The sequence below is a fragment of the Notamacropus eugenii genome, chromosome 1 (assembly GCF_028372415.1).
Source record: "Notamacropus eugenii isolate mMacEug1 chromosome 1, mMacEug1.pri_v2, whole genome shotgun sequence".
Classification (NCBI taxonomy): domain Eukaryota; kingdom Metazoa; phylum Chordata; class Mammalia; order Diprotodontia; family Macropodidae; genus Notamacropus; species Notamacropus eugenii.
Window position 1 is genome coordinate 521,726,544 of NC_092872.1, and position 141,957 is coordinate 521,868,500.

At 43.8% G+C, this 141,957-nt stretch overlaps 5 protein-coding genes and 3 long non-coding RNA genes across 15 annotated transcripts; 3 read left to right on the top strand and 5 right to left on the bottom strand.

Moving 5' to 3' along the window:
* Positions 1 to 304: 304 nt before the first annotated feature.
* LOC140520068 (uncharacterized) lies at positions 305 to 29,577 on the bottom strand. 2 transcript variants are annotated; one of them, XR_011972387.1, is made up of 4 exons: positions 24,565 to 29,577; positions 23,942 to 24,088; positions 4,111 to 4,259; positions 305 to 3,118 (listed from the first exon to the last, which is right to left on the bottom strand). It is a non-coding gene; the product is annotated as an uncharacterized lncRNA (long non-coding RNA). The 2 variants fall into 2 exon arrangements; XR_011972386.1 differs by having other exon boundaries at positions 23,942 to 29,577.
* A 1,812-nt stretch (positions 29,578 to 31,389) lies between these two features.
* LOC140520069 (uncharacterized) lies at positions 31,390 to 32,343 on the top strand. The gene is made up of 2 exons (XR_011972388.1): positions 31,390 to 31,508; positions 31,975 to 32,343. It is a non-coding gene; the product is annotated as an uncharacterized lncRNA (long non-coding RNA).
* Positions 32,344 to 55,333: 22,990 nt separating this feature from the next.
* SDC4 (syndecan 4) lies at positions 55,334 to 79,695 on the bottom strand. Of its 3 annotated transcripts, none has more exons than XM_072633720.1 (5): positions 79,309 to 79,695; positions 60,818 to 60,962; positions 59,066 to 59,112; positions 58,213 to 58,405; positions 55,334 to 57,379 (listed from the first exon to the last, which is right to left on the bottom strand). In XM_072633720.1, the coding sequence occupies exons 2-5, from the start codon at positions 60,942 to 60,944 to the stop codon at positions 57,228 to 57,230; spliced, it is 519 nt and encodes a 172-aa protein (XP_072489821.1). In that variant the 5' UTR covers positions 60,945 to 60,962; positions 79,309 to 79,695; the 3' UTR covers positions 55,334 to 57,227. The 3 variants fall into 3 exon arrangements, with proteins under 3 accessions (XP_072489821.1, XP_072489820.1, XP_072489822.1); XM_072633719.1 differs by lacking the exon at positions 79,309 to 79,695 and adding an exon at positions 78,857 to 79,245; XM_072633721.1 differs by lacking the exon at positions 79,309 to 79,695 and adding an exon at positions 61,176 to 61,584.
* A 6,669-nt stretch (positions 79,696 to 86,364) lies between these two features.
* Positions 86,365 to 94,296, bottom strand: LOC140520075 (uncharacterized). The gene is made up of 2 exons (XR_011972389.1): positions 94,210 to 94,296; positions 86,365 to 87,727 (listed from the first exon to the last, which is right to left on the bottom strand). It is a non-coding gene; the product is annotated as an uncharacterized lncRNA (long non-coding RNA).
* Positions 94,297 to 94,352: 56 nt separating this feature from the next.
* Positions 94,353 to 106,876, top strand: SYS1 (SYS1 golgi trafficking protein). Of its 3 annotated transcripts, none has more exons than XM_072633715.1 (4): positions 94,353 to 94,654; positions 95,015 to 95,303; positions 97,139 to 97,206; positions 98,089 to 99,526. In XM_072633715.1, the coding sequence occupies exons 1-4, from the start codon at positions 94,353 to 94,355 to the stop codon at positions 98,327 to 98,329; spliced, it is 900 nt and encodes a 299-aa protein (XP_072489816.1). In that variant the 3' UTR covers positions 98,330 to 99,526. The 3 variants fall into 3 exon arrangements, with proteins under 3 accessions (XP_072489816.1, XP_072489818.1, XP_072489817.1); XM_072633717.1 differs by lacking the exon at positions 98,089 to 99,526 and adding an exon at positions 105,173 to 106,876 and having other exon boundaries at positions 94,531 to 94,654; XM_072633716.1 differs by having other exon boundaries at positions 94,531 to 94,654; positions 95,078 to 95,303.
* Positions 100,998 to 106,269, bottom strand: LOC140520073 (neuritin-like). The gene is made up of 3 exons (XM_072633722.1): positions 106,185 to 106,269; positions 105,259 to 105,382; positions 100,998 to 101,440 (listed from the first exon to the last, which is right to left on the bottom strand). Exons 1-3 carry the CDS (start codon positions 106,237 to 106,239, stop codon positions 101,221 to 101,223), a joined length of 399 nt encoding a protein of 132 aa, XP_072489823.1. The 5' UTR covers positions 106,240 to 106,269; the 3' UTR covers positions 100,998 to 101,220.
* Positions 106,877 to 109,043: 2,167 nt separating the features above from the next.
* On the bottom strand, positions 109,044 to 112,188 carry TP53TG5 (TP53 target 5). Its single transcript, XM_072633718.1, has 4 exons — positions 112,049 to 112,188; positions 111,511 to 111,582; positions 110,933 to 111,063; positions 109,044 to 109,493 (listed from the first exon to the last, which is right to left on the bottom strand). The coding sequence occupies exons 1-4, from the start codon at positions 112,070 to 112,072 to the stop codon at positions 109,076 to 109,078; spliced, it is 645 nt and encodes a 214-aa protein (XP_072489819.1). The 5' UTR covers positions 112,073 to 112,188; the 3' UTR covers positions 109,044 to 109,075.
* Positions 112,189 to 131,429: 19,241 nt separating this feature from the next.
* On the top strand, positions 131,430 to 140,066 carry DBNDD2 (dysbindin domain containing 2). 3 transcript variants are annotated; one of them, XM_072633723.1, is made up of 4 exons: positions 131,430 to 131,612; positions 133,780 to 133,926; positions 135,891 to 136,037; positions 138,565 to 140,066. In XM_072633723.1, exons 2-4 carry the CDS (start codon positions 133,788 to 133,790, stop codon positions 138,750 to 138,752), a joined length of 474 nt encoding a protein of 157 aa, XP_072489824.1. In that variant the 5' UTR covers positions 131,430 to 131,612; positions 133,780 to 133,787; the 3' UTR covers positions 138,753 to 140,066. The 3 variants fall into 3 exon arrangements, with proteins under 3 accessions (XP_072489824.1, XP_072489825.1, XP_072489826.1); XM_072633724.1 differs by having other exon boundaries at positions 131,443 to 131,608; XM_072633725.1 differs by lacking the exon at positions 131,430 to 131,612 and adding an exon at positions 131,803 to 131,905.
* The last annotated feature ends 1,891 nt before the right edge of the window (positions 140,067 to 141,957 follow it).

Here is a 141,957-nt window from a genome sequence, read left to right on the forward strand (position 1 = left end):
ATCATTTGCATGATTTTACATGTATAATTGTTATCATATTACTTCTCAATGGAGAAGGAAGGACTAGAGAGGGAAAGAATTTGAAAGTCAAGTTATTTTTAAAATAAATATTAATATGAAGTATCATTTTTAAAAATCACTTAAGAAAAGGGTTCTTTCCTCACTTTGAGAGAGAAGGGAAATCTGGGATCTATGAATCTGAGACAGTAGAACTTTACTCTGGAAAGCTCACTCATTCTCTCCTCCCTCATTCACCCTCCCACCCCTATAAAATGAAATAGAAGCAGGGGGTTTGAGGAAACTTTTTATTTTTACCCAAAATATCAGTAGCACAGTGAAAGATAACTACAAAAAAGCAACAGGTGCCCACCCCTACCACAACAGTGGGCTGCAGGGAGCTGGATGGGTGTATCAAGGGAGGAAGGGGGCAGAGATCCAGCCAGCTGGAGTTCTGGGGCAGGTAGAAGGTAGGGAAATCAAGTCAGATCAGGGAGCAGCTATCCCACCCCAGCCAGCAGGGTGATAATGGGAAAGGGGGTCCCCAGGAGTCCCTTCTCTCTTCACCAAGGGTCTTTGGGGCTGGTTTTTTGGGTTTTTTTCTGCTTTCACACATAGAGACAGTTCCAGACAGATGATGCCTCCATTCATTTGTGTGTTCATCCTTTGTTGCCGAAGAAGACTATGCCATCAGAGAAATAATGACATGACTTGCACTTGACTTTGTTTTTGAGTGAGGGAGGACTGTGCAGGTCACCAGCCTCTCTTCTCCTCCAGAGCCATCTAAATCCAGTGACCAGATATTCATCAGGACGACTGGAGATGACTCAGGATGAGGCAATTGGGATTAAGTGACTTGCCCAAGGTCACACAGCTAGTGAGTGTCAAGTGTCTGAGGTGAAATTTGAACTCAGGTCCTCCTGACTCCCGCACTGGTGCTCTATCCACTACACCACCTAGCTCCATTCATTTATTGTCCCAGGAAAGTTCCCTCCCTCCAGGGCCAACCAGCTCCTAACACCATGGCTACTGCCATCATCCAAATTGGGAAAAGGAACCAGAGAAAGAGGTCAGGGAAAGAATTGAAAGCTGAAGTCAAGCACTCATGAACTCCCACTCCCACCCAGCCTACTTTATACTTTAAATCACACACTTTATTTGAGGAGATGCTTTGCCTCAAATAAAGAAATAACTAAAGGCTGCTTATGTTGCTTCTTGTTAGATTTTCTTCCTACATCTCACCCCATTCCCATCACACTAGCTCTCCCCAGGCATTCAAGCCATGCTTCAGACTGACTGATGCCCCACATTCGGAGTTGATAATACTCCCTTTTACCTATATTGCCCTATGTGCTGTTCAAGGCCCACCAGAATATAACAGAAAAACCTGGGGCTAGGGATCGAGAGCCCAGGGTATTTACCAGCTTGGGGCCATCTCCAGTCATCCTGAACTATATCTGACCACTAAACCCAGACGACTCTGAGGGAGAAAGTGAATCTGGGGACTTTGCTCCTCCCTCACTTAAATCCAATTCATGTACAAGTCTTGGCATCACCTGTCATGATCCCCTTGGAAAACGAAGGACAAACAACAGTGACAAGAGTACATGAAGAGGCCAAATACATGAGATGCAAGAACCTGGATATCTACAACATAGAATTTTAGGGTTGGAAAAGACCTTAAAGCCTATCTAGGCTTAATTTAAAATAAATTCATATTATTACAAATTACAAGCTTGACCCTATACACGGGATAAGAAAATATACCACCCTCTTTTTGTGAGGTGGGGAACTATGAATGTGAAATACTACATACATAGACAGGGTTGGTTCTTCTCTACCCCTCATCCTTTTATATTCTTTCTTCTTTTTTATTTTTGTGTGTTTTTAAATAACATTTTATTTTTCCTCTGTTATGTGTAAAAACAATTTTAACATTTATTTTATCTTTTTCTGATTTTTCCCCATGCAATAGTATTTTATTTTTTTCAGTCACAGATACTTTTCAACATTCACTTTTATGAAATTTTGAGTTCCAAATTTTTATTCCCCCCTTCTTCTCCTCCCCCTTCCCAAAGATGACAAGCAATCTGATATAGTTTACACATGTACAATCATATTAAACATATTTCTACATTGGTCATTTTGTGAAATTAAACATTTTTTTAAAAAAATTTTGAGTTCCAGATTATTTTCCCCATCTCTCACCTCCCCCCTCCCTGAGGCAGTAAGCAATTTGATATAGCTTATTCATGTTCAATCATGCAAAACATATTACCATTTTATTCTTTCTTTAAAGGGAAGAGTGCGTCTGAAATGGATGATAAAAAACAAATGATAAAATTGCCTAAGAATAAGAAGAAAGATAAAACAAAGCTGAGGGATGACTTGCTCAAGGTCACCCAGACTGATAAAGGTAGAGAAAGGAGAAGCAAATCCAGTCCTCCTAACTTGTTATAGTCTTGTGCTCTTTCCACTATCTAGCTTTGTGCCTAATGTCCTTAGCAACATGCTAGATGCTGCTGCCTCACTAGCTTCTCCAGACAGACTCATATCAAGTTCTTTGGAAATAAAAACAAAAGACAAAAAAGACTAGTGCTCTAGGCACCTGTGGAATCATGCATTGGAGCTAGCAGAAAGTTCAGCCCCTTGGGAGTCATTGGAGGATGGGGAATAGCCCTGGGATTGCAATCTCCAGATGAGTTGTCTCTCCCTAGCTATACAAGCTATCACCTTCTCTGCAACTTACAAATTTAGAAAAGTTACCTCAGAGCATTTTTCTTGCCTTCTCAATGGGTAGGGAAGAAGAGGTTGAGGGAGACATAGAATTTGGAACTAAAGATAAAAATTAAAAGTTAAATTTTTAAAAAAGAAAAGAAACATTGTAAGGGAGCTGAGCACACAAGTATGTGTCAAGAGGGAGAAGGTGAACCCAAATGTGCCCGTATGGCCCTCCTTGCTGCCATACTCGAGGACGTGCTGGGTCTGACCCAGATATTGCTTCTTCCTGTGCAGCCCAGGCAGCAGGCTGAGGCCGGGGTAAGGGCTGGGGCTGGCTATGACCACTGTAGCAGTGTGCTGGGGCTCAGCTCCAGGGCCAGCTGGTTTTGCACCTCGGAGCCTGCAGAGGACATGGTTGGAGCATGGGGGCTTTGGTTCCACTTTTGCCAAACAGGAAATATAGGAAATGATGAAAAGATGCAAAGTCCATCCTTCCTCAGGTGGACCCAGGACCTTATTCCAGTTCCCCAAAGATCAGCCACTATGGCTGTCACTTGCCCAATTTACCCTACTTCACCCCAAAGCCCAAGCTTGCTCCCATCCTCCTGTGCCAATTCATTCTTTACTACCTCACCTACCCCTCCCATTGTCCCCCTCCCCACCTCTGCCTGCACATGCTCTACTAGATTCAGGGCTGGTATTTCTTTCCTACCCTCCCCTGTAGTCCCCCAATCTAAAAGGAGGGATCTTTTAGGTTGGGGCCAAAACTCTTATGAGCAAAAGGTTCAGAGGCAATTTCATAGGCTGTTAGAGGTGGAAGAAACCTGAGTTCAACCCCCTCATTTCTCAGGAAGTCAGCTGAGCTTTGCAAAAGTAAACGGACTGGTCCAAGGCCACAGTCAATGAGAGTTTGGAGTCTAAGTCTCCTGACTCCTGGTCCTGGGCTGTTCCCAAGATCAAATATATTTTTTTAAGAGCCAGCAGCAAATAAAACCTACCCTGGATGTTTTCAGGATGAAGTGGATGATTTTTGCTTTTGTTTAAGTTCAGGGTGAGGGTGTTAGAGCCCAGACCAGAAGGAGAGGCCTCTATAATCAAGGACTAGCAGCAGAGGGAGAATGTGAATGGGGCAGAAAGGGGGCCCATGCTCCCTCTAATAGCTTTGGTGACTGCTCTGACAATAGTCAAATCAAAAGGGAAGCCCACACCCCTCAGGGTCAGGATTGTCTGTGGGTTTCAGGGGGCCCAGAATGTGGCCAACTGCTTTCTAGATTACTCTTGCCTCTCTCTCATCCTGGGGGAAATTTGAGAATTCTCCTTCCCAAATTCATTCAGGACCCTCAGGCCTACCTACCCCTCTCCAACTTTCCTAGAAGGAGTTTTAGGCCTTACCTGTATCTCCTGAGCCTGACAGTTCAAAGTCATCAGGCCCTTGTTCCAGAACAACCACTCCCACATGCTTGTTCATCATCTGGCAGGGCTCCAGAGAAGTTGGGGGCTTCATAGAGGTCCAGGGAGTCCAAAATTTCTATCTCATGGATCTGACCAAAAAGAAGTGAAGGCCTGTCCGTCAATGGGGTCCCCAGGCTAGGGATACAGAGGGATCTCTGAAGCCTGTTGCTTACCTATTCCAGAATCCTGACTCCTCTGAATTCTAAGAGAAACCTAGGCTTTTCTCTAAGAATCTGAGGCCTTGAGTCTTAATTTCCCTCCTGAAAAGCTATAAGGAAATGTATATACCTCAGGCAGACTACTCAATAAATAGATCTGACCAAAATAATTTTCTACCACAAGATGAGCCTGACCAGATACTTAGGGGAAAGGCGAACCTCATGATATTAATTAGTTTGGTAACTCTGAAAGAAATGAGAACGTTTTGCACTTCCTAGGGAGATAACTAAAAATCAATATGTACAACTGCAAGGGTGGGACTGCCACCTAAAAACATAATCTTCAGTGTAGTAGAATATATGACCTCAAGCCAAAACCACTTTATCTCAGTTATCTTTGTATGACTGGTGACAAGAAGAAATGAACTATGAAAGATTATGTGAAATAATGCAATCAATAAATTGAGAGGGTAACCCTCAAATGCTCAAATTTCATATTGTGGAGTGGTTACTATTGTTAAGACTGTGAGAAGCTGGAAGTTTTTAAGAGTTGAATTGATCAGATATGATATCTAGACATGGTAGGTGCTATCTTTGTAAATATCATGTTATGACCATGTAAGCATTACATGATGATTCTGAACATTTCAGTCAGGAAACAATGAGTGAACTATTAAAATATGGATTTGTGACAAAACTGCTGGGGAAAGTAAATAATAGTATGGCAGAAACTGGGCATAGACCAACATCTTACACAATATATCAAGATAAGATTAAAATGGTACATGATTTAGATATGATGGGTGATACCATAAGCACATTAGGAGAACAAGGAATAGTTTGCCTGTCAGATCTATAGAGAAGGAAAGAATTTAGGATGAAACAATAGATAGAGAGCATTATGCAATGCAAAATGGCTAATTTTGATTACATTAAAAATTTTTTTGCTCAGACCAAGCCTATGCACCCAAGAATAGAAGGGAAGCAGAAAGGTGGGCAGCAATTTTTACAGCCAATGTCTCTGATAAAGGCCTCATCTCTAAAATATATAGAGAAGTGAGTCAAATTTATAAGAATACAAGTCATTCCCCAATTAAATAAATTGTCAAAGGATATGAATAAATAGATTTCAATAGGTCATATTGAATTTTATAGTCATATAAAAATGCTTTTAATCACTATTAAAGAAATGTAAATTAGAGGTATCATATCACACCTATCAAAATGGCTAACATGACAAAGTAGAAAAATGATGAATATCAGAGAAGATGTAGGCAAATTGGAATACTAATGAATTGTTGGTGTTTTGAGCTGATCCAACCATTCTGGAGAGCAATTTGGAACTATGCCCAAAGGATTATAAAACTGTACATGCCCTTTGATCCAGCAACACCACCCAAAGACATCATAAAACAGGTAAGAGGACTGACCTGTACAAAAAACATTTATAGCAGCTTTTCTGTAGCGGCAAAGAATTGGACATTAAGGGAACGTCCTTGGGGAACAGTTGAACAAGTTGTGGTATATGAATGTAATGGAATATTATTGTTCCTTAAGAAATGATAAGCAAACAGATTTTAGAAAAACCTGGAAAGACTTGCAAGACGTGATGATGAGTGAAGTGAGCAGAACCAGGTCACCATTGTACATGGTAACAGCAACATTATTCAATGACTGACTTTGATGGACAGCTCTTCTCAGCAATGCAATGGTCCAGAACAATTCCAAAAAACTCAAGATGGAAAATGCTATCCACATACAGAGAAAGAACTATGAAGTCTGAATGCAGATTGAATCATACTCTTTTCTCTTTTTTCTTTTTTTTCTTTCTCATGGTTTTCCCCTTTTGTTCTGATTTTTCTTTTAATACCTGACTAATGTGGAAATATATTTAATAAAATTGTACACTTACATATCAGATGGCATGGCATCTTGGGGAATGGGAGGGAGGGGAAAATATTTAGAACTCAAAATCTTATAAAAGTGAATGTTAAAAACTAAAAATTAATAACAAAAATAAAATATGGATTTGGCTACACATATAATAACTACATGATTGTATGTTCGATGTGCTTGTGTGTAAAACAAAAGTTGTACCAACTCACATGGTAAACTTAGAGCTTATAAGCACCAGGAAATTAGTGAAACTTGTTTGCTTGGATTTTATTTTTTGTTCTTGAAGGAAATTGTAAAAAAAAAGGAAAAAGTATAACATCCTAGTGGTTACATACCATTTCGACAGATACACAAACACCACCACCAACAACAAAAACACAAACGCAAACACCACCACCAGCAACAACGACAAAAACCCAGAATGTTACTATCACTAAAGTGTTGTTGGGAAAATATTTCTCAATATCGAATTCCCAAATCAGAATTTACTCTGAACAAAGTAGAGATTGTGAAAGTAATTTGATCACAGAGATGTTGACCTTGGCAGGAATCAAGACATCTGAAATGTCTCCTGATCACCCTCAGGGAGATGCTCAATCTGAGTGTTTCATTGTTGTGGGATGGATTCCTACATAGAGAAAAAGTTGGCTTAGAGAAATATAAAGTTTCCTATAGGTCTGAGCTTTTTGGGATTCTGGGATAGGAAGCTGTTACACAGGAGGTTAGTTAGCACAGAAGTGACATGATGAAAGTTCCCTAGTGTCCTTCCTATCCCTCTGAAGTCCTGGAATGAGAAGCCACAATCTGGACTTAAATGGAAATGTTATCAGTGCTCAGTGTAGTGGAATGGTCACCATGAACCTGCCACCCCAGCAGCCTCCTGGCCCCCTTAACTACAAACAGAACTACCCTCCTTCCTCATGCTGAGCTTTATCTCCAGAATGATGGCTTTTTCTTCCCCAAATACCTGAGCATCACTTTTCTACAAAGGTGCTTAATCTCTCTGCCCTAGGCTTAGATTCAAAGAGGTTTCCCCTTCTTTGTCTCTTTCCATTCTCACTCAAACCCTGGGAGAATGGAATCAAAACAGATGGTATCCTTAACATCATCAGATGGGAGAGAAACTGAAGCTCATAGAAAGCAAGTGATTTACCCAAGGCCACATACGGACAATTAGGGTCAAGAACTTCCCAGCTTTGTCATAAAGACACCTGGGAAACATCCCACCTGAAAAACCCCAGGTTCAAAGGTTATTTCCTGAAGGTCCGCAGGGAGTTGAGGTCCATGATACAAAGATCACAGGAACATTTTTTTAGAGGCAGTATGCTATCTTGGGGAAAGTATAAGATCTGGAGTAAAAGAAACTTGGCTTGGATCTGCTGCTGCTACTTGCTACTCAAGTAACCTTGGACTTAGTTGCTTCTTTTCCTCATCTTTAAAATGAAAAGGCGTGATTAATTGATCTCAGAGGTCTTTTCCAGATCTTAATCCCATGATATTCTCTATCCTTCTATTAAATAAGAGAACTAGGGGAGGGCAGATAATGATAGTCATAGGACAAGACACTCTGAGTTCACTACCTAAGTACATTCTGACCTGCTCCCCCACCCCCACTCATATGCTCATCTCCTTATCCACTCATTTCTTCACTCAATAAATATTGAACACCTAGTGTGATCACAGAACTGAAGGGTGTTGCAAATAAGGAACTCTAACAGTTAAAGATACAGGGAAATGGAATAAAATTATACCTGGCCTGAAAAAGGAGAATTTAGTGATACAGAGAGTGTTATTTATAACAGCAATATAATCACAGCCATAGAGCATACAAAATTCTTAGTGAAGACGTCACCACTGTTCTCTATCTTTCCAATGATGTGAATGGATGGATTTGCTACAGAATCCTATCATATTTCTTCTATGACACAAATGTGGTTCAGACACGTGGGAGAGCAAAAACAGAGCAAAAAAACTACAGATTAATTTCCCTAATGATTGTTGATGCAAAAATTGTAAATAAAATACTAACAAGGAGATGACAGAAATATATCACAAGGATTACACACTATGACCAGATGGGATTTATATTAAGAATGCAGAGCTAGTTAGATTTGGGGATAGCAAAACAACAAAAATTATGATTGTCTTAATAGATGGGGAAAAGTGTTTGACAAGATCCTGTTAGAAACATCAGAAAGCATAGGAATAATTGGAGCCTTTCTTAAAATGATAAGTATTATCTATCTAAAACCTAGAGCAAGTTTTGTATAGAATGGGGATAGACTACTAGTCTTCCCAATGACATGGGGGTAAAGCAAGGATATTCGTTATCACCTTTATTATTCATTTTTGTACTAGAAATGCTATCTATAGAAATAGGACAAGAAAAACAGCTGAGAGAATAAGAATAGGCAATGAAGAAATAAAACTTTGCTCTTTGCCAATGGCATACTTAGAGAAGCAACCACAACATTAGCTGAAACAATTAACAACTTTTCAAAGTTACAGGAAGACTTCTATAAATTGATACAAAGTAAAGCAAGCAGAAGCAAGAGAACATTGTTTACAGTAAAAGTAATATTGTAACTATGAAAGACTTGACTACTCTGAACAATCAAATGATTCAAGACAATTCCAAAGGGACATGATGAAAAATGCTATCCGCCTCTGAAGAGAGAACTGATGAACTGTGAGTGCAGGTTGAAACATTGTTTTTCACTTTTATTCTTTTTCTTTTTTTCTTTTGTAACATGACCAATTTAGAAATGTTTCGCAAGACTTCATATGTATAATGGATATTATATTGCTTGCCTTCTCAATCTATGGGGCAGGAGTGGAAAAGCAGGAGAGAATTTAGAATTCAAAATTTTTAAAAAATAAATGTTAAAAATAAATCAATTTTTAAAATCTAAAACAAAGAAAGAGGGTCATTGAAACAATTTTTAAAATGCACAAAAGAGAACCAAAAAAATCCTTGGAAGGAAGCACAGGACAACTCTGAAAGCCATATATAGAATTTATTAAATAATTTTTTTTAAAGTCAAGCATTATGACATAGAATTCTTTTTGTATTCTATGTATACAGAAATACATTTTGTATATTCAGGTTCAGAATATTTTTGAAAAATGAATCGATACCCTAAAATCTGGTTTCATAATTCTCCTTACACTTGTAGATGAGCACACCTCTACTGGGAGCCTAGTCAGGGTTCTAATCTTGTCAACATCTTTAATTTATTGTGTGGCACTGAGCATATCAATGAAGTGCTTTGGTTTTCCAGTAATAACACTTCAGATACTTATTCACAGGGCTATGAGATAATTTTTGTGAAAGTTTTTTTAAATGTCAGTAGCCAATGGGATTAACCTACTTTCTCAAATGGCCTAAGGGGATAAAGGAAACTTCATGTAAAGAAGGATTTGGCACCAAAACAGACTAAGCTCTTGGGTCTGCCCAGAGGCATAGAAAGATCTGTAAGTAAGACTAATGAAAGCCAGACCAAACTAGCCTCCATAAATGTACCAGGCTGACCTGTGTATTGTTTTTGTCTTAGTTAATCCTCTTACCTATGTTAAAGTAGATTATGGAATGAAAGGCAGTGTGATACAATGGGTAGAGAGTTGCCATCAGAGGAGCCAGGACTAAGATGGTGGAGTAGAAGGAAGCAGTACGGTAAGGTCTGCCTCCCACCCCACCCCCAAAAATATCCTACCTCCAAACAGTTCTAGAAAATATAGGAAATTGAATCCTGATGGAAATCCAGAAAAAGGCCTAGTGAGTTATTTGTTCAGCTCACATTGGCACAGGAAGACATAGAGACTGAGGATGAAAAGCACACTGCAAACTGAGTACTCCAGTGCCCAGGAAGAGGTTATGTACCAGCGAAAGAGAAGGTCTCAGACCCATCCAGGAGCACTGAATGCAGAGGACTGGAACAGGTGCTACCTGGAAGCTATGGCACCCACTACCCAATTCTGGGTCACCAAGACTCAGATGTCAACCAAGACCAGACCAAGAAAGGGACTAGCATCTGGTGGTGGTGGTAGAACTCCCGGGGAGTCCCAGGGTAGTGTACGGAAAACAGAGCAAGTTCAGAAGCAAGCAGCAGTGGTGTGGATCAGAACCCTATGAATAGAGCAATCTCAGTGCCAGCTTCTACCCCAGATTGAACTCTACAGAGGAATCCTCCACCAAAGGGGATCCTACCATTCTTTCACTCTAAACCAGCAGATGAAGTCACAGATCCCATCAAAAATTACTCCTTTTTTAAAAGTAGATTATTGAACTCTAAAATTGATACCTTGTGCTCAAGGAAGTGGGATAGCTGAATGGGGAAGTAGATAGAGTATTGGGTAGAATCAGGCAGTCAAGAAGTCAAAGCCTGTCTCAGATAACCATCAGCTAGGTCACCCTGTAACCCTTATATGGCTCTCAGATTTCATTTCTTCATCTGTAAAATGGGAACAACAGCACTTAGCTCCCAGAATCGTTATGAAGATCCAGTGAGGTAACATATTTAAAGCGCATTGCAAACCTTAAATCTCCATACAAATGCTAGATGTTATTATTATTAGAGACAGACTCCAAAGACAGAGAGCCCAAGAGGAGTCTGACCTGGACTTTCTGGAAGTCCTGGGTACAATTTGGGATTCTGCCACTCCCTAGGAGAACTCCGACCTTTGGCAAATCCCTTTCCTTCTCTGGGCCTTAGTTTTCTTGTCTGTATAATGAGAATTTGAACCGAAGGGTCCCAGACGTCTTTTAGAAAGCATGCCCAAAGTATTAATAAACTATCTGGACCATTACAAGGTCTATTTCAAAGGACAATTAGGGGAGAAGAGAAAGAACCTACATGTTCTAAAATGTTTATAGCAGCTCTCTTTGTGGTGGCAAAAAAACTGTAAATTTCAGAGATGCCCATCAATTGGAAAATGACTAAACAAATTGTGGTACACGATTGTGATGGAATACTACTATGCTATAAGAAATGATGAGTGCGGTGATCTTAGAAAAACATGGAAAGACTTGCACAAAATAATGAGGAACAATGAGCAGAACCACGTGACTATTGTATACAGTAACAGCAATGTTGTTTTAAGAGGGACTTTGGGACTTGGGTGGAAAATGCTATCCACATCCAAAGAAAGAACTACAGAGTGTGAATGAAGATCAAATATACTATTTCCATTTCGTTGTGGCTGTTTTTGTTTTTTCTTTCTTTGTTTTACTATTTTGTTTTGATCCTTCTTTCACAATATTACTCATCAGAAATAGGTTTAACATGACTGTACATATATAATCTATATCAGATTGCTTACTGTCTTGGGAACGGAGGAGGGAAGGAAGGGAGGGAGAAAAATTGGAAGCCCCAAAACTTACAAAAATGAATGCTGAAAATTATCTTTGTGTGTAACTGGAAAAAAATGAACTACTATTAAGTGGCAAAAACTGAAAGAAAGGATTATAGTTCTGATTCTACCACTAAAAAAAAACTACTTTGAGTAATTAAGTCATTTTGACTATTATAAATACACAAATTAACTATAAAGGACATATAAAAAAAGACACTTTGCATCCAGAGAAAGAACTGACAAATATGAATATGCATAAAATAATTTTACATTTATATGTGTGTGTGTGTCTGTGTGTGTGTGTGTGTGTGTGTGTGTGTGTGTGTGTGTATGGTAGCCATTTCTAGGGTGGGGGAGAAGGAAGAAAAAAAGAAATTTACATGACAATTTTATTATATATTTAAAAAGAATAGCATGTTGTACATAATAGATTTGAAGTTTTATGTGGAATCATCTTTTGCATTATATGATGCTATTGGAATGCTTGTTTTATTCCATAAATTAAAAATAAAATTAATTGATTTTTAAATGCTAGCTCTTAAGATCTATGATTTATAATCTAAATATTACCCCTGGTCCAGGCTCACCAGTAGGGAACTTTTAGTTCAAATAGAACTGGGTTCATTATGAGAATCCTGACCATAAAAGGGACCAAGTTCTTTCTCTCTGGATCATTAATGCCTTCATCTAGGGGTACAATTTCAGGAAAATTTCTAAAATAAAATTTACATATTTTGTTGGTAACAACATGCCTTCACACAAAGGTCTTTGATAGAAAATTTGAATATGAGATATGGAACAGATTGCTATTCCTCTACTACAGAACCTGAATAAGACACCTAGCATCCAGATATTCATAAACAAACATAAGAAACATAAAATAATCTAATAGCCCATAATCCTTATTAGATTCCACAAAAGGTAAAGACACACTGCCAGGGGTGGGGAGCCTTGAGGCCAAATATATCTTTCTAGGTTCTTGGGTGCAGCCTTTTGACTGGGTCCTAGTTTTACCAAACAAATCCTTTTTTTGAGGGGATTCGTTCTGTGAAGTTTGGATCCAGTCAAAGGGCTGCACTTGAGGACCTAGAGGACTACATGTGGTGTCAAACCTACAGGTTTCCTAACCCTGCCTGCTATATTGATCAAGTATCAGCCATTTGCCTCACAGAGCAATAGAATGCAGATGTATTCATCCAACAGCCTCAGCTCAGAAACAGGAATGACTATAAGGAAAGAAAGCCAGAGAAGAGTCTCAAGTTAGAAACTAGCCCTACTCACTCCAAAAACCCAGCCTTTGCTATCCCAATTCTAATTGCTATTTACAAAAAGGGTGCATGAAGGGACAAGGAATCATGATATTAAGAATTCCAACAGTTAAAAATTCAGGGGGAAAAGAATCAAATTATACCTAGACCTGAATAGGGATTATTTAGTGAAAAAGGAGTAGTGTGTATAATAGCAACTTTGGGCCAATGAGTTTTTGGAGTAGTCATAGAACCTACAAAATCCTTGGGAAAGACATCACCACCTCATCTCTCAAACAATGAAGATGGATGGGCTAGCTAGTCTTCTGACTCCAAACCCAGAGTCTTTTCCACTACAACAAATCAGCTCTCTCTACATTTGGAAATCAACTAGGAGAAGGAGGAGATTTGCTTGGGACAAGGGTGGAGTTACCCCTATAGAGGAAACAGGGGGTGGTTTCTTGCCTAAATGATGATGGACAGGGAGAAAAGGACAGAAGCCTATTTTAGGGGTCAAGGAAGGATATTGAACAGAGAAAACAGCTGAATGCTGGGTGTTTGGGGAGGGGAGAGTGTACAGTCAGAAAGATTCTGCAACTACTGGGGACTAGGAGACCTTACTACAAATTCCTCAGTATGAATTCAAGGGGTGCAGACATTGTCCATTATCCTTACAATGGCTTTTAGGGTTGCCCTTTTTACCAAGGCCCTGAGTTCTGGGAATTTCTCCGGCATTGGGGAAATTAAAAGGGAGAGCTGAACAAAGTAGAGGAAGAGTTCCTCATGGCATCCCTCTCTGGACCCAGGGGACTTGGAAACCTCCCTTCCTCTCTGCCCCAGGAAGACTAGGACCAAGACCAGACATGTTTGCAGGTTGGGTCTGTCTTCTCCTACTTGGTCTTCCCACTTGCAGATGCCTCTCCAGACACAACCTCCAGTACTTCTAGCCTCTCTTCTCCCCCTCTCTGAAGCCTCCTCTCTCTTCTTTCCCAGCATGGGGCTTGTCTGTCTTTCCCTCGTCTTCTCTCTCTAGCCTTACCTTGTGGAATCTCTGGTTTCTCTTCCTCCTGGCCCATCCCTGCCTTGTCCAGGCTCTCATTTCAATCTTTAGTCTCCTCATGGCTCACACACCTGGAGCCACTATAAGAGTAACATTTCTACCTCTCTGGGCACTGCCCAGCACTGTGGGTGGCACTGTTGGACTTCAGCATGAAGACAACAGAAAGGAGGTGTGGGGCAGGTCCTGCTTTGTCAGCTACTTGGGAAGGAGGTCAAAGGGAGTCACAGAGGTCTGAGCTGCTGTGCATAGGGAGGCTGGACTCCTAAGACAGGAGAGAGGACCTTGTTCCCAAAGATGCAGGCACATTTCTATGCATATTGTATTGTAACCCTGTGACTTTGGGCCAGTCACTTCTCTGCTCTAGTTTCTTTTTCCTCTCCTGTAACATGACAAGGATGGATTAAATCATGATCCCTGAGATCCCTTCCAGATCCAAATACTATGACTTTCAGTGTCTGGGAGGTCAGGGAGGGGAGAGGCTCTGGGGAAAGAGGGACTGAGTCAGCCAGACACTGAACATGAAGGAGTCACTCCTCAGGGAGATGAGCCACACCACACCTCCCAATAGGAACCTTGGCTAGGAGAGACATGGAAAGATGACAATAAGGTATTAACACAGTGAGAAAGTATGAGACAGAAACAAAGTAATGAGAGATAGAGGGAAAATGAGACAGAGAGACAGGAAGTCAGAGGCATACACATACAGAGAGACACAGAGAAAACTAACTCTTTCCTTGCTGTAGTCAGTAAACACAAGACCTGGACAAGTGGATGGAGAGACCTCAGGATTCCTACCTCAAAGCCCAGTCCATAGCTGGTGACCTAGCCAGAGCCCTCAGCTCCCACTCTGCTCCCCCATCCCATCCTTAAGTCAAGGCATCTGAATCAGAGAAGCTGGATGGAATCTCATGGCTAGGACTCCCAGACTAAAAAATCTCAAATGGACACAGACTCAGGTCTCCACCACAGGGTAGAGTTTGGTCGTTGAAGATGGAAGGAGAGAGATGAAGACAGGAAGAGGAACAGACAAAAAGAAAGAAGAGAATTCCCCTCAAGCCCAGTCCTGTTCTGAGGGCTTGGCAAAGATCAAATAATCAGAGGAAATGGGGGAGAAAGGAAATAGGTGTGGGGGATAGGGATTGGGGCTCAGGGAGCCTCCATACCTGTCACTGGGACTCTGCAGAACTTCCCACACAGGCCCACAAAGTACTTCTTTTCACCATGGCATTCTCCATCATTCTCACACAGGACTGGATTCATCATTAAACACTGGAGTGACAAACTTGGGCATTTTCCTCCCTTTACTAGATCTGAAAAAGCCAGAGCCATAGAGAGTCTGAGGGTTTAATTTCTAGAACAATTTCCTCCAACCCAGGCTTCACTTGAGGCACTCAGCTCCTTCGCTGCTGGGCTAGCTGACCTTATAACATCTCTCTCTAGTCCCAGGAATCCCGACACAGCTAACATTTGGCCCTTTGACACTACCATTACAGGCAGCCCTCCTTTCATTACTGCTTGGAAATCTCCTCATCCCCTTCTGCCACCAGCAGCCTCTGGGACCACGGCTCTCCTGCTAAGGAGTGGACAGTGAAAGCACTGTGATCCCATTTTACAGATGAGGAAGCCAAGACTCAAAAGATAGACAGGTTTTGGTGATTTACTGAAGTAGATGGTGGAGACAGGCCTTCAGTCCAGCTGTCCTGACTCCAAGAACAGTAAATTCCTCTAGAACATGCCGCCTCCCAGAGTACTAGGCAATGACAGAATGAGAATGGCAATAGAGAGGGGGAAAGAGAAGCAGGGAGAGAAGGAGATGGAGACAGAGAGATAGAGTGATGGAGAAAGAGGCTAAGCTAGGAGCCAGAGAAAGAAGATGGAGATAAAGAAGGAGTGACTGAGAGGAAGAAAAAGCCAAAGGGTGAGACAGAGGATGAGCCTGAGATACACAGAGCACAGGAATGAGGCTGGGAATGCTAAAACCTTAGGTATTTCTCAAACAGCAGCCCCAGCTGGGAGTGGGCCATGGGGAGGGGCTCCTGAAAGTCTTTGGGGATCCAGTAAGTTTTCTTCTTTGCCCAGAGAGCCCAAACTTCCTACCCTAGAAAGCTCAGCCATGGTGGGAGAGAAGGACTTCCCCAATCCTCCATTCTGCAGACAAACCTTGGCCCTGACCTCACCTGTTCTTTCATTTGTTGTCCCATATGAAGCCAGGGACACAAGTGTGAGGAGTGCCATGAGGAAGAAAAGACTGCTGGGTTTCATGGTGAGAACAGGAGCTACTGGGCAACTGGTGCATGGACCTGGCATTTAAATCCATCTTGGTGCGTGTTATCCCAGGATAATCAAATTAGAAATCATCTTTCCTCTCTGGGAAGCTTTGACCCTGAATTGAAGAATCCTGGATGGCCAAAATGTTGACATTCCTTTCCACTGAGACCCAAGAGGGGGATGAGACTAGTACTGCTGGATGGGGGGAAGAGAGAGAGAGAGAGAGAGAGAGAGAGAGAGAGAGAGAGAGAGAGAGAGAGAGAGAGAGAGAGAGAGAGAGAGAGAGAGAAGAGAAGAGAAGAGAAGAGAAGAGAAGAGAAGAGAAGAGAAGAGAAGAGAAGAGAAGAGAAGAGAAGAGAAGAGAAGAGAAGAGAAGAGAAGAGAAGAGAAGAGAAGAGAAGCATTCATTAAAGACAATCCTTAGGACTTCTAGTTCATTTTATATTTAAATCACTTTGACTGGGTTTGATTTCAAAGCACCTGCATTAGAAATCAGTGGCCTTAAGCAAATTATTTCCTTCTGCTGGGAGTCAGTTTCCTCATTTGTCCAATTCCTTGCAATACCAGAGCTATGATCCTATTTTCACTAAGGTCCCTCCTAACTCTAAATCCTACCTTTCAATGGTCAATAATCTACATAAGCTTAGGGCATTAGTATCTATGGTGATTATCCTTTCTGTGCTATGACTGGTTAAACCTCCTTTCATTAACTATTCAATAACCTTTAAGCATCTCATTTCATCTTAACATTGAACCAAAACTAACCAGTTACAGGCCTGAACCAAGCTCCCCATCCTTACTGCAAAAGGAGTTAGGACCTAGCCTTGAAACTAGAGCCTCTACAGCATGAGTCTTTCTGTTCTTTCTTTTGTTATGGTAACCCAATGTCCATGAGTCCAGGGGATCTTTGATGAAGCATGTTACCCACCTCCTACCAGAGAGGTGAGAGACACCAGGAAAAGAAAGATAAACATAGAGCTATTGACATAGACATACACATATAGAGAAAGACATATATATACCTGGAAATGGCCACTGTGTGAATTTATTTTGTTTAACTATGTTTATTTATTAAATAGATTTTTTTCCCTCTTGTATTCCATTTTCATGTGGGCAGAGGTGTCAGGGATGGAGAATAGCAATAGTGATGCCAAAGAAAGATGGCCATTGGAACAGTTTATAAGATGTACGGAAGAGATCAGAAAGATGCTTAGAAGAAAAGACAGACAAGTGGAACAACCTGTAGGTACGTGCAGGACTTTTAGATCCTTTTTTAAAAATTAAGTTGTTTGTAATGGGAATTCATAATTTCATATAGAATTCTTTCTATATTCTTCTGTTTCTACAGAAATAGCTCTTTTGTATGTCCAAACTCAGAATATTCTTTTAATTAATCAATATTTCAGAAAATCCTAGAAAAGCTTACATGAACTAATGCTGAGTGAAGTGAGGAGAACCAGAACATTGTGCACAGTAACAGCAACATTGTGTGATGACGATCTTTATTGGACTTAGCTCTTCTCTTCAATTCAGTGATTTCAGACAATTCCCAGACTCATCAAGGAGAATGCAATTGACAACCAGAGAAAGAACTATGGAGCCTGAATGCAGATGGAAGCATGTTATTTTCTCTCTCTTTTTCTTTCTCATGGTTTTTTCCTTCTGTTTTTGTTCTTCTTTCACAACATGACTAATGTGGAAATATGTTTGATATGATTGTACATGTATAGCCTAAGTCAGATTGCATGATGTCTTGCGGAGGGGAGGAGGAATAGGAAAAATTCAGAATTTACAATCTTATAAAAGTGAATGTTAAAAAAAAACACACAAGTAAAAATAAATAAATAAATTGAAAAAAATCAAAACAAATGTCTGATTTCAAAACCCTCCCGATACTTTTGAATGAGCACACCTCCACTGGGAGCCCAGTCATGGATTCTACTCTTGTCTTTATCACTCATTTACTGTATGATACTGAGCATATCAATGAATTCTTTTGGTTTCCAGTAACAGTATCTCCTCTGATTACTTCATCTGTGGTCCAGGGTCACCGGCAAACACAATGGACTCATCTGAGAATTCTGACCATGAACGAATAAAGTTGTTTCTCTCTGGATCCTTAAAGCCCTGATCTGGGGATACAATTTCAGGACAATTTCTAAAATAAAACTTACATATCTTAAATTTCCACCTATGTTGGTAACAACATGCCTTCCCACAATGGTCTTTGAGAGATAATCTGGAACATATTGGTATTTCTTCTACCACAGAATCTGAATAAGACACATAGTACTCAGACAATCATGAATAAATATACAAAACATAACAACCTAATAACCCATTGCCCTTATTAGATTCCACAAAAGGTAAAGACACTATATAGTGATCAAGTATAAGTCATTTGCCTCACAGTACCACTGTCCAAGGAGCTCAGAGAAATGTAAGTCCAGACTTCCTGCCCTGTCCTGGCATAGCTTTACTCCTTCAATTCCACAAGGTTTCTGGGAGTGTTCTTGTCCTCTTCAGAAAAGGGAGATGTTCAAGACATTTTCTCCTTCTGGGTGCCTGGTTCTGAAACTAGAAGTTCTTGAATTCAAGATTACCAATAAGTTTAACTCTGGAGGCTAAAACATCCATTTGTTAGCATTGTTCATCACTGGCCTGTGCTCAGAAAAGCAAACATGAAGGCACAACAAGCACACGAAGAACTGGACCTTCTAGAACACTTATCTCAGGCTCATCAAGGAAAACCCACATCTCTCCTGGCCCTGTGCTTCTGCCCTAAGTCACATCAAGGAGCAATGATGATTTCTCTAGTGTCCTCTAAGTGCACTATAGTCTTGAAATTCTGAGAAAGTGTGAGGAAAAGAGATCCCCTCCCCTAGGGTATGGGTCATTTCTCCTCTATCCAAGAGACCACAGGGGGCACCAGCACCTTCAATAAGAGGCTATTCTCCTGAGCCCCCAGGTAACCCAGTCATCGTGGTACAGCTCAGTAACTAGGTCAATCAAGAGAGGTCTCTGTGTCCTCCTAGCTAGGGTTTATGGACTATACCAAGTTTCATGGGATGTGCCCCCTTCCTATAAATAGCTATACTGTATAATCTCATCAAGTGAATTGAAAAACCAACAAAAACTGATCAGGGGTTCTCCTGAACGATCCTTCTAGTTAAAGTACCTTGCAGCTGGCAAGTTATGATTTGATATGCTATGAGCATATCGGTGAATTCTTTTGGTTTTCAGTAACAGCATCTCCTCTGATTATTTCATCTGCGGTCCAGGGTCAACTGGACAATCAACTTATGATTGTAAGTTCTATGATGTGGGCTGGGTAAATGACATCAAAAAGTTTTTCCCATAGGGAGTTCTGCTCCCTTCCAAAAATGTCCAATGAAAGGATCCCCTCCTGACTCCAACCTGTCTCAGCTGCAGAAAGGAGGGAACACCCAGAGAAATTGACTCCATCCATCACTTCCACTTCATCAGAACATACACTTTCTCAGGTCATGGCTTCTGGTTCCCTGAGGCCAGAGTGGTTCAACCAAAACCCCCTGAGGACTACAACGAATCAGACAGAGGTGTCTAGTGACTTCAACCTGTCAGACACAAGTACCCGACTCATAATTCAATCAGACGAAAGATATCTGATATGCACAAATGTTCATGGTCCCCAACCAATCACAAACAGGAAGAATATTAATAGGAAAGCAATTCTTTATTGGACAGAGGGGCTCATCAATGTGCTGACTTTTGAATCCAAATCCCTTCTAGATTCCTGGCAAATATAAGATCTTCATCAATCATTCTTTTCCTCCCCTGGGAAAATACAAGTGGAAAAGGTTGATTCCATAGCCCCCCAGGGAAAAGAACCTACTTTCTGGGTAGGTTGACCCCTTCTCCTGCCCCATTCCCAATTCCACTTTCAAGGAAGAATAAGGAAAGACCCCTCTCCCTCTAGCCTTTCCAGAGATGGAGGTACATCATGAATCTTAGAGCTGGATTGAACTTCAGAGAACTTCTAATCTAGCTGCTTTATTTTATAGCTGAGGAAAATGAGACCCAAAGAGAGAAAGGTGTTTGTCCAAGGTCCTAGAGCCAGTTAATGGCTATATGAACTAGAACCACCAACTGAATCCTATTTCTTGAAGTTGTTCTCCTTCCACTAGGGACCTGGACCTGCTCTGGCTGAAAATGAACTCACCACATCCCTACCCCTGGATCACCAAGCAAGACAAGCCTTGATAATTTTCAGGGAATTCAATACTTTATTACTCCCAAGCCAAGTGAAAAATGTCACAAGGTAGGGAACCACCAGAAAACTTACCCTTGTGATTCTTCTGAGCTTTTACTCTTTTCCTATACAATTGAATCCTTTCTTCCCTGGCCTTTTGAAACTTGATAATTTTCTCTGCTAAAGGGAAAAAAAGGGAGTGATGGCTCATTCTGCAACTAAGTCAGAAAGGAGCAGGAAGAAAAGAGCCAGGGCCATAAAGACACCATAGTCAAATGGAAGGAGTTCTGCACTAGGAGAGGCCTGGCTTCACTTCCCAATTCTGCCCCCTTGTTAGCTGTGTGACTTCAGGAGAATTCCATTGTCTCTGAGCTCTAGGCTCCTACTCTATGAAGGATGGGGTTATCCTGGGTGACCTTACTGCTCTAAGTAAATTAATCTTTAATCTGTAAAGAGCACAGAAGGAAAAGATCTCCCTCCCAAAGTGGGCAAGAGTAAAAGGGGTCTGGTACCTGTTTCCTTGTCCAGTTTTGGTATATCAGGGTTCAGAGTGTCCAGGCACTTCTTGCCACAAATGCCTGGGCAACACTTGAGAGTTCCAAGGCAGTCTCTGTCCCTATGACATTTGTTGGGGGGATCTGTCTTGGTACATTGATATATTATCACTGGACAGGTTCCCACCTTTCCTATAGACAACACAGATCCAAGATGGCCCAGGTGAGAGACAAGGTTCTGGCATCACAGGATTTAGAGCTGAACTAGAAGGGAACTTAGAGATGGACTGCACACATAAAAGTCTTCTGGATCCCTGGGGGTTGTAGAAAATTCACATTGTCTCACCTTGATGGAATAAGTCTGATATCCATGGAACTGACACCAAAGACCATCCAGGGCTGGTGACTCTGCCTGGCTTCCTCCCTGGCCTGAGTGAGGAGTGACTGTGGCAGTTCTGTCCTTACTGTGACTGGGGATTGTGCCAACCCTTCCCTTGCATGGGAGTATATCGCCCCACTCTGGTTTAGGGCCTCAGCTGCATGGGAAGAGTTTGGCCTTGGAGTCTGCAAACATGGGATCTGGTACTTAGGCAAAATCATCTCTCTGAAGACCTCAATTCCACATCCGCAAAATGACTCTAATAATCTTTGTACTACCTACCTCCCAAGATCATTGTGAGGAACGTGCTTCCTAAAACTGTTATGGAAATATGAGCTGGACTAATGATTATTCTGGTGATTGGGGAGACCCCTCCACAGGTTCTATTACATACACAAGGTACAATGCCCCAGCCCTAACCAAGACCAGCCATTTCTTTGCCCTTCCTGACCTTCCTTCCCCCACACCGCTCTCCAAAGGCTGACTTTCTCCCTGACTTGACCTAGACAATAATGGAATTTTGTACATGTTTTATGGAGGGCTCTCAGAGAGGGAACTGTGATTTATCCCAGCTGAACACTCCACACTCCACAATCCACTTAGAGAAGTCCAACCTCCAAACTTTTGCAACCCTCCTCACCCCATATGGTTAATTCATATGCTTCCCTTTTTCTAAAATCCAGCTTCAAGCTCACCTTTTTGGGGAAGCCTTCCTTCATTATCATAGAAGCATGTAATTTTAGAGCTAGGGAAAGAGATTACTATCTGTTTATTTTATAGAGGAGAAAGATGACCCCCAACAGAAGCATTTGTCCAAACATGTGAATAGAAGATCTGTGATCAGAACTGAAATCCCTCCATGTCTAGGCCATGTCCACAACAGTCTGCCCGCCCACCCACTCAGCCCAGACACTCTCTAAGGCTTTCACTGGCATGGTAGCCCTAGTCAGATTATATGTCATTCCTCTCTACCCACATGAAGCTTCCTTGGTTAGCACGCCATGCCCTCTGAGATTCAAGGAGGCAGCTCTGATTCAGCTAGCGTTAGCAAAGCCCAGAAGTTTCTCTGTAGAGGAGTAACTAAGTGCAGGTGTCCAGGGCTTTGCCACAAGTACCAATATGGGTTGGGATCTGGTTCTTTCTGGATAGCCCTCAGACCAGTGATCTAAACCCTTCCTTATTTCAGACTGACTCCATACACTGCTGCCCTCTGTGACTACACTAACCTAGAACCCTCTTCTTCCTCTACCTCCAAAAATTTTGTCTTCAGGCAAAAGGAGTTTTCGTTGCACCTCTGTTCCTTTACATGTAATCAGCTACCAACTACCAACAACCTTCCTACCCCCAACAAACCTGAGTTCAAATCCTGCCTCAGACATTTACTAGCTCTGTAACCCTGGGCAAGTCACTTAATCATTCTCAGCCTGTTTCCTCATCTATAAAATGAGAGGTTAGATTGATGACCATCTGGGATACCTTGCAGATCTAAATCAAGAGTCTATGATTCTACCCCCAACATTGATGGGGTCCTCAAACCCTCAGCTCTGAGACTCCAGCCCTAGGACCATACCTCGCCCCAGCCCAAAGACTGTCTGGCAATAACTCATGAATGGGCCCCAGCAAAGCAAATTATCCTTGTTACAAAAACAAGCTGAACTCTGTAGAGTTTCCCTTGTATGAACAGGACTGTCTTGTACCAGCAGAACTATCATTCACTGATTCCCACAATTACTGTATACATTCCTGAGGTCAAGTAATAGGCGTCAACTCCCAGGGCTATCTTGTTATACACAGATGTACAAAGGTACATCTTAGAAGCGCCACCTCCAGGCCATTCTAGTAATGAATGATTCTTGTGTCCAAGTTTATAGAAACTATCTTCATCACCTAATTAGCGAACTTACCACACAATTCACTGTATCTTTTCCATGTAAGCTTTAACTTCATTCCTGTTAGGTTTTGAGTTCCCTAAAGGAGCTCAGCCCACGGTTATTAGCATTATACTAAACTTTTTATCACTTGACTGGAAGACTGCTTGAATCTGCAAGTTCTTTTGAGAAGCTCTGCCCTGACCCTCAGTATTTTGGGGTCCTTGCAACCCCAAACCATATCAACATGACTATGACATAGGATCATGAGATTTAGAACCAGATGGTTCCTCACATACTTTTTATCTTCTAGCCAAAGCCCTTCACGAATCTGAGATCCATTAAGCTTCAGTGACTTGCCCAAGGTCACACAAGTAATAAGCAGCAGAAAGGGGTTTGAGAGGCAGGTCCTCTGAGCCCACAGTCACAACTCTTTCCACTATACAGCAGGGATTCAGAGAGTCTGAGAGTCAGAGAATTGTAGGATTCAGAGCTGGAAAGGCCCTCAAAGGCTAGTCTGCTCCAACCTTTGACCATGAATTTCCTATATGGTCATCCAACCTTTTCTTTAAGTACCCCTACTGACAGAGATCTCACTACCTCTCAAGGCTCATCCTATTTTTGGACAGTTATAATTATGAGGAATTTCCTTTCCCTCCTAAAATTTACTTTCCTGTAACTCCTCCCTTCCTCCCTCTCCCAACTGGTCCTAGTTCTCTCTCTGGGGCCAAGTAGAGTTTGATCCTCCTTCTCTTTCCTTTATGTGCCTCTCCCCCCTCCCCAGTTGGCACAGGGTCAGATTGAACTGAGCTCTTTACCTGAGTGAGGTCTGAGGCATTGCTTTCCACAGGCTCCTGGACAGCACTTGTATAACCCTCGACAATCACCATCACAGGTACATGTGTCTGAGGGAGTCTTCTTCTCACACTGGCCTTGGATGTCTGGGCAGAACCCCTCCTTCACTTCTACTTAGGAGGGATAGGAATAACTTGAGGTCACAGCAAGAACTTCCCCCTGTTTTCCCTCCCTTATTGGCAGGATCCACTCTCTAGTAATTAAGTTCAATCACCTTCCACATTTGATTTTCAGAAAACTTCTAAGAATGTGACAAGGTCTCTCCATATGAAAAATGAGAAAACTGAGGCACAGATATAAGGACTCAACTCGAGTGAGTCCCCATTTTCAGATGGGGAAACTGAGGCCTAGAAAGGCAAAGGAACTTGCCTAGCACTGGAACCCATCCCACTCTTCCCACCAAACTGAACAGAACCTATACCATTCAACTCAATTCTTTCCAAAGGAGTCCTGCCTCCACTTACCCTGGGAGCACTGCCTGGTAGGGGTCATTTCCAAACAGGGCTAAGATATGAAGCATAAGGACCAGTGGGGGCTGTTAGTGGTCTGCACTTACCTGACATCCTATCTTCTACTGTGTACTTACAATTGAAGTGGCAGTAATAGAAACAGCATTTCTGTTTGTCTCTGCACTCTTCATCCTTCTGGCACTTAGCCCCATAATGCCTTCTGCAGAGGGCATTATCTTCTGGACAGGTCCCTGGTTTTGTGGACCCTAAGAGGGGGAGAATGGGGTCCTTGAAGGCTTCCCTCCTGCCCCAGTGACCAGCCTAAGGGACTAAAAGAGCACAGACATCAGCCATCACATGATCTCTCCCTATGGACCTAGTTCAGATTCCTGCTGTTACATAAGGGTCATACTTGCAATACCTCTATAAGGCACCTATGAGAAAAGTGCTTTGCAAACCTTAACATCTTAGAAAAATGGAAAATGTTTTTCACCCCCAATCCCTCCTCCACTTGTTGGCTGATACCAGGCATTCCCTTCTCTTTGGTTCTCAGTTTCCCCATCTGTAAAAGCAGGAGGTAAGACTACATAATTCTAAGCTCCCTTTTAGCTTGGACATTCCACATGCTAATATTTTGTTTGAATGCCCTGGGAGTCTGTGCCTTGTTTCCCACCCAGAGAGATGAGGCTGAGAATATAGCTTCCTTCACCAAGGAGGCTCAGGCACTCTCATTCCCAGTGTAGGCACAATTTACATTTACATAGTACCTTGCAGTAATAAAGCACTTTATGCCTGTCATCTCAGTTGGTCCTCCCAGTAAGCCCATAAGGAAGTATTGTACCCATTCTAGAGTTAAAGAAACAAAGGCTTAGGAAGGTAAAATGATTAGAACTTTGAAAGTTAGGAATGAAAAGGATATGAGAAACCATTTCACTAATCCAATGACCCTGTTTTACAGATAAGGAAGCTGAGTGGGGGTGGCTTGTCAAAGCTCACACACTTACTTGGTGATGGATGAACAGAGACTAGAGCTGAGATCTCTGACCCCTGGTGCACTCCTTATCTCTCATTATATCATGAAAATGAAGGATCTCAGAGTGTGGGGCTTGAGAAGGGGAAGGAGGTTTTGTTTAGGATTGGGGGAAATTATCTGAGGCAGGGGGAACATGAATCCCACCCTCCACTTCTAATAACCTCTGGTTAGTTTGAGATCAGACTCATCCTCCCATCCATCCTTTCCCTGGGAACATCCCTGGCTTGTCAGGTCACTGGGGACAGCTTCTTCCCTCCCTGCTGCCATGGGCAGCCCTGATCACTCTAAATGAAGGACGTTATTAGGGTACTCACCTTGTTCCAGAACAGGCTTATATGCCCCAGTATGAGGCACAAAGAGGAGCAAAATGGTAGAGAACAGAGCACTGCAGTACATGGTGCTTGCTAGAGAGAGAAGCCTGAGGGGCAGAACAGGGACAGAGTGCCTGAAATTACCCTGGGTCTGTGTGTGGGACGGTCTAGGGGCGGGACCCTCTCACCTCCTGCCTGGGACAACAAGGGTTGCATAACTCCATGAGGGAGGCCCTGTAGCCCACAACACTTGCCTACACTAGGTAAGGAGAGAATAAAGAGGAAGTCTCTGGGAGGACTCTGACACTCCCAGGGGAGGAACAAAAGACTGGGCAAAATCCCCCCTACTGCACTGGAAAGAGTTCTTGACTTGGAGTCAGGAGACCTTAACTCTCACACTCAGTTGTGGGGTCTTGGGCAAATTACAACCTCTCTGAGCCTCAGTTTCTCAATCTGTAAAATGAAAGTAGTAGTATTTAGTTTAGTTACCACAAAGTCTTGTTGTGAGAGAAACACTTTGTAAACCCCATACTTCTATGAAAGCTATCTATAGCCATATGAAAAATTATTCTAACTCATTGCTGATTGGAGAAATGCAAGTTAAAACAATTCTGAGGTACTACTTCACACCTATTAGATAAGCTAATAGGACAGAAAAGGCAGACAAGTGGTGCAAGTGATATGAGAAAAATAAGACATTCATGCATTGTTGGCGGAGTTGTGAATTGATTCAACCATTCTGTAGAGCAATTTGGAACTATTTCCAAAGGACTATAAAACCATGCATACCCTTTGACATAGCAATACCACTACTATATCTGTATCCCAAAAGAGATGAAGAAAAGGAAAAGGACCTATATATTCCAAAAATATTTATAGCAGTTCTTTTCTGGGGGCAAATATTTAGAAGCTGAGGGGATGCCTATCAGTTGGGGAATTGCTGAAAAAGTTGTAGTATGTGATTATGATGGAATACTACAATACTTTAAGAAATGATGAGTAGGATACTCTCAGAAAAACCTGGGAAGACTTGCATGAGCTGTTGCAAAGGGAAATGTATTGTGTGCAAAGTAACAGCAACATTGTAAGATGATCAGCTGTGAATAACTTAGCTATTCTCAGCAATACAATGATGCAAGACAACTCTGAAGGACTTATGATGAAAAGTGCTATCCATCCCCAGAGAAAGAACTGATGGTGTCTGAATATAGACTGAAGCATCTTATTTTCTTAACTTTATTTTTCTTGAGTTTTTTAATCTATGTTTTCTTTCACATGTTATGGGTATGTTTTGCATAACCAAACATATATAACCTATATCAAATTGCTTGCCTTCTCAGTGTTGGGAGGGAGGTGAGGAGGGAGGAAGGGAGAGAATATAGAACTCAGCTTTTAAAAATTAATTAGCAATAGCTTTGAAGTTCTCAGCGAACTACTCAGAAAGAGAGTAGAGGGGACCTTAAGCTGACACTGGGTGCAGGACCCTGTTTTACTGCCCATACACAGTTTCAGGTCTCAGTTCCAAGACAGAGAGGATCACTAGTTCTACAGGCTGCAGGGGAACAGGGATCCTTGCCTCAGTTCCAAGACCAAGAGGATTGCTAACATTTCTGACTGTAGGGGAGCAGAGACCCTTCCTGGGTATAGATCAGAGCACAGATCAGGAAAACAGTGACCACATCTTTCCTCTGATCACATCACATTAAAAACCCCAAGAACTCATAGACTCCTAGAACTAGCTGTAAAAACAGCAGGAAGTAAAAGCCTAAAGTTTGGTACAGTGCCCCAGCCCCACCCCAGGAAAAGAACTCAGCAAACATAAAGTTAAAAGTCAAGAAATAGGATGTAAAATGTGCAAACAAAAAAACAAAAATAATCTGCCCACAAAAGGCTGCTATGGTGGTAAGGAATATCAAGACACAAACTCAGAAGAAGACAATGACATGAAAATAGCTACAAGCAAAACCTCAAAAGAAAAATGCAATCTGGATACAAGCCCAACAAGAATTCCTGGAAAAGCTAAAGAAAGAGTTCAGTGTGGTAGAGCAAAAACTAGGAAACACTTAACATCTTAAATGTGAATGAAAGATCTAAGAGAAGAGAAGAACAGCCCTGATCCCAAACACTCCAGTCAGTATTGCCTCCTTATTATAGAGGGAGTTATAGAGTTATACACCCCAACTCAGTCCAATTTGTCCTATTCAAATATACCATGGAGAATAATATAGACAAAACCTCAGGGAAAGGAATGTCTTTGAAGTCCTAGCAAAATCCAAGGTGATGATAGGTGAGAACTTGGATCACCCTAAAACTGGAATGTTCTCCAGGCTTTCAGAGTCCCAGGCTTGCAACCCTACTTCTGAGGACTTTCTTCCTCACAATCTCTGCTTTAGCCTCCTTAGTCAAATGAGATTATTCTTCTACTTCACCGTCCCTTCTTGAAGTTTCTACTTAAAATTTACTTCTGCCAAGAGGTTTTCTTATATCCAAGAATACAAGCCATTTCCCAATTGATAAATGGTCAAAGGATATGAACAGGTAGTTTTCAGAGGAAGAAATTAAAGCTATCTATCGTCATATGAAAAAATACTCTAAATCACTATTGATTAAAGAGATATAAATCAAAACAACTCTTGAGTTATCATATCACACCTATCAGATTGGCTAACATGACAAAATGGGAAAATGATAAATGTTGGACAAGATGTGAGAGAATTGGAACGCTAATTCATTGTTCATGGAACTGTGAACTGATTCAACTATTCTGGAGAGCAATTTGGAACTATGCCCAAAGGATTATTAAAAATGTGCATATCCTTTGACCCAGCAATACTACTTCTAGGACTGTATCCCAAAGAGATCATAAAAATGGGGAAAGGACCCACATGTACAAAAATATTTATAGCAGTTCTTTTTGTGGCGGTCAAGAACTGGATATCAAAGGGTTGCCCATCAATTGCGGAATGGCTGAACAAGTTGTAGTAAATGAACACAATGGAATACTTTTGTGCTATAAGAAATGATGAACAGGCAAACTTCAGAAAAACCTGGACTTATGAACTGATGCTGAGTGAAGCGAGCAGAGCCAGGATAACATTATACACAGTAACAGCCACAGTGTTCCAGGACTGTTTTTGATAGAGTTAGCCCTTCACAGAAAAGCAAGGACCTAAAACATTTGCAAAGGACTCATGATGCAAAATGCCATTCACATTCAGATAAAGAACTATGGGGTTGGAATGCAGAATGAAGTGGGCTCTCTTCTCCTTTGTTATGTTTTGTCTTGTTTTTCTCATGTTTCATTTTTCCCATTCGTTTTAATTCTTCTATGCAACATTACTAATGTGAAAATGTGTTTAATAGAAATGGATGTGTAGAACCCATATAAGATTGCATGCCATCTTGAGGAGAGAGTGCAGAGGGAGGGGGAGAAAATTCAAAACTTATGGAAGTGAATGTTGAAAACTGAAAAAACTAAATTAATAAATGTGGAGAGAGAAAAATTTTCTTATATTAACTCCATTTCATTGCATTAATGATGACTCCTCACCAGCCCTCAGATTACCTCATGCTACACATATTTCATTAGCTTTTGGATGGTTTGTGATGATCTTTAGATTCAGGAGGAGTGGAGCTTTTTCAATGCATGTATGAAGTAGGCATTCCTATGATGGCCTTCCTCCAAGAACCTCCGTATTGGTCACCTATCTTGTCTATAAATCCTGTAAGATTCTAATATTAAATTACAAATCACTCTAAGAGGACCTTATTTTTCCTCTGATCCTCTGATATCTGTAAGCAGGAGTCCTTTGCAGGAAGGGGGGGGTGGAATCTAGATACCTTTGCTCAGAAGAATATTTTTAAATTTAAAGAATAAAATACAAAGGATAAAAAGGAAAACAATTATATTGAAATATAAATTATAAATTGAAAGTAGATAAGCATATTATGTTAACATATTACAATAACATATTATTTATAATAGCATAATAAATCTATTAATCAATAATATGCTAATATAATAATAAGTATAAATTTCAACATAGCTATCAAGTGTAATTTAAAGAAAAGCAAACACCACAGACCTCAGGTCAAGAACCCCTGCCTCAGAGGGACATGGCTATCAGAAGTTGTCCCACTTGCCAAAGGGGCCTGGCCAAGATGAGGGGATGGCCTTTGGGGCAGGAAGACTTACTCTGTGGGCTTGCATTTGTGCTCAGTTTGATAGTTTGGTTGCCTGGGGGCCAAGGGACCCTTGTTATCTTGTCTGTGTAATCAAGAAGGTAGCAGCCCAAGGAATCATCAAATGCTAAGATGGTTGACCATTAGAAATATAAGATGTTAGAGATGAGGATCTCGGGATCATAGAACCTCTGAGGGAACCTAAACCATCCCCCCCACCCCAGTCTGTTGCAGGAAGGCCTTTGATAAGATTCCTGATAAGTAACCAGTCATCCAGTCTCTGCATAATGCCTCCATAACTTCAATTGATCAGAAATTCTGTCTTTCACTGAGCTAAGATCTGCCTTTCTGTCACCAGTGCTTTTAGTTCTCCCCTCTGGCACCAAACAGAACAGGTCAATTCGCTCTTTCCCAAGACAGCTCTTCAGGTACTTGAAGGCAGCTGCCATGACTGTTCCACTCTACACCCCCAAGTACCCTCCAAATAAAATATCCCCAGTGCTTTCATCTAATCTATGTTTGCCATGGGTTCCAGGCTCCAATTTCTTCTTCCTTCTTCTCCCCCTTGCTGACTCAACAATCCTTTGACAGTTTCACTGATAGCCATTGTGTTTGTTGTTTCTCTAACCTTTAGGAGGTGCCCAACCCCAGCCATGGGGTACAGGGCGAGTGCGGGTGCCAGTGCCAAAGCAGGGCACAGCGACAGCCTCAATCATGCTCCTGACCATTGGAGAGGACCAACTGCTTGTAGGGAGAGAAAGGGAGCAGAGCAGACTGAGAGGGGGTAGAGATGAGTGCCAGAGCTGGAGGAGACTTCACTACCCTAAGTGAAGGAGCTAGAAGGAAATTAGTCCAACTCCCTCAGTTACAGAGATGGAAAGTGAGACCCAGAAAGAGAAATTCTCTTGCCTTAGGGCTTTTCTAAATCTAGTGGCACACCTGTCCATCAAACTCAGTTTTCTGACTCCAAACCCACTTTTCTTTGCACTGTTTACTTTTCTTTCAGAAGACAGCAGGAATGAGGCAGTATGGTGGGTGGAGTCAGGGCACCCTGAGTTCAAGAGCAGCCTAATCTAGCTGGATGACCCTTGGACAACTTCTGAGTAACCCAGGTATCTCTCTAAGATTGTGAGTTGCATAAATAGGTGCCAAGCTACATTAGTAATGGGAATTTGTCTCACTGACTGTTCCCTACACCGAGGAAATCACAATCTTGCCCAAAAGGAACAGAAGGCTGAAGCTGCACGATTTAACACTTGACCCTAGGGAAATGGGAGAAGAATATCGGGCTGTGGGTCTCAGAGCCCAGAGCAATCTTTCCTTTTGGTAAGACACTCAGCATCTCTTTATATCCTCTCTGCGCAGCGAGGTGCTGCTATTGGTGTCTCAGCCTGGGCTGGATCAAACCACAGTTCCTTCCGCCACCTGGTGGCCATGAAAGACGCCCGCAACTTCAGTGGAGGCAGAGGCAAAAACATCAGCCCTCAGTCGGTGATCTACCAATGCAGGAGGCCAGACTGGAGACCCAAAACTACCTCGGATCTTGAGCCCAAGGGTAAGCCTCAGTCACATCGCAGTCTTTGGAGTCAGGGGATGAGAAGCTATAATCCAGACCTAAAACCAGCGCCCTCTGCCAGATTTGACCCTTGTCTACACTGAGCCCAGGGAAGGGCTTATTTTTTAATAAGTGAATTTCAGTCTTCCAACAGGAAGAGAAATGCCGTGGGAGAGGAAGGGGGGAGCGGGGAAGAGAATCGTGTTTGCTAAAAGTCCTTGGGCTAAAAACTGCACAGCTCACATGCTTTCACCTGGTCAAAGACTCATCTCTGGGGGAGTGTGGAGGACATTGAGGACCAGATTGACCCTGGGGCACTTAGGGTGAACGGAGCAAGGGGTGGGGGTCCAGGGGGGTGAGATTGTGACTGAGGAGGACAGAACTGCTCACTGGCAAGAGATCATAAGATCTAGAATCAGAAAGCACCTTAAAAATCAGCCAACCCACCCACTCTCTCTTTTTGCAGACGGCGCAGCTGAGACCTAGGGAGGAAAGTGGCTTGCCTAACATCCTACAGCTAGCAAGTGCTGCACCCTAAATTCGAATCTAGATTCCAGACCCAGGTTCTTCGTCTATGACTCAGTAGCCTTTCATACAATCAAACCTCAGTTCTTTCCCAATGGTAAGCTGCAGTGCGTTTCAGTCGGGTGTCAACAGCTCGGCCAGGGCTACAGGCTCCCTCGGGGGTCGCTGAGAAGGAAACTTCCCTCTCCCGTTCGCCTCTCCCCTCCAATAGGTCTCTCCCCCAAACCCCAGAACCCAAACTCAGAAGGAGTCATCTGTTTTCTGTTGAATAAACAAAACGCTGGGAAACAGGCCCCACCAACCTGCTCCCCGCACAAAGCGCCTTTCTCTCCTAGAGACGCCCCGGCGCCGAGCAGCTCAGTCTGGCTGGAGGCGAGCAAGACTCCCTCTTCTCGATCTGTGAAGTGCGCGGTGATGGTGGGGGGTGGGGAGTCCGCTTTAGAGCCGTCCAACAGCAGGGCTGGGCACTGGACCCACACACATCCTGGCAACTGAAGTAGAGACCAGGTTTTTATTTTTAAAAGAAAAAGAGAGTAACATATAAATACACAGTGAATGTAAGGTCCTGGGCCCCAGCCAGTGGGAGTCTGGTTGCCCAAAGTGAGAGTGGAGGCTTGTGGCACATGGAGTCTGTCGGAGACCAGCTAAAATGTGTGCAAAGGAGATGGGCCCCTGGGTTTTACTAGCAGGGCTGCCCATCTGTGGAGGCTGCTAGTGCAAGTGGGCCAACCTCTAGGCTGGGTGGGAAGAGACTGAAGAAACTGCAAGCCCAACTGGGTCCCAGTTGCCGCCCACTCCCAGTTCTGGTTGGCCAACTGATTCTCCAGGTCCTTCCATCTTCTTGTCAGCTGGGTCAGTAGTGGCATCGAGCAAATTTTCTGGCCTTTGGTCCTCCTCCCAGTCTCACTGTGGTGCTAGAGCCTTCCCTTAGAAACCCTTGGGAAATCTCTAGGATCCTACTTCCTGCATGGGGAAGGTGGGGGGGGGGGGGGGAATGAAGAAGAAAGAACTGCAGACCCTGGGCCTCTCAAAGATAACTGTCCCTCCTAGACTCCCCTCCCCAAATCCTACTCATCTAGCCCAGGGCTAGGGCGATTTAGACTTTTGTGGACTTAGACTTCAAAGGACCTTGGAGATCATCTTAATACAACCCCTTCATTTTACAGAGGGAAAAACTGAACTGGGTGAAGGTGAAGCTCGAGGCCAGGCAGGTAGCAACAGTTTCGGAAACACCTGTGGATTGATTGATTGATTGAAGTGACTTGTCCAAGTCCACACAGGTATTAAGTAGGGGAACAGAGATTCTCACTCAGATCTTCTGACTCCAAATCCAGAACCTTTGCCACTCTACACCAACATCAAGTAAAACTTCACCTCTCCTTTTTACAGAATGGTAAACTGAGGCCCAGAGACAGAAAGGTATTAGAGAGAATTGGTGGCAGGGCTAGAGCTAATGCATTTTCCACTACACCAGAGAGAAGAGAGGAAGGCTTCCAGTCTGTCATCGCTAAGTGGGGCTGACACTGGCTGCCCTTCTTTGTTCGGGAGGCTGTTCTCACCAGGACAAATGTTGACTTTCAGGCTCTCCAGCAAGTACGTCATAGGCTAAAGTCAGGCGAATAGGACACATGTTGCTCTGAGAAGGCCAACACGATCTCCCTCTGCTCCTCCTCCACCTCCTTGCCTACCCACACCGCGAATGTGATGATGTCTGAGGACTGGGGACACTCGGGGTCAGAATCAGAGGGGAACCTTCGCATCCAGGACCTCAAAGAAGGAAGCTCCTGCCCCTCCACTTGGAAACAGGGGTCATCCCCTGTATGTATGCACCTCTTTCCTAAGGATGGTGCCTGGATCACGGAATTTAGAGCTGGAAGGTTTTCTAGCCCAACTCCCTCATTTTATGCAGGATGAAACTGGGACCTGGAGAGGGGAGGTGATGTGTCTAAGATCACATGGGTAGTTACGGTCAAAACTGGGATCACAGCCCATATCCTTGGACCTCAGGGTTCTACGAATTGATTCCTTCTTTTTCAGGGGAATCTTTCCATGGAGCCTCCCGGAATCTGACTCACTGGAGCAGGTAGCTGTGATGTCTGAAGCTGCAGTGATAAATCACTGGCAGGTGGGGAGACAGAGAAGGCCATTCAGCACAGAGACATGCAGCAGAGCAGCAGCACCTCGCTTCTCACTGACAGGTGCAGCGCCTCTGATCCTAGTGGATCCGCTTTCGGCAGCCCCAGGTGTAAGAGCTGTTGGATTTGATTCAGAGGTGCTCACAGTCGTGGGTCCCTTCCTCCTAGCCATGGTGACCAATGGCTATGAGAGAAGAGAGATCTGTCTGATAAAATCTACAATTATCCCTGACCTGTCAGTCAAACCTCTCCCTCCCCTAATTGAAAGTGAGTTCCCCTCTCTCCAGTTTCCTATAGCATTTATGATTTACATTCTGATGATGAACTGGAGTGCTAGATTGACAACTAAAACATGTGGGCACAAATCCTAGTTCTGACACTAACTTAACTGTGTGATTTCTTCATTTGTAAAATTTGGGTCATATTTGCACTACCTCTCAGCCATATCAGGAAAATCCTGTGATGCAGAACCTTGAACTAATATTACCTTGTCTTACCCTTATTTGTGTGCATCTCATCCCTCCTATAAGACTTTGAAGGCCTTCCTCATCTTTTGCAGGATGAGGATCTTCACTAATCTTCACTAATAAGGAGACAGTTGCATAAATCCTTATTCTGGGGGTCTGAGGTTACAGTCCATATCCCCAGGTTTAAGGCTAGTGGGGCCTTCCACAAAGTGGGGTTTAATGTGTGTTAAATTGAGTTGTGGGTAGGACCTCTCTCTTGCGTACTGCTTACTAGGTCTGTTAACAAGCTTTTTGCCCAGAGCCAGCCTTATGTCTGTTGGTGATGCTAGGGGGGACAGAGTAGTTTAAAACATGCACCTTGCCTTCTGAGATCTCATAGCCTAATGGTGAGACAAATACACACACTCCAAAAGAAAAATAGTGAATGACTATAAATACACACATGCTTACATACCTATGGCAGTTAGATGGCACAGCGGATTGAGTGCCACCCTAGAGTCAGAAAACTCATCTCTCTGAGTTCAAATCTGGCCTCAGACACTTACCTAGCAGTATCATCCTGGTCAAGTCACTTCACCCCGTTTGCCTCAGTTTCCTCATCTGTAAGATGAGCTGGAGAAGGAAATAATAAACTGTTCCAGTATCTTTGCCAAGAAAAGCCCAATAGGGTCACAAAGAGTCAGACTCAAGTGAACAACCAAACAATATATGTTTCAAGTAAGGGACAAACTCTTTAAGGACAATGCCTGGTGTTTTTCTATTTTGTATCACATACATAGAAGGTTCTTCATAAATCACAAATTAAAGGAAACTAAACAAGTCACTGTGAGATCTGACAGTTCTTGGATTAAGCATCTCAGCTGAGCTGCTCTTGTTGGCTGGTGCAGTATCTGGTGCAGGGACAGCAGTTCCGTCTGCCCAGAAGTCAGAGCCTAAGGACTGACTCACACAAATGAGGTTATGGGGGAGGTGAGAATGTCAGTTACATGGCTTCTCCTTGCTCTCTGAGCCCCCCACCCTCATGCTTGGTAAAGAGAAAGAGAAAGCTGGAGAAAAAATCCAGCAGGATGAGGCAGAGTTGGTAGACTCATTGGAGGCAGGATCCACATGAGGAAATGGGCAAGTCGTAATAGAAGAAGTGAGGCATGAGTGCCTAGTCTGGGCTGAGATGGAAAGGGTGAAAGGAGAGCCTGGTTTGTAGATCTGAACCATGTCAAACCTGAGCTGGGGATGAAGGGCAGGCTAGGATGGTCTGTGTGAGTCAATACTTTCTGGTAGATCTGGGAGGAGAGACTTCAATGGGGAAAGGAGGAGATCAGAGAAACAAAGTGTGGGTGGGACCAGACTCTGGGATCAGAGTCCAGGCTCTGGGGTGGGGCCAGTAAATGGATGGGGTAAATCTAAAGTGGGATAAAATAAGTAGGAAGGGCCCGAGTAATAACCAAAGTTCTTGTGTTCCTCCTTTGTTTTGGAAGAAGACCATGACATCAGAGAAATGATGACACGCCTTGCACTTGACTTTGTTTTGAGTGAGGGAGGGCTGTGCAGGTCACCAGCCTCACTTTCTCCTCCTCAGCCATCTGGATCCAGTGACCAGATATTCATCATCATGACTGGAGATGGCCCAGGATGCAATGGGAGATCTTGGCCCCTTTAGGCCAAGGCCTATTCAGGTACTCAATTAGAGTGTGATAATGCCCATTTAGTGAATAGGCCTGTTTAAGAAGTACGCAGGAGATGGCCCCTTTAATGAGCCAAATAAAAAATAACTAAATCAAGCTGGGAGGGAAACAGCCACAGTTACTACTGATAATCACTCTTAAGTCAGGAGAGTCCAAGAGTACAGCCTTTAAGTGGAGCTTGGGCAGGGATCTAGTGTTGTCCAATCTACGTGAAGGGAAAGGAAGGGAAGGGAAGGAAAGGAAAGGAAAGGAAATCTAGCCAATAAATGCCAAGTAACCAAAGAACCAAAAAGTGAAGGAAACTGTGGGTGGTGCACTGGGAGATTGGACCTGGCAAGACAGTGGTTGAGTTCCATGGGACAGGTCTTCTACACAAGGTCTAGCAGCCTTGACTCACCACACAATGAGCCCTGAAAATGAAAGTCAAGCTGTCATAGGAATAACATGCTCATCCAGCAGATGCAATGCCATAGCATGCAAAGAGCCCACACCAGCACCCTGCACTCTCACTGAGTAGATCTTAATAACCTGATTCCTTGCCTGGGCAGACACTGAAGCCACTCATTATCAGTAGCCACCAATCAGTTGCTATAATAGCAACAAACTCTGATCATGTTCCTTGCATGCAAAAATATATGCTTGCCAAAAAGACTGTTTTATGGAGAACTCACACAGGACAAGTGCTCACAGAAGCTACCAGAAGAAGCTATACAAGGACACTCTCAATGTCTCACTTACGAACTTTGAAATTGATTGTGTGACACAGAAGACACTGGCACAGGACAACTGAGCATGGCATCTCATCAGAGAAGGTGTTGTGTTCTATGAGCAAAGAAATGAAGTAGCTCAAAAGAAACTCTAGATGTACAAATTTAGAGAATCCACCCCAAATATTCAATTGAACTTTTTGTGCCCAACCTGTGGTACACTATACCAAGTTTGTATTGGTCTGATCAGCCACAGTCTGACACATTGTAACTTGACAGGTTCTCTTCCAGAAGGAAGGAGAACAACCAACCAATAATGAACATGTGAGGCACCTGGGCCTGGGAAGGGTTTCACGTTCTCAACGATGCTGGAAGTTACATTTAAGGCATACTGGATTGTGCCCTGTGCCAAGGGGACTATGGCATGGGTGGCACATTCCATGTCTTCTCTTTGGAAGAAGGCTCCCAGTGGGAAGTGTTCTGTACCTTGCTTGAGTACTGGATCACGTCAACGCAGGTGGCTTTGGGACCAGTGTCTGGACCCCAAATAATGTTCAACAAGAAACAAGTTGTCTCAAAGGGGCATATACTGTGCGAGCTGTTGATCAGGAATACCAAGTCCAAGGTCTCTGTGCTGCACTTGGGGTCTTCTGTAGAGTCAAGGAGAGGGCCAGAAGACTGGTAGCTTTCCCAGAGAAGATGACTCTAGGGAGCTGTGAGCTCCACCCTCTACTGGGCTAGGGACCACTAGAAGCCCACAAAGGGCTCAACCTCAGACAAAAGGGGAATCCTGGGTCTTAGCCTTACTTTGTAGATCCCTAACATCTATCCCAGGGCTCTGCATACAGTAGGATCTTAATCAGTAATTGAATGAATGAAGGAACCAATCATTTTCTACTTCTGCTCCATTCCATTCCCCACCCCTAGCCCCACTGAGAGTGGTGACACCGCAACTCTAACCTGGAGCCGCTTGCAGTTCAACATTGAGAAACTCCAGAAAGAGCCTCCAGGTGGTGACAAAGGGTGTGAGCTGAGATTCGCAAAGGGAACTGAGATGTAGCCTGGAAAGAAGATCCAGCAAATAGGTAGACATCCCAAGAGCCTGGAGTACCCGAATCTTGCTTCCCTGGGATTCTCTTTTTCTCTCTGGTAGCTGAAAGAGATTACCTGTCGCTGCCCAGGTCGCCTCCCATTTCTCCTCCTCCATTCCCATTGAGACAAAGCAACCTTTTGTACGGCTTCCCCCTGCTGCCAGTCCCCCTCCACCCCACCCAGGTCCAGGAAGAGAATCTCAGGCCAAAAGGCAGGGCTGAGCCTTTGGGAGGTTGGGGATAGGGGATGGGACAGCCAAGACAAACTTCTGCCTAAGTGTTGCTAGAGGTCTCGCTCCTAGAGGGCTGGGAAACTCCAGGCAGAGGCGGATTGCAGATAACCTGCCCTACTTCTTTGTCAACTATTCCCATCTCCTCACCCGCTACCTCTGAGGCTAAGGGACTCCTCTCTGGCCAAACAGGAGCAGCCCCAACCGACTTCTAGAAGCTAGCATGGGAAGCCAGCAGCTGTGGAACAGGTGCCAGAGCCTAGCACAAATGAGGGGATTTGGGGGCAGGAGGCAGGCCTGGGTGGGGAGCAACCCCAAGGCCTTGGAGATAAGGCCCATAGAATAGATATAGAAAAGGGGAGGGGGCGCAGCACAGAGATGGGGGACCAAAGGGTAGAGCTAAGCCTGTGACACCTCATTATTTCGAGTAACCAGGTTTCACAGGTCTCCTGTGAAGGGTTCCTTCTCACTAGTGACCTATTGAATTTACAGTCCCTATTTCACTATCCAGGAGTGTGGCCATGAATACCCAGGGAGGAATATATGAGGGACCTGTCCCCCAACCCACATACATGCAATTGAAAGCCCATATCCCTATGGGGCGCCCCCTCTGGTTGGACTTGAAGTCTTCACCTTAGAACCTTGGGTGTCAAAGCTGGAAAGAAATCGTTCATTTTACAGTCGAGGAAACTGAAGCCCAAAGGAAAAAAAAGTTACTTGATCAAGGTCATGAAACCAATTACTGGAAGAGTCAAGACTATGTTCTAGATCCTCAGACCTAAAGCCTTTCTGCACTTGAACCTACTCATAATTTAGAATTGGGAGGCTTTGTTCACTCTGTGCCTTTGGGAAACTATTGCCTGACTGAGCAGCCCTGACTCAGAGCTGAGGTGAAGGTTCCAGGTTGTCCAGAGTGTACTCTGTGGCTCCACATTCTGGGTTTCTTTGGGTTTGTTTTTTTTTTTCCTAAGAGAAAAGGGCTGGCTCAGATCCACCCCTCTTCTTTCACAGCTTTGCCCAGCTTACCCAGCCTGTTTTTGAGTTGGTGAATGCAGCTATTTTTAACTGGTCTTTCAGAGTTGTCTCACTAAGAGTCCTAGGTTCTTCGCTCAATCATTTTTTTAAAAGCTCCCAAATAGCAACTGGCTGATCTGTTCTCATTGGGCCCTTTTATGGTCAGGCTGTGGGTGGGTGGTCAAGTACAGTAGGATTGAACCCAGATTTGAAAGCATCAGGGGAAGTGCCAAGGGTAGAGAGTTCCTCAGGTTTGGGCCAGGGAAAAGCAACAGCATCACTGAGGGGTGCTGGGCTGGAGCTCTGGGAGCATTGCGGTCATCCTTTCCTCTTCCCTTCTCAAGTCTCTTGACTTTTCCTTGAGAGTAAATTTAGTCCACTGGAAGGATCCCTTGGACTGGAAGTCAGTTTACTCCGACTCTGCTACTAACTCCCTGTGTGACCTTGTATAGTCCCTTCCCCTTTCTGAGTCTTAGTCTCCCCTTCTTCAAAATTAAGGAGTTGGACTTTGAAGGAGTCATCCAGCTCTAGAATTCCATGTTCTAAGATTGCTTCCAGCTGTTCTATGTCCTAAGATCCTTTCTACCGCTAATATTCTAAGCATCTGTGATTCAGTCTCTCTCCCTTTCCTTATTTTACCAACCAAGACTTCCATCTAGGGTCTAGAGACCTGCATGGGAACCACCTTAATCCAATGGGTCATCCCAAAGTCCCCCGTGATCTCTCCACAAGCCAATAATTCCTGCATAACATGGAACCATGATGCTCTGTCTGCCTTCTAGTTTCTACCTTTCCTAGGATTTTGAGAATTATAGACTATCAAAGCTGGGAGGGACCTTGGAGACTGTCTATCCTTTTATTTTATAGAAGAGGAAACTGAGGTTCAGAGAAGGAAAGTGACTGGGTCACATCATATTTGAGGGCAGAGATTGTTCTAGAACCCAGATCTCCTAATACTGCTCTGTCCAGCCCAGTTCTCTTACTAAGTTCTCCCTTACAATCATTCAGAAAAGGTACTTGTTTATGGAGGATAGGGATCATGGGTAACTGAAACTGATGTGACTGACATGTATGAGATGTCTTTGGGTTTAGGAGGAAAATTGGAGTTCCTTCTCACTAGTGAGCTATTAAAGGAATTGTATAGGTTTAGGGACAGATTTAGGGATCATCTTTAGAAGGGTGGACGGTGTGGGTCACATAGTCCCTTAGATAAGGGGTAAGGTCTGTTTGGTTTCTGGGACTTTAGAGAATTTACACTCCCTATTTCAGTAACTGTGGGGACCTTAAGGTAAGGCGCCCCAGTAACGATAAGATCTAGAACAGGGTGGGGAACCTGCAGCTTCAAGGTCCTCAAGTGTGGTCCTCAAGTGTGATCCCTTGACTGAATCCAAACTTCACAGAACTAATCCCCTTAATAAAAGGATTTGTTCTGAAGAACCTGGACTCAGTCAAAAGGCCGCACCCAAGGACCTAGAGGGTGGCCTTGAGGCCCAAGTTCCCCACCCTTGTCTAGAATGAACACCATTAGGCAATGTCCTTGAGGTTATTGGAAAATATCAGGGAAGAATGTCTCCCCAAAACAAAGGGGTTATGTCCTTTACCACCACCCATAAGAAAATCACCATCAATGGGGGACAGTTTTCTTGAGGACATCCTACATTAGAGTCTAAGGACAGACCCTATATGTGGCCTCTCTGGTTTAAGAGACTTGAGCTCTTTGTTGCAAACCCTTCCCTGTCCCCAGGATCCCTCACTCAGTGGGCTGGTTAGAGATGTCCAAGGGTCAGAGACAAGACAAAATCAGCTGCCCAGGACCCTGGTTCTGTTGGACCAAGTAGGGACTCCAGCTGGTTACTTGGCACAATAGGGTTGAAGGGAGTGGCAACGGGGCTGCACTTTAAATTCTGAGACTAGGCAAGTGGGTAGGGAGGAAGAATGGGCAATTTCTCCTACTGAAATAGAAAGCCCCCACCCCAGATTTCATAGGCCCAGCAGAGGAGCTGGGTGGGTTGGGTGGCTGTTTGTGGAGGGGAAGGAGAGAACCCAGAAGCACTGAAACTGTGTCTTCTGTCTACACATCTAGCTCTGGAGATGAGGGAGAAGAGGGTAAGCTGGAGAGGGGAGTAATCTGCAGGACTGCAAGAAAACTCCTTTATTATCTGGCTCCTCTGGATAGTTCCTGAGTCAGTCTAGACAGACAGAAGAGAGCGCTATATTACCCAGGGCACAATCCTGTCAGGAAGACCTGGGTGGGTCATGCCCAGCTCCAGCACCTACTATATGCCAGGAGCGGTGCTAAGCGCTGGGATGGATCTGGGGAGGTGAGAAGAGAAGCAGCCTTCTTCAGTCTCACCAAGTCTCCCCAACTTCCCCAAAACCTCAGATAGCCATCCCTGCCCCCTACCCTTAGAAGATGTAAGCCCCAGAGACACACCCTGCTCCCAAGTTTTCATATCAGAGTGTTTCCAGAGAGTCAGAATGATATGGCTCCCCACATCTATGACCCGATGCAGCTGAGCCATCTGAGATGAATTCACAGAACTGTCCTGTTTCCATCTGCTTCTCAATACCTAGGCCCATGTCCTCCTAGAGATTACATCAGCTCCAGTAGAATGATTGAGGAATGCTCCTTGAACTTCTTCAGAAAAAGCTCTGGGCCAAAGTGGGATCAAATGTGGAGGATGCGATGGCATCCTTTTCTGTCAGGACACCTAGCTGGTATGGGATTTAGGACACAGATCCTGTTTTTTAGGGGTGGGGGTGGGGGGTGGGAGGGAATCCTCGTTCTTAACTCTCTGGGCTCCAGCATTCGTCTACCCCCTGTGCCCACTAAGCCCCGTCCTCCTGGCCTCCCGAAGGCCAGGGAGAGGGAGTAAAGAAATAGGAAAGTGGGGGGGGGGGGGGAGGGGGCGGGAGAGGTGGGGATTGGGTTTGAAGTTTCCAGGCCTTACCACAACAGAGCATTTATGACTGTAATGTATAACGTATATCACATTGTATGCCGTCTTGGAGAGGGAGAAGGGGAGGAAATTTAGAACTCAAAATCCTATAAAAGTGAATGCTGAAAACTAAAAATAAATTACCTTTAAAAAAGAATAATAATAAAAGCATGGGAGAAAACAAAAAGAGGTAGGAGCTTCTGGCTGTTGGTTAGCAGCTGTCTAACCAGGGAGAGGTGTGAAAACAGTGCTACAACCCCCAAACCCTGAATTACAGACTTCGTACTAGGGGGTCATTCTCCACTGGAAGGTGGCAGGGAGAGGGAGGAGACAGACAAGTATGGGCAGGGACAAATTCACCTTTTCCCAACACCCTTGTTCCCTGCCTTCTTCCCTGGATCCGCTTTCTAATAGCAGCAGGTAGCGCTGGAGCAGAGGGGAGGCGATATGTGAGCACAAGAGCATCTATTGTGCAGACCCTGATTCTTCTGGGCTGCTCTGGCCTGGTACTGAGCCACACCAGCTGGGAGGAGCCTGGGTGGTCATACCACAGATCAACCAGTGCTGAGGCTCTGTGAAGGCCCCATTCAACTGGGCAGCCCAAATATTTAGACCACAGCCTGCGGTGATGCCCCAGTTCCCCCTTCCCACCCACCTCTGGTTACCCAGACTTTCCTGAAACCTCGAGACAAGTCCAAGTTGCTCATATATCCTTGGGACTAACTTCAACACTGTTTTCTTCTCCTCCTGCTCCCAGGTCACCCCCAGAGCCACTGGGCTTGAAAGATTGGGTTTGAAAATGTCTACTGAGATAGTCTGAATAGAATGTGAGGGATTATATACACTAAAGTAACCCAGAAATCCTATGGGGGTGAAAAGAGGTGGGAAAGGGTGGTTGGATAGCTGGAGATCCCCTTCTCTGCTCTCTCCCCTTCCCAGGATAACTATAACCTGCAGTACCCCCAGGCTGCACCTAGCCCATCAACCAACTCCCTGGGACCTGAACAAATAATTTCTCAGCTGTCAACAAAATGAGTTCATGCATTCATTCAACAAACTTGTATTAAGCCCCTACTCTACAGAGCACAGGCCCCAAAGTACATGGCCATTTTTGATAGAATAGCACTTCTCCTAATGCTAGGAGAGGAAATTAGGCAAATCACACACACACAAAAATTCACAGGGTTACATGAGTGCCATGAAACAGTACAAAATAAGGACAAAATAGGTTATAAGAGGACTGAGTGGGAAGGTACTTTTTTTTAGTTATCAACATTAATTTTTATTTTTTTAATCTTCTTATTTATTTTTAGTTTTCAACTTCACTTTTATAAAATTTAGAGTTCCAAATTATTACTCCCTCACTCTTCTCCTCCCTCCCCAAGATTGTATGCAATCTGATATAGGCTATACGTGTTGTGGTTGTGGTTGTGGCTATGTGATTGTGGATTGTCCTTTGTTCTCAAAGAGAACCATGACATCAAGGAGATGATGACATGACTTGTAATTGACTTTGATTTCAGTGAGGGAGGGCTGCCCAAGGTCACCAGCCTCACTTTCTCCTCCAGAGCCATATGACTTGAGTGGCCTGTTATTGATCAGGATGATTGGAGATGGCCCAGTGGCTATACATGCACAATCATATTTCCACGTTAGTCTTATTGTAAAAGAACAAAGGGAAAAACCATGAGAAAGAAAAAAGGAGAAAATAGTATGCTTTGATCTGAATTCAGACTCCATAGCTCTTTCTCTGGATATGGGTAGCATTTTCCATCATGAATCTTTTGGAATTGTCTTGAATTATTGTGTTACTTCAAAGAGCTAAATCTATCAAAGTTGATCAAAGCGCAATGTTGTTCCGACTGTGTCCAATGTTCTCCTGGTTCTGCTCACTTCACTCAGCTCCAGTTCATTTAAGTTTTTCCAGGTTTTTCTGAAATTCTTCTGCTCATCATTTCTTATAGCACAATAGTATTCCATTACATTCATATACCACAGTTTGCTGAACCATTCCCCAGTGAATAAGCATTCCCTTGGTTTCCCATTCTTTGCCACCACAAAAAAAGCAGCAGTAATATATGTTTCTTAAGATCATAACCTTTTGCCAGATCCTGCCCTCAGTGCTGCAGATATCAGCATGAAAAATAAAACAAGTACCTGTGCTCAATGTACTTACAGGAGGAGCTGATATTGGGTTGGCCTTTAAAGGATACATTATTCACAAGAATAACAAATGAAGTGGGGGAAGGAGCCATTGCAGGCATGGGGTAGTGAGTGACCAAAGGCATGGAAGGGAGAGAAGATGGGATATCCTAGGGAAGCTAAGTCTTCCATTTTGGTTAGAATCTACAATGCATGGAGAATAGAAAGAAGAGAACATGCTGGAGAGTTTTCAGATTGTGAAGAGCCTTTAATGTCAGGTAAAAGGGTTTAAATTTGTATCCCTTGATACTTCAATTGATACATACAAGTGGCAACCTCTCTGCCACTTCTCTTGTCCCTGTTCTTCCATAAATCATCCATAGAGGGATCTACCTTTGAGGTTTCCCTCTGGGTCATTCAAATGTTTCAGGAGTACTCAGGCAGGGATCCAGGTGTGAATGGCTTATTCTTCCTTTCCCAAACATGGTGGCCCCACCTCCTTTTCTGATCAAACATTTTTCTTCCATTTCTTACAGCCAAGTCGTCATGGGTAATATGAACTTTATTGGGTAGCAGTAAAAAATAAAGAAAGATAGACAGAATCCTCCCATTTACAGAGCCAGCTATTTACAAACCTGTCTGAGGTAGGTATTGGAAATCTACTCTGGATTTTTCTGATGAGGAAATTGAGGTTCAAAGACAAGTGACTTGAGAAGGGCACAGAGTTAGGATCTAAACCCATTTCTTTTGACTCCCAAGTCCTAGACTCTTTCCACTTTCTCGCTGGCTAAATTATTTCTAAGATTCCTCCCAAGGGCTTGGGACAGTTTGTGACATAGCCAAGCACTTCTCCATGCCTATCGGCCTGTCTTTCCCTTGGCCCAGAGGTGATCACAGCCTGTCCTTGTAGGTTCTTTTGTCCGCCACCCTGCGTGTATCTCATGGGCCCAGGCTGGAGGCTGAAGCCTGAATAGGGGCAAGGTAAGTGGGGGAAGCAGGACCCAACTCCACAGCTTTTCCCTGATCCATGGGGTTGGGAGTCAGCAGGATCAAGAGGGTGAGGGCATAGCCCCACAGCTCCCCCTGGAGCCCACTGTGCAGGAGTACACTGTATGGTGCATTCCAGCCTCGTCTCCTCTATCACCGTGTCCAGTGTCCTGATATATATCTTGCCACTGAACCCAGATGGCTCTGGAGAACAGAATGAGGCTGATGACTTTGCACAGCCCTGCCTCACTTAAATCCAATCCACTTGCAAGTCATGACCTCATCTTCCTGAAGTCATGGTCTTTGAGAAGGAAGGACAAACAACAACATTCATCATAGGAGGTATATTCTAGAGAAAGAGATTAGGGAAGCTGGATGCACGCTCTGCGTTTACATGGGATTAGTCTGTGGTTCTTTGGAGGCACAAAAGCTGAGCTTTGAATAGCAGCTGGACTCTAGAGTGAGGAGGGGAAAGCTGAGCAGACAGATCCCTATCTGTCCACTGTTGGGGGAAGGGTGCTGCATTTTCTCCCCTGTTCAGGGGCAGGGAGGGACTGATAGGGGCTTAGGGAGGAAGGGCACCTACCAGGGTGGTTCAAGGGAGCCAGAGTAACTGGGAGAGCTTGGTTTGGGTACCCTTTAAGTCATTCTCAATTAGGTAGCAAAGGCTTCACTGAGCTTGTTGGCCTCAGGACAAAGGCAAAGGCAAAGCTGCCCACTTCACTGGCTGGCTAGTAATTTGGCTACACCAAAGCTCTCTTACATTTTATTTTGTTTGCCTTCATTGTCCCAGAGGTAGGGGTCTAAAGAAGTAAGTGGGACCTAGGAATCATGGAGTCATTGAGAGTTGGAAGGAACCCTCAAAGGTAGAACATCAGAGTGGGAAAAGCCCATTGAATCCCCCTCTGTACTGGAGGACGGCCAGAGAGGTCAAGTAACTGGTTGGTTCCCAGGCTGCAGAGACAAGACTCACGTTTAGACAATGACTCTGAGACTAGAAAGAATAATGAGAGCTGGAAGCTGGAAGGATTTCTAGAAGTAAAAAGTAACACCATGGGATTCAGAGCTAAGAAAAGATTTCTAGATAAAATTGAGGCTCAAAGAAATTCACAGATTTGCTGAAAGACAACTGCACAGTGAGCAGCAGTCAGGATTTGAGCCTAGGGTTATCTGACTTAAACCTTGGGAGTTGCCCCACGTTGTCTCTGAGCTCTAAAGAAAGGCTGCAATGTGTAGTTACAGAGGGCTGACCCAGGAGGCTGGTGGAGTCCTCTCCCTAAAAGATATGTACTGACTGCATTGTTCTGGGCAAGTCACTCACCCTCTCAGGGCTCTAGGCAACTGCGGAAAACTATTCCATTTCCGTTTTGAGGAGGAAAAGGGTAAGAGAAGAGAGAGACTAAAATAAATGGGGTGGGGGGAAGGAGAATAGGATGGAGGGAAACACAGCAACTGTAACGGTGAAAAAAATTTTGAAGTTTCTTTGATAAAGGCCTCATTTCTCAAACACAGAGAGAACTGAGTCGAATTTATAAAAATCAGAGCCATTCCCCAACTGATAAAGGATCAAAAAAATATGATCAGTTTTCAGATGAAGTAATCAAAGCTATCTATAGCCATACGAAAAAATACTCTGACTCACTGTTAACTGGAGAAATGCAAATTAAAATAATTCTGAGGTACTACCTCATACCTATTAGATTGGCTAATAGGACAGAAAAGGTAGACAAATGATGCAGGGGATATGAGAAAAGTGAGACATTAATGCACTCTTGGTGGAGTTGTGAACGGGTTCAACCATTATGTAGAACAATTTGGAACTATGCCCAAAAGGCTATAAAACCATGCATACTCTTTGATATAGCAATACCGCTACTAGGTCTGTATCCCAAAAGAGATTTTTTTAAAAAAAGGAAAAGGACCTATATATTCCAAAAATGTTTATAGCAGCTCTTTTCTGGGAACAAAGATTTAGAAATTTAGGGGATGCCCATCAATTGGGGAATGGCTGAACAATTGTGATTATGATGGAATACTATGGTACCATAAGAAGTGATTAGCAGGATCCTCTCAGAAAAACCTGGAAAGACTCGCATGGACTGAGGCAAAGTGAAAAGTACTGTGTACAAAGTAACAACAATATGGTAAGAGGACCAGCTGTGAATGACTTAGCAACACAAGGATCCAAAACAACTCTGAAGGACTTATGATGAAAAATGCTTTCCATTTCCAGAGAAAGAACGGATGGTGTCTGAATACAGGTTGAAGCATACTTCTTAACGTTTATTTTTCTTGAGTTTTTTTGCCTATTTTCTTTCACAACGTGACTGTTTGTATATGCTTTGCATGGCTACATGTGTATAACCTTAAAAAGTCACTTTGCCTTCTGAATTTTGATTATGACTGTAAAATAATTATAGGATTGAATTGAAGTTTCTTAATTTTATGAGTATGATTGACCTTTATAGCAATGTGATGAATCTTATAGTCCTCTTTTCAGAAAAAAAACATTTAAATGCAAAGAAAAACAACATGGTATTAGAAAGGAAACCAATAATATTGGAATGCTGCTATGTGTGTATACATGTGTGTATATATGTATCTTTTAAAATAAACAGACACTATGTTAAGGACCCCTGGGGAAGAAAACTATTCTGTTTCAGTGAAGGTCCTGATCTGCTAAGGTAGAGGGGCTTCCTATACTGACTTAGTAGTTCTCTTATGCCAATGAATCACCGTTTTAGGCTCAGCTCCTATCACCTGAGTACTAGGGGCATGTTGAAGGGATCAGGAAGAAGGGTCTTGTAAATAAAGCATAGCCCTGGAGTCCCCTCCCATGATGAGGGGTAATGGAAAGGGACAGGAGTCAAGCTTGATTGGGTAGTATTGACCAGCCCCTTCCCTCACAGTATGCATCTCCTCTGGATCCAAGGTGTCCCTCTTCAACCATCTTCAATCACAGACTGTCTCCACCCAGTACTTATCCGTGGAGGGTAGTGCATTCATCGCCAGTGCCCGACAATGGGCAGCCTTCACCCTGCATCTGGGTACTATACCTGGGTTCAACTCTACACACACCTCTCTCTACTATCCATGTTCAAATACCCCCCAGGAGAGAAACATTTTCCCCCACCATCAGGTCTCCTGTGTTTGCTTTGTGGGTTATCAGTTATGATACTGAGCACCCTCCAGGGTTTTGGAGATGAAACCAAGTTAAGCCATCTATATTGCTACCTTCTCCCCCTAATAGCAAAGAGTGGATCTGTAGTCTTATTATCCATAGACAACAAATTTGAGTTTTCCTCTGAATCAAGGTTCCTCGTCCATCTGGGTACTGAGCCCATGTTCCAGCCCTAAGCTGAAGGTCACAACCTATCCTCTTGCTGAATCACTGAATTGATCAGAAGAGCAGAGCCAGGAGGGATCCCAGAGGTTAGCTCATTTTACACAGGAGACTCAGAGAAGTGAGTTACTCTTAGGGTAGCATAGATCAGTAGGGCCAGAGCTAGGGGTGTCCTGACTCCTGGATACCGTCTCTTTCCTCCACACCTCCAATGCTTCTCTCAAGCCATCTTTAATTGGAAGGGGGAAATTTAGAGGAGAATCAGGCCTTCAAATTCACTGTTCCTTGTGCAAGGGGAGATGCAGACACTTGTAATCATATTAGCTGACATTTCCAGAATGGTTTTACCTTTGCAAAGCATTTTGCTCACAACTTTGTGAGCTAGGGAATGAAAAAAATCACTACCCCTTTTTACAGGGCAGACTCAGAGAGACTGAGTGATTTACATATGGTCACAGAGCTAAAGTTTTGGAGCCAGAATTTGAGTCCAGTTCTCTTGTCTTCTGATTTCTTCCAAAAACTCTTTCCAATCAACTCTACTACTATCTCTCTATACTCAGCTACTGCTGCTTCAGGAGGTTAGAGGTGGAGAGGAGTAATTTCTTTCCAACTGGAGAAGCATGTGTTTGCTTGCATAATTTATAATGAATCAAGGTGCCCTTTATGAAAGGTGAGCTGGAGGAACCAGGAGCTAAGTCCTCAGAAGCAACCGTATGTTGTAGAAAGAGCCCTTACCTTGGCGTCAATAAAAGAATGTTTCATACCAACTAGTTCTGTGACTTAGAGGAAATGACTCTCTCTTTCTGAACCTCAGTTTCCTTATCTGTAAAATACTTGCACTACTATCTACCTCAAAAGAATGGTATGATTAAAGTACTTTGGAAACCTTACAATGCAGCATTTTAAACATGAAGTGAAGCATGGCAGACTAGAGGGCTGGTTTTAGACTGAGGAAGACCTGAGTTCAAGTCCAATCCCTGATGCTGACTGTCTTTACTGACTATATGATACTGGGTAACTCATTCAACCTCTCACTGCCCCAAACAACTCTCATAGGCACCCATTTGCATTGGCAGAAATTATGGGAGTTATGGGTTTTGTCTCAGGAACAAATCTCAGGGCCTAAAGACTTAAGTTACCTGCTGGGAAATGGAAAAAGGCTGATAGAGGGCAAAGTCCTCTGGACACAGGACATGGAGTAGTGAAGATAACAATTGGAATTATAGGATAAATCTATGGGATCATAGAATTAGAGATGGAAATAAACTTAGAGATCATCCAATCCAGTATTACAGAGGAACTTTGGCTCCAATCTAGGTCTTCCACTTCTACCGTGTGTGACCTTGGGCAAGTCATTTAACCACTGGGACTCACTCCCCTCATTTGAAAAATAAGGAGCTTGGATTGGGTGATCTCTAAGATCTTTTTAAGTTCTAAATCTATGACCTAGTTTGCCTCCTGAACAAATCCCTCTTAGTGACCAGTGGGAACGCCTGGCACAAGTGTTGGGAGATGCCCTTAGAGGGTGTGGCCAGCAGGTGGCAGTGCTGCACCAGTGTCAGAGCTGGAAGGAATGTTAGGACATAATATCAAAGTTGGAAGAGCCCATGGTCACCGACCAGTTCAAACGGCTCTTTTGGTAGGTAATGAAACTAAGTTTCCAATTAAAGGAATGTTCTTGCTGTGACAAAAGGGCAGCCCCGGGTACAACCTAGGCCTCCTCCCCACCTCCCATCTGAGTCTTCTCGCTTCCCTCTCATTTTCTCATCTTGTCACAGGACCACACTGTATGTGTGCAGCCCTTTACTCCTAGTTGAGCCCTTTTCCATCCATTATTTCATTTCAGTAGAGAATGTAAGTTCTTAGAGGGCAGTGATTGTATCCTTTGGAGTTGATCCTCATAACAATCCTGGGAGGGGCTAGACAGGAGTGGAGGACCTGCAGCCTCAAGGCCACATGCAGCCCTGTAGGGCCTCAAGTGGGGTCCTTTGACTGAAGCCAAACTTCATAGAACAAATGCCTTCAATAAAAGGATTTGTTCTGTACAACTCGGCCAGGCCTGGAGTCAGAAAACACATCTTCCTAAAATCTGGCCCAGACACTCACCAGCTCTGTGACCCTGGGCAAGTCACAACTTTGTTGGCCTCAGTTTCCTCATCTGTAAAATGACCTGGAGAAAGCAACGGCAATCCACTTTGCCAAGAAAACCCCAAATGGAGTCAAAAAGAGTGAGACAGGACTGAAACGACTGAACAACAAAAGTGAGCACCCAAGAACTTTCCCCAGCTCCCTGTTTTGGTGGATCACATCTGCTCTCTCGGAACACATGGGAACTTCCTTAAGGTGAGGACTTCTCCCAGTCTCCTTTGTTGGGTCTGGTTATTTGAACCAGGAAGGCAGATAGAAAATATTGAGCGATAGTAAACAAAGAGTTGAGAGGAAGGGCCAGTCAAAGTCAAAGTCCCTGGGAAGGCAGGAAGGCTGAGAAACCACCCAGCCCAGCCCAACCCCACCCAATTAACTATGTTGCCAAAAGGATTCTTTCCAGGGAGCTTTCCATAGAATAGTGCTGGACAGAGCATCTAGTTCAGAATTTCCCCTCCCTCATCATTTTACAAATGGATAAGGTGCACCCCAGGAATCCCTGGGCTTTTTCTTATTGATCTGAGATACTAGAGAGAACAATCATGGGCAAAAGTCATGAACTCCCTGACCCTCAATTTCCTCATCTGTAACATGGAGGTACTACTTACGGGACCAACCTCATAGGGGTTGCTGTGAGGAATGTACTTTGTAAACCTTTAAATGCCCCAGGAACATAATAGTAAGAATAAATAATTATAATGATGTCACCAGAAGAATTTATAAAGGTGTAAAGGGATCATTAGATCATAGATTTAGAGTAGAAAGGGACCTTAAAAGTCTCTCAGACCAATCCCCTCATTTTAAAATTGAAGAAACCAAACTCCAAATAGGTAAATCGAGACCAAGTCCACACAGTAGCATTTGAATCCAGATCTTTTGAATTGAAATGCAAGATTCTTTCCATACCACTATAACACTGGACTGGGCTCTGCTTTTCTAAAGAGATGGTGTACCCAACACAGGAGTGTTGAGGTCTGGCAACTATGAGGTTCGAGGTGCTCAGAACCCCAAAATACCAACACACTGGATCCTTTCGAATGAATTCAACTCAAGATTTCTTCAAGCCAAAGTAAAACAAAGTTTATTAAAGGTTTGCCACATTGGGTTGATTCTTAAGGAGCCTAACCATTTGTGACACTTGTATTAAGTGGGCCAGATAGAATCTCAGCAACGGAGAGTCAGAGCTGGATTGAGTCTGAGCACCCTCATGGAGGCAAGATGGAATTTGTATATGAAAAGTCCATGGGAAAGATATAAGGGTGGTCTAGTAGTCTGGGAGGAGGGTCTAAGGAGGATCTTGATGAGACTAGGGCAGCTAGTGATGTAATCAAGGGTGGGAAACAGCTGGAGGCAATTGGGAGGTATCAGACAATGGAGGGCTGGGGTGGGAAGCAGGTGGGGCTATCCAGATGTTACAGACTATGGAGAACCAGGTTAGGCTAAGGGTAACAGAACTGAGTATGAAAGGCCAGATTAAGGGGGAAGATTCAAGGGGAGTTCAAGGAGGTTACAGAGTCTGAACCCCATCAGGAGTACATGTGTGTATGTTTAAACATATATATATGTATACGTCTGTGTGCATATGTAGCTGTGTATAGTAAAGTTGGCAAAGTATATTTTCACCACACGTAAATATATACACACATAGACTATACAAACATATATACATATGTACACACATACGTGTGTGTGTGTGTATATACACTATGTGCCAACTTTACAATTATTATCTCATCTGACCCTCACAACAACTTTGAGACATAGGTGCTATTATTACTGCCATTTTACAGTTGAAGAAAATGAGGCAGAGAGGTTAGGTGACTTGATTTGAACTCGTGTTCAGGACTTCAGGCCCAGGGTTATAGTCACTGTGCCACCCAGCATCAGTGACTGGGAGAACAAGGGTTACAGGGAGTTGTGAGCCCTGTTTAGCATTGCCAGCCAATCAATGACAGCTTAGGAAGGAGCAATCGAGGCTAATGTAAAGCTGGCTCCCCGCATTCCACTGTACTCCAGCTGTGGACACTTCTCCTAGACCTTCCCCTATGGGTGGTAAGAGTTTGAGAAGACTGAGATCAAAGTGTTCTGGAGGGAAGAAAATTATGGAGCCAAGAAACTCAATTAATTGAGGCTGCTGGCCCTCATATCTACTAAGAAACTCGGTCTCATAGGATTGTGGGAGCGTAGACTTAGAACCGGTAGGGATCTTAGGAGTCCCTCATTTTACAGGTGAGGAATCTACTGGCCAAAGAGAAGTCCCAGGTCACACAGCTGCAGTGTCAGAATGAGAACTCAAAGCCACATCTTCTGACACCAAGTCCCCTAATTCCCAAGATTGTTTGCATTTTAATTGAGTATGCAGGAATGGAGCAAGGAATTACAAATTCCATAACTTTGAGCAGAAATGGGGGCTTTCATAACTGAACTACGTATGCCCCATTCCCCACAAGCATTCTCTGGTCCCTGGGAAATTTTTTATTTTCAGTTAAAGGTCTAGGCTGACTTTGATAGACTTCAATTTCTCTTCTGCCCTTTGTAGCTAAACCTCTCCTCACTCTCTTCTCAACCCCTTATAATCTGGCTTCCAACCTTACAATTCCACTTAAACTGTTTGTTCCAAAGGTATTGATGATCTCTTGTCAAATCCAACAACTTTTTATCCAGTCCTCATTCTTGTTGATCTCTGAAGCCCTTGCCACTGTTGATCACTCTCCTGGTTGGTACTCTCGTCTCTTTCAGATTTTTCTCCTGGTTCTCCTATCTGACCCTGCAGATTTTGCTGAATCATCCTCCAGATCACCCCCTTTAAACATACATGTCCATCATGATTCAGTCCTGGGCCCTCTTCTCATCTCTGTACCACCTCACTCTGGGATCTAATCAGCACTTGTGGATTTAATTACCATCTCTATGCTGCTAATGTTTAATTGTACATATCCTGTCCCAAACTCTGATCTCCAATCTCACATTTCCAATTGCTTTTCGGGTATCTCAAACTGGATGTCCAGTAGACATGTTAGATTTAACATATACAAAATTCATTATCTTTCTCCCCAAACCCTCCCCACCCCTACCTTCCTTATTACTACAGGGCAACACTATCCTCAAAGTCCCTAGAAGTCAACCTAGATTCCTCACTATTTCTCAGGTCTGCTATTCAAGCTTTAGTCAAAGTTTGTCGATTTCATTTTATCCGAATGAGCCCCTTCTGTCCTGGGCACTGCTACCACTACAGTGCAGGCCCTCATTGCCTCATCCTTCGATTATGGCAATACCCTCCTAGTAGGTCTGCTGGCCTCAAGCCTCTCTCCCCACCTCAGTCCTCCATTCAGCCACAAAAGTGGTTTTCTTCAAACAGGAGGGATCATGTCAGGCCCCTAACTCAGTACTAACTCCAGTGACTTCCTATTGCCTATAGGAATAAGTGTAAAATGCTTTAGCATTCAAGGCCCTTCATAACCCAGGCCCTCCTGCCTTTCCAATCTCCTTACACTTTACTCCCAACAGGTATTCTTTTGGCTTCTTGGCCATTCCAAAAACAAGACACTCTGTTCTCTCAGTTCTGGGCTTTTAGCCTCCATGTTTAGAATGCACTTCCTCCTCTGCTCTAACTACCGACTGCTCTGGTTCTCAATTAAAATCCCACCTTCTACAGGAAACCTTCCTTAATCTCTTTTAATTCTAGTGCCTTCTTTCTGTTATTTATCCTGTATATGGTTTCTTTTGTAAATATTTGTCTGCACATTGCCTCCCCCATTAGAGTGTAGGTTCCATAAGGGAAAAAGGTCTCTGCATTTAGCACGTAGTAGGTATATGATAAAAGCTTATTGATTGAGATTGGGGACAACCTGGCATTCCACTGGTCATTATTGCTACCCCAAAGTGTTGTTTCCAAGTATGGTATTTTTCCACTGCTTTGGGTGTGTTTCCCACTAGACCTATACACTCCTAGAGTGCGAGGCTTCCACAAAAAGGCATTCAAAATGCTCCAGGGAGCAGAACTGTTTTCAGAGAAACAACTTCCAAGTGTGAGATCAAGCAAGGCCTTTGAGGTTTGCTTAGAACACCCATACCAAGAAGGGAAATATTGATGGAGCTGCCATGCAGGGTAGGCGGCTGTGATATTTTCCTTGGCAATGTTTTCTGCTCATCCTGGCTTCATCACTTGCCAGCTTTTCAACTATTGGCAAGTTTGCTGAACCGCTGGGAGGTAACATAGGACTCTAATACATGTATGCCACCTATAGCAAAGGACTGTCAGCCATTACTGGAGAATAATCATATTGAGGGACTCCCCCCTCCCCATGATGGGGGAGATAGGAACATGGGGCCAGTGGAAGTTGGGACTGTAGAAGCCTGCACTAGGATCACTCTCTTATCCACCCTCCCACCCCCCTCAAATGAAATAGAAGCAGGGGGGTTGAGAAAGCTTTTTACTTTTATCCAAAATATCAGTAACAGACACAGTGAAAGGCAACTACAAAAAGGCAGAAGTACCCATCCCCACCACTCAGTCACAGCAGTGGACAACAGGGAGGTGGATGGGGATATCAAGGGAGGAAGAGGGCAGAGACCCAGCCAGCTGGAGTCCTGGGGTGGGAAGGGGTAGGGAATCAAGTCAGATCAGGGAGCAAGAAAAAGGGCATGTTGGGAAGACCTGCCCACCCCAGCCAGCAGGGTGGTTGGTGGTGGGAAAGGGTGACCCCAGGAGTCCCTTCTCTCTCCAGAGGTCCCTGGGGCTGGCTCCCTGTGGTTTTTCTGTTCTCACATTAGGAGACAGTTCAGGACTGTGCCTCCAACAATAGTCCCAGGAAAGTCCCCTCCCTCCAGGATCTCGGACTGGGGCCTACCAACTCTCAAGACCACGGCTACTGCCGCCATCCAAATTGGGAGAAGGCACCAAAGGAAGAGGCCAGGGAAAAAACTGAGAGCTGAAGTTAACCACTCATGAACTCCCACTCACCCACTCAGCCTATTTTATACTCTTTAAATCACACACTTTACTCGAAAAATATATCTCTATCTAGAACTGAGGAAAAAGAGCAACATATTACATACTGAGATAAACAGAGGCCCACCATTGCCTACGACACCAACACAATTTGGAATCTCCAAGAATCTATTTTCCCTGATGTGGGAGGATAACCTTGGAAGGGCTTGAGGTTGAGGATAGTATCTGAAGTATCAAAAAGGAAGGGATCAGAGAGGTAAGTAGTGTCCATAAATAATAAAAAAAATTTCATAAAAATCACGCCCCAGGCTCTCCCCTCATTTCAAACAAAACAAAAACAAAAACAAAAAAAAACAAAGACACATAAATAAGACAGGCCACAGCAGGTGCTAGGAAGATGCTGGAGGCAAGGCCCACCCAAGCTGCCGTCTTCTACCATGCACCAGGGAAGGAGCAGCCTCCACCCCAAGGAATGAACTCTTCAAAAATTGGAAAGTTATTTTTTTTTTAAGTTCTTAACTTTTTTCTTCTTAAGAGAAAACCCTACAAATCACTTCTATGTAAGTATTCACCTGTGTTTGTATGCTCTCTCTCCCTACTCCCCCTACCCCCAAGAGAAGTCATAAAAAGGAGCCCTCAGCAGGCCAGGACAGCTTGTCCCTGACCTCTTTTCCCAAGCCTTTACACAAGAGCCGCTGTTATCCACTATCTCTTCTCCCTGACGCGGCACTAGGGTGACGCATCGCTATCAACATAAACGTCATAAACATCTTCATGTGTTGCTAGTTCCATCTCCCTCTCCTCTACCAACTGCAATGCCTTGAAGATAAGGGGTGACCCTGGCCCACCCCTCTATAACAGGACAGCTTGCCCTGGACGGAAACGAGAGACACGTAGGATCCTGCCTGTACTGCCAAGAAATGTTTGGGGTCCATCTAGCTCCCCTCTCCCTCCCCCCTCTCAAATCAGACTCCAGAATGCCCAATATTAGACCAGGGGTCATAAAATTAATTCTAAGATCAGAGCAGGAAGAGCTTTCAAGAGATTTCCTTCTCTAGCTCTGACTTCCAGGCTGGAGAACTATTACTCTTTTTCATATAAAATAACTGAGGCTCAGAGAGATATGAGGAACTGTTGGTAAAGGAACAGGGGGAGTGGGGATGAGGAAGAGGAAAATGTTCTCTTATACAACCTACCCCGCTCCCCAAAATGCAAAAGCACCCACTTTGTGGGAAGAGGGGGAAATAAGCAGAAAGAAACGGTGGAGACTCGCTGGCTGGTCAGTGCTTCCCCCTCCAACTGAGGTGCCAACCCTCCCTTTCCCACCCCTAAGTCTATGCTCTGCCCACTGGAGGAGGGCCTCATGCGTAGAACTCCTTGGTAGGGGCTTTCTTGTAGATGGGCTTCTTGCCCAGATCATAGCTGCCTTCATCCTTCTTTTTCATTCGGTAGATCAGCAGCAGAACCAGGAATATAGCAAACAGGAGACCCACGGCACCACCGGCAATCAGAGCTATGGAGGAGGAAGAGGGGAAAGATGTCAGAGCTTGGAGGGCCCAGGGAACACAGGAATCAGAGGCAGAAGGGACCTACTTCAAGGTCACTTGGTCAAACCGCTACTTTTACAGAGGGAGGAGAAAATAGCCAGTGGAAAGAGGACCTGTCACAAATCAGCATAATTAAGGGAGACAGCTCTGGGGTGCAACAGATGGAGCCCCTAGACCTGGAATCAAGAAGACCTTAGATAAGTCCCAGAAACCTGTCTCAGTTTCCTCATCTATAAAATGGAAATGATAGTGGCTACTCGCAAGGTATTGTTTACTAGTTAGGTAAGCCTGAGGTAGTTACTTGTCTTCTCTGACTCTTAAATGAACTACTCTACTCATCTGTAGTATGGGGATAATAATACTTTCACTAGCTTCTTTGAAGGAAAGGAAAGGAAAGTTGTGAGGAAAACACTTTGTAAATCTCAAAGAGTTACTAGCAGTCCAAACAATGCTGCCAGACGCCTGTGCTCATCCTGTTTGGGGGACGTCTTCCGTTGGGGAAGGGAGATCTGTCTGAGTGTTGGCTGGAAATTACCCATTTCAAAAAAGAATTTAAGTCACACAACTTTAAAAGATTATAGAAATGGGATTGCTTCCAGTTACAGTCTGTAGTTGGATGGACACCTCACCCAACACACACGTGCACACAGACGCAGACACTGAGGCAGGCAGACGCAGACGCAGGCAGATGCAGACGCAGACGCAGGCAGATGCAGACGCAGGCAGACGCAGACAGATGCGCAGACAGGGGCACAAACAGAGAGGCACGCACACAGATGCACGCACACAGACACACTACCTGCCAAGACTTCTGTCTTCTCAAAGATGCTGCCTTGGGCAGTGCTAGACATGGACACTTTGTTGTTTATCTTTTCTTCCTCAAAGGAAAAGCTCTTCTTGGACAAGATCTCATTCTCCTCTGGTTCTTCAGAGTCCTTAGGATCCTGGTTTGAAGGCTCCCTCTGCTCAACAATGTGGTTATCCAGGGACATCTAGAAAAGGACAAAGAATCCAACAGGTTTGGGAAAGGAAACCCAGTGTTCACATAACTGTGGCCATCTGAGAGAAAGAGACACAGAGAGAGAGAGAGAGAGAGACAGACAGACAGACAGACAGACAGACAGACAGAGACACACACACACACACACACACACACACACACACACACACACACACGGAAGATTCTAGCTGTGGGTAAGACACATCTTCTCACCACCCTGCCAGGCAGCTGAGGCCCACCTTTCCTTTTCAGCTGTGCCTATCCCTCCCCTCCACCCACTCCACTGATACCCAAGCACTTCCTTCTCCAGTAGAACTGGATCATGTGTCTCTTGAACACACCTGTTATATTTGTGATGGTTCCTATACCTACAGGACCTTCAGTAACCCCACCACTGCCCTGACCTCAAGTTCCAGTTTTTTCAAAGTTAAACTCAAGTACTACCTCCCCAGTTCTCTCTCTGCCCCACCTTTGCCTTCAGCACTTTGTTTATGCCTCTAATTGATTAATATTCAGTGCTGAATTTGAGTTATCTGTTTGCGGGCTAACTCCAAGATATGAAAACTTCCATGGGCTGAATGGGAGGCTTCTCCGACTCCCTCTCCCCAGGCCAGGAGGAAAGGAGGGAGGAAACAAGGCTAGTGCTACTCACCAATGGCTGAACCGTGGTAAGAAATGTCTCCGATGACTCGCTATCATCTGTAGGGACAGAGGATGGATGTTAAGACAAAGATTTTAAGAGAGCTCAGTCCACGTTTGTTGTTTAGTCTGACTTCATGATGCCTTTCGGGGTTTTCTGTGCCCCAGTATCTTTGGGGCAAAGATACTGGAAGTTTGCCATTTCCCTCTGCAACTCATTTTACAGATGAGGAACTAAGGCAAAGAAGGTTAAGTGATTTGCTCAGGATCACATAGCTAGTAAGTGTCTAAGGTCAGATTTGAACTCATGAAGATGAGTCTTCCTGACTCCAGCCCTAGCACTTTATCCACTATACCCAATAGATGTCCAGCCTATGTTTAGATGATGTGAAATTAACCCAGCTCCTACCCAGAGGGAGGCTTATTTAGGAAGAATCTGGGCACCCCATGCCAGAACAGCCTTGTCTATTGGTCTGGCCTCTCAAAAGGTCAGAAGAGAGCAGGCAGGGAGGATGATATAGACAACTGTAGGCCCCATAGCGGGGCCCTGGACAAAAGGAAGACTGGCTTGCATTCTAGCTTTGCCACCCACTTGCTGTATGACTACACATATCACTTTCCATTTCTAGGCCTTGAATGTTTCCTTGAAAATGAGGAGTTGAGATCATTTTTGTCTTTCTCCCTCTAACAGACTTGAGTCCACAGCTGGAAGGAACCCTAGAGACCATTTAGTCTCCTCCCCTTCCATAAAAGAGGGCTTATGCTAGCTAGCACAGATGTGAGGAAAACACATTAAACACAGGGAAAGGGCGGAAGATAAATAAGAAATAGGGAGATGGATTTCTGGGCCTTCCTCCACCCTCCCTTGGGTGGACCCAGTGCCTTGTTCCAGTTCCCTGAAGATCAGCCACCATGCCTGTCACCTGCCCAGTCTACCCTACCCCACCCCAAAGCCCAAGCTTGTTCTCATTCTCTTGTGCCAGTTCTTTCTCCACTTCTTTACCACCCCCCCTTCCTGTCCCCCTCCCCAGCTCTGCCTGCACATGCCCTACTAGTTTCAGGGCTGGTACTTCTCCTTTCCTCCCCACCCCTAGGGTGCCCCAAGCTAAAGGGAGGGGCCTGTTAGGACAGGTTGGAGCCAAAACTCTTGAGAGCAAAAGAGGCTCAGAGGCAATTTCATAGGTTGTCAGAGGTGGAAAGAGCCTGAGTTCAACCCCCTCATTTCTCAGGAAGAACGGAGCAGCTGAGTCCTGCAGAAGCCAAGGGACTGGCCCAAGGCCACACAAACTGGAGGTCTAAGTCTCCTGAGTCCTGGGCCAGGGCTCTTCTCAGGTAGAGCTAGCAGCAAAGAGAACCAACCATGGAGGTATTCAAAATGGAGAAGATTATCTTTGACTGTAAGTTAATATGAATGAGTTGGAGCCTAGATCAGAAACCCTCTAGCCAAGGACTGGCAGCAGAGGAAGAATGTTAATGGGGTGGTGGGAAGAGGGCCCATGTCCCCCCAGTAGCTTTGGTGAGTGCTCTGACAATAGTCAAATAGAAAGGGAAGCCCACACCACCACCACCACCACCCCCCACCCCACAGGGTCAGGATTACCTATGGGCTTCTGGGCCCAGAATATGGCCAACTGCTTTCCAGAATTACCCTTGCCTCCTTCTCATCCTGGGGGAAATCTTAGAACTCTCCTTCCCAAATTCTATTTAGGACCCTCAGGCCTACCTACCCTTCTCCAACTTTCCTAGAAGGAGTTTTAGGCCTTACCTGTATCTCCTGAGCCTGACAGTTCAAAGTCATCAGGCTCTTGTTCCAGAAGGGCCCCTCCCACATCCTCATCATCTGGCAGGGCTCCAGAGAAGTAAGGGCCATCATAGAGGTCCCGGGGGTCCATCACTTCTGTCTCACGGATCTGGTCAAAAAGAAATGAAGGCCTGTCAGTGAACAGTGTCTGTAGTCCAGTCATCCAGCTGACAGATGGACAGAGAGTCAACCCCCAAAACCAGGCCTATCTAGAATATAGGATGAATGTGGGTCCTGACACATTCTGGGCAGGAATGAGGGGGCTTAAGGAACGTAACACCTGGGTAATGGTCCAGAAAGGGAAGGTTAAGGCCACACTCACGTCATTCTGGGTCTGCTGTAGGAGAGTGAGAAGACATAGCCCTCACCAGGGATAGCTGTCGGTTAAAATGCAAGAAGGTGGGAAGATCAGGATGGCAGGATTCACCCTACTTTCTTCTAGAGAGACTGGGATTGGGAACCACCAAACCCAAAGCTTCTGGAGCTTCAGTAAGTGGTGGAAAAGCAAGTGTGGGACACAGAGGACCTTAGGATGCAGGCATTCCAGCCCAGCTGCTAACTTGCTAGGTGACCTTGTATGAACCAATATGATGTATCCCCTATTCAAATGGGAACTCCTGTAGGGCAGGAATCATATCTTTGCTGGCTTTGTGTTCCCTCTGCTTGGTATGACACCTGGCACATTGTTAGCAATTAACAAGTGTTTGCTGACTGATCATTTCTCAGAACCTCAGTTTTCTGCTCTGAAAAAAATAAATATTCTCTAGGTAGAGGTGGAATGGGGAGAGACAGACACAGAGGGATCTCCCAAGCCTGTTGCTTACCAACTACAGAATTCTGGTTCCTCTGAATTCCAAGAGAAACCTAGGCTCTTCTCTAAGTATCTGAAGCCTTGAGACTTGCTTTTCCTCCAGAAAAACTATGAGGAAATGTGTATCCCTCAGGCAGACTACTCAATAAACAGGCCTGACCAAAGTCACCTTCTGCCAGCGAGATGAGGCTGGTCAGGTGCTTAGCACAGGATGAGGAGAGTGAGAGGGAGGAGGGGAGTTCCAGCCATGCTTCCAGCTGCCCCAGGCTCTGGGACTCAGAGGATCTGTTCTAGTAAGTGGCTACAGAAAGAGAAGACCCCCACCCCCACCCCTTCCTGCCTACCAGGACACAGGCATCCACACGTTCTGTAATAGAGCAGCTCTTGGTGCTTGCCAACAAGGCCAAACCCACAGGCTGCACGCGGGGGCTAGGAATTCCAGCAGCAATAGCTCCTGATTCCCAAACCGTGAAGTCATCTCACAGCAAGGGCCTTAACCCCTTCTATTCTCCCCTCTCCTGTCAGGGGGAACTGTTCAGAACAGCAGAAAGAAGCCCTGGCCTGGGGAATTTGGAGGTTCTAGGTTCTACTCCTAGCCCTAGTCTCTGACCCACCAACACTTACTTCGCCTCTCTGGGAGAGGGCTTGCTTCCCTCTCTGATAAATCAGGGGGCAGGAAGAAACTGTCCCTATAGTCCCTTCTTGCTCTAAAGTACTATGAATCAGAGCTGGGGCTGCCCAGCAGAGAGGGGAATGGGGTGTGTGTGTGTGTGTGTGTGTGTGTGTGTGTGTGTGTGTGTGTGTGTCTGTCTGTCTGTCTGATAACTCAGCAACGAAGGAAAGTCAATGATAGTTCAGTTGTGTCTAAAAGAGGACCTTCCCTCTGAAGGGAGTAGAAAGAGCCTTTTTAATTTGGCCCCTGTCGAATTCTCTTGCTAAATTCAACTGAATGGGGGGGGAGGGGGAAGCAGAACTTGCTATGTAATGAAAATGACCACCTCTTTGCTCCACTTTGATTTATCTCAGTTTGTTAAATGAATTTGTTTGGGGTTTTTTTTTTTAAACCTGTCTAGCAGTTACCAACGTGAAAATCATTTGAAAATGGTAAAGGGCTATCTAAACACATGGGTATGACACAGCTAGACCCAGAGAATTCAGGCAGGGTGAGTGGCCATACTGGTGTGCTCATACACATACAACTTCTGAGTCAGCCAGGCTCTTGGCACCACCCAGACCCAAAGTTCTGAGTCCCAAGACTCAACCATCCTCTCTACAGAGTCAGTCAGGCCTGCTCTGGCCTTCTGACAGCTTCTGAGAAGGTCTGGTTCAGGCTTAGCTGGGAAAAAAGGTGTCTTGGGACTGAGGGAAAGAGATTGGGGAGGGGAGAAAGAGCAGAAGTGAGGAAGTGAGGTGGGGAGGAAGGAGGCAGCCACACTCTCCCATATGAGTCAGGATCAAGCATTTACTGGATCGTAGAATCCCAGAATTGAACATGGGAGAACATCAGAGCTGAAAGGGAATGTATAAAGCACCGTTCCCTAATGCCTGGAATGCAGGCCTCTTGCCTCTCTCCTATCTGTGTGTTGAAATCTATTTCTCAGCTTTCTCTGATCCTACCATCTTAGAAGTGATCTTTCCCTGGTTTCCAGCACCCTCAATCTCACATCCTATTCATCTGGGGACAAGTTTGACTTCTCCTAAACCATAAACTCCTTGAAGGCAAGGAAACTTGTAGAGTAGCTACTCAGGGCATGTTTATTTTTACTGATTTTAGTCCAACACTGAAAATGGGAACCAGCAAGATCTTTATAAATGATATAGTCCAATTTCTTTTACAAAGAAGGAAATGGAGGCCCAGGAACAAGGTGACTTGATAAAGATTATATATGGGGATAGAGGTTGGCACAGAACCAATGATGGGTAAGAGTGAGCTGCCAACTGGTAACACTTCAGTGTGAGTGTTCACATCTTGAAAATAGGCAAATTCTACTCTAACAAAGCATCAATAATACAGATTAAACTTAAATGTATGTCTTACATTTTTTCCCCTTGGAAAGCTGTTAAACATATACCAGCAGATGCCTGCCTAAAATCCTAGGTGATTATATACCATCCCAGGAGGTGGTATATCAACATGCTCTGGGTGCTGCCAGCACTAGGGGTAGGCCTAACTAAGCCAGAGCAAAGATGATGGCACCAAGTCTTGGGCCCCTGGAGACCTCATGGTAGGCCTTCAACTCCCTCTAGCCCCAATTTGTGGCCTCTTTTTATAAGGCCCATCCAGCACAGGGTGGCTTTCTTTCAGAACTCAGGAAACTCAGCAGAGGGTTGTGTCTACAGAGACTCCCAGAGTCCAACCCAGTTAGAGGACAGGGACCTCGCCCTTAAGAGCTGGGGAAGGGCAGTATCCCATGAAGTACTTTGTATGTGTATCCCTAGCCAGTCTGCAGTTTCTCTGCCTCCCTGTTCTTGCCACCTGAGAAAGTTGCTCTCCCAGAAAGGAACACAGGGTTTTCTTGGGCTTTGCTGAGCTCCAAGGACAAAAGGTTCCATGGCCAGGACTGGGAGTCAGAAAAACTAAGCTTGAACCCTAACTTGAACACCTGTTATAGTTATCTTAGGTAAGTCACCACTTGATTATGTTTTTTAAAAAAAAATGGGGAAAAGCTAACACTACCTGTCTCCCAAGCTTGTTAGGGAGAAAATAAAAATGAAATGGGAATCCTAAAGTGTCTTCAAGTTCCTAGGCTCAGAGCTCTAGCATGCTGGAGGGTCCTCAGGCCACTTAACCAAATCCCCTTATTTTACTGATTAGGAAACTGAGGTCCCAGGGGTTGTCAAGATCACACAGCAAGAACTAGCCAAAGCAGAATCTGAATTCAGGTCTTCAACTCCAGAGCCAGAGGGGTTCTTCCCACTGGATTATGCTGCCTCCAATTTAGAGACCATGAATGCCCACAAAAGGCTCTACACATAGAGAATCAGTCAGACCCCTTTTAGAGACTGTCCAGCCCTCTTTATTTTATGTGAAGGAAAACTGACTTGGCCAGGGTCAAATAGCTAAGGTCTTATGGCAAGGCTGTGGCTACTCTAAACTATCCTGCCCTAAACTATGGCAGCACACAGGCTGGAGGAGGAATTAGAAAGAAGATAGTGACTCCCTACCCATAAGGACCATGGTGGGTCAGCATCAGACTAACAGGTATAAAGTACATGGGGTAAAGATTCAGCATTAATCCCAGTCAGTCATCAGGAGTCAGAAGATCTCTCACCTGTACCCACCCTTCCAGAAGGACAAAGTCATCAAATGCTAGCTATTCTGGCACCAGACCATAGGCCTAGCCTGCTCAGGAGCCCCCAATCCTAGGAGGAAGGTAGAAGAAGGCAGGGGCATCAATCTCCCCTTGCAGGCTCCTGGAGGAAGCCTCAATGTCCTCCTATTACCCACCATGCTCTCCATTCCACCTCTCCTCCCTGTGCCCACAGAACAAACAAAGCAAACATCTAGGTTATTTAAAGTACTGTTTAAACGGAAACTTGGCCCCTTCTCTAGAGGGCTCCAGGCAGGGCCTGGTTAACTGTTTGTGAGGTGAGGAGAGAGAGAAGGGCACACTGAGGGAAAATTTCTAAGACTGGCCTCTGGGGCTGGAGGAAAGGCACCAGAAGCTAGAGATTTTTTTGCTCCCTCCACCCCTCCTGAGGGTCAGAAGGTCTGCTGGTTAACGAGGGTGGTCCAAATAATGGAGGGGTTGCTGGTGAGCATAGAAATCACTGCTATAGTTCAGCATCCACTGGGGAAAGCAGAGGGACCCAAGGAAGAAACTTCAGAGACAGACACCCTGCCCTCTCCCCACCCCATAGGAAGAGAATTGCCCAGGAAATAAGAACCCAAGCATCCCCAGCACCCACACTGGGAGTGACTGTTCCATCCAAAGCACTGCAGTCCCAGTTCATTTCAGATCTTCAGGTTCCCTATAACTATCCCCTTTGGACATCACAAACTTTTTTGCCCTATATATCTCAGATTCATTTATACAAAAACTTTATACAAACAGTCTTCTTTCTCCCTCTCACCTCCTTCTGGACTGAGTTTTTAATCAATTCCAACATGTAAATATCTAGTATATGCAGAAGGCTGGGTTGGACATGATGGAACAAGATGCACTCCCCATCCTCAGTTTACAGTCTAATTGTAGTGCCACTGTGCACACACGTGAACAGAATGTACAGAATACAAAGCACTAAACATGATAAAAGGAGAATCATGGCAAAGAGAAACCATTGAGGGGAGAGATGTGGAAGAGAAACCAGGGAAGGCTTCATAGAACAGGAAGCATGTGTGTGAACTGGGGTTTAAAAGGAAGAAAAGGATTTCAAAAAGCTAGGGTAGAGGTGGAATAGTCTGAGAGAGATTAGGAGATCTGGTAATAATCTGGGGGAAACTTCAAAACTAATCTATCTGGTTGGTAGACAAGGGGTCTTTTAAAACCTGAAGGCAATTCTGCAGCAAAGAAAAACTGAGCAGAAATGGATTTGGCCAGAGAGAAATCCAAGATAATTCAAAATTAGCGGGAAATGTGTATGTGGGGGAAGAAGGCAGTTGGAAAAAGAGTGAAAAGTAGCAGGAGCTTGAGACCAGTGACCACTGGAATTTGCCCAGCCTGTCTTTTTTACCTCGGGGCTGGGTGAGGGGGGAAGAATGAGACTCATATTTCCTCCCTTTACACCATACACGCATGCCAAAACACACCTATTTCGAGCTCTAAATCCTATGGTCATCATATCCAAGGTCACAAGGGATAGTTGATCCAGAGGGCTAAGCACTTTTCTCAGACTCAGAGAACGTCAGAGCTAGCAAGGGCCTTTAAAAACCAGCTAATACAGTCTTCCTCACTGTACCAAAGGCCCTAAGAGGGGAAATGACTTGTCCAAAGTCACACATTCAGTTACTGACACTCAAAGAGTTAAACCAGGTCTCCATGGGGGCTCAAATGGCTGGCCAGGCAGGCAGCTCAGCTCCAAGGTCGGGTTACTACTTTTAACACAATCACTCCGGAGGGAGCCCAGACCCAGCCTGCCAGTCTCTAGGAAGTTTTTACAAGAACCCTGTGGGAGAGCCTATTCATCCCCAGGCCGAGGGCAGCTCCCAGCTAGGGTACTGGGGGCCATGGGCAGGAAGGTGCTTATGTTGGGATCCAGTTATGTACTTTCTGTGGACCTCCCTGGTCAGGTGGAGCTTGGTTTGGGGGAAGGTAGAAAGTGCTCAGATCTCTTTTTGAGATAGCAATGGCAGGCCAAAGGAGAGGAGAGAAGAGAAGAGAAAGAGCCCCAGCTCCCCACCCCCTTCCTCCAGGGGCTCACAGACAGAGATGTATTGAGCCTGGCCTTTTAATCTGAGAACCAGATCTGAAATCCCTGCCGGATAAGTGTCCCGAGGAGCTCTCAGGCTCTGAACACAAATCTCCTGTTCTCCCAACCTCAGTCAATAGCCTCTTTCCAGGCCTGTCGTCCTTAATTATATCACCTCTGTAACCAATCCAGAAGGCCTAGCTCCCCAGACTCTCCCTTCTTCATTCCCCGGGGGTGGGAGGAAGGGTGGGCATGTACCATAGGGGGAAGTCTCCTCTCTGGAAAGGGTCAGTCTGCCCCACAAAAGTTGGGCAAAGCAGGTCAGGCTTCCCCAGGCTGGGGATAGAAGAGGCCTCCTGATCTCCCAGGGTGATGGGGAGTCAGCCAGCCCCACCCCACCCCCACGTCCAGGCTCTGAATGGGAGATTTTTCATAAGGTCCCAGTACACAGGGTCCCAGCAATTGGCCACAAGCTGTTTCTCTGCTTGGATCATTCTTTCCACACACATACTTGCCACCCCACCCCCTCATCTCTTTCCACTACCCTGGTCACCTGATTTCCAGCTCCTTTGGCTTCAGGGCAGAAGGAACTGAGAACAGCTGAGCTGTCAGCCCCTAGCTGGGTTCTTCCTCCCATCCCAGACCACTGAGGTTAAACAGACAAGGTCCATGCCTGACTGGCACATTTAAGGTTGTTGCCTCAAGGACACCAACTAGAAAACAGGGACCAAGGATGTATGTGTATATACATTTGGGGGAGGGAGCCCATTTTACAGATGATGAAACTGAGACCCAGAGAGGAGAAGCCAAACCGCTCGCCAGGACCCAGAAATCCAGGACCCCTGACTTTCAGGCCAGCACAGTCTCCATAACAAGTTCCTTCCTACTCTTTCTACAGAATGTCAAGGCAAGTTTTAAGGCAGATCCATTCCCTTTCCCCTCCCCACAAAGTTCCTTCAACTCTGGGCCTACAGACAAATAGGGAGGGACACCTAAGAACTAGTTCTAGTTTAAATATAAACTCATCTGATAATTAGCAAACAGCCTAGTTCTTAGGTAAATAAATAGAGAATTCTGGATCTAGGGCCTACCACACCCTTTTCCCCAACAACAGACCAGCAGGGCAGAAGGAGAAAAGCAGCCACTTCTGTAAGCTCCACCCCTAGGACCCCTCAGGAAAGGGAAAGGATCCCCTCCCCCCCAACCTCTGCAGCCCAGGCCCAAGCTTGGGGTTTTCTGGGCCAGACTTAGGGGTGGAGGGCAAGGATAAAACCAAAAGCCCAATTCAGTAGAAAGAAAACTGACCTGAGTCCAAAGTTATGGCTTGGAGTCCCAGTTTTGAAACTGAAGCTAATTAACTGTGTGACCTGGAACAAGACACTTTCCTTTTCTGGCCCTCAGTTTCCCCACTATAAAAATGAGGGCTGGATAAGATTTCGAGGGTCTGTGTTAGTTCTGACATGCTGTGATTCTGGGTGCAAACACAACCAGAGGATTCAAAATGACCTGTTTGCTGACCCAAAAGGATCTTTTCCTAGAGGGGTGACAGAGACCCTGACCCCTAAACCACCAGATAGAGGGACATCTCCTCTAGCAGAGGAAGCTGTCCAGACTCCAGTACCTTCTCACCCCAAGATGGAAAACTGAGGAACTCATTAGCACATGTCTTGTAGTAATTCTTCTGTTAAAACAAGTTTTATTGATGCTCTCTAAAATATTAATCATTTCTAGATACACTCCAAGGCAACCAGGTGACTCAGTGGACAAAATGCTGGGCTTGGAATCAGGAAGACCTGAGTTCAAATCCAACCTGAGACACTTACTAGCTGTGACCCTGGGCAAGTCACTTAACCTCTATTCACCTTAATCCACTGGAAAAAGAAATGGCAAACCACTCCAAAATCTTTGCCAAGAAATCCCCATGGAAAGCATGGTCCTAGGGGTCATGAAGAGTTGGACACAAGTGAGTAACAAAGGATACACCATAGAATTAAACACTCTTACAAAACTACTGTTTTGTAGCAAAATGAGACTCAGAAAACTTAGTTGATTTGTTCAGGGTCACAAGACTAGGAAGCCTCATAGTTTGGACTTGAACCCAGTTCTGTGGGTCCCCTAGTCTGTTTCTTTATTACTGCATGCTGACTCCAGCAGGACTCAAGACCAGGTGCTTTGCCTTCAGGGGGGGTCTGGGTCTGGGGCAAGCTTCATCCCATCCACTCCTCAGAAAGGGTGGCAGATAAGTCAATATTTAACTGACTTTTCAAGGAAAAGGGTAAAGAGCTTTCCTGGGCCCCAAGGGACCTCCCAGTCTGTGCCCTACCAATCCTGGAGCTGTTCCCAAGAAGCAAGAATGACTCAGGGTGAGTTAGTCCGACTGTGACTCAGGGACCCAGAGTCACAGGCCCTCTTCTCCAAAAAGTCTTGCAAAAGTCTTCTCCCTATTCCACCCCAGCATGGAGACTTGTCCTTCATTATGATGCCAAGATGGATTTCCAGCTACCTCCTCCACGGACATGGGGCTGCCAGCTGGGAGCTTGACTTTTCCAATTCACAAAGTGGGGCAGCCTTGACCCCCCACAGCCTAGCATTCAGAGTCCCTGGAAAAGCGAACGGAACTTCTGTTGCTGGGAAGGCAGTGGCAGCAAGGCCTGAATTCTGAATAGCTGGTTTGTCTGACATCCAGCTGAGTTAAGAGGCACCAACTTCCCTCTCCTCCCCCACAGGCCAGGGAAGGGCTGGTGCCTGGACCTGCTTGGCTTACTAAGTCACTAAGGCAGAGTACCTCTACCTGGTGGCCTCCCAAGCCTACAGCAAGCTCATGTGCCCATTCATGGGCACGGCAACATGTTAGGGCAGGCAGAGACCTTGGAAGGGACTTTAGGAATCATTTACCTCGCCCAACCCTCTGGTTTTACAGAGCAAGAAACTTAAAAATTTAAGAGGTGGCTTGACCCAGGACATACAGCTAATTAAGTAGGAGAGCCAGGCTTTCTAACCACCAGGCCAGGACTTCTCTATCATACCACAGGTCCAAAAAAAAGATTTTTTTTTCTTTCTAGGTCCAACCACTTTGCAATTAAAGAGTTCCAATATTTTAAGGCACAGTTAGGTGGCACAGCAGACAGTTTGTAGTCAGGAAGACATAAGTTGAAATCTAACCTGTCTGCCTCAGTTTCTTCAACTATAAAATGGGATAACAGCACCTACAGCACAGGGCTGTTCTGAAGATCAAACAAGACAATAGTTGCAAAGCACCAGGCCCATGCTGGCCACTTAATAAATGCTAGTTAGGTCACTCGAAGTTCTAGTTCCAGTTCCCTTGCCCCCTGAAAAAAAAAAAAAACCAAAAACCCTCATCTTCAACGACCAATCCGCTCACCTTGTTCATCAGGGCCAGGCTGCCTTTCCTCCAGGTTAAAGTACATAGGGTCCTAGGATTCTTTTAAACTCTCCCGAATTTCAGGGCCACATTCCAGGAAAAAAAGACAAGAGGAGACACAGGTCTCCAATCTTAGAGAGCCACCCTATAAATAAAGCTAATGGAATATCTAAGGAATCCTACTAGGTCTAAAGCCAGCCCTCTCCCATCTTGCCCCTCCATGCAGTTCAACACCAGCACCATCCCCAAAAGCATGCAGTATGTAACATCAAGCTGATTTCCAGCCTTCCTTCAAGACACTGCAGATCTTCAAGGACCCTGTAGCTGATTTCCATCCCCCTGCACCACCACCCCCAGTCCAGTGATCTTTCCCTTCACTGAGGAAGTACAAAATCAAAGGAATTTAGAGCAGGTGGGGATCTTAGAGATCACAGGATATAAGAATCCCATCAATTTTACAGACCAAGAAACAAGCTCAGGGGAAAAAAAAAAAACCCAACCCAGGTACCAGAGCTTGGAATTTGAACTCAGGTGTTGTCACCTGGTCTCCCACGACACTGTTCTTGAATGCTTGGTCCTTCCCAGTCTAAAAGGTGGGACCATGATTTACGTTCCCATCCCTCCAGGGCCAACAACAGCATCCTCTAGGTAGCAGAGAGTTGATAATAAATACCCGGTTGATTGATGGGAGTTGTCCAGATTTAGGGACGAGAAAGGTGAGAAAAATCAACATTCCTCCCTCGTCAGAGCAGCTAGGCATCATATACTGGCTTGGAACTGAGTTGTGCTTCCACACGGAAGGCACAAGGTATAACCAACCCAAAAGCAATATAAACAGACGGCCAAAATAAATTCAGTGCTGGACTTGGGTGGAGTTAAAAAATCTGAGTTGGAGTCCAGTCTTGGACAGGTACAAGTCACTTAACTCTCTAGCCTTATTTCCTCATTTATAAGGCGGCAGATGATAGCACCTACCTCACAGGGTTGTTTGAGGCTCAAATGAGCTAATATATGTAGAATGTTGGATGAATTTTAATTATTATTTGATGATTCTACTTTCCTTCGGCTCCCTCAGGGGCAGCATCAAAGACCTCAGCTTGTCTGAGAGGTGCAACACAGCATAAATTTGGATTCCAGTTTAGCACTAACTAGTGTGCATCCTTGGACAGGCTTCCCTCCTTTGGGTCCCACTTTTACTGATAAAAATGGGGGAAAAGGGTGTTAGCTTAGATATCCGCCTACCTCAAGGGTTCCTTCTTGCTCTGACCTCCTAAATTCTAGAGGCCCTCTCCACCCTATCACTCTGATCTCTTCAGCCTACTTCTGAAGAACAATTCCAAGTGGCTCCTCTCTTCCAGACTGGGGTTTAAATCCAATAGGGACATTTCTGAAGGCTTCACCCAGACAGCTATTCATTCAAAAGGGAGATTGTCTGACCAGACTAGAAGCCTTCCCTAAGCCCCAGCGTTCTGAGAACCAGTAACCAGCTCCACCACCCACTGTCTAAACTCTGGGGAAGAGAAGTTGGAAGAGAAATGTTTCCCCTCTGCCTTGTGGCCATAGCTCAGCCATATCCCCTACAAAGAACTAGATGAAGGAGGGCCTACCTATCATTCCGTTGCTGCCTTGTTTTTGTCTCAGTCATTTCTGGAGATATCCACCCTCCCCACCCCCTTGGAACATTAGCAAAAACACTAAATTACAGTGACCTCATAGGACAGTGTGTATAACATCCTGCCCCAGTGGTCCCTTGCTTCTTTGAGAAAGATTTCATTGTTTCTCCCCAGGGACCATTTATTGGTTTTCAATTGCTCAGAGTCTGGTTTCCTTTAATGATCTTTTCATTCCCAGGGATGTAGTCATTGTGTACATTGATTTTTTTTCCAGTTCTAGTCATTTCACTATCAGTTCACAGAAATCTTCCCATGCGGCTTTGAATTCTGCATATTAGTCATTTCTTATCGCTCCATAATATTCCATTAAATTCACATGCAACAGTTTTTCCAGTCTCTCCCCAATTATCAGACACTAACTTTGCTATGACAATAAATGCTATGAATATTTTGGCATGTATCAAACTTCTTTCTGCCTTTGACCTTCTTTGATGGGATCCTCAGCTATCTTCTAGAATAAGATGGGCAGGCTAGAGATTATCACCCTATTTTATAGAAGAGGAAACAAGACCCAGAGAGGATTACGGGAAATATTGAATTAGATTACAAAAGTTCAAATCTTTCCTCTCTCTGCTATGTCCAACCAGTGACTTGGGGAAAATCACTTCACCTCCCCCTATGTCTCAGTTTCCTTTTCTGAAAAACGAAGGGGGTCAGATTAGATGACCTCTATTGTCCCTTTCCACATCTCCCTCCAATGACAGTAGGGCCCAGGCCATGGAAGCCAGCTTGTCTGAGCCAGCCACTACAACAGGAGACAAGGAGGCCTTTAATTGGTTAGGGCAGGAAAACTGAGTAGGGCACCGAAGGAATAGGCCCCAGGGAGTGCCCTCCCCACCGGACAGGAAGAACTGGTTTGAAATTGTAACCAGCACTGGAGCATGGGCCCAGGCATCGGGCCCAAGAGGGGTAACCCACAAACACACTGTACAAGGGCAAACAAGCAAAGGGACCTGCTTCTACTCAGACCCCCTCCTGGGTGCCTGTCACATGAGGCAGAGGGAAAGGCTCACAGAATTCAGAGCTGGAGAGGGTCTTATCTAGTTCTATTCCCCATTTTTATGGATGAGGAAACTGAGAGCAAAAGAGGTAAAGCGATTTCCCCAATTTCAAACCACTTGAGTAAAGATATGTTTTCTCGAAATGCAATTTTGGGGGAAACCAAGTGAGAGAGTAGGACATAATAGAAAAGTTACACCTATGTAACCTTGAGCAGCAAATAGCTTCTCTACCTGAGCCTTAGTTTCTTTATTTGTAAAATGAGTGCTGGACTAGGGTCTAAGGGACCAGCTCTAACATTCTGCTATTTGTGAGTAATGGATAGTCAAGTGATCCAAGTTTTAATGCCAGCGCTGCGCTATTGGACAAATCACTTCGCTGAACCTGACTGGACATGGTCCATCTAAGGAGCCAAGAATGCCAGATTAGGATTCAAATACACCTAGGCTCTAAGTCTTAGCTGTGTTACAAACTAGTTGTGTGATGGGGGCCTCAGTTTCCTCATCTGCAAAACTCTGGCTTCCAGGGTTGGGGGGAAAACAAGATTGAATAAAAGGTGTGTATGTTAGAAAAACTTAAAAAAAAAAAAACTAACCTGGAATTATCATTATAACCTTCTTCCCTTCTCCCATCACCTTTGTATTAACCCCTTGTTCTCTGCTTTCCCCACCCCAAGTTCAGAATACAGGTAAGGTGACCCAAAGAAATAAGTGTTTCTTTCCTTGAGAGAAATCCTGACCTTTTTTCTTTGTTTAAAGGACCAATAGAGGCTAGGGAACTGGAGCTATAGGGTAGAAGTCAAAGATCAATGACCTCTATCAGGATTCAAGCAAGCTGTAATAGGTTGCCTTATCCCTATGACTCTTCCACTGAGGACAGAGGGCCAGGCTCTATACTACTCCCCTTTACTTCCTCAATATAGCAGGAGCTACATTTAGTCTGGCCAAAGTGCTGCACTGAAGCAAAAGTGACTGCTACTAGAAACTGATGCTCAAAGTGGGAAAATTCCTTCCCCCACCTCTGGGCTGCCTATCACTCTTAAGGGCCCTCCAACCTGACAGGCAGGCCTTGGAAGTGTGCACAAGGGACACATTACAGTGGGTGGCTTAGAGTTAGGGGAAGGAAGATGTTTTTCCCTAAGCCCAAAGTACCTGAAAACAAATAAAGGCTGTTCATTTCTACAGCTCCTGAAGGGCAGAGGGAAAAGCTATACTGTACCATGAGGTGAAATTACGTCCTAGACCCCAAGTCAGGAGGCAAGAATTATTCCAGTTCCAGCTATACCAATGTAATAATCACGTGACCTTGACCAAATTGTGGCCCTTATCTAGGCATGTCAGCTATAAAATGAGAATAAGAATGTTTACAACATGTTTACCTTGTAAACATGAGATCACAAGATCAGAATTAGAGCTGGAAGGAACTTTGGAGGTCATCTAAGAACATACCCTCTGGAGAAGCATATCTGAGGCCCAGAAATGCCAAGTGATTTCTGCCAAGGTCAAAAGGTTGGCAACAGCCAAGTTTTGAACCCAAATCCTTGGACTCTAAATCCAGCACCAGAATCCATAAAAAGAGAAGACAGTATAGGCAGCAGTGTCCTGCACATACTAGGTGCTGAATTCTGCTATTTCCCTATTGATTATAAAGTTCAGACTTAGAAGGAACCTCAGACCCAGTCCAGCATAGTCATTTAGCAGAAGGAAAATATGGCTCAAAGAGGAAAGTGACATACCGGAAGTCACCCAAAGCATAGGCAATGAATGGGGCCTTTTCAAGCCTTTGCTAGTGTTGTCTCCTCCTCCTCCTCCTCCTCCTCTCTGCAAACCTGCCTATCCTTGAAAGCAGCTGTGGCTTAAGTAAAAAAGAATCCTGGGCTGGCGCTAGAAAGGACAGCTGGTTTCTTTCTACTTCCAGCCCTGCTACTAGCTCACCATGTGATTCTGGATTAGCCTCTTCACCCAATCACAAGATCTGGAACTCGTGGAAAGTTCAGAAATCATCCATTCCAACCCACTCATTTGACAGAAAACTGAGGCCTAGAGTTGGGAAATGTTTTGCCTAAGGTCACAGAGCCAGCTGACAGAAGAAGTAGAATTCAAACTGTCCAGCAGAACCACCTCAAGTTCAAATAAGGCAAACAAATAATCATCTTTCCCCCCACAAACTAGTCCTCCTTCTATAACTTCTGGATTTTTATCATGGGCACCACTAACTATCCTTCCATTCCCCACAATCTTAACCATGACTTCATTCTCCAGATCACTCACAACCCCAGGTGTCCAGTCAAATCAATGCCAAATCCTGCTTCTCCTTTGACAACACTACTTTTGCCTGTCCCTTTCTTTCTCTCCCCCCCAGCCTCTACTCTATCTCAGGCCTCATCATTTCTCACCTGGACTATTACATTAACTTCCTAAATTGGCCTCCTTGCCTCAAGTGCCTCCCCTCTCCAATTAGCTACCAAAGTAAAATTCTGAGAGATCTGGTCTGACTAACTCCAGTGGCCCACCAACAGCAAACTCCAATTGACTCATTACCTCCAGGACCAAATAAATATACACTCTCCTGTTTAGAGTTCACAATTTGGCACAAAATGACCTTTCCAGACTTACTACACATTACTACCTTTCATTCTCCAAAAGTGTGGTCCAGGCCAATTCTTTGTTCTATGGCACACACAGCACTCCCATCTCCCAACTTGTATAGCACCTAACGACAGAGTAGGCTCTTTCTAAATGCTTGTTGATTGGTTCCCAAGTACCGTGCTCTTTCTAGAAGACCTAATGTCTCTTTAGGTTTTTTTTTTCCTCCTCAAAAGATAGCCTGAACTTGACAGGAGTTTCGCCTTCCAGTTCAATAATTCAACATTTATTAAGCTCCTACTATTTTCCAGGTCCATACAAATCCAAAGAGGTACTCTCTGCCCGCAAAGGGCTTTCCTTATTCAAGGTCTACCTCTCTTAGGCAGCATGGGCCACTCTAGACCAGGATTAGTCTCTTCCAAGGCTTCCCAAAGAGTTGATAGTGTGAACTACCCAAAGTTTTGATGTGATAGTTTTCTGTTACTTGTTCACGAGTTTTAGCTCCCCCCTCAAAATGAAAAGTTCCTGGAGGGTAATTATCACTCTGTTGAAACAGGACACAGGGCAAACACAGGTGGCCCACCAGGATATTTACATGCAACCTCCTTTTTCAGAAGTAATGACAATAATAATAGCTAGCATTTAAGGTTTGCAAAGTGCTTTAGGTGTTCATCTCATTTAATAATAACCATGATAGCTAACATTTAACTGGACCCTACAAATGGAATGGTCTTAAGCACTTTACAAATATCTCATCTGAGCCTCACAACAGCTCAGTGAGGTGGGTACTATTAGTAACCCCACTTTACAGTTCAGAAAACTGAAAGCAGTCAAGTTAAGTGACTTGTCCAAGTTCACATAATTAGTAGATGTCCGAGGCCAGACATGAACTAGGGTCTTCCCAATTCTCTGATCCTGGATAGGGACTACCTCAACTGCATTTAGTCATCTCAAAGAGGGTGATCCTGGTTCCAATAAACTCCAGTGATTTCCCTTACCCTTTATACTGCTTGCTTTTTCAGGGTCCTTATAATTCCAGGGACACTGGACTAGTGGGCCCCATTGAACTGTTCTCAAAACATCCAAATCATTTAGTTCTCAAGACTCAGTTGAGGTGCCCTTTCTTCCCTGATCTCAAGCAGAAAACATTCTCACCTTCCTCCAGCTTCTGCACAGAACCTAATCTTGATCAATGCTATGAAAAACTCAAATAGCAAGGGAGCCAATAATAATACATAAGGATCCCTGAGGATTCAACTGACTTGGTCTTAAAATATAATATTGTCCATGTTTTATATTTTTATTTGTTTTGCTATTTCCAATGACATTTTAATCTAGTTCAGGCAGCTTGTTTGAAAGCCCCGATCTAGACCCTTTGAGTCACCCCATTACTTTGTCTTACCTTCATCTACAGACATATCATATATCTATCTATCAATCAATCAATGTTCTCCATCGTCCCCAGCTCATAGTCCCTGCCCTCAAGGAGCTACAGGTCATTTTCTCAACTCTATCTCTAACACAGTTCCTTGCAGAGTGGGCAGATAAGGATTTGTTGAATGGAAGGATATTGTCACCCATCCTGTCCAAAGGCTGGCCCCAAAAACGGCTCTCAAGAGGCCTCAAAGTTCTAAATTGAATCAATATTTAATTATTAAGATGCTAGGGTTCCCAGGTCTAGGCTAAAGGTTAGCAAAAAAATGGTTAAAAAAAAATTTAAAAAAAAAAAAGCCCCGCTCCAGACAAGACACAGGGTAAAGAACAAAGTTTCAGAAGGGGGGGGTGGGTGGGAGCTGGGTGCCCCAGGGGAGTTTAGGGATGGAGAAGAATCAAGAAAACACTGCTTCCTCACCCCAATATATGGGCGACTCTTTGCTTCAGTTTTTACTGTCCTTTATGAGAATAAATCCTAGCAGGCTAGTTTCTCCCTCCCACACTCACCTCAGGCTCCACCAGGTGGGAAGTCAATAATACACATTTTTTATGTAAACTTTTAAAATTCCAAAGTACTTTGGCATCCATAATCTCCTCAGAACAGCTCAGGGTGATACTTAAGTATAAGCCACATTATTCTCCCCCCCCCTTTTTATTATCCCCCTTTTACAGTTGAGAAAATTGAGGCTGTGAGGGGAAGTTTATCATCCCTTGCACTCAGTAACTGTTCTAATGTTAACTTTGTATCTCTGACAATAAAAACGAATCTCTACATAAGTTGCCACCTAATCAACCTATGCTCAAATCAACTTGTCCAAGGTCAGGAAGTTAGCGCCAGAAAACGGACTTGAAAACCCAGGCTAGAAGCATGGGACTTTGTCCATCAAGAGCAACTGAACTTTCTTCCCTCTCTCCTTCCCCTCCCTTCAAGTGATAAGGGAGGAGGGGAAAGGGAGAAGTTGGAGATCAGCGTCTGGACGGTAGCATGCTTCAAGAAGAGAACCCAGATCCAGAAGAGAAGAATCACCGATCCCATACTCAAACCGGCATGAAATATTGTAAAGATCAATGGATTCAGAGTCGGACGAGGGAATCGTGGCTCTCACTTACAAGCGTCTCTGGACCTCAGTTTCCTCAAATGTAAAATGAAGTAACTAGATGAGTTTTAAAGTCTAAAATTTCGGCTCTAAACTTTTACCTGTGGGCGCTCGATCTGTCCCCCTGCAACACCCTCCCCCACCCCCACTACATCACTCCAGTGAATGCAGACTGGGGCCCAATTGAGGGGGTGGAAGACTGGGGGTGGTGGTGCGGTGTAGCGTGGGATAGGGGCTGGCCACAGGGAGGGAGTGGAGTGGGGTGGGGGAGTCGGTCTCAATTTAGTCACGTCCCTGGCAAAAAGGAAACTCCGGGAGAAGAGGGAGGAACCGCAGTATAGGTAGGGGTGGAGGCAGAGGCGGGGTTGGTGGAATACTTGGTCAGTCACCCTAACCAGGGGTTAGTTGAGGGCAGAGGAGCCCAAGTCCAAACCCCGTCTCTGGGCCCCCTCTGCTTCCCAGCCATTCCGGAGTAAAGTTCAGGGGAAAACAAAGTTAACTCTAGTGGAAGTGGCCGCCTCCTTCCATCCCCACGAGTCCGAGCACGGCCTCCCCGCCCCGCGCCATACACCCCAGGCACAAAGCAGGCGCCAAGCCCTCCCCATTTCCACTGGCCCCCCCCACTCTCCCTTCCAAGGGTCATTCAGACACACTTGGATCTCCAAGCACCTACCGATTCGGCTACGGCGCTAGCAGCCAGGAGCAGCAGGGCGAAAAAGCCGAACGGGTGCATGGTGCCTCCCAGCGAGACTGGCATGCAGGAAGGTTAGGTGGGGGATCCGGACGAGTCCAGAGCCGGCTGCGCGCGTTCTTCTTATAGGTGGCGTGCAGTGGCTGCCCGCCCCGCCCCGCCCCGCCCGGGCTTTGAGCTGCCGCCCCCGCCCGGAATTCCCCAGCCTGGACTGCTCCCCGGGAGCTCGGATGGCCGAATCCTCAGGCTGCGGAGGCTTCCTCCCTTCAGGGAAGGAACCGAAAACCCCCGCGGAATGCCGGAAACCCCTATGCAATCGGAAAATCTCTTCTTCCATCCCGGGACACCCACCGGTGCCTTAGGGGCCTCCCCCTTCTCTTCCCCTAGCCAGGCCACTCCCATACCAGCCTTTGCCCTCCACCTTCTGCACTTACCCCTCAGGCTCCCTCCGCCTGCCAGCTTTTTCTGTCTTCTAAGAGATGAATCCTAAGATGCTGGAATTCTGAGGGAACTGCCCCCATCCTATCTTCTCCCCAGTAGTGATCTTTCCTCGGGCCATAGTTCTAGATTTGGAAGGAACTTTAGGCGTCAACCCAATCCAACTCCTCAGTTGACGAGATAGAGCTTCAGTAGAAGTGTCACAAAATAAGCTCGAATCTATAAGGGGTTTTCGTTGTTGTTGGCGTCATATTAACATTAGGCTAGAACTGCGATGGGGAGCTCCCTCAGAGGAAATTCGTCCCAGCCAGGCGAATCTGGCAGGGTTTTGTTATTTATATGGTCGTAGACTTGCAGAATGGCCTGGGGACCTGAGAGGTTAAATAACTTGACTGGAATCACGACCTGCAACCGGACTTGTCTTCTGAGGTAGGAGCTGAATACAGGCCCTAGGTACCAGCCCTGAGACAAGGTGTCTCTCTGCTTAGCCAGTCTGCCTCTCACCGTCATCTTTATCGTCATTATGTAGCTGGCGCTGCCAACTCCTACTCACCAAGGCCAGTCAGGTCTCAAAGGTTGCTACATCTTGAGTAATGTCTTTGTCACACAGGAGCTCTTAACCTGGAATGTTTTTTTTTAAAATATAGTTATATTTCAATATAATTGGTCTTTTTTGCAGTCTTACATATTTTATTTTATGCAGTTAGTACTAGTAGCTATACTTTACATAGCCTTTAAGGTTTGCAAAGCACTTCATAGGTTATTTAATCCTCACACTGAACCTTGGAGGTAGGTGCTATTATTATCCTAATTTTACAGATGAGGACACTGAGGCTGAGAGAGATTAAAGAGATTGTTGACACAACTGGTAGGAATCTGATACAGGAATTAAACTCAGTTCTTTAAAGCTCAGGTGTTTTTAAACACTATTCTGAAAAGGGTATAAGCTTCACCAGACTGCCAAGGAGTCCATGATGCAAGAAAAAGTTAAGAACCCCTGTTGTGCTTTCTCTCATGATTATCAGTTGGTATCAGTTAGTCAGCTTTTAGAAATGAGTATTTACTACAATGGTATAGTGGGTTCAAAACCCTTGCTCCCTCCTCCCTCCTCCCACAAAGTAGGCACATACAGAGTCCCAGGAAAAGTAAGCACACTCATTTAGTTGAAGAGCCTATGTAGCAAAGAGGTAATGGTTCTTGGAAGTCTTTTAGCTGCAGTCTTCCAGGTGTTCCCATTAGCTTTCGTATAGCTTTTCTGCAGACCTTCTTATGGAGATTTGACTCTGCTTTTCCTCTGGAGTCTAGTGAATCCTAGGCTTCTGATGCAGACACTATGCTAGCATTCCCAGGGATTCTGCTATGATCCGGATGACAAATCCCCACAAATAAGGCTAAGCCTATAGCCAGGACTCTTTTCCTCCCCCCAAGCAATTCCTTCTCCATGGCTTAGCTTTCCAGTCTAACTTGTCACATGCTGTCACATGGAATTTTCTAGGTTCTGAAATGGTCTGCTATTTTATAAAAGTCTCACAGGGCATGACCAAGTCTCTCAAAAGCTGGTGAGACAGCTGTGGCATAAGAGACATAACCCTGGGGCCTGGAGTCAGAAAGACTTGAGTTCACATATGGTCTCAGACACATTAACTGTGTGATGCTATATGAGTCCCTTAACCTCAGTTTTTTCTAATGTAAAATGGGAATAATAATAGCACCTACCTTGAAGGATGTGCTTGATACCATAGTGTCTGGTACATAGTTGGTGGTATTTAAATGTCTGTTCCCTTCCCTTTCTCAACCAATCTGAAGATACTTCTTGTCAAGCCTAATTAAAATGCTAGAGATGCCCAAGCCTTTTTACATCTCTGTTCTATTGTTTCAACTGACATATGTTCCCACTTGATAAACGTTTCAGGGCTAAGTGGAACAGGCTGACATGGACCCCTGCAATTATATTGATATAATTCATAAGAGAAGGTGAAGCACAACGGGGAGAGGTGTCAAATCCTAGCTATTATGTGACTTTGACATATCAGCCTCAGTTGCCCCATCTGTAAAATGGGAGAGAGTAGACTAAATGATTTCTAAGAATCCTTATACCTCTAGGAGTATATTACTTCATGAAATTTACATATCTAGAGAATTTTACAATTCACAAAATACTTTTCTTACAATAACCCTGTGAGACTGTAGTAAAAGTATTATGATCCTCATTCTAAAGATGGGGAAACTGGGGCCCAGAGATGGGAAATTATTTGCCTAAGGTCATAGAGCGAGTAAGTAGCAATCTTATCTCATCATCCTGGTATTCTGTTCCTTCTGCAAGTTGTTGACAGTTCACATATCCCACTACACAGATACACACAATAATATTTTAAATTATTGGAGGACATGAGGAGAGAGGTTGCACTGTCATTTACCCCAGCCCTGTCCCTGCGGGACTCTGACTTGATTTTTTTAAGTTTTCCTGAAGAAGACATAAGCCTCACTAGAGTGCAGGATCCCTAAGGAAATGTCTGGAGCCCCACCTAATTTATTATTGAATATTGACAGACCCCTCATTGATTAGAAAATAAAAATAACCCATTTTTATATAACATGTTTTATATGGCATGTTAAGGTCTGCACTTTCCTCAGGACAGTGTCGTAGAGGCTGTAGGTTGTACAGGGGCTGTAGTTATTATCATCTCCACTTAACAGTTGAGAAAACAGGTTAAGTAACCAAGCCTTCATCAAAAAACTAATACATTATTAAGGCAGGATTCAAACGCAGTTGTCCTAATTCCTAGTTCAGTAATTTATCTGTCACTCCAGCATACCAGAAAGGAACCAAACTAGCACCCTTACAGGGTTCACCCTCTATTAGTGTAGCTCAGGGGAGGGTAACCAGCTTCCTCAAGGCCACATGTGGCCCTCTAGGTCCTCGCTGCAGCCCTCAAGGCCACAGGTTCCCCACCCCTGGTGTAGCTCTTCTATCTGTCCACAATGAATGCCCAGCAATGGGTGTTAATGTCACCTCTTTCTCCTCAAAACTACCTCCTTGACTTCTCCACAGAGTCCAGTCTGGGAGAGAAGTGATGATCAGGGTTCCCTAAATGTAAGCAGCATATTGCAATGGAGACAGCTTCTTATTGTTCGGTTGATTCAAGTCTTCTTGATCCCATTTGGGGTTTTCTTGGCAAAGATATTGGAATGGTTTGTTATTTCCTTCTCTAGCTCATTTTGTAGATGAGGAACGGAAACAAACAGGATTAAATGACTTGCCCAGGGTCACACAGCTGGTAAGTGTCTGAGGCTAGATCTGAACTCGGGAAAATGAGTATTACTGATTCCTAGCTTGGCATTCTCTCCATTGTGCCACCTAGCTTCCCCAAATGTACAGGGCACTGAACTGGAAACCAGGATTAAACTGCTGTCCCCTGATTTCCTGTCCAGTGCTTTCTCCATAGTTGAGTCACTTCCCTTGGCTGACCCTCTGTAAAGTGAAGGGCTTGGATGAGACTGTCCTGAAGGTTCCTTCCAGCTCAAACTCTCTGACACATGGTCTGTATCACCCATAATGGCACTTAGTCACTAAGCGTTCTCTGTTCTCTCTGGGTTCATCTTGTCTTCCCAGCTTGATTCTCAACTTTGCAAGGGCAGGAGCAAGGTCTTCAACCTTTGTATACTTGGTGTTTAAATACTTGCAAAACTGAATGTTCATTACTGTATTCAGAAGCTCTTATAATCTGGTCCAGCAGCTTACCCTTCACACCTTCCTTTTCCCCTTTCCTCTTACCCCCTCTCCCCAGTAACTCCCTTTTCTTCTTTGCTGGGCCTGGTTGGGACACCAGGCAGCAGACTGTTGAACCATAGATCAGACCCAGAAGAAATCTTTAGAGATCACCTTGTCCAACCCTTTCAGAGATATGAGGAAACTGAGACCCAGAAAAGGGCAAGTGACTTGCCTAAGGTCACACAGTCCATTAAGCCACAGAGCTGAAACTAGAACCCATATCACTGTGCCCATTTCAGAATTCCAACCACTATAAGAAGGAGGTCACTGAAAATCAGAGGAAGTCAAAAGAGCTCTGGTGAATAGCCCCCAGGCTTCCAGAAGCACCTGTCCTACCAATTAAATAAAAGTGGAATGAATTGTCTCTAGTTTACAGCAAGCTTCCTATCACTGAAGGTGTTAGAGCAGAGACTGAATATTCACCTGTTGTTGATGATCTAGGTACATTTCCTACTTCAGGAAGGAGATACAGGAGATGAACTTAATGGTGTCTTCTAGCTATACGTACCTTGGATTACCAGTAGCTGGACCCCAGTTTTGGATAGCACTAGGGAAACTGAGGCAGAAACAACTCAGAAGAGATATTGATCTATGAGATCCCCACTGTTGAGAAACATGCTTCTTCCTTCCTAGAACTATTTCAATGCAAATTTCTCTCAGTGCGGGTAATGAACCCAGAGTTGACGTGAACCACAGTTACAGTGTCCAGCCACAGCCTTTCCCAATGTTAAGCTCTTGTCACTATGTTCCTGTTTCCCTAGAGTCACTATGACTCACTCATACAATAGGGCTTTGGGAGATCTACCCCTACTCCACAGCAAATTGCTCCCAAGCAGATCTTTTCCATCAGAAACTATACAATTCTGAAGTTTCTTCAAGCACGAAGATTTTAAACTTACTACAGTATCTTCTTTGTCCCCTCACCAAAGCACTTTTAAATGTTTCTTCCCCAAGGCAAACTTGGAGGAAATTGTCACCAAAAATGGGAAGGAGGAGATCAGACATCTTTATGGAGCTGTTTTTCTATGCCTTATCTTCTCCCCCTCCAGACTGTACCCTCCTTGAGGGCAGGGACACTGTCATTTTTCGTCTTATCTCCACTAGACAGTACTCTGAACAGAATAGGCATTTAATAAGTATTTCTTGAATTGAACTAAATTAAATTGGTTTTTCTCTAAAGAGAGTCAGTAATAGCTAGTTATCGTAGCTATTCCTGCTTAGTGTCTAGGCCCTGGAAAATGGAGTAAGTAGAAAGACCTTTCACCAAGTATAGGATCACAGGATTTAGAACTGAAAAAGGACTCTAGAGGTCATCTAGCCAAATCTTGCCATTTTATAGAAATGGAGACCCAGAAAAGTGAAATGACTTGTCTAAGGTGACACAGGTAGTAAGTAGCAGAGCTGAGAGTCAATGTCTGGTCCTCTGATTTCAAATCTAATATTCTTTCCACTAGTATTCTATCCCCTAACAGTTACTATCCCCAGAAGCCCAGACCACTAAAAGCAGAGTATTTGTTTATGTGGGATGGGAAGCAGGGATGAAGTAGAAAAGAAGGGTAATGCGATTTCAGCTGCTGTCTTCCTAAAAAGACCATCAGGACAAATTCCATCCGTCCCCATTGACCACTGAGGTCTCATACTTCCCAAGCAGATGCCTAAGAAGAAAAAGATGTTTCTGAAGGTATAGCTACCTGAGCAGCAGGAACTAGGGGAAATGCGTCTGCCCTATCTCTGGGACAATGTGGTTTTGAGTTCCTCTTTCACACTGTGATGAAATCTCTGGCTGGTGCCCAGTTCAGCCAGATACTTAACTCCCTAATGGGTTTTCCAAATTTGTGAGTACACAGTTGCATAACCTGCCCCAATAACATGCTTCCCCTGGGGAAGGTGTTTTTCAAAAATGTTCCTTACAACAGGAACATGTGAAGTGGACTGTGTGCCAGCTGGAATGAGGGTGGAGATAGAGAGGGTCCTTCTGGGTATGTTCATCTTTCTCCATCTTCACAGAAGAAACTGCTCTTTTTCTGGGATGCTGAAAGGACTCGTGAAGGACTTCCTGAGGTTAGGGGACCTACAGGGTATTTCAGCACCATCTTGATATTTGAACTGAGAATGGTATCTTAGTAGACTGCCCGTCTTTTCCCTGGGGTGGTTTGGTTTGGTTTGGGGCTTCTGTCACCATTCAATTCCTGATCAAAGACAGATTAAAAGTGACTTTGCCATTAACAACTGAGTCATTCTCTTTCTGTGGGGCTTATCGGTGCTATCCTTAGATTAGTGGTGTCCTTTGGGGACCCCAGTAAGTTAGAGGCTCTTCCAGCTGGATTCTTACAATTGGTTCATAAACTGAGAGACTGGGAGGATGTTCAAGATGGAAGAGACCATTTAGTCAAACCACTACATTTTATAGATAGGAAAACTGAAGCCAAGAGAGGGAAAATAAGTTGTCCAAGATCCCACAAAGAGTTAGTGGCTAAGTAGGGACTGTAACTCAGACCTCCTGAGGCCCAGGCCAATATCCTTTCTACTACAGCATGTTTTTGCCTGGGTTTTCTCCTAAATAGCCCCATAACATAGGCTCTCTTCCTTCTCCTTCTCCTATTCCATTTTCATCTACTCCCTGGATCCCAGTTCCCTTTTGATCATCTCTCAGAGTCTTTGAAACTTCTCTTTCTAGGTCTGGGCCAAAAGAGGCCCACCCTTTGATGGCTATCTCTTTACCAGGTTCAACAGGCTGGTTCAGCGAGTCCTATGTAGCAGTGTGGTGCAATGGACAGAGTAATGAATTTGGTTAGTCAGCTATGTAACCCTAGGCAAGTCACTTAACCTCTCGAGGCCTCCCTCAGTTTCCTTATTTGTAAAATGAAAATATGAAATTAAATAGCTTTTTGTTAATCACCTAGGCACTGGAGATATGACCCAAAAAAATGAAAATTAAAAAACCCCACAAAGTTGTTCCTTCCCTTGAGGCTCTTATATATATATATTTTTTTTTTACTAAGAGGATACAATGCAAAAACAGACCAGTGAGACTAGGAGAAACCCTGGGTTCAGATTCTGATTAGGCCATATGACTTTGGGTATCCCCCCACCCCAAGTCCTGTACAACTCAATAGTAACTACTACCAAATTTTTCAAGGAAATAAGCTGTTCCCCATTAATAGAAAGTAAGCTCTTTAAGGGCAAGGACTGTTTTTTTGTTTGTTTGTATCCTCTGGTCTAGTGCAGTGTCCTACTACTTAACAAATGCTTGGTGAATGAATAAATGAGGCCGCTTAACTTATCTACCTTCCCTCATTTTTTTCACTTGTAAAATGAGGGGGTTGGTCAAGGTGATTTATTTCTAAGGCATCTGTTCTCAAAGTGTGGTCCAAGGATCTTTCCTGAGACTTTTGCAGGGTACATGTGAGGTCAAAATTATTTTCACAATAATACTAAGATATTTTAATTTCTAATAGGGTAAATATCAATAATAATCCATTTAAACAAAACTCTTGGGTGGGGAGTGGGGAGAAAGATTCTCTATAATTTTTTAAGATTGTAAAGGGGACTGGAAACCAAAAGGTTAAAATATTTCACAGTACTAAATCTATAACTCTAATATCAGTTAGGGGTTGAATGAGCCTAGGGAGAGATCAAAGAGTTCTAGGAACCCCAGAAGAGGTGGAGAATAAGGAATGCATATCGGCGTTAAGGGAGAGAATAGGAACTAAATGGATCTCTGACTTTATTTCCATCTCTAGATCCTCTTATCTTTGCTCTCTGGGAATGTTACAGGGAAGTCTCCCCAAGGTATCAAATCTGAGAGGCTGGTAAAAATCAGCTACCAAAAGCAGAAGTGGGAGAAGGGGGCTAGTTTCCAGAAATGGGGGAAGCTGAGAGGTGAAACTGATAAAGGAAAGGGAAAGAGCATCTTGCCCAGGTGAGGAGGGGTGCGATGGGAGAAAGCTTCAGATAGGAAGGGTGTTTTCCCAAGGGCTGCAGGAGCACACACAACTCAGGGAATTACATCAGAAACCAGCTATTCAGTACAGGCAAGCAGCCAGTCCAGGCCAGCTCAGCCCTCCCCTAGCCACCTCTGAGTTCCATTTCGGGAAAAGGGGGCAGGGCCAGGACACTCCCAGTGAGGAAAAGAGGGGGATGGGCCCCACATCATAAAGTTTGAATGAGAATGGGGGTGGGTACACAGTCTAAGAAACCAATGTCTGAATTCCAACTTCATCTTTTGAACATACTGTAAAATCCTCCAACTGAAAAATAAAAATAATCACTCATATTTCCATATCGTGCCATAGTCTGCAAAATGATTTCATTACAATAGTTCCATGAGATAGGGAAGGCATCATTCTTCCCATTTTACAGATGAGGATAAAGGCACAATCCATTCAGTAGGGAAGAACTTCCCCACTGAGAGTTCAATTTCTGGTAGCTACTTCTCCATGTTTGTCCTCATGCTAGATATAATTTCACGGTTCTTCCAACTGCCAGGCTTACTTTCAAATGGGGAAATATTTCCATATTCCCCTTTTTCATTCCTACAGGAAGTTGGCTCCTCAGCTGCATTCCTCCACAGCAACTGACACCTCACCTCCAGGCTGATGAGCTTTTTCTTTTTTTTCTTTCTTTTTTTTTAAATCAGAAATCTGGGAGGCATAGGAAATGGCTGATTACTGGGTGAGAAGAATTATTCATAGACTCATTGAATATCTGGGTAGGAAAGTTGTCTGGAAGGTGGAATGTCAAAGCTGGCAACAAATTTAGAACCAAAAAACTCCACTGGGAAGGACTCTTAAAGGTCATCGAGTTTAAACCTTTTCTTTTTACAGAGAGAGAGAGAGAGAGTTGCTGAAGGGAAGCAGTGTCTTGCCTCAGGTGATACAGTGTGGCCAAAAAACCTGGAATTGGCTCGTTTCCTGAATCCTAAAGCAGGGCCCATTCTATATAGGGGAAACAGAGGATGAATGATGAAGAAATGAGCTTTAGTCTGCTGAGGCTGGGAAGTGTGGGAAATAATCAATTCAATCTTGTTTCGCTTCACCTTTCAATCAATTCAATAGCTATCTCTTCTATAACATGCTGTGTGTCCCCAGCGAGTCTAGAAGGAAACTTGGAAGTTTAAAAAGCATTTTGCCTCTTTGAGCTTATCTCATTTCATCTTCTCTCTCTTTATACTAATTAGTCTCACCCCTAACACACTTAGATATTTTGATAAATCTGTTATCTTGTCCATGTGGCTCCTCCCTTTGATGGGAATGGTGAGATTACATCCCATTCATGCCTTTTCATCCATTGCCACTCTTAGTACATGTACTGGGCTCTACTCAGGGGACTGAGAGCCTTCCTCCTTCTTGACTGTTGTCTATCAGTGGTAGTTTGGGGTTGTGCATGAGCTATCCCCAACTCTGGCTCCTGGAAAAGTCACTCTTTTTTCCAATTACCCATCTCTCAAACGAGGTTCTCTTACAGTATTCATCCCTAGCACAGTTCTTACTGGATACTATGTTTCAGGCTTCTCATGCTCATCATGTGTCTAATCTGTCTTAATTAGGTGTTCTTTGGGTTAAGTTTCTCCTCTCTTTCTCTAAGGAAGGCACTGTGGTCAAGTGGGGAAAACGAGTCAAGTCAGAACCTGAATTTGTCACTAACTTGATGTATACCCTTGGTGAACATCACATCACCTAGGCATTACTTCCCTTTGGCAACTGGGTGAAAGCTGCAGAGACGCAGATTTAAGTCTGGTTTAAGGAAAACTTTCCTTAACAATTAGACTTAGCTTAAAGTGAAATAGGCAGTAAGATCATTGGAACCCTAACAGTAAAATCTGGATAAGCCCTTGTTATGTACAGTAGAGAGTGAATTCTTATTCACGTCCAGTCTAGATTCCATGTGATTCTAGGGTTCTCGATAAGTTCCTTCCCATCTCTGAGCCTCAGTTTCTACACATGTAAAGTACATATAAGAATCCTTGCACATCACATATAGCACATGGATGTTCATTATTACGGGTGCTCCCTCCACTGACTGAAACCCCTCTATGGCTCTAGTAATGGTTTTTGAGAGTTGTTATTTGCTCTACTGATATGGCATTAGGAACTCAGAGTCCCATGTAATGGTTATTTTAGTTATACATATTGGTGTTAACCCCCAGTTGCACTGTGAGTCCCCTGAGGCCAGGGTCCATGACATGAAAGGTTAATTTGTTTGAATAATTGGAAGGAGCTGTATGTGGTTGAAGGGCCTACATTCTAAATGGGGGAAAGAAAACAACTGTCCTTCAAAACTTGTATTATCAGGGTATTAGAGGGAGCTAATTTCTGAGGTTATAAAAAAGAGAAAGAAAATGTAAACTAAAGAAGGAATATATTCTGTTGTAGAAAAGAGGAAGAGGGAGATAGAACTTATTATTTCTCATAATTGGGGTTAGAATATAAAAAATGAAGAAAGTGAGAGGTATGTATCAGATAAACTTTCTTGTTATCTGAATTAGATAAAAGTGGGTTGAATACACCTAGTCTGATGTAGAAATACACACACATACACACACACATATACATATATATATATTAAACTCATCATGAGTAGAAAACAGAGTGGTAATTAATAGGGATACTAGAGAGAGAATTTGTTGCCCAGTGGTGCCCAACTCTCTGTGACCCCATTTGGGATTTTCCTAGCAAAGATATCAGGGTGGTTTGCCATTTCCTTCTCCAGCTCATTTACAAATAAGGAAATTCAGGCAAACAGGATTAAAAGACCTGTCCAGGGTTGCACAGGTAGTAAGTATCTAAGGTCAGATTTGAACTCAGGAAGATGAATCTTCCCAACTCCAGGCCTGGTACTCAATCCACTCTGTCACCTAGCAGCTCAAATGGATTGGTAAACAGTATTAAATTTACAGAGAAGTCAAGAAGAATAAGGTCTAGGAAAGTATTTAAGAGGTGGTTAGTACGTTTTAGTTGAGTGGTAGGAATGAAAGTTAGATATTCAACAGTAAGTAGCTTGAGGGCAGGGCAGGGTTAAGTATTTTAAGGATTGCCAAGGTATGAGCTCATTTGTAGATTGTGGGGGAGGATCTAATAGATAAGGACTGAATGAAAATGAGTAGAAGGAGGCTTGATTGAAAGGGAAAGCTTGAGGAAGATTGGAATAGAATCAGCAGCTGAAAGAGGGAGGGGGCTTGGACTGACTTTCTCTGTACTACTCCACTTGGTCATCTCACAGCTCCTAAGAGTTTATCATCTCCAGGTGGATGATTCTTAAATTTGCTTATCCAGTCTTAGCCTCTCTGATGACCTCCAGACTTGCATCTCCAACTGCCTTTCAGACATCTCAAATTAGATATCCAGTAGACATCTTAAATTTAGCATGTATAAAATGGAACCCATCATCTTTCCCACAAACCCTCTCCCCTTCCAATTTTTCCCGTTACTCTCTAGGTCACCACCATCCTTTCAGTTCTCTCCCAACCTAGGTGTCATCATCTACTCTCTCTCACTACCCTCCCTCCCCCTCCCCACCTCCATATCCAATCTGTACCACAACTTGAAGATTTCACATTTGCAACATTTTCTCCTTTGTAGCTAGGTGATGAAAGTGGATAGAGTGCCAGGCCTGGAAACAAGAAGATACATCTTACTGGGTTCAAATCTAACCTCAGATACTTACTAGCTGTGTGACCCTGGTGAAGTCACTTAACCCTGTTTGTCTCAATTTCCTCCTCTGTAAATATGAAGTGGAGAAGAAAATGCCAAACTACTCCAGTAATTCTTCCAAGAAAACCCCAAAATGGGGTCACAGAGCATTGAGTATGACTGAACAACTCCTCTAATACTGTCACCACCATGGTTCAGGTGCTCATCACCTTACACTTGAACTATTGCAGTAGCCTGCTGATACTGCTCAGCACAAGTCTCTCTCTGCTACTGTCAGTACTCTGTGCAGCTACTAGGTGATTTTCCTAATATTCAGGTCCAATCATGTCAAACCCTCTCATCTTCCCCCCACAGACACACATTCTCCACCTCTCTCTCCTTCTCTCTCTCCCTTCCAGTGGCTCCCTGCAACCCCCAGGATCAAAAACAAAATCCTCTTTAACAAGTCCAAAGCTCTTTATGACCTATCCCCCTTCCCAGTCTTCTTATACCATACATCCTTTGCCCACCCACGTACTCTTTAATCCAGTGACACTGGCCTCCTTCACTTCTTCTCTGCCCCAAGAAGATACTCCATGTTTAAGCTCTGAGAATTTTCTCTGGCTGTCTCTTACACAAGGAATGCTCTCCCTCTGCATGGCTGCCTCCTGGCTTCCCTGACTTCTTTCAAAGCCCAGCTTCTAAAGGAAGCCTTTCTCAGTCCCTATTAATTTTAGTGTCTTTCTTTGGATTATTTCCAATTTATCCTGTGTATAGTGTGTTTGTTTGTACTGCATGTTATCTTTCTCCAATCAGACTGTGAGCTCCTTGAGATTAAGCACTCTTGCTTTTTTTTGTATCCTCAGTGCTTAGCACAGGACCTGGCACATAGTAGGCCCTTCATAACTGTTTATGGACTAACTAGCTGACTGACCTTGGCAAGGAAAAGGACTACCTACCTCCTTCTCAAAGACCAGAATAAAGGTATAGAAAATAGGTACTGAAGTGTGGAGTAGAGGAGAAAAGGGATCTTAAACTAGATAGTCTTGATTTTTCTTAGTAAAGTAAAAGATGAGGTCTTCTGCCAAGAAGGGGGCAAAGGTTGGCATAAATGTCTTGAGAAAGGAGGGGAAAGGTTTGGAACTATCACTGTAAATAGTATGACAGAGTCAGTTGGGAAAGCAAACAAGGATTTTTAGTAGCAATAAGGACTCACTAGGGGTGTTCAAAAGGGCTTTTAAACAATAGTGCAGATCTATTTGAGATTAGATAACATAAATGTGTAACAGACCCAGTCACTGGTTGCATGACTTCTTTCAATGGCATTCAGCAGCACCTGAGTAGGAGCAGAGAGGGAGGTTTACTAGCAGTTAGAGTTTGTCAAGATATGAGTGGTAGTAGGACAAAGGAGCAAGAGAATTAACAGAAGATGATAATTTTTAGTTGAACTGGTCAATCATGTGGTCCAGGTTATGATGGGAGGAAAGTGAGGTCAGAGTAGGAGTGATATACTAGATGTTACAAGAATAGACTTATCAAGTATGAAACAAAGGGAGAAATGGAAGGATGGGAAGGTGAGATCAGTTGGGAATTTCACAATTCAGGATTGGAGGAGATAATGTAAAGCACCTTGTGAATATTAAATCATAATATAACTGCAAGCTGTTATTATCGTTATATTGGCAATGAGCTATAATGGATAGCCTTAGCCTTAGGAAGTCACTCAGGAAGACTTGGGTTTAAATCTTACCTTTGTCACATACTGGGTGTGTGCCCCTGTGCAGAATACTGATTAACATTGGTAGAGGGAATTTCCTGTATAACAAGGGATCACAAAGCTAGCCCACATTCCCTATTACAATTATAATCTCTGAGGAAGTAGTTATTGGTGATGGTAAGATCTAAGATATGATCTTCCTTGTGTGTGGCTGAGATGGAATGAAGATTTAGGTCATGGGAATTTAGGAGGGTGGTAAACTAGGAGATCAGAGTGTTTGAGGGGACATTGATGATGTCCCTAAATATTAGGGCATGGGTTGGGATTGAAAGGAAGATTATGAAAGAATTATAGATAATAATAATGTGTATATGTATATAGTATGTATGTTATATATACTACATATAGTATATGTACCTTTAAGGTTTTCAAAGCACTTTATAAATATTATTTCATTTTATCCCTAGGGAGGTAAGTATCATTATTACCTTTATTTTACAGATAAGGAAATGGAGGTTAGGAGGGGTTATTTGATTTGTCCAGAGTCACACAACTAGTGTTTGAGTTCAAATTTAAATGTATTTTTCCTGACTCGGGGTCTAGCTGTCTATCCATTGTGCCACCTTGAGAAAACAGGGAGAATAACTTGGATGTCAGTCATGACAACAATGAGGATCAGGGTGGGGGGACAGAAACCAGTGGAATGAACCTCAAAGAAGGAGAGGTTGCTAAGTGATGGTGGCAAAGGAAGGGCCTGAAGAAGTGGTAGTAATAAAACACGAAATGCCTATCTTTCCTCCCAGCCTACTGTGTTGGGAGGTTGTTGTTGAAGGACAATGAAGGCATAAGTAACCAGTTACTAGAGAGGGTGGCAAGGTGCTCAAAAGGCAGCTTGAGCCAGATTTCTTGGAGTGAAAGAAGATGGAAAGAATGTGAGATGTGAGATCAGAATAGAAGAGAGTACCTAGGATGAGAGGGAACTTGTTAAGGATGAGGTGTGGTTTCCAGAGGGCACAATGGAAGGGGAGGTTTGAAGGAAGATTGAGATTATGGAAGAGTAGGATTTAGGTGGATGAGGAGGACATGAGGAATGGTAGCAGGGAGAAAGGAATTTTCACCAATTCAGTCTCAAAGGTTAAGGTACAGTAGAGGTAGAGGTGCAAATTTATTAGCCATCTGAAGCTGGGTGTTGGAAGTGGTTGGGTCTGGAGTTAGGAAGACCTGAGTTCAAGTCGGGACTTTTAAGACTCACTAGTTTATGTCACCCTGGGCTAGTCACTTACCCTCAGTGTGGCTCCGTTTTCTCAAGGGTAAAATGGGAATAACAACCGCGCCTACCTCGCAGGGTTGTTGGAGAATTCTTTCTCGCACACATACACGTGTACACATACACACATACATGTATAAATCTCATGTGAGATATCTGTAAAGAGCTTAGCACAACGCCAGTCACACAGTAGATGCCTAATATCCACAGGAGACGGGAACTACCTGTCGACTATGATTCTAGTGTTAGAGTATATCCTGTGTTAGAGTATAATAAATTGGATCCCCGCCCTCCCCAAAATAAAAAACCGCGGGGTGAAACCCACAGAGAGACTGGATCGGATCTCTCTGGTCAGTAACTACTTGGTTCCGAGGGACAACACGGAGCTCACACTTGGTGGCGGTCCCTAGGTCAGTCCCCACATTCAGGCTAAAAAGAAGGCCAGATCCCATCCCCCGAGATCCGAGCCACGGCCATTCTGGCTGGGGGATTTCCCAGTTTGGCTCCTACTTTTAATGAGGACTCTCCTCCCTCCTGTCTTTCCGCAGCGTCTCTTCCTTCAGTCCCCACAGACATCCAACCACAAGCTCCCGCCAGAGGGCGCGCGTTCCACTGAGCTGACGCCCCACTTCCGTTTCTCTTCGCTTTCCTCAATGCGCATGTGCGCTTGCTCTTCTTCCTCAGCCGCGGTCCCTCCCCTCTTCGCCCCGCCTCTTCTTTCGCGCGTCATTCCCAGTGCGCCTGTGCGAAGCCAGGTTTCTCTCTTCTCCTCTTGCTGGCTCCGTACCGTGTCCCCGGAAGCGTTAGATCTCTTTCCCGGCTGGGGCTGGGGCTGGGACACGAAGGAGTCGCGGCGCTCTAGCCGCCACCACCACCATGGTTCCAGCGGTCCGCGCCGCTCTCCAAGCTCCGTGGTGACAGCGGGCCGAGCTACTGTCCCACAGTCCGAAGCCGGGTGAGTGAACCTCGGACTTGTGCGGAGGTTCGAGAGCCTGCCTGACCTTCCAGAATGGGACAGCCTGACCTATCTGGGTCCCCCTTCCCCCGCCCTCCGCCCGAAATGGGCTCGTCCATCCCTCTCTTTTTCCCCGCCCCGTGGAGGGAGGGTTTGGTTACCATGGAAACAGGCCTGCGTTCACCCTCCCCCTCTCCCCAGTATACTGTTGGAAGATGGCACTTTGTGGGGGGCAGGGGAGAGCGGTAGCATTCATCTCAGCTCCCCAGCCGTGGGTCCTCCCCTCCCCGGGCCGGCCAGGTGTTGGGAGGAGGGGTCGGGAAGGTGGGTTGCCCTGGTTATCGAAGTTCTCCCTGCCAGCGGACCGCCCCTTGGGCCCCGCCCCCCACACTTCCCCCTCCCATGGCCTGGACACACGTGGAGACCGCTGCGGGAGGGAGGCGGCGGAGGCGCTGAAGCTGGAGGCGCGAGCCCTGGAGCCCTGGCCATGGCCGGCCAGTTCCGCAGCTACGTGTGGGACCCCATCCTCATCGTCTCCCAGATCATCCTCATGCAGAACGTGTACTACGGCTCCCTGGGTCTGTGGTTGGCGCTGGTGGACAGCCTGGTGCAGAGCAGCCCCACTCTGGACCAGATGTTCAGCCCAGAGGTAAGGGTCCTTGGGAACCAGAGGTCTAACCCAGAGCTGGTGGGGGGTCCACATTCAGTGCCTCTGTCTTCAGAACCTACCCGTTCAGTCGGTCATTTGTTCACTAACAACCCCTTTCATTCATTCATCACTCATACTCCCCGCCAGTTATGTATGCAGTCACCCACTCACCCGACCAGTCATCAGTCGGACTAGCCACCTGGTCAGCCAGCCAGTCACACTTGGTCTGGTGGGCAGGCAGGTACTCATTCAGTCCTCTCATTCACTCAGCTCCCCACACAGTGGATCACTTGGTCCCCATTCCACTCTACCACCCAGCCAGTACTGATTTGCTATCCATTAAGTACTGGGCACAGAGATTTGTGCTTACACAAAGCTACAAAGTTGAGATAAGACGAGTTCCCTGTTCTCCTGGCATTTATATTATAATAGAGTGAATTGACACACAGATGCAAATCCTTATGTAACATATTACATGATAAGTAATCAGAGAGGGTGAAACAAAGTAGTACTTGAGGTCTAAAGAGGAAGAGTGTTACTTAATGGGGGCAGCAGGGTAGACACCCTGGAAATGATATTTGACTTGGACTTTAGGATGTGTAGGAATTTGACAGATGGAGTGGGATGATGGGAAGGGGGAGAATGGAGGGTGGGAAGCCATTCTAGGCACTGAAGCAAAGATTGAGGCAGGAACTCAGGGCTCAGTCAGAGACAGTATGGTAGTAATGATAAGAGTATCTGACACAGTCAGGACACCTCAGTTGAAGTCTTATCTCCCTACCACTTATTAGATGTATAATTTTGAAAAAGTAATTTTCTCCTTTCAGAGCTTCAGTTCCTTCATCTATAAAAAGGAGATAACTGTACTTAATGTTACCTAGTTACAGTTACCTAATATTACAAAGTGCTGAAAGCTATTTAAGCTATTAGTCACTATAGTACTGGTAATTGTGATTATCATTCACTCAGAAAAGTTCTGGATTCTCTGTTGAGGCACTGGGCAGTAATCAGAGATCAATGAGATCCAGTCTCTCTGCCTTAAAAGAGCTTCGCATTGGAAATCTAGGGCTAGGATACACTAAGACCCACTAATAAGTATAATATATACAAAGGATAGAGTGTGATAAACACATAAGAAAAGTACAGTGTTGTGTTCAGAGAAGGGAAAGATGAGGAAAGATGGCATTTGATCTGACCCTGCAGAGATTCAGGTACAGTTGAAGGCACATTGTCAGAGACAGGAAGATGTAGAATGTGTGGGGAGATAGTGAGCAGTTCTTTGGGCTGGAGAGCAGAGTAAGGAGGTAGTTAGTATAGGGAGATGAGGCTGAAAGGATAGTCAGATTCCCTTAGGACCTCTCTCCTCTGAGACTCCAACGACACAGTCAAAGCTACTCAGGAGGGAGACCTTTCCTGGGGGCATAGCCTGGTCAGGATCTACTACCAGGTTATTGGTGACTACTGAGCCTCAGTAGCCTCAGGATTTAATTTCTCACCCATATCTAAATGAGAAGGTATATGGATCCTGGCAGTATCTACCTAGCCCTTATTTGGTGATAGGTTCTGATCTTTTTCCCTGATTGCTGTGACTTAATTCTCTTTAAGCCTCAGTTTCCTCACTTGAAACAATGGATGTAATACTCTTCATTTAGTTGTCAAATGAAGTTGTGTCTGTGTGTGTAAATAATTTAAAAATACTATCTGAGCTGTTATTAGCATGTGATTTCATTATCATTCTGCTGGGGTTCTTGATCCAGGTCCTTGCTGAAAAATCATCTTCACATCCAGTGTCACTCCATTCATTTGTGAGTTCTTCCTTCTCTGTTTTTCCTCAGATCTTGGGCTTCTCTACTCCTCCTGGCCGTCTCTCCATGATGGCCTTCATCCTCAATGCCCTTACCTGGTGAGTATCCCCAGCCTCACAAGCCACCTGGAGTTCCTAAGACAAAGCTTCTTTTGGCCAAATATTAGAGCTATCCACTCAGATTAGAATCTTGATATGAGTGTTCCTTTCTGGGGCAGCTAGGTGACTCAATGGATAGAGTGCCAGGCCTGGAGTCAGGAAGACTTGAGTTCAAATCTGACCTCAGACACTTACTAGCTGTGTGAATGTGGGCAAGTCATTTAACTGTGCCTCAGTTTCTTCATCTGTAAAGTGAGCTGAAGGAAATTGCAGGCTACCCTAGTATCTTTGCCAAGAAAACCCCAACTGGAGTCATGAAGAATTGGACATGACTGAACAACTACAACTTCTTTTTAGGGAGTAGTGAAAGAAAGTGGGCTTAGTCAGGCATCTACCCCAGTTCTAGTTTCCATAGAAAAGTAATCTATATCTTTCTGCTACATGTAATGTGGTCTTGAGGTAAGACCATTGAGCTGAGGCCCAAGAGATAAAGATTCTAGGTCTACACTCTATTATGACCACCTTCTATGAAGCTGGGCAGGTCACTTTGGTCTGGTCCTCAGGGACTTCATACATAAAATGATTAAGTTAGGCTACTTGATGTCTAAAGTTACTTCCTGCTCTGATATTCTCTAAGGTACTTCACAGCTTCTTCATTTGTCTGTGAATATATGGCCTAATCTTTTTCTCTGGGTGAAGTCCTTGATTTTACATTCACAAAACTTTTATATATGTGGTTTGCGTATTTCCAATTCTTACAACTGTTGTGCTTCATTCAATCTAATCAGTGATCTGTCAGATGAGTTACCTTCAGATTGCTAGATACTTTTCTCAAAGAAAGGCCAATCCAGTGATCTCTCCCCATTTTGTGCCCCATGACAGTGCCCTTGGTTTGTTATACTTCATCCGTCGAGGGAAACAGTGTTTGGACTTCACTGTCACAGTCCATTTCTTCCACCTCCTGGGATGCTGGATCTACAGTTCCCATTTCCCCTCATCGCTGACCTGGTGGCTGGTGCATGCTGTTTGTATTGCCCTGATGGCTGTGATTGGGGAGTACCTCTGTATGAGGACAGAGCTCAAAGAGATCCCCCTTAACTCTGCTCCCAAATCCAACGTCTAGGAGAGTGGCTTCTGGGGCCGTGCATACCCTCTAGTCTTTTTGCTGGCACTGAGAGGGACTTGGGCAATGTGAAGTTGACAATGGTGTGGGAGAAGCAGGCTCCACCAGTCAGCCAGGAGCAGTCAATTGGCATATGCTGAGGCAATGATGTCTGCAGGGAAGAAATGCATCGGGAAGAGAACCTTTCCTATGGGCAAAGGCAGTGAAAGGAGAAAGCAAAAATTGGAGATGTCTCACTTTTTCCACTATTCTTGTCATTTTTTTAAAGAAAAATATCAAGAAACTCTGATTGGAGAAAATCCCCTGCCTGGTTATTCACTCTGCCAACTTGGGATAGTTATAACTTCTCCAGTTTCGCTGGACCAAAAAAGTTCAGTTTGGGGTAATACGTATTTCAGTGGATGGAGAGGTCATAAAAATGGTACAGTCATCAAGGCCATGATGGAGGCATGAAATGCTAGTGAAATCTAAAGCCTGCTACCCTGAGACACACATACTGGCCAGTGACCTTCCTTTGGCTCCCTCTTGTCTGTCTTATCCCTTGCCCCTGGTTCCTATGAGAGGCAGCTCCTAGGACCCCTAGGGAGCATAGACTGGCAGTTACTCCCTCCTTTCCTTGGAACTATAGTACAGATGGGAATACAAACTTACTCAGTGATGGGACAAGCCCAGTGTTCCACCCATCCAGGGTTTTTCTCTTGCCAGTTGGGATGATGTGTCTAGGAGGAGGAGGAGGTAGTGCTTCGCTCTGGAGATGCTCCTTTGGGGAAGGATTTCTAGTTGGAGTGACTGATACCTCCTTGACTTCCTTTGTACATAAATACAGTATTTTCCAGTTCTGCTTGTGCTGACTTTGTGTTACTGTGAAAAGCTATTGGGAAGAGTGTCTCACAAAAGTACAGACTTCTGGTTTCCCTTCCTGGGTTGAAGGAGCAACCTTTCCATTTTACTAGCAGAACAGTATGGTAGAGTGGAAAGGGCACAAGAACTGGAATGAGAAGGATTCTAGTTCTGGTTTGAAAATGTGACAGAGAGCTATTCTCTTTCCCTCTTGTAAGCCTCAGTTTCCTTATTTGTAAAATAGGGATAATAATACTGGTCCAACCTGACTCACTGAGCTGTTGTGCTGACTGCATTTTGTAAAGCCTTAAAGTGCTATCAAAATAAGAGTTATTAATAAATTTGCAAAGAACCAGTGTACTGTGGTGGAGAGAGTGCTGAACCAGGCATCAAGAGACTGCTTCTAGTCCTGGCTCAATCAGCAACTGTGTGATCTTGAGCCAATAACTTCCCCTTTCAGAGCTTCAGTTTCTTCATTTGTCAAATGAGAAAGTCAGACTAGATTGCTTGAAGTTCCTGTACTGCTCTACCATTTCAAGATTCTGATAGCCCTCTCTCCTGCTCCTACCATACAAGTCCAGTATACTCCCCCTCCCAAGCTCTAAGGGAATTGCCTTAGACACTGAGTGGAGAGATACCATCCACCATCTCCTGATCATTTTCTAGCCCAGGTGACAATGGTGGTAAGGTCTTTGTTCTGTTTCATGCTTGCCTGGCACTTACTTTTGGTGCTAATGAGTTACAGCAATTCTTGCTTCTTTATGGAGAGAAAATGTGAGCTAGAAACCTGTCCCAAAGACCTGTAAAATGCCAAATTTTTCCACATTACTAGTTTCACTGCTGGGGAGGAAATGTAAATTTGACTTTAAAAAAGTCACTGATATTTCCCATGCTGCTCTGGATTTTAACCTTGTGGAGGGAGGGTTGAAAGCTGGCTAGGTGCAAATTTAAGAAGGCAGATGTTTGGGTGGAGAATCATTGGAAAAGGATAAAGATTGAACTGTGAATAAGTCTAAAGGGTGATATTTTGCCATACAACGAGATGTAAGAGAGTGACTTTATTAAGGTTTCAATCTTTGCGGGGAAAAGGCATAGAACCTGACATAGGTTTTCTTTTTGGAAGGGGCCCAACTCTACCCAGTGCATGAATTCACCCCACAATGGTCTCAGTAGACAGCAACCCAAATTTTCTCCTCCTGGTTAAGTCCCTGCATCTTATAATGGAACCTGGTGACCCCTTAGGATAGTATGAAAAGGGAGGGCTGCAGAAGGGCACCCTCTTTTCCCTTTGTGTCAGTTGATTTGAGATTTGATTTTCAGTATAGTGGAAAATAATAAGCCAAGATCTTAGAGAAAGAAGGCATCTCTAATTCCGTCCTCACAGCCTGTTATTAGACTTAGAGGCAGTAACATCCTTAGAGGCTTGCTCTGCAAGTTATATGTCATGGCAGTGCTGTCTTTTGATAGTTATTGTGGAATTGAGAAGTAGGATGGTGGAAAGAGCACTAAAGGTCCTGGATTCTGCTGCTCACTACACTGCGTGACCTGGCCCAACCCACTGCTCTCTTTGGGCCAGTTTCCTCATATGTAAAACGGGGATAATGCTTTTTGCACTAACTTAGCTCAAAGGACTGTTGTAAGGCAAGTGCTATTCCAAAGTGAGCTATTATTATTTGGACCTCAAATAGTAGGACTATCTCATTGAATACTGGGAATGCACAGAATTTCTAACACTTGAACTCTGACAGATCTGCTTCCCTTCTTTCCAAGTTGATTTTCTAAGGAAGGCTTACTGATACATGGTAAAATCCATAAAATGCAAGACTCCTGAATTACAGGGAGGTTTTTAATTGCAAAGGATACAGGATACATTGAGGTTCTTTTCTCAGCATGTATTCTGGAGCAGTGGGGTGGCATTACCTAGGCAGGAAATCAGTGGGTGTTAGTCTGTGGCTCAAGTGGCTTGGCACTTGGCAGTAAAGGATCTTCTTTTCATTGGACAGGAGAGTGACTCAGGGAGGCAGGTTCTATGCACTGACCCAGGCCTGCCTTTAGAACCAAACAAGGAGCAGAGCGGTGCCCAGCAGGTGCCAGGGTAGGAGGAATAAAGGTCCTGGTCCACCAGAACCCTGGGGGCTGCATAGCTCAAACAAGTTCCCAGGAAAGTGAAGATTCCTCGATTCCTTTTTTAACATCTCCCAGATCAGGATAGCTTCCTCCTCACAGTCCTGAAGGCTAGTCAGGGCACAGGCGTGAAACTCTTCCCAATACCTGCAGCCAAAAGGACCAAAGAGGTGGCCTTTCTGGGGTTTGTATACTTTAATTCAACCTAAGCCTTATGATAATCCTCTTCTGTGTATAAACACTGGGCTAGGTGCTGAATTCAAAGACCAAAACAAAATCCCTATCCTCAGCGAGCCTGCATCCTACAGGTGATAGTGCTGGTAGTGGGATCCAACATGTGGATAAATAAATGTGATACGAGGAAAACTGAGGAGAGAGACAACAATTAGAGAAGAGGGAATCACTCTGGAATTTCATATTTCGAAGGGAGCCCAAAGGTTGACTGATTTAACCCTTACCCTAAAAAGAATCTCTTTGACAATCTTGCCAGCCAATCTTTGATTAAAGGTTCCCAGTGAGAGGGGCCCTCCCCCCACCTCCTGAGGCAGCCCATTCCACCTTTGGAGAAGTCTAATTATTGAGCCTTCCCTTCCATCAAGCCCTCAATTGGCCTTTTGGCAACTATTACCCTTTGCAGCGTTCTGCCCTTAGGGCCAAAAAGAACTAGTCTAATCTCTCTTCAACATGACAGCCTTTCAAATACCTAAAATCATGTTCTGACTGAGTTTCTTCTCCAGGCTAAATATCTGCAGTTCCTTCCAACAGATCTTCCCATGGCAGCTACTTGAGGCCCTGGTTACTTGAGTACCATAATCATGGTACTCACTGGTCAAGTTTCAGTTTATCAGTGAAGGAAGGCTTCTCTTAGGAGATGGAACCTGAGCTTAGTCTTACTGGAAGAGAAGGTTTCCAGGTGGCAGCGATGATGATGGAACAGTGGAGGCCTAGCATGAGATATGTGCCAGTTTGAGTCCCTAGCATAAGAAATAGAATGTTGAGGGCAGGGAACCAGAGTCCAGTTTGGCTAGAACATGGAGTGCAACAAAAAAATTTGGAAACCTGGGTGGGAGTCAAATTTAGGATAACCAGGTTAGGACAAAGGTGAAACCACTCAAGCTTCTTTGAGCAGGGGAGTGGAGTGATATGGTCAGAGCTATGTTTTAGGAAGATTATTTTAGCCGTTGTTCAGGAAAGATTGAAAGATTAAAAAAGAAATCAATTAGGAGTCTATTAAATAGTCTAGGAAAGAGATCATAAAAGACCTGAACTATGGTATTAGTCCATGAATAGAGAGAAGAGGCTAGGTGGATAGTGGATAGATTGCTAGGCCAGGCATCAGGAAGTTTAAGTTCAAATCCAGCATCAGGCACAAGCTGTGTGACCTTGAGCAAGTCATTTAACCTCTGCTTCAGTTTCTTCAACTATAAAATGAGGATAATAGCATTTACCTCTCAGGGTTGTTGTGATTGTCAAATGAGGTAATATTTGAAAATTTTTGGCACACAGTAAGTGCTATATAAATGCTAACTATTATTATTTTAAGAGATGTTTTGAAGGTAGAATCTAACAGACTTGCAATTTATTGGCTTTGGGGGATGGTGAGGGTAGATGAATATTCAAGGCTGATTCTTAGGTTATAAATCTAGTTGATTGGGAAGATAGTATTCTCAAGAGAAATAAGTAAGTTTGAAGGAGGGGTAAATTAATTGGTGGGGAGAATTAGTTTTGTTTTAGGATATGTTTAACTTGAGTTGTCTACAGCACATCTAGGAAAAAAGGGACTACAGCTAAATATTCCGATTTGGGAGTCATCTGGGTAGAGATGATAACTAAACCAATGGAAGCAGATGTCAACCCCAAGAGAAAGAGCACAAAGGGAGCCAAGGGCAAGGGACAGAGCCCTGAGGACCCCCTGCAAGAGGGGTAGGAGATGGATGATCTTGCAAAGGAGACTGAGAAACAAATTAGGCAGGCAGGTAGAAGCACCAAGTGAGAGCAGTGTGATAGAAGCCTGTCAAGAGGAGGTGATATAACATTGAGAATAGTTGCAGAAAGGTGCTGACTGAGAAGCCATCCAATTCTGTGCTTAAAGCACTAGGAATCTTGGAGAGAGCAGTTTCATTCCAGTGTGGAGACTGAAAACAAGATTGCAAATGGCTGAGAAGAAAATTGGTGATGTGGAAATGGAAGAAGCAAATGTAGATTATTCTTTTGAGGAAATGAGCGGAAGAGAGAAAAGATGGAGGACTATAGCTTGAGAGGATAGCCGATGGGGTAGATGAAAACCTGTTTGTACCTGAGGAAGGAGCCAGGTTAGAGAGATGTTGGTGAGAGCAAGAGAAGAAATGATGAAAGATGATGAAAGCAAGATTACAAGTAGAGAAGTTGATTTGGGCAAGGAGAAAGGTCGCTTCTCTAAGAGACTAGAACAAAGGAAGAAACAGCAGGGAACAATCTAGAGGGATATTCTGAGTTGTATGTGGAGTAGGGGCAGTGAAGGGAGTTCACAAGAAGTAAAACGGGATGAGAATGTCCACTAAAAGGAAGGAGGTCTTGAGGAGAGATTTGGAATAGTCATTGTGAGGGCACAGAATAGTCCATCAAAGAAGAAGAAAAAGATTGCTGTGCAGCAGTGAGGGTCTGCTTGGTCTTCCTAACTCCAGACCTGGAACTCTATCCAGTGTGTCACCCAGCTGTTCTACTGTTTATCATCTGGATACATGTTGTAACCAGTGGTGTCCTAATAAAAGTTTAATCACAGCATACTCAAAAAAAATATGAATTTGTAGTGAACACAGAGATATTGTGTGGCCTTAAGTATTAATCAGCTATGAAGAGTGGGGTGGAAAAAGCAGAAAGCTGGGGAAATGTAGGGTTGACAGGATGAATGACAAGACAAAGGGGCAAAGGTATTACGGGGGAAAGATGATATATCTAGCTGAATTAATTAGCTAGGACTATGAAGGGAGGAAAGTGAGGCCAAAATTAAGATGAATGGTTTGGATGTTGTGAGGAGAAGAATATGGTGACTTGGTGTTCCAAGGCATATTTCCCTATTTGGGGGAGGAAGGGAAATCAGATTGAAAGAAGCAGTAAATAATCCAAAGTAGGACTTACTGGATTTGGGCCTTATCTTCACTTTTTATTTGTGGCTTTCCCAGGGGAAAGAACAATTGAGCTTGGGAGGCAGGGGATCTCAAGTCCTTTTTCTAACACTTTTTTTGCTGTGTGATCTTGTCCCCTTCTGTACTTCAATTCTTTCAGACAAGTCATAAAATTATAGAGCAGAAAGGGACCTTAGGGATTAACTAGTTCTACTGCTGCATTTTTCAGAGTAAACCGAGGCCCTGACAGATTTAAAGGTTATACAGTAAATTAGTGCAGAGACAGGATTAGAACCCTCATCACATTTATTAAGAGATGGAGATGGTAGAGAAGGTAACAGACTTTGGATCACACCTGATTCTGTCCAGTGGCCTTTGCTTAAAAGACCATGGCTTTCAAAGAAATTTAAAACCACCAACCTTCTGAGAGATCGGTAAAGTATTTCCTTTCAGGTAATGGCAGATTTTGTAAAGCTCTCAGAAATATCCTTTACCCCCATGAGCACTGTGGAGAGCAGGTCGAGAATTTTGGTGTTTCAACGGATGATTCGGGAGATTAGGAAGGAACATAAATTCCCCTTTCAAATACCGTGGGTAATTAATTCCCGGAGGGTGGTTGGTGGAGCAGCTGCTCATTAGTGGGAAGAAATGAGGTCATGAGTACCCTTAGGGCATCCTAGAGAAGCAGGTGAAAAGGAGTTTATGGGGGGGTTGGGGGGGTGCGGTATTTCCGTTCTTCTGATCTCAGTCCCCTTCATCCTTCCAACCCTTTCAGGCAGGACCTGTGGGGACACCAAGGCTCGTGGGGGACACATGGGGCAAGCTGCCTCCAGAGGGAGAGGAAGGATGAACGCTACTCACCCACAGACTGTCCGCAGTCCCTGCGCCTCGGTCATGCTGCTTCCTAGCTGCAGTACACAGGCAGAGAATCCGCGGTACACTTGAAGGCATTCTACCTGGGCGTCTCGAGCCCTGACAGAAGTCTCTGGAGTAGAAGGCAGGGAAGAGGGGGGATGGAATGAACCAGCCCAGCTCCGTGTGGAGTCTCAGTATAAACCGCTAGCCCTACTCCCCCGACCCCCACCCCAATCCCCAGCCTGGTACTTGTCAGACACGACTGAATAACGACATGTCCCAGCTCCACATTCAAACTCTAGTTCTGTTGCTTCCGCTGTGTCCCAGAGAGAGCCCGCTCTTAAGCCACCACGCTTCATTCCCTTGTTTCAGTGCCCTCCTGGGCCCTTTATCCCCGCCTTATCCGCTTTGTCTTTCCTCCATCCCATCCCTGCTTTCAGTTAAATTCCTTTTTGCCTCAGGCAGTGAGAGAGAAAAGTAAATTGGAACTGAGCCCAAGGAAGCCAAGGCAGGCTCCAGGGCCGAGGGAGAGGTTCCGCGGGTAGAGAGCAGAAAGCCTGCCAGAGTGGGAGGTGAACAGAGAGAGAAGAGACGGAAGGTGTTCACTTTAAAATAAGAGGAAACAGAGAGCGCGCGGAGGCTAAGCCTGGACGCAGAGGCGGCCAGAGAGCGCACACGTTTGAGGTCCACAGAATAATAGGCAGTTTGCGCTCAGCAAGGAGAGCCCAAAGCTCAGGGACTTAACTGGGAGGGAAGAAGCCACAGTCGCAGCCCCGAACGGAAGAAATGAGAGTGCAGAAGTGAGAGTTTGACTTGGGAAGGAGTGCGCACCTTGGAGGTTGGAGGCGGAAGGACAGACGTGGAGGAGCGGGCATAGAGGACGCATGGCAGAGGGATGCAGTGAGTGTTTCAGCATATCTTGGGTGCCTTACCAAAGGAGGGTAGCAGCAGCAGCAGCAGCACCGAGAGCAGAAGACCCAGCGCCATGGCCCCTCTCAGTGCAGTCTGCGGGGTCCCATGTGGAAGACCGAACAGCGGAACCGGGAGTCCAAATCGCTCACTTCATCTGCTTCATCTGCACCAACCCATTAGCTCCCACAGCCTAGCTCCCTCCTTCTCCCTTCCACCGCCTGACTCCCTCCTCCCTCCCAAGTGTGCAGCTACTTCACTGCCCCAGGTCCCACACCTGGTCAGGTTCGCTGGCCCAGACCAGCTGCCGCCAGCTCCCCAGTAGAGGCTTGGGACTAATAGACAAGCATTAAAGGAGGAACTGTTGGACGGGAGTCTTGCGTGGGAAAAAGCACTGACTGGATTCAGATCCTTCCTCTAATGCTTACTACCTGTGTAATCTGGAGCAAATCAACAACTCCTCAGACTCGTCGTGAGAGGGTAGGACCAGCGACTTCTGAGGTTACTTTCTGTTCAAAATCAAAATCTGTGATCTTATAATCCTATAGGCACAGACCCAATACTCTTACAGAAGTAGAAACTGAAGCCCAGAGTCAGTCAGGAAACAATCTGACTAAACTTAAAATCCAGGTCTTCTGATCGCTACATCTTTTATCCAATCTGCCGTATCACTAATCCTTTTCAATTGATTATTAAAAATATCAGTTTGAGTCAATGATAACTTTGGTTTCTGAAACCGAGAATATAAATTCTAATTCTGTCTATGACTCTTGCCATCTGAGTTATCCAGGGCAGTTCACTTTACCTTTCGGGACCTCAGTTTTCCCATCTGTAAAATGAGGGACGATCTTTAAGGATCCTATCCAACTTTAAATCTAGCATTTCCAAATTGGCCAGAACTGCCAGAGGCATGGCGAAGGCCAGAATCATGATCATACCACCAAGAAGCACCAGAGGAGACATTGTAAGATCAAAATTGTCTGAATGTACCCCCTACCATACAAGGATACAAGTGCCGTCCCCTTCCAGATTGGCACCCTGGGACAGACTGGATCCCTCTTTTCTTTCCTCCCCCAGAGATAATCTCTGAGGTGGGGAATGGAAGGCGGAAGGTTTGGAAGACCGGGCGAAACAATTATGACGCCCAGATCACTATGAGCCCTACTCGCTGGCCAGACCTAGGTTAGCCCAGGATTAATTCTACTCTCCAGTAAATCCCAGCATTCTTGGCTTCCCTTTCCAAGACTGCTCACTTCCCCTGTCAGTCTTTTCTTCTCCCCTAAGGACTGACGGATCTTGGCCAGATGGCTCCAGCCCCGTGCTGTGCTACATGGGGCATTTATTTGCACAGACGTGACTTCTCTCGAACTTCCCGCAGGCGGGGGCTGACCTAGCTATCGCACTCACTGAGTCCGAACCACTTGCCTGCTCAAAGACCCTGTTAAGTGGACGCAGTGTCACTAGGGGGGCGCTGTTTAAGGGTAGACTCTACAGGGGGTGTGTAAGACCACCTGTCTGCCACGGCACAGGTTTCCAGGGTTCTTCCCTGTAGGGTGGGCTGTTGTAGAGGGCACACTGCTAGAACGGTGGACTAGGATAGGATGAGTCCTGGGCTGGAAGAATGTTCATGGTCAAGGGAGAAGAAGTTCTAATTCAGAAACCTCTAATGCGGACTCACTTTTGTACCCCAAGATCTTCACATAAATTTAGAGGCTTGCTTGAGGCAAGAATGAAAACCCTAGTTGCTTTGTATCACTTGTATTACTGGCCTTGGAATCAGAAGACCCGAGTTCAAGTCTCACACATACCATTTAGGTGATCCCAGGCAAATCACAACCTCTCTGTTGTGTCTCTTTCCTTATCTGTAAAATGGGGATAAAAATACTTGCATTTTCTCTCCAGTGTTGTTTAATAACTTACATTTCTATAGCTCACAAAGCCCTTTCCTGGTAAATCCTATGACCCAGGAAAAATATATATATGTATATATATATATATATATATATATGTATTATTCTCCCAATTTGACAGATGAGAACTAAGTCTCAAAGAATTTAACTGACTTATTTGCCCATGAGAGCAAATCACTAAGTTCTAGAATTAGGATTTGAATTCTGAGCCCAAGGTTCAAGATCTGTTTTATGTCCAGTAACCTTTCCACTGAGCCACACAGAAATCTTAGCCTATATTTAAAATGTTTTTTAGTCTGAATCTATAATCTCACTAGTATAGAAAGCTCTCTTTACTAATACACAATGGTCATGGTTCTGCACCTTATCTTAAAAGAGTTGTCTGGGGCACAAAGAAGTTAAAACTGCCCAGGTTCCAAAAGGGAGAATTTATCAGAGGTGGCCCAGTGGATAGAGTGCTGTCCTGAAGTCAGGAAAACATGGACTCAGACACTAGCTATGTGACCCTGGACAAGTCACTTAATCATGTTTACCTCACTTTCTTCATCTGTAAAATGAGCTGGAAGAAGAAATGGCAAACCACTCCAATATCTTTGCCAAGAAAACCCAAAATGAGGTCACAGTGAGACTGGAAAAATGACTGAACACCAAATCAGTATTAGAGAGCCCTACCTCTGATCTTCCTGACCTGGCCAGTTCCCTCTACAATATGCCATTCTAACATCTCCTAGATTGTTATCAGTTTACTATGGTATTTGTAGAGGAAGCTTGGGTTCCAGTCCCAGCTCTGCTGCTTGTTAGCTGTGGTCAAGTCATTTTCCCTCTTCCCTGGGCCTTAATATCCCAACCTGTGAAGGTGAAATGATATTTAAGATGCCTAGATGGGGGGATACTGTCAGGCTCTATGATTTTAACTTTTGCCTCCCATCCCAACCTTCAACCTACCACCAATAAACACACAGGGAGCCAGGGTCTAAGACATTTGACCCAGGAAGCAGCCTGAATCATGCATTGTAGGGGTAAGCCCTTGGCAGCTCCAAGGATGCGGAACAGAACCGAGTACAGCAGCGTTTAACCCAGCGAAGTGCAGAAGGCCGACAGAGTGTCCTGGGGGCTGGCATGTGGATGCGTTTGGGCAGGCCCTCGAACCATGTCCAAGGTTTGCTAAAGTTCTGGGAGGTTGCTTTGTGGGCTTTGGGGAAAGTCTTCACAACAATGAAGTGGGAAGCCTTGGTGGCTCTAGCCTTGGAGTAGGAAGAGGAAATGGAGGAGCAGCAGCATTGACCCTTAGTTCTTGCCTTCTTCTTGGTCTCTCTCTTAGCCTTTGCCTTGTCTGCATTTGCATTCTTTGCTACCAGTTCTCCAATCTCTATGGGGGCTCTGTCCATTTCCATTAGTTGGTAGAAAGTACCACTACTGGTCCTAGAATGGTAGTGGAGAGGGTAGAGAGTGGTCAATGCAATAGAAACCCAAGCCCCAGAGTGGATCAAATCCAGTTAGCCCTACTGCTGTACTCTTCTACTCTTTCCTCTCCCTTATCTCCCCAACCTTAATCACATCTGCCTTTGGAAAGGAGAGGGGGTGCTCAACCACATCCTGGACCCAAAATAGAGAATAATGTCATCTGGATACTCTTGTCATCAGAAACAAAGACTTGGGCCAGCAGAATGACTCTTAGCTTTCTCCACCTTTGCCTTTGCCTTGTCTGCTTTTGCATTCTTTGCTACCAGGTCTCCAGTCTCTATGGGGGCTCTATCCATTTCCATTATTTGAGAGGAAGTACCACTACTGGCTCTAGAAAGGTAGTAGAAAGGGTAGATTCAGGAGGCCTGCGTTGTAATCCTGACTCTTCCACTAATTTAATGTTAAACCTTGGGCAAAGCACTGAAGTTTCCTCCTTTGTAAAACACAGGGCTGGGACCAAGTGGTTCCTCATGTCTCTTCTAACCAAAATATGTCATGTTCTAAGATTCTTTTAGCTCCAACAATCTGTGTTGTAAGGTTCCCTCCTACCCCTGAATTTCATGATACCCAAGGGAAGAAGGGAGATGGGGAAGTGAGTGGAGAGAGAGAAATCTCTTGAAGTAAATCACTGAAGCTTTTAAATCTCAGGACAGTTTCTGTCAAAAAGGTGACTGCAACAGGCTGTTCCCTTCAATGGGGCTAGACTCAGGTGGGGGGCAGTCACATTTTAGTTGTGCGTTTGTCCTCTGGTTGCAGCAGCAGCTAAGAAAATAAATATTTGTTAAATGAATGAGTGAAAAGAGGTGAGGAGTTGGCATGTGATAAGATGTGTGTGGGGGTGGTGGGGAAGGTCCTAGGTTCTATAGTAAGAAAATACGCTGGACACTCTCTACTGAATATCCACAAATAGAGGTGGTGACTTTCCAGAGAGACTGTAAGAGCAGAAATGCTGACTCTTGCTTAAGATTATAGAATTATATCGTTAAACCTGGAAGGAACCTTGGAGGTCACCTAGTCCAATTTCACCCTATTCTTCCCATTTTACAGATGAAGGAACTGAGAATTCAGCCCAGAGAGGTTGAGTGATTTGTCCAAGGTAAGTAACCAGGGTTCAAGTCCAGGTACTTTGATAAAGACTAATGTTCTCTACCCTGACCCCATAAGTTCAGCTCAAGCTGGTTCCAGACCTAAGATGCAAGTATGCTTCCTTTCTCTGGAGGAAAGATAACAACTTGGGAGGCAGGAAAGGAGCAGGTTGTCTTCTACCCCTCTCTACACTACCCTCCTACCCTGCGGCTGCCCAGAATTGGAAGCATTGGCAGTGTAGAGTGGCCTCAGCAGGCAGGCAGACATGTTCCATGCCCTAAATTTCTGGACACAGTGAGAGCCTTGATCACCTAGAGGAAACACGCAGTATCTGGGGCACTTGAAATAGCAGCTTCCAGCAGGACTTTGCCAGACTGTGGAGGCCTATTACACGGGGATTTGACTTCTTCAACAGCTTCAGGAGTGACAGGTTCTTCATCACCTACACAGGAAGACAGAAAGGGTTAGGAGAGACAGTCATGAGCTTTCTTTGACCTTTCCCTACATTCTGCCTTTCACCCTTTCTGTCCTAGCCCCAATAATTTAGACCTTGAGGAGCCCTCGAGGCAGCTCAGTCTGTGGTTTAAAACAATATAAGAAGATAGCAGAGCACCATGTAATGGAAACAGCCCTGGATTTGGAATCAAGAGATCTGTGTTCAAGTTGTGACTTTGACTAGAGTTCTGGGACCTTAAATAAGGCATTTGCCCTCTTTGGGGCTCAATTTTTTTCTCTACAAAATGAAGGGGTTTAACCAGATTCCTCTAAGGTTCTAGGTCCCACAATATGAGATGATGTAGAGCCTGTTGACTTAAGGATCTCTATGCTAAGAAATCTGTTCAAAGATTGAGGAGCTCATGTAAAGAAATGTGGGGTATGTGTGTCTTACCGTCCTCAGCTGGATTAGCTCAGTCTCCCTGCCGGGTCTGTACCTCCTTTTCCACTGCTCCATACTTTGGACCTGGAAAAAGAGAAGTTTTGGGAAGATGTTACAGGGAGAGGAATTTCTATGTATTGCATAGCCTGGGCTCCTACATTCAGTAGCCCTTGATGACTTCTGATGAGATGGGGTGACAGTTCTAAGCCCAGCTTTGGTTCAATGGTAGGTATAAATGGAAGATCCCTGTACTGTGTTTTCTAGGGTCATAGGATTTGGCACTAAAAGAAAAATTAAAAGATCATCTAGAACCATTATCTCATATTTCAAATTAGAGAACAGGTGTCCTTAAGAGAGTGGAAATGACTTTCAGGTTACAAAGCTTGGAACTTGCACAACCAAGATACAAACTGAGGTCTCCTCACTCCAAATTCATTATTCTCCCCACTACTTTTCTGAGTATTCTCCATGGCTTTTTTTCTGGCCCCTGCTGAGCCCTGATCTCTGGGGGACTGATGGCCTCTTTGTGCCTTGCACGGTGGTACCCAACCTTGTGAATAGGCTTGGTTTTCATTTTCCGAGGGTTTAACCGAGGGGCTAATTCTTGTTGGAGAGCAAGTAGTGTCTGATGGGGTAGGTTTGGTGCCAGGATAGGCCTGCTCCCCTCTCTGTAAAGCAGGTTAATGACTTGCTGTGGCTGGTGGACTATGACATAGATAAGGGTGCTGTGACCTCATGGAACTTTGTGATGCCAGAAATGTACCTCTGGTGGTATCATACTTGGTAAGTGGGAGCCCTGCCTTTGGGGGCTGACAGGTCAAGCTTGGGAAGTGAAATGCAGCATTTCTTCTTTTTTGGGGGGTCAACAACCTACTTTAATCAAGCACATATATCATTCACTTAGTTCAGGGGAAAAAGTCAGCACCCTAAACTTCAGAGAAAACACAAACAGAAATAAAGATCAACAGACGGATCCAACTGTCTGACCATTGTATACATACACATAGTTACCAGAGAGAGAAGCACCAACACCTGGGTTTTCAAAGCCGGGGGTGGGGACGGGCCTTAGAGGCTTCCAAGAGTCTCATCTGGCACACCAACCTTGTTCCAAAAACTAAGCCCCAAAGTAAAACCTCACCTCAGAGTATTTATACACTTTTCAGAGCTGGAGGAGGGCAGGACTCTCCGACAGAGTACCTTGGTAGAAATTAACAAAAGGTATTGAGGCCTATTAATGGGCAGTGAAGATCTTTAACTCTTCCCCACCCCCACCCACCATTAACCTTAGGGCCCCAAGGTCTTTCCTCTCCATTACATTGGCAACAGGTATTAATATTTCTCAAGTACATACAACATTGTTCCCACAAACACGAAATGAACTTCACTTTTGCAGAATACATAACATAACATTATTCTTTGGGGGTCAATCTTTGGGGAGTGAGCAACCCACTCCTCCTTCCTCAATCCAAAACACAATGTCCAAATAAAGTCCTCCTTGGGGGTGTGTCCCTCTCCCTACACTGCCATTGCAGGCTTCCAAGTCCTGAGAGATGGATGGGCAACAAAGCCAACAGGGTGGGGTCCTTGGGGGTATATGACACTTCCCCCCACCCCCCCATAGGCAACTCCACCCCCTGGCTCCCAAACTGTCCCAGGAGAATGCTGCAAAAAATAAAAAGCACACTCAGTGCCTTGCTGCACAGTCACCATCTTGCCCTGGGGTTGAATTCCAAGCTTTAGGGTTCCTTGTCCTCCAGCAGGAGCCAGCTGCTCCCAGCTCCTGCCTGGGTCTACTTGCAGGCAGCTCTCCACTTTTGTTCTCACATCACCAAGGTCAGCACACAGGCAGTTTTCCTCTCCTACTCCAAGGCTCCACTCTAAGCTCTCACAGCTCCTGCCTGGGCTCTGTACACAATACAATCCCAGTGGACTCCTGGGGCTTCACAGAACCATAGCCACTACAATTGGGAAACAATGAACAATTATCCCAGCCTCCATACTTTCCTTTTTGTTTGCAGATCCTTCCAAGACTATGCTATAATGTAATAGAAAGGATCCTGGCATACACAGGAGGGCTTGCTATACAGGTTCTTAGATCTGCTTTTCTAAAAGCAAAGCAACTTTTGAGGGATCAACAATCTACTTTAATCAAGCACATGTATCATTCACATAGTTCAGGAGGAAAAGTCACCACCCTGAACTTCAGAGAAAATACAGATGAGAAATAAAGACCAGCAGACAGGGCTGTCAACTGTCTGACCATAAGCAATACATACATCACAGATCAACAGACAGATCTAACTGTCTGACCATTACATACATACATAGTTACCAGGGAGAGAAGCACCAGTATCTGGGTTTTCAAAGTGGGGAGACTCCTTAGAGGCTTCCTAGAGTCTCATCTGGTACACAAACCTTCCAACAACTAAGCTTCCCCCTCCCAGCATTTCTTCTAATGGGAAAATACTTATTTTGAAACTTCAAAACATCTGGGCTTTCTATGGTGGGCTGCTTCCTTCTACAGTGACTCAGGTTAAACTTATTCTAACCCTTCATAGATGGTTTCATGAGTTGCTGAGTTGCTGACTTCATGCACTTTTCCCTAGAGTCTTTCTGTCTTCATGAACCTGAAGAGAGGTTGGAATCATTCATCTTCTCCTTTGAAGCAAGAAGTGCCTGATTATCTTCTTTCTCCCAATCTTACCTCAAACAACAACAACAAAACCCTTTATCTCCTAGGGGTCCAATAATAATAGTTCATATTTTGTATAAAAATATCTTCTATAGTAATTATATTTTCTATAATAATGTAATAATAGCTCAAATGTCTATCACTACTTAAGGTTTACAAAGTGCTTCCTCACAATCCTATGAGGCAGGTAGTAAAAGAATTATTATCCCCATTTTACAGATGAGAAAACTGAGGCTTGCAGAGGGGGTTGATTTGCCCAGGGTCACTTAGCTAATAAGATTAGGGGATGAAAATTTATACTGGGATTCTAAACTACCTTCATATTCATTATCTGATTTGATCCTTACAAAAAAGGCTTAGAAAGGAGCACTGGGTTTGAAGTCAAAGGCCTTGGTTCCATTAATTACTACTTCTGTGGCCTTAAGTGAGTCTCTTGTCCTATCCAGGCTTTAGCTTCTTCATATGTAAAATGAAGGAATTTGCCTCTATGATCTGAGAGGTTCTTTCTTTTTTTTTTTTATTTTTTTATTTATTTTTTTATTTTGTAATGTTTAACAATCACTGCCATACAATTGTGATTTTATTACCCCCACCTACCCCCCACTCCCCCCCTCCCTCCCCACGACTGCATACAATTCTGTATAGATTCTACATATACTTTCCTATTGAGTATATTTTCACTATAGTCATGCTATGTAGTCAGACTAAGATAGATGAAAGAAATCGTATAACAAAACAGAACATGATACACAAACACATACACATACTCAAACATGATCTGCTACAATATGTGAGTGACTTCCATATTTCTCTCTCTGAGTGTGGCAGGCATTTTGCCTTGAGATCCTCCATTGGGATTTTTTTTTTTTTTTTTGGTAAGAAGTTCTTGTGTTATTACAAAAATCTAAGTCTACCAGAAAAAACTCTCACACACTGTGGTTGTTGCTGTGCATAAAGTTCTCCTGGTTCTGCTCCTTTCACTCAGCATCAGGTCATATAAGTCCTTCCAGGCCTCTCTGAAGTCTTCTTGTTCATCATTTCTTATGGCACAATAGTACTCCATTACATTCATATACCATAATTTATTCAGCCATTCCCCAATTGATGGACATCCCCTTGACTTCCAGTTTTTGGCAACTACATAGAGTGCTGCTATAAATATTTTTGTACATGTGGGACCCTTTCCCATTTTTATGATCTCTTGGGGATATAGTCCTAGTAGCGATATTGCTGGGTCAAAGGGTATGCACATTTTTGTAGCCCTTTGGGCATAGTTCCAAATTGCTCTCCAGAATGGTTGGATGCGCTCACAGCTCCACCAACAATGAATTAGTGTTCCAGCTTTCCCACATCCTCTCCAGCATTTATCATTTTCTTGTTCTGTCATGTTTGCCAATCTTATAGGTGTGATGTGGTACCTCAGAGTTGTTTTGATTTGCATCTCTCTAACCAATAGTGATTTAGAGCATTTTTTCATATGATTATAGATAGCTTTAATTTCTTCCTCTGAAAATTGCCTGTTCATATCCTTTGACCATTTATCAATTGGGGAATGACTTGTATGATTATACATTTGGATCAGTTCTCTATATATTCTAGAAATGAGGCCTTTATCCCTGAGCTTAGCTGTAAAAATTCTTTCCCAATTTACTACATCCCTCCGGATTTTGGTTGCATTGGGTTTGGTTGTGCAAAAATGAGAGGTTCTTTCTAGCTCTAAATATATTGATACTTTATGATCCTTGTGAAGTATGCAGTGCAAAAATTCTTATCTCCATTTTATAGATGGAGAAACAGGCTTGGGAAGGTGAGTCCATAAAAGTAATAAGTGGTGTGAATACATCCATGTTCACTGTATTTTCCATACACCACAGTACCCTTTGCTGTAAACCACTAGATTCATAGAATAAGACAATTACAGAATAGATAGATTATAGATCACAGAATGTTACCAGTGTAAGCAGTGTGATGGGATTATGTTTTGTGTGGCCTGTGTAGATTACATATGTCCACATGGATCTGTCTAAATGTGGTTCAAAGGGAGGCAAGAATAGACATCTCTAGGTTCTCTTCCCCGCACCCTTCTCCAAGGAAGACTTTGATTCCTGCCAGGAAGTTGGGGACAGAAGCTAGCCACTCTGCTCTCCTCAGACAAAGGGGTACCAGGCTAGAGGTAAATCTATCTGCTCCATTAAATATTATTAGTCTAGGGAAAGTAATTTTTAGGTTAAAGCTAAACTCCTGACCTCTATTCATTAATGGGGAAGGAGTGCTCCAAGCTATATATCTAAAGCTAAACCCCTTTTCCGCCAGATGCCAGTTGCACAGCGAACACACAATGCAAATAGCAAAGAAACCCATTTATGCAAGTTGAGAACAAAACAGAAATCAGAGAGAGTTTACACATAAGCATTTGTACCAGACAATACAAATTGATCTCTCCCTTTGGGTGTGAGATAAATCAGTTCAATCAAGAGAAGGTTTCATATTTTACTGAAGAGAGAATTCCCTAAAGGGTATAAGGTCTAGTATAGCAAGCTGGGTATAGGGACATGACAGAGATTTGTCCACTTCTCAGCAAGGTAGCTTTTCCCTAGAGTCTTTCTCTCCTTGTGTGTCTGGACAGAGGTTGGAATCATTTTCTCTCTAAAAGCCAGAAGTGCCTGGTTATCTCCTTTCTCCCAATCTCACCAATTTAACCCTTCCCTCAGGTAATGATTAATCAATTTCCATCAATGAGGAGAAAGTCCTATATAACTTACCTCTTTGAGCCAAGAGTTACATTAGAAAGACCTCTAGAAATAATTTTGTTCAACTCCTCATTTTACAGAGGAAGAAACTGAAGTCCTGAAAGGAGAAATGAGTTCCCAATTTTTCACAGCTGGTAAGTGGCAAAGCCAGGATTTGAACCCAGGTCTTTTAATTCTGTGTTCATACTGTAGGAGAAAGATCCTTGGTTTTGGAATCAAGAAGTCTGCCTGAGTTTGAGTGCTTTGTGGTACTGTCTTAGCGGGTATGGAAAACCATATATGGACTTCCTCTTTCTGAGCCTTAGTTTTTTCTATCTGTTAAAATGATGACCAGATAGTTTCAAAGGTCTTTCCAGTTTTGATCCATTTTTAAAGATCCTTTCAAGGTGTAATGTACATGTGTAAGTGTTTCTCCCTCTTTATTCTATGAGAATGTAAGCTCTTTGAATATGAGAATTGTTTCATTCTTTGTATCACCAATAGTACCTAACACAGTTTCTTGTACATAATAGGTACTTAATAAATGTTGCTTGCTTGCTTGATTTTATCTTTACTACAATTATCTCTTTCTTTCCCCAATTTCTCCATATATTGAATCTTGCCTGACCAGCTGTATTCCTTTCTCTTGCTTCTTTCCCCTTTCAAGGAACTGATAGTTCAGTTATTTTTCTCATTCCACCACCTCAATGGTCAAGATCTATTTCAAAATGATTCTTCAAGGCAAGCCAATGTATTAGGGGGAGTGAGTGGATCCACAGCTTTACAATCCTCCAGATCACAAGGAAATAATTATAATCCCAGGAACATCAGATGTGAAAAATCTTTTTTTTAGACAGGATATTGTTTAAAATTTTAAAAAATATTTTATTTTGCCCTCAATTATATGTAAAAGCAATTTTTAACATTCCTTTCTTAAAACTTTGAATTCCACATTTTATCCTCTCTCCTTTCCCTTCCACCTCATTGAGAAGGCAAGCAATTTGACATAGATTATACATGTGCAGTCAAACAAAGTATATTTCCATATTAGTCATGTTGTAAAAGAAAACACAAAGAAAAGAAAAAGAAAAAAGAAAAGTTTAAAAAAAAGGTATAATTCAATCTACATTGACTCCATCAGTTCTTCCTCTGCAAATGGATGGCATTTTTTCATATGAGTGCTTAGAAATTGTCTTGGATCACTGCTTCGCTGAAACTAGCTAAATTGTTCACAGCTGATCATTGTATAATGTTGCTGTTATTGTGCGCAATATTCTCCCAGTTCTGCTCAATTCAGGTAAGTCTTTTGGATTTTTTTCTGAGAGCATCCCGCTTATCATTTTTTACAGCATAATAGTATTTCATCACAATCATATAGCACAACATGGTAAGCCATTCTCAAGTTAATAGGAATCCCCTTAATTTCCGATTCTTTGCCACCACTAAAAGAGCTGCTATCCATATTTTTATACATATAGGTCCTTTTCATTTTTTAAAAAAATCTTTTTGGGATACAAATCTTGTAGTGGTATTGTTCAGTCAAAGGGTTTGCATGGTTTTATAGCCATTTGGGCATAATTCCAAACTGCTCTAAAAGAATGGTTGAATCAGTTTACAACGCCACCAATGGTGCATTAGTGTCTCAATTATCCAGTATCTCCTCCAACATTTGTCATTTTCCTTTTCTGTCATATTAGTCAATTTGATAGGTATGGGGTGGTAGTTCAGAATTGTTTTAATTTCCATCTCTCTAATCACTAGTGATTTAGAACATTTTTTCATATGATTGATAGGTTTGATTACTTTGTCTGAAAACTGCTTGTTCATATCCTTTGAGCATTTATCAGTTGGGAGATGGTTCTTATTTTTATGAACTTGACTCAGTTTTCTATATATTTGAGAACTAAGATCTTTATCAGAGATACTTGCTATAAATTTTTTTCATACTTATTATTACTATGTATTTCAGAAGGGAAACATCTTTAAGAGACAGAAGCTTTATCCACCACTGCAGATCTCAACAAACATAAACATACATACATGCATATAATTAGGTGTTAAATCCTAGGCACACAGAGATTAAGTGACTTGCTCATGTGATCATATGTTGCATATGTTGTTGTTTGTACTTCATTCTCAAAGATGGTGACATCTTGACTTGCATGTCAGCTGGATTTAAGTGAGAGAGTTGCACAAAGTGATCAGCCTCACTCTCTCTTCCAGAGTCATCATAGTCCAGTGGCAACAAAAAGTCAAGATGACTGGGGATGACCAGGATGCCGTAGATTACCTGGACATCTTCAATTTCTAACCAAGTCCTAAATTCTCCACAGCTCCTACTTCAGTCACCTTCATGACTGTTGAAAGAAATTGTTCTCATCTGTCCATTCCACTGAGGAAAGTCTTCATATGCTTGGGGTAGATATCTACCTAACTCACCAGTGGGTTTGAGGCCCGTTGGTTGCCCTCAGCTTGGTTTAACATGTCTGCCAAGACACTTTTACAGGAGTGTGGTCACTGCCCATGCTACAGTTTCTTGAAGCCACAGATGAGAGTGACTCCTTCTTGCTGTTCATCCTTCATTCTCACAGAGGACCAATGACATCAGCAGGGTGATGTCTTGACTTGCAAGTGAATTGGATTTAAGTGGGGGAGAGCTGTGCAGAGTCATCAGCCTCACTCTCTCCTCCAGTCATCGGAGTCCAGGGGCAAGACACAGGTCAAGATGACTGCCAATGACCCTGGATGCAGTGGGAAACATTGGCTTTTTTTTTTTTTTTTAAAGCTAAGGTCTTTCCTAGGTCTCAGTTTTTCTGAGGCAATGCCTACTCAGCAGTTGAAGGCTAGGTAAGAAGTGAAGCAAAATATGGTCGAATTTGCCTTCAGAAAAGAAGCAATCTGGGTAGGGAAGACCCTCAGAGTTTCTGACCAGAATAGAAGCAATTGCTATTTACACTCACTCTGAGCCATTAAAATCCAAACAATAAACAAGTGAGATTTGACTTGGGACCTATTATTGCCCAATCAGTGAAAGCCAGAGTGATTTGTTTTTAAAGGCATAATCAGGTAACTCTATTGGAATCATAATGGGCTTTATTAAAATCTGGTATTTCAGAGCTATATTTCAGGAAATCATAAATGAAAACTACATGAGACAAAAGAATTAATTGTCCCCATTTAAAAAAAAAACCCACAAAAACCAATGATAGAATAAAGAGTAAATTAAGTATAAAATAAGTAAATAAATAAAAAAGGAAAAAATCTAGCCCCCAAACTCCAAGATCCTTTGTGAAATATAAGTGATCAAAATTCAAATTCCTTTGGACAGAGCACCCACATATAAGGGTAACAAAAGGATTCCTAGTCTGACGTTCTATCTACCAAGACAAGTTGCTTCATCATCAATAGTCTTGTTTTTTTGTTTGCACTTATGATTTCATACGTGTGGGGAATTCCTCATGTAGAAACTCCTTTCTCCAAAGCAAATCAGAACACATCTTTAAATCTTAGGTTAATTTACTTGCCTACTATCATGGACCTGGTCTGCATCAGGAGCAGCACTCAAACTCTGGGAAGATGTGGAACTTCATGACTCTAAGACTGGTCCTTTATCCACTTTGCCCACCTGTTTTTCTTATACATGCACACATATATATGCATATATATGTGTATATACGTACATACATATTATTGGTTGTTGTCCTTTGTTCTCAAAGAGGACCAAAATGACATCAATATATTGGGGTCAAGGTATAGTGTGTCTGACTGTGGCTGATTTGTATCAGTAAAGACCCCGGCATACGCAGGAGGGCCTGCTGTAGATCTGTTTTTCTAAAAGGAAAGGCAACTTTTGAGGGGTCAACAATCTACTTTAATCAAGCACATATATCATTCACTTAGCTCAAGGGAAAAAGTCAGCACCCTGAACTTCAGAGGAAATATGAATAGAAATTCCAAGCAGAAATTACTAACAGAAACACCAATAAACAGGGCTTCCAACTGTCTGACCATAGACAATACGTACATCATTACCAAAAAGAGAAGCACCAACATCTGGGTTTTCAAAGCTGAGGGGCTTCTTAAAATGACTGCCCAGAGTCTCATTTGGCATAGGAACCTTATTCTCAAAAAATAAGCCCCCAAGCAAAACCTCACCTCAAAGTAGATATACTCTTTTCAGGGCAGGAGGGCATGACCCTTATGAGCCTGTGCCCCATTAGAAATTAACAAAAGGTGTCTGAGGCCTATTAATGGGTGGGAAAGATCTTTAACTCTTCACCCCCACCCACCATTAATCTTGCATTAACCTTACACTGATCAGATTAATATGAGCTTGGAAGGTTCTACCACAGGCTAAGCGCAAATAGTTCATATGAACAATTGGAGTGGAGATGTCTGTAAATTTTTGCATCTTAAATTTCTTTTGAACCACTGCAATTCTACTTTATTCATAGTGTACAGTACTTTCTTTGATATGGGCATGCAATCTGAGCCATCCTGTGCCAGTGTTTCATGTCTCACAATTGACTCCAAAGTTTCTCTGAGAGACCTTGAGAGTGTCCTTGTATATGTATATGTGCATATGTATATGTGTGTATGTGTGTGTGTACATATGTGTATAGCACATGTTCTGGGCTTACTATTCCAATCCTTATTCCCACTACTAATTCATATCTCCACAGTGCAGTTGGCTAAGTAGCAAGGGGCTCTAGGGTTAACTAGGGTTCTGAGGGATTTTGTGGACCATAGCTCAAAAGGACCCATTTGTATGCCCCCTATTGTGTTTCATTTGATATCAATTAGCCAGCTAGATTTAATTAGCATTTATAAACAAATATTTACTAAAGTAATACAGTAAGAACAGTTGATATAGACATCCCCCTCCACTACCTGCTTTTATTTGAGGGGGTGCTCTCCAAATGAGCATATAGACATATAGAATCCAGGGGAAAGTGGGCTATATCTTAGAGAACACATGTAGCAAAGGCATAACTCATAGATCCTGGTTGCTGGAAGTCCTTTCCTTCCATTTGTGGCATCCCTAAGAAGTTGCCCTTGGATGTGAGATAGCGTTCTACTGGGTTCCAGCTACCTTTCTTCATTGTGTATACTTTGTCCTCTTCCAATGCAATATTGCCATCAGCTACTGCTGTTCCAGGGATACAGCTAGGACACTCATGAAAGTCCAAAATATTTTGACCTTTCATGTTTTAGAAGGTCATCCTCTGGTCAAGAGGGAGGAGAGATATAGGCTCTCTTCTTCTTCCCACTTCTCTCCTCAAGCAATTCCCTCTCAAGGACTTAGCTGAAACCACTTCTACCGCTAGACTGGTCTGCCACTAGAATGCTATGTTCTGAACTAGCTTGTCAAAAGCCTTACAGGGTATGACAGAGTCTCTTCAAAGAATATAAATACACTTCATGCACAGCATTTCATTTCACTCTTTCCAAAATAAGGACTTTTCTGTACCTATTTTAATGCCTTTGATTGTTTGATAATAGTATCAGGGTATGAAACATGCATTAGTTACTTTAAGTGTGGTGGGATCATTGATTCAACTGAGGCCCATACTTGCATATGTATACTACATGTATATAAAATATGAAAGCTATTGCAGTGTAATGTAGTGGATAGAGAGCTGATATTGGAGTCAGAAAGATCTGAGTTCAAGTTCTGTCCCTGACATAGGTAGGTTTTGAGACCCTGGGGCAAGTCTCTTAACTTCTCAGTGCTTTGAGAGATAAAGTTAAAGAAAAAGTATTGGAAGGGGAGAGGGGGCAGCACCAAGATGGGAGAGAGAAACCAGAAAGTTGTCTGAACTCTTCTGGGTTTCCTTCATAAACAACATTAAATCAAGCATCAAAAAGAATTCTGGAGCAAAAAAATCCACAAAAGATGGAGTGAAACAGTTTTCCAGACCAAAATAACTTAGATGGATGTCAGGAAAGGTCTGTCTCACTTGGGTAAAAGGAGAGTGCAGCCCAGCACAGGTGATGTCCAGGGGGAGCCAGTGGGATGCTCTTGGCTACAGTACAGATCAGCAACTGAGATCCTTTGGTCAGGCCCAGCAGGCCAGTTGTACAGGAGACCAGTGGTGAGGCCTCCAGCCCTACCACAACAGACAAACTGCCAACCCCAGAATCCAGGGTGACTGGGTCATGCCATCTAAGCACAGTGGTCAAGCCTCCAGCCCCAGAGTCCTCAGTGCAGAAATCCAGTGACCAGACCCTTGGCCCCCAGTGCAAGGAGTTTGGGTCAGGGCCCATCGTACCCCAGAAGCAGAGCCCAACTTTTTAAAATAAGCAAAAACCAAAAAATAGCCCTGACCATAGAAAGCTGCTATAGCAACAGGGAGGATCAAAACTCAAACTCAGAAGAGGACAACATTATCAAAGTGCCTACATGAGAAGCTTCAAAGGGGAAGATGACTTGATCTCAAGCCCAAAAAGTCCTCTTGGAAGAGCTCAAAAAGGATTTTTAAAATCAAGTAAGAGAGGTAGAAGAAAAATTTGGAGAAAAAATGAGAGTTAATGCAAGACAATTATGAAAAAAGAGTCAACAGCTTGGAAAAAGAAGCACAAAAATTGTCTGAAGAAAACAACTCCTTAAAAATATAGAATTGGCCAAATGGAAAAAGAAAACACACTGAGGAAAACAACTCTTTTAAAAGTGGAATGGGTCAAATGGAAAAGGAGATACAAAAGGTAACTAAAGAAAATAATTCCTTAAAAATTAGGATTGAGTAAGTGGAAGTTAATGACTCTATGAAACATCAAGAATGAAACAAAATCAAAAGAATGAAAAAATAGGAAAAAATGTAAAATATCTCATTGGAAAAACAACTGACCTGGAAAATAGATCCAAGGGAGATAATTTAAGAATTATTGAACTACCTGAAAGGCATAATTTTAAAAAAGTCTGGATGGAATCTTTCAAGAAATTATCAAGGAAAATTGCCTTAATGTTCTAGAACCAGAGGGTAAAATAGTCACTGAAAGAATCCACCAATCACCTCCTGAAAGAGATCCCAAAATGAAAATTCTAAGGAATATTATAGCCAATTTCCAGAACTATCAGATCAAGGAGAAAATACTGCAAGCAGCCAGAAAGAAACAATTCAAATATCAAGGAGTCACAGTCAGGATAACATAGGATTTAGCAGCTTCTACATTAGAGGATCATAGGTCTTGGAATATGATATTCCAGAATGCAAAGGAGTTTGGATTACAACCAAGAATCATCTACCCATTAAAATTGATCATAATATTTCAGGGGAGGAGATGGACATTCAATGAAATAGGGGACTTCCAAACCTTCCTGATGAAAGACCAGAGCTGAACAGAAAATTTGATCTTCAAATACAAGTCTCAAAAGAAGCATAAAAAGGTAAACAGAAAAGAAAAAAATAGCACGAGGTATTCAATAAGGTTAAACTGTTTATATCCTTACATGAGAAGATGATACTTGTAACTCTTAAGAACTATATCTCTATTAGGGCTGTTAGAAGGAGTATACTTAGACAAAGGATATGGTTATAAATTGACTTTGATGTGATAAGAACAATCAAAGAGTAAAAAAAGGATTGTACTGGGAGAAGATGAAAGGAGGAGGCAAAATGGGGTAAATTACATCACATGAAGAGGCATGAAAGACCTATTACAGTAGAGTGAATGAAAAGAGGGGGTAAACATTGTTTGAACCATACTTTCAAAGAAGGAATAACATACACAACCATTTGGGTAAATAAACCTATCCTACCCTATAGGGAAGTAGGACAGAAAGGGAAAAAGAAAAGGGATGGGGCTGATAAAAGGAAAGGCAGTTATTAATCATAATTGTGAATGTGAATGGGATGAACTCTCCCATAAAATGGAAGTGCATAGCAGAATGGATTAAAAACCAGAATCCTATACTATGCAGTTTAGAAGAAATGCATTCGAAGTAGAGAGACACATACATAGAGTAAAGGCAAAAGGCTGAAACAGAATATATTATGCTTCAACTGAAGTAAGAAAAAAAAAGCAGGAGTAGTAATCTTGATTTCAGACAAAACAAAAGCAAAAATAGATCTAATTAAAAGAGATAAGGAAGGAAACTACATCTTGCTAAAAAGGTACCATAGATAATGAAGTAATATTAGTACTAAACATGTGCACTAAATGGTATAACATCCAAATTCTTAGAGAAGAAATTAAGTGAATTACAGGAAGAAATAGACAGCAAAATTGTACTAATGGGGGATCTCAACCTCCCCCTCTCAGAGCTAGATAAATCTAACCACAAAATAAACAAGAAAGAAGTTAAGGAAGTGAATAGAATTTTAGAACCGTTAGATATGATGGACCTTGGGAGAAAATTGAATGGAGATAAAAAGAAATATACATTTTTTTTAGTGGTGCATGACACCTACACAAAAATTGACCATGTATTAGGACATAAAAATCTCACAATCAAATGCAGAAAGAAAGAAATGTTAAATACATCCTTTTCAGATCATGATGCATTGAAAATTATATGTAATAAAGGACCATGGAAAGATAGATTAAAAATTAATTGGAAACTAAATAACCTAATTCTAAAGAATGAGTGGGTCAAACAACAAATCATAGGAGCAATCAATAATTTCATCAAAGAGAATGGCAATAAAGAGACAATGTGCCAAAATTTATGGGATGTAGCCAAAGCAGTACTTAGGGGAAATTTTACATCTCTAAATGCTTATATGAATAAAATTGAGAAAGAGAAGATCAATCGATTGGGCATGCAATGTAAAAAGCTAGGAAAAGAATAAGTAAAAAATCTCCAATTAAAAATCCCCAAGTTAGAAATTCTGAAATTCAAAGGAGAGATTAATAAAATTGAAAGTAAGAAAACTATTGAACTAACAAAACTAAAAGCTGTCTTTATGAATAAAACCAATAAAACAGATAAACCTTTGGTTAATTTGATTTTAAAAAAGAAGAAAACCAAAGTACTTGTATAAAAAAATGAAAAAGGGTGGATTCACCACCAAAGAAGAGGAGATTAAAACAATAATTAGGAGGTATTTTGCCCAACTGTTTGCCAATAAATCTGACACTCTAAGTGAAATGAATGAATATTTACAAAAATATAAATTGCCCAGGTTAACAAGAAGAGGAAATAAAATACTTAAATAAGCCAATTTTAGAAAAAGAAATTGAACAAACCATCAATGAACTCCCTAAGAAAAAATATTTCCATGGCCAGATGGATTTACAAGTGAATTCTACCAATCATTTCAAAAATAATTAATTTTAATACAATAGAAACTATTTGGAAAAATAGTCAAAAAAGGAATTCTACCAAATCCATTTTCTGACACAAATACGATGCTGACACCTAAACCAGGAAGAGCCAAAACAAAGAAAATTACAGATCAATTTCCTTAATGAATATTGATGCAAATATTTTATTCTAAAAAACTTAAATGGTATTTTATTTTCCCCAATTATATATTAAGAAATTTTTTAGCATTTATTTTTACAAGATGTCGAGTTCCAATTTTTTCTCCCTCCCTCCTTCCCCTCTTCTGAAAATGGCTGGCAGTTTGATATAGTTTATACATGTGCTGTCATGTAAAACAGATTTCCATATTTGTCACATTGTGGAAGAAGAAACAGATCAAAAGGAAATAAAACCATGAGAAAGAATAAAGCAAAAGAAATATGCTTCGATCTGCATTCTGAGTTCATCAGTTCTTTATCTGGATATGGATAGCATTTTCCTTCATGAAATCCATTGTACTTGTCTTGGATCATTGTGTTTCTGAGAAGAGCTGAGTCATTCATAGTTGATCATCACACAATGTTGCTGATACTGTGTGCAGCATTTTCCTGGTTCTGCTGATTTCACTTTGCATCAGTTTGTACAAGTCTTTACAGGTTTTTCTAAAATGTGCCTGTTTATAATTTCTTCTTGCACATTACATTCCATGATTCCATTCCATTACTGTAATCCATTACATTCACATACCTCAGCTTGTTCAGCCATTCACCAACTGATGGACATCCTCTTGATTTCCAATATTTTGCCACCACAAATAGGAATTCTATGAATATTTTTGCACATGTGGGTTCTTTTTCCTTTTTTTATGATCTCTTTGGGACACAGACTTAGGAGGGGTATTGCTGGATCAAAGGGTATGCATACTTTGGTTGCCCTTTGAGCATAGTTCCAAATTGCTCTCTAGTGGTTGAGTCAGTTCACAACTCCACTAACAGTGTATTAGTTTCCCAATTTTTGATGCAAAAATTTTAAATGAAATATTTACAAAGGGATTACAGCAATTCATCACCAGTAAATACACTATGACCAGGTGGAATGCAAGGCTGGTTGAATGTTAGGAAAACTTGGCATTATTGACTGTATCAATAACAAAACCAACAAAATCATATGTTTATCTCAATAGAAGCAAAAAGAGCTTTTGACAAAATATAGCATTCATTTTTATTAAAAAATACTAGAGAGCATAGGAATAAATGGATCTTTCCTTAAAATGATGAGTAGTATCTATCTAAAACCATCAGGAAGCATTATCTGTAATGGGAATAAGTTAGAAACCTTCTTAATAAGATCAGGGGTGAAACAAGAGTGCCCATTATTCAATATTGTATTGGAAATTTTAGCATTAGCAATGAGAGAAGAAACAGAAATTGGAGGAATTAGAATAGGCAATGAAGAGTTAAAACTATCACTCTTTGCAGATGATATGATGGTAAACTTAGAGAATCCTAGAGAATCAACTAAAAAACTTCTTGAAATAACTAACTTTAGCAAAGTTGCAGGATATTAAAATAAACCCACACAAGTCATCAACATTTCTACATATTACCAACAAAGTTCAGCAGCAAGAGATAGAAAGAGAAATTTCATTTAAAATAACTGTAGATAATATAAAATATTTGGGAGTCACTATTTAACAAAAACTGCTGGGAAAACTGGAAAATAGTGTGGCAGAAACTAGGCATACACCAACATCTCACACCATATATCAAAATAAGATCAAAATGAGTACATGATTTGGACACAAAGAATTATACCATAAGTAAATTAGGAGGGCAAGGAATAGTTTACCTGTCAGATCTCTGGAGAAGGGAAGAATTTATAACCAAACAAGAGATAGAGAAACATCATGAAATCCACAATGGATAATTTTGATTACATCGAATTTAAAAGTTTTTGCATAAGGAAAACCAATGCAACCAAGATTAGAAGGGAAGCAGAAAGATGGGAAACAATTTTTACATCAAGAATCTCTGAAGAAGACCTCATTTCTCAAATATGTAGAGAACTGAGTCAAATTTATAATACAAGTCATTTCTCAATTGACAAATAGTTAAAACACATGAACAGCCAACTTTCAGACAAAGAAATCAAAGCTATCTATAGTCATATGAAAAAATGTCTAAATCAATACTGGTTAGAAATATGCACAATAAAACAACTGTGAGGTAACACTTCACACCCATCAAATTGGCTAATATGACAGAAAAGTAAAATGATAAATATTGGAGATGTAGGAAAATTGGAACACTAATGCATTGTTGGTGGAATTAGGAACTGATCCTACCATTATGGAGAGAAATTTGGAACTAGGTCCAAAGGGAAATCAAACTGTGCATACCCTCTAAGTCTATATCCCAAAGAGATCATAAAAGAGGGAAAGGACCTATATGTACAAAAAATATTTACAGCAGCTCTTGTGGTGGCAAAAAGAATTGCAAATTAAGGGAAGGCCCATCAGTTGGGGAATGGCTCAACAAATTGTGGCATATGAATGTAATGAAATACTATAAAAAATGATGAGCAGGTAGATTTTAGAAAAATCTGGAAAAACTTACATGGACTGATGATGAGTGCAGTGAACAGAACCAGGAGAGCATTGTACACAGTGACAGTAGCAATGTGCAGTGATCAACTATGATTAATTTAGTTCTTCTCAGCAATGCAATAATGATTTAAGAGAATTCCAAAAGACTCATGATGGAAAATACCATCTACATCCAGAGAAAGAACCATGGAGTCTGAGTGCAGATTGAAGCATATTATTTTCACTTTTTTTTTTTGGTGGCTTTTCCCTTTTGTTCTGTTTCTTCTTCACAACACGATGAATGTGGAAATATGTTTCCATGGTTGCACATGTATAACCTATATCAGATTGCTTGCTATCTTGTGGAGCAGGGAGAGAAAGGAGGGAGGAAGAAAGGAAGAAAAATTTGGAACTCAAAATCTTATAAAAATGAATGTTGAAAACTATCTTTACCTGTAACTGGAAAAAAAATAAAATATTATTTACAAAAAAAACTAGAGAAAAAAGTATTGATGATGTGTATTGGTAGTTCCCTATAGGAATGAAATCACAGATCAATTCCCATTTTCTACACAAGCATTACACACATACACACACACACACACACATACACACACACACACTAGACTTGGAGCTTCTAGAGAGCAGAGGTGTTCTTTTTGGCTTTCTTTGTAGTCCCTGAACAGTCAGTGCCTGGCATACAGTAGGTACTTGATAAATACATATTGCCTATATGTGTGTATGTATATACAAATACATACATATGTAACATGTTTATATATTTCACACAGAAATATATATACAGGTATTTCATAAACAAGTATTTGCTAAGATGATATAATAAGAACGGTTGGTTCAGAATTCTCCTATTATAATATGTATATTATATATTATCTGAGTATATTTAATATGTTACTCTGGAAGCTTCAAATCTGGCTCTGCCTCTAATTGTATGACTCGGAAGGTCACTGCCCTGCTCTGAGTTTCAATTTCCTCATTTGTAAAAGAAGAGGTTTGGATCAGATGATTTTAAAGGCCCCTTCTCGTTCTAAGCTAGCTCTGAAAAGGAGATCTATGACTACAGTATCTTTAAAGTCTCAGATCTGTTATTTTAGCGCAGGATTTCCTAATTGTGGGGTGGGGCGGGGAGAGAGAGCGAACCCTTTGGCAATATGGTGAAGCCTGTGGACCGAATCTCAGAATAATGTTTTTAAATAATTGGAAGGAATGTTATTTTTCAGTTAGAGCTGAGTGAAATCAAGATGTAATTTTTTTTCCCCATCCAAATTCACAGACCTCACGGAACCCCAGATGAAGAACTTTGTCCTAACTGAAAGAGATAAGCCCATTAAGTCAGAAGGGCTTCTGACTGTTCTTCTACAGGCTCTGCCACCTTTGGGCAAATGACTTTCTCTAACGTGGCTTCAAATTTCCTTCCCTTTAAAATGAGGAGATTGGAGTAGGTGACCTCTAAAGTCTTTTGCATCCTCAGCGGTCTTTAATTATTTGATTAGATAATTGCTAAGATTCCAGCTGTGATATTCTAATATTATGTTTCCCATCTGTCAGCTCCAGGCCTTGTCTCCTCAGGTCCTTCCACAGTGCCCTCTCTCGGTCCGAGTTGCTGAGCTCTGAGGCCAGCTGTGGGAGCCGGCTCTGGAAGGGTTTAGATGCCGCCTCTCTCCCCTAGAAGCTCCGCCCTGGCTCAGGCTTCCTCCCTACCCAGTGTACCCTCAACGTCGGTCAGAGAGCAAAGAGTAGGAAGCTGTCTGGTGAAGTCTCAGGGACAGGTAGATGTGACCCATTTTCCGTGCAACAGTGCACCTGTAATCCAGTAACGGGTAAGGGCAGGCGGGGTCATGGCTCACAGCTGCGTTGTATGTTCCCACCAAAGCTCCGGGAACATACTGTGTACTCCTTCACTTTCATCCCCCACCTTTCAGTGCCTTCTAGGGAAACGTCAGTGTGCAAAAAACACCATGTGTAAATGCCCGTTGTCTGTACAAGAAAGACCTGTGTCTGTATCTATGTACAAAGGAGATTTGGAGTGAGTGCATCAGTGTGTCTGACGGTTTGCATGGGAAATCATTTGTATTTTAATGTTGTCTGCGTGTGGACAGGGTTGCTATGGGTGTGTGCATTGTGGTTCCTTGGCTCACTGAGTTGCCATGAGGAAAGTGCTTTGTAAACGTTTTAAGCAATATAGAGAAATGTAAGTTATATCCCAAATGTGAGCGTGCAAGGGAGAACATATGTTCATTTCCTTATCTGATGAACGCAAAAAAGACCTTCCATCAATATGCTTGTGTACCCAAAGTATGTAAAGAAGAGTTTGATGTGTGAGTTGTGCTGGAGATATCAATTTGTTTGAACGCTACGAAAAATGACTGTGCGTCTAACTTTCGGTCCTTTTGCCTTCTCAACTGATATGTTTATGTGAGTAGTGTCCCTTCGGGCATCTAAGTCTGCTAGAGGGTCCGATGGTGAGAATGGGGATCCCAAACACCCATCAAATACCCATCAAACACCCATGCCGCAGGGACTCTCCACCTCCCTTCAGCCCCGCTTCCGCCGTCCGCCTCTTCCTAGTTCACTCTCCCTGGGTCGGTCCTCAGGGAGCCCTCGGCGACGCCGCCGGACGGGCGGAGCGTGGGTCGCTGTCTCCGCCAGGGCCACACCCCGCTTGGCGGGGCCGGCTGGCTCTCACGCCCACGCGGCCGCCGCCCCGTCGGAACTGCTCACACCGGGCGGGCGAGCGCACACGCGCAGTGTTCCTTCGGAGCCAGCGGCCCCCGGAGCGTCTCCTCGGACTCATCGGGAAGCCGAGGCCGCTTGGGGACTGGGACAGGGGCTGCCAGGCAGGTAGGAGGGAGCCCCGTGGAGGACAGGTGCTCCCTGGGTGCGAAGAGGAGTGGACAGGGAAAACCCAGCTGGGCAGCTGAGGGTCAAGCAGGAACCTACCCCCTTCGTCTCTCGATTCCCCCTCCCCCAACCACTCTTCGCCTTTTCCTTTTTTAGGGAAATTCTTTAGCTCTCGCTCTATGTGGAGCCTTTTGGGAGTCGCTACGTGGGTGGGGGAGGAAGGGGAAAGGGACCTCGCGGTGTCTGGGTCTGGATCTCCGGATTTCATCCCCTGCCCTGTCCCCTGGAGCATGGTCAGTATGTCTTTCTCTCCCTCCTGTCATGCGCTCCTCCCCTAAGACCAGTAAACAAGGTTTTCTACCTAACGTCCCTCCCCCGACAACCTTCTCCTACCCTCTTCTTCCCTACCTCCCTCTCTGCCGGTTGCGCGGTATCGTCATTCCTACAGTCCCACTGGCCTGGGGTCCCCAGGGCAGGGTGATGGGAGGGTGGAAAAAGATCTCTTTGGGAGGGGGTTTCTGGGGCCAGCTCAACCCCCTCCCCCTCTTCTTCCACCCCCAGTTAGCGCCCCTGCGGGGCTCAGGGGTATTTTTAGCTCGGTGACCTGGGCGGCTGCTCTGACAGCTTTTCCCAGGGATCCTAGTCACAGCAGTTCTCTCTGTCCCCAACCTTTCCCTGCTGCCAAATCTCCCGCCCTACTCTGACTTCCTCTACGCCCTTGCCAGCTCCATATTTCGGGGTCCCACCCTCCCTAACTGGTCTCCACCTAGACTCCTAAGCCCCTCAGGTCCTGGCTGTTTTAGATGATAAGTGGATAACCTAGAAGGACATACTGCTGGGAAAGGGTGTGCCTCCATCCTAGGAACCAGGGATAGAGAGCCAGAAGAACTCTGTTCTTAGCGGAAACCCAATGAAAACGGGAACACAGTTCTAGTACCCCTCTTCACAGATGAAAGATAGCTTCCAGCTCTGACATTTAATATTTTAAAGTCTCTTAGATATAAAAAGGCACCCAAAGAAATCAGGAGAATTGAACTTAGCATTTATTTCCCTAGTTCCTTTTCAGCCCCGTACTCAAATGATCTAATCTGCCAATAGTTTCATGATTTTAGGCAAGTGACTATAAGTTTCCTGTACCTCAGTTTCCCCCTCTGTGAAGGGATAATGTTTGGGCCAGATGATCTCTAAACTGGCTTTCCTCTCTGACGTTAAATCTCTTCTGACTCTGACGTTTTGGACTCAGTCATTCTGTGTGCTAATATCCTGTATTCTAAAGCCTATGTTGTAGTTTTAACATTCTATAATAACAGTTTACATTTATGGATTCCCTTACAGTATATAACGTGATATCCTCACAGATACTGAATATCTTCATTTTAAAATTGAATAAACTGAATATCAGCAAATACTAAAGTTGAAATATTCTATAAACTTCAGCCAGCTTGTTGGCCTCCAGGGAGTTGTAAGTTTGTAATTTCAGGTCAGACTAAATTATTCCTTCTGAGGAAACATGTAGGGAGATCCCAATCCATGTCCAGGGTCTTCATTTCCTTCTCCTGTTCTGGCCTTGGTAATTTGAGCAAAGTCTTTCAGACTTTTTTGTCCTGGTCCTGTTCTTCCAAGCTGGCCCAGTCCTTAGACTTCACTGTCCTCTAGCATTTGGCAGGGTTCCTCTGATAAGGAGCAGCTTCTTCTGCAGAGCCAGGCAGTGCCTGGGACAGTCATCCCTTTTGTGGGAGCACAAGGCAGCTTCAGTAGGGAAGGATATGTTGTGTGTGTCTGAAGGGAGAGAGAGAGAGAGAGAGAGAAAGAGAAGTTAAGTGAGGATGGTGGGATGTAGGTTGGAGCCAGAAATGAGACTGGGTGCTATGGTGATCCAAGCACAAGATTAAGTCAAATGTCTAGTCTTTCTGTATGCACTATAATTTAGAATCATAGAAATTAGAATGTCAGAGCAGAAGAAACCTTAGAGATCATCTAGTTCAAAGCCCTCATTTGACAAATAAGGAAGCTGAGGCCCAGGGACTTGCCTAAGATCATACAGTAAATTAATGTCAGGGTCGGCACCAAGACAACCAGGTTACTTGGTCCCTAGTCTAGTGCTCTTTTCACTACAACATGCTGCCTCCTTCCTTGGAGGGCCTTAACCTCCTTTCCAACACCACAGGAGCCAGAATGGATCCCAATTCCCGTGGAGCCCTGGACAGGCAGCAGCTCCGCCTTCGAGATCGACAAAAGTTCTTTGAAGAAGTTTTCCAGCAGGACTCGGAATTCTTCTTCCCTCTATCACATCTTCACCTTGAGTCTCGGAGACGTGAGCATAACTAGAGGGGGATGGGGTGTATCATCCTGGTATGGGGGGAAGGAAACAATCACAACACTCAGTAGATAGCAAGCCAAACTGTTGCCTATCAACAAGCATTTACTAAGCATTCACTACATGCCAGGAATTGTGTTGTACAATGGGGATCCAAAGAAAGGTCAAAACAATCTCTGTCTTTGAGAAGCTAATATTCTAATGGAGTAGACGTCATGGAAAGAACTATATATTTAAGAGATATGTACAGTAGAAGTAGGAGGTGAAAATCTCAGAAGAAAGGGATTATGGGAAGGGGCAGATGACCAGGAAAGTCCTCTGCAGAAGCTAAGATTTGAGTTCAGTCTTGAAGGAAGCCAGGGAAGCATAGAGGTGAAGGTGAGGAGAGCATTCCCAGCATGTGGATGTCCTCTGAAGAGGCATGGGGTTGGGAAATGAGGTGTAGCATTTGAGTAACAGCAAGAAGGCCAGTGTCTCTGTATCATAGTGTATGTAGAAGGGAGTAAAATGTAAGAAGAGTAGAAAGGTAGGAAGGGACCAGATTGTTCAGAGCTTTAAAAGCCAAATGGAAGATTTTTAGAGGTGATAAGGAGCCACTGGTATTTACTGAATAGGAGTGACATGGTTAGACCTGCATGTTAGTTGAGTGAAGGATGGATTGGTTGTGTGAAGACTGGAGGCAGGGCCTTGGTCACTGCTGACAGCTTCTGCTCTCTCATTTGGATTCTGAAAGTTCTGCATTAGGACCTTGCTTGGCCTCTTAGCCTTGGTGGATGACCTTCTTTAACTGCCTGTAAAGGATCAGTTCATCAGCTTTTTATGGCCCTCACACAATCTGACACCAAGATCTTAGTACAACATTCCTGGTCCTTGACTTTGTGCCTTCTCTGATCAAACTGGATGTCTTTCTTCTTGAATTTATACTCACCAATCCCCAAGCCTGCAAAAGACTCTATCCATATCTCTACCTGTTAGAATCTTCTTTCAAGACCCAACCCAGGTGCCACCCTCTTCTTCAAGCCTTTTCAGTTCCTCCTCAAATCTCTCAGGAAACTGAAATCTCTCTGTCTCTGTCTGTCTGTCTGTCTGTCTGTCTGTCTGTCTGTCTGTCTCTCTCTCTCTCTCTCTCTCTCTCTCTCTCTCTCTCACACACACACAAATCCCTGTGTTCTTAATAATTTTGTGGGTGTAGCTATTGTAGTTACTTGTGTACTTATTCCACCTGCCATGAGAATGAAAGCTCCCTGAAAGCAAGGCTTTTGACTTACTTCATCATTGTATCCTCAATACACTGCAGAAGATTCTGTCAAACAGTTATGTAATAAACCTTTGTTGAATTTGGATGGAATTGAATTACTATTCCTGATTCTCCAGTGTCCTAGAGGGTGGATCAGTTCCAGATTCCCTCTGAGGTAGTTCAGTTTAACAAACATTTGTTAACATAGATATATTGAATGAACAGAACTATCCTTGGCATCTTTCCTGGATTTTCCTGGTCTCTTAATCCACTCCTTGCCTGCATTTTGTTCCCTTTTGGAACAATTCCAAAGTCCCCTTGGAATTACAAAGACAAAGGAAGGCTCCTTTTACCAGCCATTAAACAATTGTTCAGGACTTGCTGTGAATGTTGCACTGTCCGAGGTGCTGGGAGAGAGCCAGAGTTTACATAAAACTCCCTGCCCTTATCTTGCTAGCAACCCTGTGAAGTAGCTTGCGCTAATACCCCCATTTTAGAGATAGAGAGACAGGCCCAGAGAGATGAAGTCACTCAGTGAGTCAGTGGAAGAGCCTAAAGTACAACCTAAGTCTTTTGTCTCCAGGTGTGGTACATGGCACTGCTGAACACTTCTTAGCAAGGGGGCTTGGACTGGAAGAATCTGGGGTATAGAATTGACTCTTTTCTCCCGCGCACAGTGGAATTGATGGGTCCTCAATGCTAACTCGCTTGCCTCTCTTGCCAGCTCCCATAGGCAGCATCTCTTCTATGGAAGTAAATGTGGACACACTGGAGCAGGCTGAACTGATTGACTTTGGGGACCCAGATACCTCCGATGTGTTCTTGCCCTGTGAGGAGCTCCCACCAACTCCACAACCACCCACCGTATCTGGTATGTCTTCTGCCCTTGGGACCTGTGGCTTTCACAGTCCTCTTCCTCACTGAGGAATCTGCAGTGGCAGGACTTAGGGGTGTTTAGTTTGGAGAAGATAATACTTAGAGGGGTGGGGCAGGAATGATAGCTGTCTTCCGGTATCCCAAGGACCATCTTAGGGCAGAAACAACACATTTGTTCTTCGTGGTCCCAGGGAGAGAACTGGGAACAGAGGAAGTGGGGCTGTAGTTTATAGCAAGAGCATTGAGTTTGCATCTTTGCTGTACTATTTACTGTCTGTGTGACCTTGGGCAAATCACTTAACTTCTCTGTGTCTCCTTTTCTTTCATTTAAAAGGAAGGAGTTGGACTAGTGGTTCTCTAAGTACCTTTCAAGCTCTGAATTCCACGATCCTAAAAGAGCTTCCTAATTAGATGAGCTAGTAAGTTCCCTAGAGACAGCTAGATGGATAGATCCCTGAACCTGGAGTCAATGAGTTCAAATTGAGACTCATACACTCCCTAGCGGTGTGACTCTGGGTAAGTCTCTTAACCTCTGCCCAATTTCCCCCTCTGTAACCTGGGAATAATAATAGTACCTGCCTCCCACAGTTGTGAAAATAAAATGAAATAATATTTGTAAAGCACTTTGCAAATATGAAATCATTATAAATATCATCATCATCATCAATTATTCCCTGTCCCTGGAAAGGTTCAGTCAAGCAGGAAGCTCCCTCTCCCTGGAGAGCTTCAGGTGGGGGCTGAATGTCCAGCTGTCAGACAGTGCACCATTCATAGGGTTCCTGCTCACGGACCAGCGGACTCACTGCATTCTGAGATGCTTCCCAGCTCTGCGTGTGTGCTGCTACCCAAACCCAGTGATCCTGGTGCCCAGGCAGTAACAGGCAGCAGGCATCTCTCTCCATCTCCCCCACTGGGCTGTGTGTTCAAGCTTTGGGAAACAGTGGGACTGGAAGCAACTGGGGTAAGGGAGGTGGTGGCAGCATTGCTAACAATTTTGAGTTTTCTGTTGCCAAATTTTCAGGAAAAGGCCCCTTTGCCCTTTGTTAATTGTAAAATAAACAGATGGCCAGCCCTCCTTCCACTCTTCCTCTGGCCCTGCTAATTACAGAGCCAGATTGGGCAGTATAGAGAAAAGCAGACAGCTGGCAGGGACTGTGGTGTGTCTCCTTGGCTGTCCATTGCTCTTTGGACCTTCTTCATGCAGAATAAGGTTATATTGTGGAACGAACACCTAACAACTTGAGTAGTGGTTCTCCTCCTGCAGATCTAAAGGGCTGAACTGAAATGGCCACTTTGTGCTAGAGCTGAAAAAGGTCTTAGAGATTAACATTCTCATTTTATATAGATGGAAGGAAATTACTTGTCCAAGGTCATACAGAGAGTAAGTGGTACTCTGGCCTCGGACCCAGAGATTCTGGTTCTGCCTCAGCATAGCCAAGATGACCTCAGGGAGAGGAACCCAAGAATGAAACTCTAATGAGAATTGTGAGCAGCCTGGCACCTGGGTGGGGGAGGTTTTTTTTGGCAAGCCTCCTTTCCTGGCAGTGGCAGGATGGTGCTGAGAACCACCCCCACCCCCTGTGAGGCCCCACCTGCTGCAGAAAGCAGGCAGCTGGCTCTGTGACTCAGGCCTGGAGGAGGTGGAGGAGGAGGAGGAGGAGGAAGCAGGATACAATTAGCAAATACAATTACTGACATGGCTAGGACTCCCAGGCTTCTCCTCCTATTATCACTCAGGCAACAAGCTCCTCTTCCCCCTCTTGCTCTTGGGATTCAGTTTAACCTGGTTTCTTAGAATTCCAAAAAATCAGAGCTGGAAGCAGAGGACTTAGTGAAGAACATGGGACTTAAAAGGAGAGTCTCTCTGTTTTACAGAATAGGGTGAGTGAGGGGAAGTGATTCCCTAGAGGTCACAGAAGTAGGCATCAGAGAGCAGAGCTGGCACCCACTCCCATTTCATGGCTTTTCCCACTAAACCAATAAGTAAACTTGTGGGAGGAAAACCTTTGAATAACTGGCATAACCATGTTCTAGGGCTGGAGTTCTTAACTCAGGGTCTTTGATATTTTGATAACAATATTTTAGAGTAGTTTATTTCTTTTGTAATCCTATGTGCTTTATTTATGCATTTAAAAACATTATTCTGTGAAGGCATCCATTAGCAGACTGCCCAAGGGGTCTATAATGCACAAAAGGCTAAGAACCCCTGTTACAGGGGGTCAGTTGTGTGTTCTATGGTTGATTGATTGATTTAATTTTTCTTTCTTTTTTTCTTCTTAAAGAAGCAATTGGGATTAAGTGACTTGACCATCACATAGCTAAGTGTCTGAGGCTGGATTTGAACTCAGGTTCTCCTGACTTCAGGGTCAGTGCCACCTAGCTGTCCCACAATGTATGAAGTCCCTAGCTAGAAGGGGTCACTGCCCAGATGGACCTCTTTATTCCACACTATTAGGAAACCAAATACTCCTTAGGTCCATCTTACCCTGCCTGGCTACTGACCAGTGCTTCTTTTTGGTCAGGTGTAGGTGACCACCCAGAGGAACTGAATCTGCAGAGGCCCCCATCAGACAGGACCATGTCAAGGACATCCTCTTCCTCTTCTTCCACTGAACTTAATACCACAGACCTGATTGGAGATGGTGTGGATACGCCTTTGGCACAGTCTGATGAGGAAGATGGTGGGGCAGAGCCTGCAACCTGCAGCTAGCAGTGGGTGCTTCCCTTTGGACTGAACCACGTGGGGCCTGGTCACAGTCTAATTTGGAACCCCAGCCTCTGTTAGGAGCCTTTGGAGAGAAGGCCAGACCCTTCCCAAGCAGTTGGCACCAGAGGGAGAAGATTATGAAGCCTTCCAGAAATTAACTCTCCCTTGCTTTTCTGCTAATGCTTGGCAGCCTCCACTGCACATATCTACTCATGACCTACATAGGCAATGATTGAATTAGGGGGATGTGGGGAGAGGTGGAAGGTAAGGTAGAACACTGTCCATATCACATTTCAGAAGGGCCAGAAAAACCATCTCACTCTCTTTTTAGTGGACTTGACCAAGAGAACTTGTGGATGTAAATAAGCCACCCCACTTCCTTCCTTCTCTCAGTGAAATGCTACACAAACCATCCTCCTTTCTTCTCCTTCTTGAAATGATGTATCTACTATCCAGCTTTCTCATTTCTCCCACTGCTATGCTTCACCAATCTCCTCATTTGATTTCACATATTGAAAAGCCATCCCAGACGGTCCCACTTGACTTTTTGTGTCTTTTTTTCAGCACCGCCAGTGGGTCCAGGATGGTCATTTCCTAGTCTTATCTACAGGCTTTCTCTTTCCCTGAAGAGCCTGACCCTCTCCAGTTCAATGTGAGGCCTCATGGCTGCCACATTGCTAACACCAGCTCACTGTCTATGGACAGGTGATGTGTTTGGGCAAAACTTAGCAGCCCGTCCTGGCTCCAGGAAGGTTGGGACCCAGATTGCTTGTCCCCAACCAGCAAACCTTGGTGCTGAGACTGTCTCCTGTGCAGCCGAAGGGCAGTGACTGCCCCTCTAGGGGCAGGGTCTGCAACTGTGTTTCTCTTGGCCCTGCAAGAGGCACAAAGCTTCAGGCGGCACTTTAGCAGTCTCTCTTCTCAAACCTGACCACTCATTGCTTCATCACCAACCTCATAGCAGGGCCAGCGCCTGTGGTCTGACTAGGACCATATAATTAGAGGATTTAGAACTAAAAGGGACCTTAGGTCATTTAGTCCAGTTCCTTCATTTTACAGATGGAGAAATTGAAGCCCAGAGCCTATGCAAATGACATGTCCAAGGCTATTCAGGTAGGAAGTAGTAGAGATGTACCTTGTCCCAGGCAGGTGGTAGTGACCCCTGCACCCAGTGCCACACTGCTTCTGCTCTACAGCTCAGCTTTGTTGCCTCCCCTGCCACCATTTTCCATGGGGTTTCCACTGTGGATGGCTAGAGAACAGCATGTCTGGGCTCCTGCTACAGCAGACCGTGGGTTAATAAATCCTTTGATTCCAGCAGGCATGTGCTATCATTAGCCTTCTGAATGTGTGTGTGTCTGTGTGTGTGCATAGCAGCATCTCAGTCACTCCCTGGTGTGGGAATGTTGATGGGTTTATGGGGCCTTCGTGCATGAATCAGAATCAATTCTAGTACAAAGGAGGTAACCTTCCTACTGTCCTCTGCTGTCATCAGAACCTGCTTGGAGCATTGTATTTAATTCAGGAGGTCGCATTTCAGGAAAGACAAGGAAGCATGAGACAGGAATAGAGGACCACCTTGGAGTTCAGAGACTTGGGTTCCAATCCTGCTGCTGACACATATTTTCTCTATGACCACAGGCATAGTGCTACAGGTAACTCTCTAAGACTATAAATTACAGACAAATTGATCAGCATCAGTGGAAAGAGTGGCTACGGTGTAGCTGCTACACCAACTAGTAGTCGGCAGGTTGGTGGTGCCATAGTGCACAGAGCTCTGGGCCTGGAGTCAGGAAAATCTGAGTTCAAATGAGATCTCAGACACTTCCTAGCTATGTGACCCTGGGCACGTAACTTTTAACTTCTGTCTGCTTAACTATAAAACGAGGGTAACAATGGTGTCTATCTCCTAGAGTGATTTGTGAGGATCGAATGATATACTTGTTAAAAAAAAAAAAAGTGCTTAGCATAGTGCATATGGTAGGTACTACGTAAAAGCTAGGTATGATGATGATGATGATGAAGAAGAAGAAGAAAGGAAATCACAGAGGGGGACAGGGGATGTTAAAACATTGCCCAGAGCTTTTAAACCTGGTGAAAGATTGGATGGAGGGAGGAGGGTAGTTGATTACTGATTGGAAATCAATAATTGACCCCCAAGGGCAAAAACAGAATCAAATGGAGGTTAGCCAGATTTTTGTTTCTAAGTTAGGAACAAAACAGCAATTGGAGCTAGCCAGAAGTTTAAGAGGCTGTCCTAGGAGAAAGGTCCCCAGCTTTAGAGGCATTTCAGTGTTGTAATGTTTTGGGAAGGGCTTGATTTAGATCACAGACCCATAGCGTTAGAACTAGAAAGAACATTATCTAGTTCAATGTCCTCTTTTTTTTTTTCCAGTTGGAAACTAGAGACTGAGGACTTAGAGAGAGGAAGTTGACTTGCCCAATGTCAAGCAACTATTGAGTCTAAGAACTGGAACCAAGGTTTTCTGACTCTGAGTTTAGTGTTTTTTTTTTTCCACCTTCTACCCAATGCTGCCTTCCTAGATTTGTACCTCCAGGTTTCCTTCTAGACCTAAGTTCCTATGAGGAACTAAATTCATATGAGAAACCCTTCTGTTTGGTACTGCCAAGGGGCATCTCTAACCCTGAGCTCATTGGGCAGCCCTTGGTAACCAGAGAGAGGATTCTGGTCTTAGCTGAGATCAGACCCCAGGGTGGCTCAAACTGTCACCCACTTCCTGGCCAGGGACAATGGGCTAATCCTCTGCCAAACCACAGGGGCTTGGCTTGCCATCAAGAGCTTGCTTGTGCCCAGTCCAGCCTGGGTTTCTAGACCACATAATGCTCTCCCAGGGACAGGATGGTTTGGAATGATTTCATGAGGCATGGAGCCCAGGCCCTACCCAGCTCCTCTAACCCCTGTCACCTCGTGGCTGCTTTCTTGTGTTTTACAGTTTTGTAGGGGCTGGATGATGGTTCTTCCCAAATTCCTGACACCCAGCAAGGGGCAGGGATTTGCTCATCTTCACAGTACTCCTTGGTTTTGGAGGAAGGGAGATGAGCCACCACTTGAAGGAAAATCTCTTAAGAGAGAGGGCTGGTAACTATAATCTGAAAGTGCAGGAAATTAATATAATAGGAGGAGATCAGCTACCCAGGATTTTTATTCTCATACAGATCTCAGGGTCAGGACAAGGGAGACAGTTTA

Excerpts from the sequence above, each read along its gene's own strand:
- DBNDD2 (XM_072633723.1), top strand. The coding sequence starts at position 133,788 with ATGGATCCCAATTCCCGTGGAGCCCTGGACAGGCAGCAGCTCCGCCTT. Across the intron at positions 133,927-135,890 it reads TCACCTTGAGTCTCGGAGAC|CTCCCATAGGCAGCATCTCT; the intron begins GTGAGCATAACT and ends CTCTCTTGCCAG. Across the intron at positions 136,038-138,564 it reads ACAACCACCCACCGTATCTG|GTGTAGGTGACCACCCAGAG; the intron begins GTATGTCTTCTG and ends CTTTTTGGTCAG.
- LOC140520073 (XM_072633722.1), bottom strand. The coding sequence starts at position 106,239 with ATGGCGCTGGGTCTTCTGCTCTCGGTGCTGCTGCTGCTGCTGCTACCC. Across the intron at positions 105,383-106,184 it reads GCTGCTGCTACCCTCCTTTG|AGACTTCTGTCAGGGCTCGA; the intron begins GTAAGGCACCCA and ends CTTCTACTCCAG. Across the intron at positions 101,441-105,258 it reads GGACTGCGGACAGTCTGTGG|GTATTGGGAAGAGTTTCACG; the intron begins GTGAGTAGCGTT and ends TTTTGGCTGCAG.
- SDC4 (XM_072633719.1), bottom strand. The coding sequence starts at position 78,940 with ATGCCAGTCTCGCTGGGAGGCACCATGCACCCGTTCGGCTTTTTCGCC. Across the intron at positions 60,963-78,856 it reads CTAGCGCCGTAGCCGAATCG|ATCCGTGAGACAGAAGTGAT; the intron begins GTAGGTGCTTGG and ends CTTTTTGACCAG. Across the intron at positions 58,406-59,065 it reads TTACCACGGTTCAGCCATTG|ATGTCCCTGGATAACCACAT; the intron begins GTGAGTAGCACT and ends GTCCTTTTCTAG.
- TP53TG5 (XM_072633718.1), bottom strand. The coding sequence starts at position 112,072 with ATGAAAACCAAGCCTATTCACAAG. Across the intron at positions 111,064-111,510 it reads AGCTAATCCAGCTGAGGACG|GTGATGAAGAACCTGTCACT; the intron begins GTAAGACACACA and ends CTTCCTGTGTAG. Across the intron at positions 109,494-110,932 it reads ATACTGCGTGTTTCCTCTAG|GACCAGTAGTGGTACTTTCT; the intron begins GTGATCAAGGCT and ends CTACCATTCTAG.
- SYS1 (XM_072633715.1), top strand. The coding sequence starts at position 94,353 with ATGCGCATGTGCGCTTGCTCTTCTTCCTCAGCCGCGGTCCCTCCCCTC. Across the intron at positions 94,655-95,014 it reads GTCCCACAGTCCGAAGCCGG|CGGACCGCCCCTTGGGCCCC; the intron begins GTGAGTGAACCT and ends TCTCCCTGCCAG. Across the intron at positions 95,304-97,138 it reads ACCAGATGTTCAGCCCAGAG|ATCTTGGGCTTCTCTACTCC; the intron begins GTAAGGGTCCTT and ends GTTTTTCCTCAG.